The sequence below is a fragment of the Mercurialis annua genome, linkage group LG8 (genome assembly GCF_937616625.2).
Source record: "Mercurialis annua linkage group LG8, ddMerAnnu1.2, whole genome shotgun sequence".
Taxonomy (NCBI): Eukaryota; Viridiplantae; Streptophyta; class Magnoliopsida; order Malpighiales; family Euphorbiaceae; genus Mercurialis; species Mercurialis annua.
In genome coordinates, this window is record NC_065577.1 from 11,975,015 (window position 1) to 12,119,193 (window position 144,179).

At 31.5% G+C, this 144,179-nt stretch overlaps 10 protein-coding genes, 2 long non-coding RNA genes and 1 pseudogene across 21 annotated transcripts in view; 8 read left to right on the forward strand and 5 right to left on the reverse strand.

Moving 5' to 3' along the window:
- Nucleotides 1-7,052: 7,052 nt before the first annotated feature.
- On the reverse strand, nt 7,053-11,860 carry LOC126659981 (phosphoacetylglucosamine mutase-like). Of its 3 annotated transcripts, none has more exons than XR_007635170.2 (3): nt 11,077-11,860; nt 10,040-10,383; nt 7,053-7,111 (listed from the first exon to the last, which is right to left on the reverse strand). XR_007635170.2 is itself a non-coding variant. In XM_050353314.1 (2 exons), the coding sequence occupies exons 1-2, from the start codon at nt 11,211-11,213 to the stop codon at nt 10,290-10,292; spliced, it is 231 nt and encodes a 76-aa protein (XP_050209271.1). In that variant the 5' UTR covers nt 11,214-11,860; the 3' UTR covers nt 9,893-10,289. The 3 variants fall into 3 exon arrangements, 1 of the variants encoding a protein (XP_050209271.1); XR_007635169.1 differs by lacking the exon at nt 7,053-7,111 and having other exon boundaries at nt 9,893-10,383; nt 11,077-11,242; nt 11,650-11,860; XM_050353314.1 differs by lacking the exon at nt 7,053-7,111 and having other exon boundaries at nt 9,893-10,383.
- A 693-nt stretch (nt 11,861-12,553) lies between these two features.
- LOC126659465 (serine hydroxymethyltransferase 3, chloroplastic-like) lies at nt 12,554-16,821 on the forward strand (annotated as a pseudogene).
- Nucleotides 16,822-24,841: 8,020 nt separating this feature from the next.
- Nucleotides 24,842-28,753, forward strand: LOC126661633 (alkane hydroxylase MAH1-like). Its single transcript, XM_050355485.1, has 3 exons — nt 24,842-26,288; nt 28,280-28,489; nt 28,632-28,753. The coding sequence occupies exons 1-3, from the start codon at nt 24,842-24,844 to the stop codon at nt 28,751-28,753; spliced, it is 1,779 nt and encodes a 592-aa protein (XP_050211442.1).
- Nucleotides 28,754-42,305: 13,552 nt separating this feature from the next.
- LOC126661634 (alkane hydroxylase MAH1-like) lies at nt 42,306-43,394 on the forward strand. Its single transcript, XM_050355486.1, has one exon. It carries the CDS (start codon nt 42,306-42,308, stop codon nt 43,392-43,394), a length of 1,089 nt encoding a protein of 362 aa, XP_050211443.1.
- A 2,476-nt stretch (nt 43,395-45,870) lies between these two features.
- On the forward strand, nt 45,871-46,480 carry LOC126659802 (polyubiquitin). Its single transcript, XM_050353130.2, has one exon. The coding sequence runs from the start codon at nt 45,923-45,925 to the stop codon at nt 46,391-46,393; it is 471 nt and encodes a 156-aa protein (XP_050209087.1). The 5' UTR covers nt 45,871-45,922; the 3' UTR covers nt 46,394-46,480.
- Nucleotides 46,481-46,538: 58 nt separating this feature from the next.
- LOC126659801 (uncharacterized) lies at nt 46,539-48,402 on the forward strand. The gene is made up of 3 exons (XM_056104122.1): nt 46,539-46,638; nt 47,129-47,929; nt 48,335-48,402. The coding sequence occupies exons 1-3, from the start codon at nt 46,539-46,541 to the stop codon at nt 48,400-48,402; spliced, it is 969 nt and encodes a 322-aa protein (XP_055960097.1).
- Nucleotides 48,403-48,687: 285 nt separating this feature from the next.
- On the reverse strand, nt 48,688-52,882 carry LOC126659710 (uncharacterized). The gene is made up of 7 exons (XM_050353046.2): nt 52,660-52,882; nt 52,455-52,567; nt 51,084-51,152; nt 50,862-50,920; nt 50,459-50,519; nt 50,312-50,365; nt 48,688-49,053 (listed from the first exon to the last, which is right to left on the reverse strand). The coding sequence occupies exons 1-7, from the start codon at nt 52,811-52,813 to the stop codon at nt 48,775-48,777; spliced, it is 789 nt and encodes a 262-aa protein (XP_050209003.1). The 5' UTR covers nt 52,814-52,882; the 3' UTR covers nt 48,688-48,774.
- An 8,047-nt stretch (nt 52,883-60,929) lies between these two features.
- Nucleotides 60,930-65,241, forward strand: LOC126660147 (uncharacterized). The gene is made up of 3 exons (XR_007635238.2): nt 60,930-61,063; nt 62,875-62,990; nt 63,702-65,241. It is a non-coding gene; the product is annotated as an uncharacterized LOC126660147 (long non-coding RNA).
- A 12,645-nt stretch (nt 65,242-77,886) lies between these two features.
- LOC126661203 (uncharacterized) lies at nt 77,887-79,319 on the reverse strand. The gene is made up of 2 exons (XR_007635544.2): nt 79,076-79,319; nt 77,887-78,125 (listed from the first exon to the last, which is right to left on the reverse strand). It is a non-coding gene; the product is annotated as an uncharacterized LOC126661203 (long non-coding RNA).
- Nucleotides 79,320-102,041: 22,722 nt separating this feature from the next.
- Nucleotides 102,042-105,191, forward strand: LOC126659711 (14 kDa zinc-binding protein). The gene is made up of 5 exons (XM_050353047.1): nt 102,042-102,202; nt 102,496-102,553; nt 103,102-103,191; nt 104,770-104,887; nt 104,969-105,191. Exons 1-5 carry the CDS (start codon nt 102,057-102,059, stop codon nt 105,034-105,036), a joined length of 480 nt encoding a protein of 159 aa, XP_050209004.1. The 5' UTR covers nt 102,042-102,056; the 3' UTR covers nt 105,037-105,191.
- Nucleotides 105,192-120,099: 14,908 nt separating this feature from the next.
- LOC126660993 (uncharacterized) lies at nt 120,100-132,684 on the reverse strand. 8 transcript variants are annotated; one of them, XM_050354730.2, is made up of 14 exons: nt 132,509-132,684; nt 132,052-132,282; nt 129,117-129,159; nt 126,893-126,919; nt 126,702-126,794; nt 125,270-125,466; nt 124,266-124,467; nt 124,039-124,158; nt 122,566-122,685; nt 122,137-122,157; nt 121,885-121,943; nt 121,646-121,736; nt 121,446-121,525; nt 120,100-120,337 (listed from the first exon to the last, which is right to left on the reverse strand). In XM_050354730.2, exons 2-13 carry the CDS (start codon nt 132,270-132,272, stop codon nt 121,451-121,453), a joined length of 1,269 nt encoding a protein of 422 aa, XP_050210687.1. In that variant the 5' UTR covers nt 132,273-132,282; nt 132,509-132,684; the 3' UTR covers nt 120,100-120,337; nt 121,446-121,450. The 8 variants fall into 8 exon arrangements, 6 of the variants coding, with proteins under 6 accessions (XP_050210687.1, XP_050210686.1, XP_050210688.1 ...); XM_050354729.2 differs by having other exon boundaries at nt 120,100-120,385; nt 132,509-132,683; XM_050354731.2 differs by lacking the exon at nt 120,100-120,337 and adding an exon at nt 120,417-120,677.
- Nucleotides 132,685-137,887: 5,203 nt separating this feature from the next.
- Nucleotides 137,888-139,124, reverse strand: LOC126661635 (uncharacterized). Its single transcript, XM_050355487.1, has 3 exons — nt 138,932-139,124; nt 138,566-138,840; nt 137,888-138,451 (listed from the first exon to the last, which is right to left on the reverse strand). The coding sequence occupies exons 1-3, from the start codon at nt 139,122-139,124 to the stop codon at nt 137,888-137,890; spliced, it is 1,032 nt and encodes a 343-aa protein (XP_050211444.1).
- A 4,647-nt stretch (nt 139,125-143,771) lies between these two features.
- Nucleotides 143,772-144,179, forward strand: part of LOC126660622 (SURP and G-patch domain-containing protein 1-like protein) — a 4,928-nt gene continuing 4,520 nt past the window's right edge. Inside the window, exon 1 of the mRNA XM_050354192.2 lies at nt 143,772-143,932. The gene's annotated coding sequence lies outside the window, so the exon portion shown is untranslated. The remainder of the gene's footprint in view (nt 143,933-144,179) is intronic.

Below are 144,179 nucleotides of genomic sequence, written 5' to 3' on the forward strand. Positions count from 1 at the left end.
TGATTTATATGAATTGCATAACACGATTTGTTATCGAAAATGCTTTGTATGAAATACATGCATCATTATCTTGAAACCAGTATAGATCCGATGGAACATGCTTTCCTATTGGGCGGCAATAGGAACTACGTGATCACTAGTTAAGTTCAAGCTGTATACTCCTTCGGTTGTGTTTGAAAATGTTTTGTTTGTTTGAATATGAAATTCATATCGATCGATCGTTGGACTTTGAGATGGACAGTCACCTTGGTTGAACTATCCCGGGACTGTACCAAATGGTATTGGTTGATCTGGTTGAACTATCCCGCAACCTACCAGCAAGATTAAGATATATCGTTTTGTTTGAAAGAAAGAATTTGGTTTTGATAATTCGATGAATCAAGGATTAGGGTTTCAATCGGAAGTTATATTTGGATGCATATGAATGAATGATTTATTGCATTGTTTTGTTTTATAGAATACTCAACTGTAAACTTATGAACTCACTCAGTTTCGACTGACCCCGTTGTTATAACCATTTTTTTCAGGTATATAGTCTTTTGACGTGACAGGCTTCTATTCTTGCTTCAGAAGTCTACTTAGAAGTATATATAGAAGAAGTAGGTATCAGTAGTGCTGCAGTAGACCAGTCCTAGATATGTATATAGTTTTGTCAAACGGTCTAATGTATATTTATACTCTGATGTTTGTAAACTTGAATGGTGTTACTGCGCTTTAAACCGTTTGTTTTTGATGTGCGAAACAGGGCAATGCTTGATGTGGCATCGCATTGTAAGACCCTAATTTCTATTGATGGTTTTCAGAAAATGTACATAGATGTTTAATATCTTTCCTTAAAAAGCTTTTCTGAAAACGCTTGTTTGTTTTTATCGCAAAAAGTTTGTAGTGGTTTTAGGCTTGCTACGGGTTTCGGAGCTACCACTCCCATTCCCTAGCGCCGGTCGCGGCTCGAGTTTCGAGGATGGAAATCGGGTCGTGACACACCCACTCATCGCCAACCGTCCGTGCCATCCCCAAGTACAACAACAACTCCATATTCTTGTCTTTCGAGGATTTCACTGTCAATGTCGTGAAAAAGAACAAACCGATTGTACCTCCGCCCGTCGATGTCAAGGTAATTGTTCTAAAAATTCCTTATATGTTATTGCTTTTAGAGTTCAGAATTTCGCATCGTCTTTAATTAAAACTCCTTTGATCTTATAATAAACAACAACCTTCAACGTTGTCATTCCTACATTTTAAAAAATAATTACTGTCAGTATCCATGTTAGTTAACCATTAGGTAACTATTAATACACTATTAGTTAACTTATAATAGAAATTTTAATTCTGCAAACATTTGTAAAGTTTTTGAATCGTCTTTATTATTTTTTATATTGCAGTTTTTGTCTGTCAAAATGATGAAAAAAACGATGAACGAAGGCGGTTTGAGTTGAACGAAAAAACAATCGTTGGAGTGGGACGAAGATAGGCGAACGATAAACGAAAGCGAACGATGAACGAAGGCGCGGTGGCTGACAGCTGTTGTCTTTTTTATTGTAATTGGGATATTAGCAATGATGTAAAAAATAACTAAGGTTAACTATATGTTTTCTAATGGTTAATTAATAGTTAACTAACTTTGTATGATTTTTTATATAAAATATGAATATATATTGATAATTACTTTTTTTTAATTATAGTTAACTAATATGTGATTAATAGTTAACTAAAAGTTATTTTTATATGTATGATTATTTTTATAATAACTGAAATTTGATGTTCATTTGTTTTTTTTGTTATACTTGAATAATTTTGAAAATAATTAAGAGGTAATTATATGTTTCCTAACGGTTAACTATTAGTCAACTATACTTGTGTTGGTTATCTAAAACATGAATACATAATGTTAATTATCTTTTTTTATTAGTTAACGTTAACTAATAAGTGACTACTGGTTAACTGACAGTTAACTAATTTGGTGTACTGTTAATTTTAGGATATATTATTGTTAGATTTATCTAAAAATGATTTTATGATATTAATAGTTTTTATTATTAAATTTAATTTATTAATGGTTAACTACATGTAAACTGACAATATATCAGTTTTGTTTTTTTATCAAATAAATGAATTTATATTATTCATATTTGTTGATTGTTTATGATGAGTTGATGAATTTCTTGTTTTGCTGGATTTTTTTTGTTTCTCAAATGCTTGTTGTTTTCATTTTTTTTAATCATTTTATTTTTTTTGTTTCCTTTTTGCCGTTTATGGCATATAATTCAAATTACCGGTTACTATAATTAAGGATTATTAAAAATTCTTGAATATTAATTGCTATATATTTATGCTTTGAGATTTTATAGGAGATTTTGATTCTTGTAACTATTTCCTTCCTTTTTATAGTTGACAGTAATCCTCAAATATCATAAAGTTATTTGTGCAATTTGAAAACTTAAAAAATATGTCATCAACTTTTTTTTGGTCAACAGTAACAATCTAATTAAATATAGCCATGTAGGGTACTTATTAATTTTTCTCTTTTTTTTTGGGTTTTTTACACAAATCCCCTAAAACATGTCCTATCTATTGTTTATACCTCAGCATTTTAGTTTTGGCAATAATCACTCAAAAAAATAAAAAAGTTTCTACAAATCCCTCATAACCCAAATAACCTAATTTTATATTAAAATATGACAACTTTAACCTTTGATTAGATCTGTTAATATCTTATGCAAAATTTGGGTCTCCAGCAACAGCTAAGTTGAAACCCAACGGCATCCGGCGAGATCTGGCGACGATTCTAAGCTAAAAAAATAGAGAATACGGCCAAACCACCATTTTCTTCATCTTCTTCCCTCCAAAGCTAAAAAAATGGAGAAAAACACAGTCTGGCCATTAATTGCAATAATCATATGCTCATTCACCGCAATTCGCGCTTACAAGAGAAAATCACTCAACTTACCCGGCGCCGTCGCCGGCTTTCTTGTTGCTCCATTCATTTCGGCGTTAGTTACAGGTATTTACTCTATTTCTATTTCATTTTCTCCTCTTCTTGTATAGATTAATAATCATTATCCTTATAATTATTTAATTACAGGTTTGAAGGTATGATCCTTGCATTTTTTTTCTCACATCATTCAAACTTACGAAGGTCGGAAAAGAAAGGAAGAGATGAATTGATGTTGATTTCAAAAGAGGTTGTCATTAGTAATCACTTTCTCTTAATTGATAATGGAAATGCTATAAAACTGATACGATCTTGATTTGTGTAAGGATACAAGTGTTGTTCAACGTTGGAATAGCTACGGTTTTGACTTTGGCAATTTGAAAATTGAATTGTGAAGAGTATTGTTTGAATTCGAAAGAATCAAGAGTGGTTACAGCTCTAATTGGTGCTATTATTGGTCATTATTCTTGCACTAATAGAGATACTTGGTCTTCAAAACTTGGGTTCTTCATAATGTTATTCCCACACATTACAAACGGTTGTTTATTGAAAGACTCATAATATTTTAATTAATTTTAAAAAAATAGTGAGAATCATATTTATTAAGCCAATTGTTTATTGATTTGAATGTTTGCAAGAACTGATACTTTTGCTTAGATGTACTTTTGCTTATTGTTAGATTGTTCTTTAAAATTAATTTTTTAACATATGTTTTGTAATGTGAAGAATTGCAGCAATATGCATAAGAAAAAATAGTCCAGTATATATTACTATTTCAGGTTCACATCAGGTTGCTTTTCAGTTTTATAGATTAATTACATTTCACTTAAAAGCAGTTATAATAGACTATATCTCCAAAAAAATTCAATGATAAGATTGTAAAAAATAATAAGACAAAATTTATTAAAAATTAAAAGAAGTTAATTTAGTTGATATAGATTCATATCAGGTTCACATTAGGTTGATTTTTGGTTCTATAGACTATCAAATATATTTCATTTAAAAGAGATTCAATTTGTATATTACACCAAATCTAAAAAATTCTCTTAATATAAAATTTCAGTTAAGATTGTAAAGAGAAGTAAGACAAATTTTATTAAAAATTGAATTAAGATAGTTCAGTTAATATAGATTCATAACAGGTTCACATAAGGTTCATATCAGGTTGATTTTCGGTTTTATAGAATGTCAAATACATTTCACTTAAAAGGGATATTTAATTTGTAATTACATAAATCTCAAAATTCTTTCAATATAAAATGTCAGTTAAATTTGTAAAGAAAAGTAAGAATTTTTTTATTAAAAATTAAATTAAGTTAGTTCAGTTGATATAGATTCACATCAGGTTGATATTCGATTTATAGTCTGTCAAATATATTTCACTTAAAATAGATATTCAATTAAATATTGAAATTCTCTCTATATAAAATGTCATTTAAAATTGTAAAAGCAGCAAGACAATTAAAAATTGAATTAAAATAGTCCAGTTGATATAGGTTCACATCAGGTTGATTTTAGGTTTTATAGTCTATCAAATACCTTATACTTAAAAGAGATATTTAATTAGTATATTACACTAAATATTAAAATTCTCTTTATATAAAATGTCATTTAAAATTGTAAAAAGCAGTAAGCCATATTTTATTATAAATTGAATTAAAGTAGTTCAACTGATATAGGTTCACATCCGGTTCACATCAGGTAGATTTATGGTTTTATAGACTGTCAAATACACTTAAACTGAAATATTTATAACATGTTTTGTTGGATTCACTATAAAATGCAGAAACATATAAATTTACTGCAAAAATTATAGCAATCATTAGTCTCCAAAATAACCACTAATTTAACAACAATTTATTATAGCAACAATAATAATATGCTTTTCAGCAACTCCAACTCCAACTGTAAGAACAAAGTTCTATTTTACAATGCACCAACTAATGCTAAAAATGAAAATATTTACAATTTTATAATAGCTCTTAGAATATACTGTTGTCTTCATTTAATATGGTTGCATAAGTTGGGTCACCTAATCAATCTTTTATCCAAACAATACAAAATATGGAATTTTGACAACAGCCCCAAGTGTTCTTTAACTAGCAGAATGCACATGGTTGACAGTAGGATGGCCATTAACATTAATAAAATGATCATGAGCAGCAATAGGACGACCAAAAACAATATCAGAATGAACATAAACAACAACAAGGTGACCGGAGATAGCAATGCGATGAGCAAGAACAACAGTAAAGTAACCAAAAACAACATCATAATGACAAAAAAAACAGAATAAAACTTTGAGTTCACGGTAGGAGGATTCGAATGTGCAGTCTGAGAATTTGAATTTTCAACTACAGCTAGACCATTCCCCACATCAGCTATGCCAGATTTATCTGTAGTGGAAAGGTTCGTGCATTTGTCATCGTCAAGACTATCAAGAAAAGCTTCCTTGGGAAAATCATCAAGCCAAATTGAAGAACATAACCGATGAACAGTTTTTGCTTATAAGCAAGATATTCTTCATACATGACTTAAATTTTCATATCCAATAAATTATATAATTAAATGAAAAAACATGAATTCTATATACTCTTTTGAATCACTCCCTGAACATCACTTGTTTAAATCAAATACTACCAACAGATATAATCAACTCATTATACACTTTTGAATCATTATTAAGCATCTTTATTCAGCATAATAACTCAAAATAGGATGTCGTCAATATGCTCAACACCGGCGGAGCTATCCGGTGGCTGACCTACAATGGAATAATAATTACTCGGTCAAATTTGAAACTAAAAAGGGAGGAACTAAATTTTTTTACTGGAAAAGCCAAAAGGTTGCAAATCAATGGAGAATAATCTGGGTTTGAGTATGAAGAGGGTAATGATGGTGGTTGTTTAAATTCCATGGTCGACTACTTATCGCTCCTCTAGCATCTGGACTAGATAAATACCCATCTATCGACCACCGTCGGACCATTGTCGGTCTCTGTTCGGACCATCATCTCCACCCGCCCACCTCCAGCCACCGACGATTTCTAAAGGCTAATCACTGCATTCTAACTTCTAAACTCTAATATCTAAGATAGGGGTAAATTAGGAATAAAATTAAATGAGGTATACAATGTAAACAGCTTTTTAAAAAAAGAGAGATTTCTGCATAAAATTATTTTTTGAGTCACTAATATAAACTTGTCAATTTTTGGGTGATTTGGTGTAATTTTCTCCTTTTTTTTTTTCTGTTTCAGGGGTCTTCTTCCTATCTGACAAGCCCAGATTCTTATGGATACCTTGTGATTCATCAATTTATATAGTAATTTAACATTTAATTTTTAAATAGTCTAAATAATTTATTTTGATATAAAACATTAATTTAATATTCAGTTTAACATTATTTCTTTACAATGCAATATTTTACATACGAATATTTTGATTTTGAGCATCAATATAATATTAAATTTGGGGAAAAAATAAATGAATTATTATTTTATATCCTTTCAAAATAATGCTATTATTTTTTTAGAGCGAGCCATATTGTATTATTTCAATCTTTAAGGAGTGTTCCATAAAAAAAAATCTTTAAGGAGTGTAGGGTTTGTTTAAAAGATAAAATTCCAGGTTTACCCTTTATTTATTTTAAAATAAATTAATCCTTTTTGGCGGACCTTACATATACAGAACAAAGAAAAATGTAATTAAACAAATAAAAAAAGGAGCAACCAAATTCAAACATATGTAAAGAAAATAAGAAACAGGCAAAGAAAAGCAACTTAATAAGTAATAAAAAAAATTCTCTACCATTTTAAAATGACTTAAAAAGCTAAAAAGATCAGCTTAAAAAGCAATGGAACATACAGAATCAAGATTTAAACATGCAAATAAAGAAAAAGAATTTGCATATAAAAACAAATCAAGAGTTCAAATATATACTTATAAGCAGATTTTTTTTTTTGATGAATAACTTATAAGCAGAATTAAAAACAAACCTCAAAAAATGCTAAATTAAGACTATGATTTTATAGATTCTGTATAGCCAAACAGCCCTAACCTTCAATATCCATTAATTGAAAGTGATAATAAGCTCAAGAATTTAAATTTTTATTTCAGCGACTTGCCCTCAATATGCACTCTTCTAACTGTTTTTGTATTTGCTTGCTTACATTTCATATACCTGATAAATTCTGAAACAATTTCAGTGTGATACAAGAACGAGAAAATTACACATATGAGCTAAATAAGGGCTTTTATTACAAAAATGCTAAGGCTCTTAAATTCTTTCATCAATGCTAACTTTTTCTTTACATCTATGAGCTAAGCACGGTAAATTATTACATCTCATACATAGTTAATCCTAACCTTCCACTTATCATATCTTTGCTTCATCTTTTTCATAAACCAACACATGTTGTTTTTCTTTTTCTTTTTCCTTTTACTCTTTATATTTTCTTATTTATTCCAGCCATGTTAACCTTTTCATCAATTTTTTTTGTTCTTTTTAATTCTCCATTTATTTATTTATTTTATTCTTTTTGATTCCTCATTCCTTAAATCAAACCCTCATTTTTTCATTATTCTATATAAACACCGCTAATAACCTGGAAGAATTTAGTTTTGTGTTGTTTTAGTAGTGAGAATTGAAGATTGAGTGATTAAAAAGAGTTGCGGAAATGGTATTTATATAGAAGAATTTGATGGAGTGATGTGTGTGTGTGTAAACATAGGCACGTTATGAGCCAAAAAGGGTGATGGATGGCAGTATTAGTAGTGGTGTTGTTAATACTGTTGTAACAAACACATAATTTGTTATTAATTATAGAATTTGCTGTTGGTTATTAACAGGTGTTGGACCCTCTTTATTTAATGCTTTTGCCTACATTTCTATGTTATATATACCTTCTTCTATTAATTGAGTTCAGATATTAATTTATCACCGAAATATAAAGTTGGTTAATTAACTTCCGATAAGTTGTTTCCATCAACAACAAAAATGTAGTTTCCCAAACACCTTTTTTGATTTTTTTATGGTAAAATTTTGAGAAAAATTACACTATGCCTTTTTTTTTTTAATTTTTTTATATAAATACGCTTTAACTGCTATAAAAATACTCTTTTTTTATTTTTTATTTTTATAAAATACCTTATTTTTTTAATAATCTATTAGTAATCTACCAAAATGCGTGTTTTTTTGCAAAAATAAAATAAAATTAGAACGTATTTTTGTAAACATTTAGTTGAATCGACTTCATCTTGAGTATTTTTATAAAACGCCCAAAATTTTGTCGGTGAATCGACTTCAGCTTGAGTCCTTAATTTAATAGCATTAGAGGCTAATTGAGAATTATAAGAGCTGTAGTCAAAGAAAAGGGGGATAATTTTGGAGATTTCCAGTCTGAATTGGCCATAATAAATATATTATTAAAATTATATTTGATATGTATTATTTATGTATTTGAGATGTATTATTTATATATTTTTATGTGAGTATATCATTTTTTATATTGTTTCTTTAAATAATTATAAGATTATGTATTAGATGTGTTTCATATATGTGTTTGAGATATATTTTTTCAATACGTTTCATTAATAGTATTTGACTATCTTCGAGATACATCTTTGATACATATCAGATACATATGTTATACATTTCAGATACATGTCAGAAACATCTCAATTACATTTATTTTGAAATACATATTAATTCATCAAATGTGTTTGACATGTTTCTTAAATGTATTTATTGGACAAATTGGTATTATATAATTTATACATGATAAATATATCTTTGGTATGCGTTTTCTCGTAAATGGTGGTACCTCAATGCCTTCGAGATACATTTTCGGTACATCTCATATATATTTTCGATACATCTCGAATACATCATCAATACATATCAGAAACAGTTCAAAGAATATTTAAATACATATACATATATATATATATATATATATATATATATATATATATATGTCGTTTAGATGTATTTTTAGATACATCTTTCATATACAATTAAAACAATTAAAACATGATAAATATATTTTTAATACGTATCATTGATAAATAATTTATATAATTTACAGAGCATGTGACATATTTTTTATTTTAATATATGTTATAGATAAATTTCAACTACTTGTAAGTTATATATTCAATGCATTAAATATATAACTCAAATACAAATACTATACATATTTGACACTTTTTTGTACATATCAGAAATAGTTTCGACGTATATTTTTTATTTTAATATATGTATTATGTGTGTATTTTGAGATGTAGTATTATCGATATATCTCTGATAAATTATCGATAAATCTCTGATACATCATGGATAAGTGTTTGTAATTCAAGTGAGGATGTTTAGTTTGATAAAAGTTGAGCTAAAAAAAATCATAACTTATTATTTGTATGCTTCAATTTATTGTGAATAGTAACATATCAAAATGTTATTGATATTATTTGATGCGTGAATTTGAATTAAAGCACGTGATACATATATCTTTTAATTTAAAATATATTATACATACACCCGAGAGACACATAAATAATATATATTAATAATATATTTATTTATTTATTTATTTTTATTTTAAAAATATGAAAAAAATAATAATCAGATATGTCCTTAATACATATATGATACATAACAGATACATAAATGATACATATTTGAATAGTTCGACAAAATGACGCGTGACTGATGCACGCATCTGACGCGCGTGTCAGACGCATGTCAGACGCGTTTCCGACGCGTTTTTGACCTATTCTGACGCGTTTTTGACCTTTTTTTTGTTTGTTTTGTCTGTGACATGTGTTGCATTTTCATTGGGAAGATATTAAATGTAAAGTTTCAATTTTTTGAGGTGCTCATGTAATATTTCATCAAATTTAGCATTGTTGTTATTTTCTTTCTCTTTTTGTATAGTTTTGTTATTTTCTCTACAAGAACATTAAATTTCAGCTGAAGAACAATAAATTCCGGCTTGGTGATGTATACAGTGACGCACTTTCAAACGCAAACAGCGATCCCCGTAAATCAATAAACGGATACTGCATACATTTTCAGTACTCAAGCTAGCATGATTTCTACATGCAAATTTACCTCATTTTTAGGCTGAGAATAGCAAAAAACAAGTCTCTAAACTGCCATAAGACATTAACATTGACCATTGGTATCAGTTGCAGCAAACGTCCACATAAGAAGCCTGTCTATTTTGATTATTTGGTCACATAAGAAGCCTGTCTATTTTGATTATTTGGTCATCTCGCTGATGCAAGCAAAATCCTATCTGGTGCTGCCAAATCCTAGAAGCTGTCGGTCGCCAAGTTTAGCAACTGTGTTAGCAAGGCTATCAGCTGCTTCTTGTGTGGACGCCTCTGCATATACACGCATAACATCTTCTATACCAGATGGTCGTATGAAAGATCGGCCCCGGGGGTATTTTTCTGAACAAGAACAGTCCTCAAGTTAACTAAATTTGTCAATACCTTTCAAAACATGGGAGAACACTAGCAAATGTTTAGAAGTTTCATTCAAGCACAAGATCACTATGTATGAACACCCGAAAGCAATGCGTTAGGGAACAACAACACGTATGATAAATGTACAAATGTCAAAAGGTCAACTTACCAATTTGTTTCATTCAACAGAAAATTACATGCTTCTATGTATGATTGCTCCATTGTTCTATAAAAAATGCAGAATAGTTGAGAGCAAGATCTTAATAACTTTTTAAGGTCCAGATTTGCCATTTAAAAAGCTGTGAGTTACTCAATCAATCACTTATAGTTGTTCTAACACAAGCATCTGCATCATCAGTTAATCCCAGGCTACTGATGCTCATGAAAAAATACAACTGCCCACAGGCCCATGCCTATTATACCTACAAATAGCTTTCCGTGTATCTGTAGTTGCAAATAAACAATCTGCTGTCTGCTCATACTTCACTTTCGTTAGTTTCATTTTATAAAACATAGTATAATGCAGGCAAGTCTGGAAACGAAGCAAGCAAAACTGAAGAACTTGGTTACAAAATTAACTCGTTAATTCGACAACCAGTATCGAAATTTTTCCTAATGGAAGAATTTTTGTTGCGGATTTGACAGGTAAATTTATAATCAAGTGATGAGATGACTGACCTTATCCCGACATTCTCTGAATCAAATCCGTGTGGAACAACCTTTTCTTTCTGAACATAGTCAGCACCAACTCGTTCATTGAGGACCCCTCCATCTTTTCCAGAATTACAAATATCAATATAAGAAACATTCAACATCCTCTTCAGAACCTCAAGTTTTTCTCCACCTAAGCCATTAGCTAAAATTAAATCAAACCGAATTGAACTGTTACAAAATCATGTCAACTTTGCTATAATCTCATTGCTTCTAAAAGTGTTTGTGTTTTGTTATATTGAAAGAAATGACCTTTAGCAACTAGTAAACCTCCTAACAGGAGACTTCTATTTTTTTGGTGACGAGGACCCACTCCCCTAAGCCGAAGCTCAGGATCACCGTCAAAACCCGGAATATGAACCACCCGCAAGCTTACATACCTAGCAATTCAGGGCTATATACTCGGGGTTTGAGCCCGCGACCATGGTGCCCTGCTGAGGCTTAGACCACTGGACCAAACCCGTACGTGCCCATGACTTTAATAATAGAATCGAACAATTTAATAAACAAAATCAAGTAAATTTCCATTAGAATACAAACTTCTGTATCAAGTGATGGGCATTGGCAATAGAATCAGCAAAATTCAATCTCTTCGTTATGTGATGAAGTGATCATTAATCCAATCACTGAGTGTGTCTTTAAGAATCTAAGATTCCAACTCTAAGCACTGTAGATTGCAGAACTGAAGCATCTGCTCTGAACCCAGCTGTACCATATGATAACTTCACGCCTATAATCATCAAAATTGAAAATTCAAAATTAAAGGGCCAACTTGATCTTCAGGCTAAACATGGAAGACATATTTGACATTTTTTCCTATTATTGTTAAAAATACAATTGTAAATAAATTTAATATATTTTTTAAACTATATAAACATTTTTAAAAAAACTTCACTTTCTTGTTATTTAAATTTTTAATTCTATAAAAATAAAATATAAAAAATACACTTATATTATATATTATATGACTAATTTTTTTTCAATATATAATCATCTTAATAAAAAATTGAAGTAGATTTTGATAAATCAAATGCTAAAAAAATCTAAAATAATAAATTAAATATACTTACTTGAAAAATCAACATTGTGGAATGAAATTTTGACGGCTTATTAAAGCGAGAAAATCCTGTACACCATTTATGATCTTGATTTGTACAAATGATTTCATATTTAAACATATTTCAACTAAACTTCCAAAAAAAAAACTTGAACTGGTATAATTTTAAATTTAAAGACCAAACAAACACTAATTTCTTTCGAATGATTTAAAAATTTATTGAAGCAAACGTCTATGTATATATTACTAATTTTCGTCTCAATTCATATATTGATAAAACAAATTCATAAAAAGAATGATAACAATTTAGAAATTTAATTAAATACAATAGTTGACGTATTAAATTACAAATAAAGTACCAACATAGGGACTCGTTTTGAATTTTGCCAAAATGGAAGAAAATGCCCCACCGCCACCGCCCAATATTACCCAATTCAAACAAAAGAAAGTACTCTGTCCACTATCACTCTCCTCCCTCATTCAAACAGCCGCAACTAAATGCCCTACCACCGTCCACCGTCCGCCGATACCACCTCGATTATCACCGGTTCGCGTTCCGGCGACCGCCACTCCATTGTATGTGTTATTTTCATATAATTTCTTATTCATGATGCTACTCTTCGTATCGAATTTACAACAATACAGCGACTTGCTAACCTAAATTAATTTGTATTTTACGGCTCTTCGTTAAGAATACCTGATTCTTGTTACTAGGGTTTGTAAAATTAATTTTCAATTCTGTTCAACTTTAAACATATAAAAATTTAATTAAGTTATGTTAAACCGAATAGAAAAATCAAACATCAAATTTTTAATATTATTATTATTTGTTTCTTTTGTTAGTTTGAGTAATTTCCATTGCTTGAACTATAGGTCTTTCGTCACGAAGTACTATGAAAGGAATCTAATTAAGCTTCTGTAGTAAATACAGCGGAAGAATTTTGAAATTGCATTTTCTATTTTTTTTTTTGTCTTGAATAGAGCATTTTGTTATTCGGTTATCCGGTTCGGATTGGTTTTTGCACGCTTAGTTACCCGAGATTGTGAATCCCATCCAGCCCTTTTCACAAACCATTAGGGTGCAAGTTTCTTGGTCCTTTGCGACTTTTATGAATCTATTGAACTTAATTATAAATCTTTCCTGTTAACCATTAGTAGTGTTCTTGAATGCAATCATAACTCCAATCTGCAGTCTTATTTTCTGTTCATCCACATAATTGCATTATACTTTAATACTATATTTATTCTCTACTTACTACTTTAAATTGTTTGAGAAGTTCAACTTTCCATGGTTCTTGATGAAGTTCTTTTGGTTTTTATTTCTTTTGTTTTATTATACTGAGTTTTATAAATTATTTGTTTATTGTAGTAGTTGAAGTGAAAAATGCAAGGTTGTGGCAGAGTTCAAGTAATGGGTTCTTTACAACAGCCAGTTTGGATAAAGCCCTCATCAGCTTTCCCTCCAAAAAGTTCAAGTTTTACCGTTGACCTTCCTCATCAGATTGACCTCAATTCTGTTAAGTCTTGCAGATACCATTCTTTTAAAATTAAAGGGAGCTTCGTCACTGGGAGACCATCCTCTTCTGTGTCAGTCACTGAAGTTGGAGGTAATTACTTGAATTATTCCTTCAATTTATCTCCTTTTTTTAAACTGAACAATGTCATTTGCTTATTTATTTTCGTCTTTATATATTTAGCTTATCCGTAACGATTCTCCATAGCCTTTATTATCGTAATATAGATGCTTTTTTGGTGTCATTTCTTTTAATCTGTCTAGAAATAATCAGCTTTATCTTTATTTTATGCTGAATTGTGTTTTTAACATAACAAGACTTGCACAAAAATGAATATTTCTGAATTTTATTTGATGATACAATGTTTAGGTGACAGAAGCAGCTTTAAAGATTATGACCTTAGTAAAGCAGATCCAGAGGTGCGTGAAATATGTGCTTTTATCATGCTCACCTAGGGTTTGGACTTACCTCATGGGGGCATCTGTCTCATGGATTCATGACTCCTAAAAGACGGGTATCTGGTACATCAATTTATTTCGAGTCTATGCCATATCGACTTGATGAATCAACAGGTGATGCATTTTTAGCTTCAGTTTGCTTAGTATAAAATGTTTTCTCTTTTTGTTTTTCCAGGTCTTTAATACTTTTCATTTGCATCCTGCAGGCCTCGTTGATTATGATATGCTTGAGAAAACCGCTACTCTCTTCTAACCAAAGCTCATTATTGCTGGTGCCATTGCTTATCCTCGAGATTTTGATTACCCTCGCATGCGGAAGGTAGGGACTATGCACATTTTAACTTCTTGTTTTTCTTTTTAACAGATTCCAATATTTCTGTTATTTACGTTACGTACTAACTATTTCTGACGAACATCAATTAAAAGATCGCAGATGCCGTTGGTCTTTTCTCATGATGGACATGGCTCATATAAGTGGGCTTGTTGCTGCCTCTGTCGTCGGTAATCCCTTTGAGTATTGTGATGTTGTGTCAACAACAACACACAAGGTAAGGCTCTTGCAGATCGATTGGTTGACTTTGGCTATAAATTGGTTTCCGGAGGCTCCAATAATCACCTTGTTCTTGTAGACTTGAGGCCTCTTGTAAGTGTTTTGCTCATGCACATGTTACTATGTAGTTAGTTTAGTTTTAAGTTTCTAATATTAGCTTGAGTTAAATTCAAATGAAGCAATTAAATCTCTTGTACAATTATCACTGCATTCACCATGCAGGACATGGTTGGATATTAGTTTTTATTTTAAATGGTCATCTGCTATGAAGAATGGAAACTAGTTTCAAATAGAGTTTTTAAGTTTCCAAAATGTTTCGAATAATGAAACTTGTGGAAACTGAAACTGAATGTTTCAGAACTAATTTAGGAAACATGCATCTTTAAAAAATACTGTTTCATTCTATTAAAAATTAGGGTTGGTTGCATATAAAATCAACACCTTTACACGAAATTGCAAAAATAACACGATCTTTAAAACGTGGCAATTCAGGACACCACCTTTCATTTCTTTTCAAAAACAACATGGGCACATTTTTAGTGGCGTTTTTGCTGACGTTGCATGACACGTGGCACTTCCTTCCGGTGTCCAAATCAGCAAAATTTTATCTAAAAATATGCCCATATTGTTTTTGAAAAGAAATGAAAGATGATGCCCTGAATTGACACGTTTTAAAGGTCGTGTTATTTTTGAGATTTCGTGTAAAAGTGGTGATTTTATATGTAATTAACTCTAAAAATTAAGCCTAATAATGCATATCCACACAAATCATTCCCCTCCATTTTCCATCAAATTCACACAATTTTTTACTTTTTTTTTTCTCCTTTTCTCGTTATTTCAATGAAGTACTAGAATTGGGTAACATAAATTATCTAGCAAATGATGTTACTATTTTTAAAATAGGTAATTATAAAAACATAATAATTATTTGTCATTTACTTGAATATATAATTTTTCTTTATTTTTATCAAAATTAAAATCTAAATACATTTTATATTTATTAGTCTTAATATACTCTTGGTTCTTTTACACGTTCTCCTCATATTTCCGTTTCTTAAGATTTTGATAAATGTTGTTTACCGGTGTCTGTTTTCGTGCTATATATATATATATATAATGTTATTTAAATTTCCCCTATAGAGTGTTGTCCAAGATTTTCATTGTTAAGCTTTAATATAGTTTTGAATGCTTGTTCATGGTATCATGATTCAAACTGTTCCGTCATATTTGGTGTACTATATTTGGTGGAAATTAAAGTTTCCTCCCATCAACAGTGCATTGACGGTGCTCGAGCAGAGAAAATTCTTGACATAGCATCTATTACCCTTAACAAAAGTTTAGTTCCCGGTGAGCTTCACATTGCTCATTTGTCTCATATTATTTCATTTCTCTCTTGTTTGCCACATTCGTGTGCTTATTTCTGTTACTACTGAATTCAATAGGGGATAAGATTGCCCTGGTTCCCGGCGGCATTTGAATTGGATCACCTGCCATGACTACTAGAGGTTTTAAGGAGATAGATTTCAAAGCAACTGCTGATTTTATTCATGAGGGTGTTCAGATAACTGTTGAAGCTAAGAAATTAGTGTCAGGATCAACTGCTGATTTTATTCATGAGGTTTTAGTATTCTTTTTGTAATAACTTAAGCATGGAAACGATGCATTTTATATGGGTGACACCCCTTTGTAATAAAAGGTATAGTTCAGTGACCATTTTATAACAAAATGAAGTTTAGTGATCATTATGTAATTCGAGGTAAGTCTAGTGAGCCAAGGAGTTTAATATCCCCGGATTTCCCTTTGACAGGTAAAGTGTTAGATCTTTAAACGAGAGTCGAGGCCCTTACAACCCGATTCCCGATACCTGGAGTATGAAATTTATAGCTTGATGATGTACACCACGGTTCGGAATGCGAAGTGTAAGGTCACATTAAGCTTATAGTTCTACAAATGGGAGTTAAATTGCCTTGTCTTGCTCAGCTTTTCATGCAGGAACAATTGCCCCAAAGTGTATCAGTAATACCTAAAATTTTGGGGTGGTTTTTTTTTTATTTGGAGATTCTTCATAGACTGGTAACTGTAATTCAAGTGAACTTTATAATTTAAGCGCAGTAATAGTTTCTTTATGTAGAATTTATAAGAATTCGATTTAGATAAGAAATTTTTCTTTTTATATCCAGGAATTTGAGTTTCTTTATTTTATACCTAATCAAGAAATGCATATGCAAACTGCAGGGAAAACAATTTGTTAATTTAAAATTATGGTAATTATATTGTTCATGATTTTATAATTTAACCTTTTCAACTTACATAATGAAAATTGAGGGTTAAATATTTTGTAATTTTCATTGTGATCTTTGACAAATCTATTAGCAAAACCTTCAAAACGGTCAGTAAATCTCCCCAACATTTGTGACAGTGCTCATTCACGACACTTACAAACAAAAATACTCCTAAAAATAAATTTGGCGGATGCCATTCTTAAAAAAAAATATTTGGCGGCGCCAAATCAGCTTACACGTCATCAAAATATCCTAAAAATTAAAATACCCAAAATACTCTTAAATTATTAAAATTTAATAGTACCCAATCTTTTAACGTTTGTATCAAAATGGTTTTTTGAACAATTTCCGGTCACTTTTGATGACGTGGAAACCAGAAAACTAATTTTTTTATATTTTTGCCACATCCCATGACAAATAAGATTTTATATAATTTAAAAAATTAAAACGAACTCTTATTTTACATCAATAACAAAATTATTTTTCCGGTTGCCATGTTATCAAAAGTGGCTGGAAAATGTTAAATAAACTATTTTGAAACAAATGTTAGAAGGATGGGTACCATTTTGATACAAATTAAAGGTTGGATACCATTTTGATACAAGGTGCGAAGGTTGGGTACCATTTTGACTAATAACCCATTTTGTTGGTAAGGAAACGTAACATCAGCAGCAAGCGTTTTGGGGTTTTAAAACCTAATCTAGACGACGATTTTAAGGCTCGATTAAATTCTGTCAATATCGGGTACTATCGAATCAAGACTTTTGATGCAAACTATCTTATTAAGGTTTCTCCTAGCAATGGCTTGAAGGTTAGCAATCATCCACGTCCAGTTTAGTGAGTGAGTTCGCATCAAAAACATGTTTTCAAACCATCCATTCGTGATAGCAGATCGTTTGTTCAAGTTTTAACAGCTGATGTACTAGTGTTTTCTCTAAATGTGGGTTCAATCTCTGATTTCCCGGACTCCCTTATTGGTACAGTCAAGCACATTCGTTCTTTGTTGCAAGTTCTATCTCACTTACAAACAAAAGGGTTTCATTTTGAATCAATATCATTTTGGGGGGGGGGGGGGGAGCATAATTGATTCTCAAATTTTACTTTAAGAATGCAAGATCGGTTTTTGAATCCATCATGTTTTTTTTGTTGTTGGATTTTTTTTCATTCCTTTTAAACCTTATTACAAATTTGCTTTGAGCAAAGGAAGATTTGTTTGGCTTAGTATAGTAGATATTCCTATTGGTGCATGAGAGGAGCTTTCCATGAAAATAGGTAATTATTTTGGTGATTCTTTTATGGTACATCCGATGGTTCTATTGAAAATGAGGCTCGACACTAGTTCAACTTCTATTTGCAGGACAAAGGATTATATCAAATATTCAATTCCTTTGTTGTTTGCCAAGAAAGAATTTATTAATCGAGTTACAAAATTAGATCTGCCCAAAGTCTTGAAAGAATGGGATGGCATGGATTCTGATTCTTTTAGTGATTCTTCTAGTCAGGGGTCTTTTTAAGACTTAGATAAGCCATAGGACAATGTTAATATGGCTAATAATTACTCATGGACCCTGACATTTGGCAAACCTATCATTAAAAACCCGACCTTCAAAAACAATCAGTAAACCTTCTAACCTTTGTGGCAGCGCTCATTCACGATCCTTATGATGAAATTACCCAAAAAAATTGGCAGTATGATTTTCTAACTCTTCTAATTTTTTTACATTTTTAACTTTAATCTATTTTGAAATCCTTGGTTTCAAATGCTTCTTTTAACTTTCAAACTTTCTCTGAAGTTTCTTTTGAAATACCTTGTTTCAAATTCATGTTTTAACTCATTACAACTTATGACTTGTAACTTGTAATTGGAACTCTTTCTGATTCATGTTTTTAACTTTCAAACTTATAAACCTATTTTGAAATCCCCTGGTTTCAACTTTTAACTTTTTATATTTACTTTGAAATTGTTTTAAACTTTCAACTTTCCAGTTTTAAATTGTTTTGGGCAATGATGAAGTTTCCACCACTCTCAGATATTATAATGCCTTCTTTTTGATATGATGAAATGGCCTATTTAAGCCACCGTGTCATAGATCGCATTACAAATGAACCGATAAGCAAATTTCTGAGCCCCTGTTTTTAGTTAATTTTTTTAACCTTAACTTATATAGTAGTTTTATAGTCAATAGTTTATTCTTTTGTTTCATAGTCTGTTTCTTTCTCTCTTCTGCTGCAAACAGCTGCTTGATTCTTTTGCTGGGAATGGGATGCAGTACATAGGATCTGATTCTGAACTTTGAACTCAGAAGTTTATTTTTTTTGCATATATAAACTTCAATTGCTGTAAATTCTAAATTTTGTAATTTGTGTACTGCTGTGAATAGCAATTTTGTATCATTGGAAAGGGATGTAAATGAATATAGTATAGATCAGTTTAGTTTTTTATAGTCAAAATTTGTAATCTGTTGCTTATTTTTTCATGAAATTAAGTCCATGTATTCGGCCCACATGAAGGCCCAAACCGAATTATAAAATCAAACTCGAACCGAACCGACCGACAAATTTCAGCACTAATTTTAGTCGGTTTTAATTAAAAATAGTAACAATTTGGTTTTTAAATATATAAAGTTTAAAACCGACGGTTTCTGCATTTTCAAAACCGAATCGAACCGAACCGACGCACACCTCTAGATAAGGGTATACATGGAACATAACAAAAAGACATTATAAAAACCCTTAGACTTGTTATTAAGAACACATAATATAAGTTGTTATTTATAGAAATTCATAGACTTTGTAAGGGTATAAGAGGAATCCAACAATTAAGGTTCAACTTTATACTATAGATATAGTGATGTTCTTACACATTGTCCACAACGAAGCAATTTGGCATTGAGAAAATTACAGGAATGGACTAAATAAGGGCTTTTCTTACAAAAATGCTAAGCTTTCTCAAATCTTACACATGTGCTAATTTTTTCTTTACAATTTTGAGCTAATAACGGAAGATTATTACATTCAATACATAAATGATCTCAGCCTTCCATTTGTCATATTTGTTATTTTTATAGATCTAACACATTGCTTTTCTCCTTTCTTTTATTCTTTCTATTTTCTTATTTCCTCCATTAATGGCCATAGTTAACTTTTTCTTCTATCTTCTTTCTCTTACCCATTTAAAATTATATTGTCTTTTTTATTTTTTCCGTATACCACATCTCTGCTCCTATATCTTCTTCATTTTTTTTCTATTGCTAACAACAAATCATCGCCGCCGTCAGCTCATATTGTTGTTTTCATGGTGTGTGTGGTCTGGTAAGAAAGTTAAAAGAGCCATGAAGGCTTAAAAAGAAACACAGAGAAATTAGCCAGAAACTTTTTTCTCGAGTTACATGAACGAAAAAGAGAGTTTTGTGAAAAGGGGGAGGGATCCAAGAAGGCTAATAAGAGGGGAAATAGAAATTGTACTGTAATGGTGGGTTTGTTGAAGTTAAATTAATTATTAGGTTTATTTATTTCTTTTCTACTTTTGAATTATTAGAAAAGAAATTGAATTTTCCAGGTACACAAGAGAAGTCATATAGTTAATTTCAAGATGCTCAATTTTGTGCTTCAAGACGCTAACTTTATCCACTTCTAACAATTACCCAACAGATTTAAAACAAATGAAAATCAAATTAATAAACTATAAGAATCAAATTAATAAACTATAAGTGAAGCAAAGGAATATGAAATAAATACCTGAGAGTAGAAATGGGTTGGCATGCACCAATTTTCCGTTAGAAAAAATGGGGCGTGCCTAGGGGTGAACAAAAACCGAACCAAACTATTAATCCGATCCAAACCAACACGAAATTAATTTTGGTTTGGTTAAAATGGTTAAAATGGATTGGTTTGGTTTTAAATTATAAAAAAGTATGGTTTTTGGTTTTGGTTTGGTTTCAACTAGTGGTTAACCGAACCGACCGAAAAACCGAAGTTTACAATAATATTATATTTTTTTAATATTTATATATGTTTAAATAAATATAAAATTTATTTATTGAAATATTTATATAAAAATATAATATGTGTGTATAGATACATATATGAAAATAAAACATATAAACTAATACACACATATAAGTAAAAATTATTATGTATAATTTTAATTATTACGTATAATTATATATAATTTTTATATAAATCTATATTAACCAAACCGAACCAAACCAAACCGAAACTGATGCTAAAGTTTGGTTAACCGAACCGAAATTTTACATAAATATTTGGCGTGGTTTGGTTTTTATATTTTCCCTTAAAATATAGTTTGGTTTTGGAGTTTACTAAACCAAACCGAACCGAACCAAACCATGCTCACCCCTAGGTGTGCCTAATTAACTGTTGCAAAAAATTGTTTGGGAAGGAGATGACAATGATTCATAATAAACTTTTCACTAATCTATTTTTCTGCTTGGAGATATTCTATGCGTAATGGACCAATCTGGTCCCTGAATTTATAACCCAAAATTAAATAACTCATTCTCATTTATATTGATCAAATTAAGGATAATGTTTACATAATTGTAATAATTAATTTAGTACAATTGTTATAATTTAATAGTGGATACACGTATGATATATGTATAATACATTTATTGTATTTAAAATAAAATAGATTGAATATATTAAAAAAAATTAAAATAATTATAATGTGGTGAATTTAATTTATGTAAAAAAATAAAAAAATAATCAAACATACAAAAAGCCACTTGAAAGATAAATTTTATATAACGAATACATCGTTGATACATTTCCAATACATCTCTAATACGTTTTCGACACATCTCAAATATATTATAATTATAAATTTATTATTTAAGAAAAACAGTTAATCGACGCATAGATAAGTTAATTTTTTTATGTTTGTATGCTATTTAAATTGATTTAGAGATCAAAATTATGTTATTATTTATTTATGTCAATTCTTAACAATAGAATTTAATTTAATTTTTTATATGTTAAATGGCAATGCATTTCTTTAAAAAAATATGATAAAGCAAATGAAAAAGTGATGTATTATTTATGTATTCATATGTATCATCTATTTATATTATTTAAGAGATGTATTTTTTTTATTTTTTTATACATTATGTGATATAAATAGTATATTATTATTTGCTAACATCTCTTATGTGCTTTTTTTATTTGTAGTTTATGGTTTTAACAGTGTCTTTAGTGAGAAGTTTAGTATATAGTTTTTTTTAGAAAATGTATTTAAGTTGTCTCTAAGATGTATAGAAAATGTATTCAAGTTGTCTCTGATACATTATTGATTCATCTCTGATACATCGTGGGATAAAGATGTGGAGGAGGAAATTAGAACTTTCAGGAGGTCTAGTGTTTAGGTGTTGCCAGCCAGAAAAATTGTGAAAATTCTTTGCGACCAAAACTCATCAACCTCGTCATTCAATCCATTTGCTGGAAGTGTATAATTCGATAGAGTTTAATTCAATTTTTTTGTTTTATAATAATGACAGTATATTTATTTAGAAAATATGATAGCATTGCAAATGAGAAAGAAATGTATTATTTATGTATTTAAGATTTATCATGTCTAAGATATAGTTTTTCAATAAATTCAATTAATAGTATGTGACTGTCTTCGAGATACATCTTGAATACATATCAGATACATATGTCATACATATCAAATACATGTTAGAAACTGCTCAAATACAATGTACCACCGATACATTGTAGATACATTACAGATACATCACACATACATCAATAATACATTACCGATACATCGTTGATATATTGTAGATACATCGATCGATTTTTAAACTAGTGAATCATTATAATTGTAGAGTAACTGTTGGTATATGGTTTACAATAATTGAAAATATAAGAAAATGCTTATCTGAGCGATAGTTATAACTTTTTAGCATCACTTTTTTCTCGGCCATTTTATGAATTTAAAAACTAAGTTTATTCAATCACACCTTGAAAAAATGAGATGTATATATGACGTATCTGAAATGTATCTTGGATGTATTTGTATTTTTCTATTTAATATATAAATTATACATATCAAAAAACAGTTCAAATGTATACATTTTAAATATATATTAATTAATTAAACGTATTTTGACATGTTTTTTACTTGTATTTGTTAGATAAATCTCTAATATTTAATTTATATATATAGGATACATATATATATATATATATGGAACACATATTTTTTTAATATGATATATGTTATAAATACATTTCAGATACACGTCATATATTTTGATAGATATATCGGAAACAATAATGCTTAAAATATGTTAGAACATACAAGATATACATAATTTTTAAATGTTAGGCAACTGAGCTAAAAAAATGCAACCAAATTATAAAGATGTTTATATCGAGTAACAAATTAAAATGTTATTGATGCGTAAATTTTAAAATATATCATACATGTAGCTTTAATTTCAATATGTTATACATACACATTAAAGACACATTATTAATGCATATATATGAGAGTGTGTATGAATATATATATATATATATATATATATTCATAATTAATAAAAGAACAAAGCACGCATCAAACATGTAGGAAGAACATTTTTTATGAATACTCTTTTTGTAACATAATTTATGTATTTTTAAAGTATGTAATACATGTATCTTTTAATTTAAAATATGCTATACATACACTTTATAAGGATATAAATAATAAATATAAATAGTATGTGTGTTTGGGTGTATATGTATATATATATATTTGTTTTAAAAATTAAAGAAAATGATAATTAAATATGTTTCTGATACATTGCCGATACATCGCGGATACATAAATGATACATGTGAATAATTTTGACAAACTGACGTGTGACTGATACGTGACCGACGCGCGTGACTGACACAAGTCAGACGCGTTTTCTGACGCGTTTTTGACCCATTCTGACGCGTTTTTGACTTTTTTTTATTTGTTTTGTATGTGCCATGTGTTGTATTCTTATTGGCAAGGTATTAAATGTAAAGTTTTAGCTTTTTTAGGTGGTGATGTAATAATAAAGATGACTTAGCATTTTTGTAATATTTTTTTTTTTTTATAGTTTTGTTATTTACTCTTTGGCATTTAGGTTCCCATGATCATACCTAGTCATGTGATGGCCCAAATCGTGCTTGCCATTAGCATACAAATTCAACGCCATCGCCCACAACGTGCTTTCCATTATCTTTCCTTAATCATGATTAATTAATTAATCTAATCAATAAAAATATTAACTAACCAACTTTAAAATTAATAAGTTATTTCTTAACCAAAAAGTCATAATTGTTTTTTTCATCCATCATTTCTATTTTTTTTTAAAAACAAAAATATCTATTAGTTTCAAATTAAAGATTGAATATATTAAAATAATTAACTTAAGAACATAATTAAAAATTAACTAATTTACTTTATATAAAACAATTTTTGATCTATTTTTTTTGACAATTTTGGAAGGGGAGCATTTGTGGGAGGAATCGAACCCACGACCTAGCAGTTTATAAAACTTATTAGTTGATCTAGTTTTGAAATGGAGCAAGTAGTATTTATTTTTCAAATTTAATATTTTTTGTGAATCAAACAAATTTGGAGAGTCAACTAAATTAACATATTAATAGAAAAATCATTGTTTGGTTTGGTATTGGTGAGCAAATAAATATATTATTCCAACTTGCGCAATAATTCCATACCTTAACTTGGTATTCCAACTTGTTGAGTTTAATCATATAAATACATATATTAAGTATGTCATTCTAATAATACAACCAATATAGCAGATCTTTTCAGAGAAAAACGAAAAACAAAATCAAATTCCTGATTAAGTTTAGCAGCTTCCAAGATGGCATTGCTAGGCATTTTTGAAGTTATTTTAGCTTTAATTTGTTTTTTATTCGGTTGTTATTTGAGCAATCGGTACGAGATCGTATGGAACTGGCCGTTTCTTGGTATGCTTCCTGCTCTTTTGGCCAACGTCCATCGATTTCACGATTGGTCCATGGAAATAGCTGAAAATTGCGGCGGTACATATTATTTAAAAGGTCCATGGTTTGTCAATATGGATATAACTGGAACGGTTGATCCAGCCAATGTAAAGCACATGTTGAGTACCAATTTCTCCAATTATCCCAAAGGCTCTAAATACAAAGAGATGTTTGAAGATATATTTGGAGATGGGCTTTTCAATTCTGATCATGACCTATGGAAGAATCAAAGAAAAGTTTCTGTTGCTTTGATTAATAATCAACGTTTTCGAAAATTTCTGTTCAATACTATAAACGCTACGGTGGAAAATGCCCTAATTCCAGTTCTTGAACATTTCTGTGAGGAAGGTAGAATAGTGGACATGCAAGAAATAGCTCACAGATTTACGTTCGATGTTACAATGAAAGTGATTACAGGTTTCAGTCCGGAAACCCTTACCATTGAATTGCCTAAAAATGAGTTTTTAGATGCCATGGAACATGCAGAAGAAGCTACATTCTACCGGCATGTAAGGCCGAAAATATTCTGGAGGTTGCAAAAATGGCTAGGGTTTGGATTAGAGAAGAAAATGAAAATGGCTAAGATAACAATTGATCGAGTAGCAGCTTCTTATGTGGCAAGAAAAAGAGAACAACTCATCGAAGAGGGAGAAGGAGAGCTCGATCTTCTGGCGTCATACTTAACGGTGCATTGCAATGATGAAAAATTAATGGAAGGGTGGAAATCAAAGGATGAATTTTTGAGAGACACGCTTGTAAATTATATGTTTGCAGGACGGGAGAACTCATTGGGTTGGTTCTTTTGGCTTATAACAAAGAATCTAGTTGTTGAGGCAAACATTAGAGAGGAATTGAACAGTTTATCGCCAAAAAGAAGAGATCGATTAGAGGTTTTTGAGTTGGAAGAGGTGAACAAGTTGGTGTATTTGCATGGAGCAATATGCGAAACCCTAAGGCTTTATCCACCGGCAATGTATGAGCATAAGAAACCTCTTAAACCGGATACTCTTCCAACCGGACACTATGTTGATCCAAATATGGAAATTATAGTGTTGAGTTATGCGATGGGTAGAATGAAATCAATATGGGGAGATGATTGTTTGGAATTCAAGCCAGAAAGATGGATTTCAAAGGAAGATGGAAAACTTATTCAACACTCACCATACAAATTTCTAGCATTTAATGCAGGAGCAAGGACTTGTGTGGGAAAGGATATTGGAATCTTTGAAATGAAGGCGATTGCTGCAGTTGTGCTTCATAATTATAATATTCAGCTAGTAGAAGAACATCATGTGATCCCTAATTGTACTTCTATTCTTCTTCATATCAAGAATGGTTTAATGATTAGGATTAATAGAAGGACTTGATCAACTATACATATATATAGTTTCAAGTTTTAGCTAAAGATGATTATTACCCTCTGTAATTCCAAATTGCTTGACAATATTTTCATTTGTTTTGATATAAATTATAGGCGGTTATTTTAGTACTTGAATGATATGCTATCATACTATGGACACTTTTTTGGATAGGGAGAAAAACAATAAGAGACTAGAGCATGCAATGATAGTATCAAATGACATATATTCAGATGACAAGTTAGTAATCCTCTCTTGACAGAATTCAAGAGACAGATCGACATATAGCTGTAGATTTGAAGGACTGAATCGTGTTTATCGCAAATAATTTTTTAAAGAAATTACGAATAGAAAAATAGGACTAATACCCTATAGTGAGTCTAGTGACTACTAGAGTAGAGTTGAGTCAAAAGGAATGGTATATCTTAAGAATTTATAGGTCAATTTGTATACGATTAACCTGTGCGGGAAAATTATGACTTCATGAACTTGAAAGCCATTTTCGACAGTTTTAAGGATTAAAATAGTATTCTTATTATTATTTTTCTTAGCACACCATAATTAATCTGAAAATAACATTAAAAAAATTAAAAAAAAGAATAGAACTTGAAAGTATCTATAATGTACTCTTTATAGTCCAAAACTCTTTATTATAAGAGTATAAACATTAGAAAAGTATTTTAAATGGGCTTTTTATTTTTAAAATAAAAATAAAGACTCACATGTAGAAAATTAACCAAATTCTCTATTTCTACAAAGGCCTAATACCTCAAAAAACCTGACCTTTTAGCCCTTTTTCAATTCTACCCTGACGTTAAAAAGTGGTCAATTTTACCCTATTTTTCATTTTTTCGTTTCAATTGTACCCTAATTTTTTAATTTTTCATAATTTTTTTATTTAAATGAAGAAATTGTTTAATTAACCAAGTTAAAATATAAAATTAAATTTATTTCCATTCAAAAAAGTACAAATAAGTCTTTTATTTTTAAAAACTAACTAAAAACCATAATCAAATTAAAACTAATTTAAATTCTCAATTAATTTAACTAAATCTAAATAAATTTTCAACATATACAATTAATATATGCTAGATATTGAGAACGTTTTTTTAATTTTTTCCAAATAAAAAAAACGTCAATTTAATATTTCAGGGTATAATTAAAACACAAAAATGCAAAATATGGTAAAATTGACAAATTTTCAACGTCATGGTAGAACTGAAAATGGGTTAAAAGGTCGGAGTTTTTTGAAGTATTAGGCCTTCCACAAAGATGCAACGTGTCTGTCATTTCTCATATCTCTCTCACACGTTCTTTTTGTTTTTTTCTCAAATAACTTCTACAGTTGGCTATTTTTCTCATTGGTAGAAAACAGCAAATTCCCGACAGAAAAATCTTAATTTAGCGACGGATTTCAACCTTTTACTGACGGAAAATTGATTTCGCAACGGATTTTAACCTTTTACCGACAGAAATATCTGTTGCTAAAAGACTGTTTTCTAGTAGTGTCTTTTCTTTTCAAAAGATTAATTTTCATTTATGACAATGAATCATTTTAGCAATTTTAATTTGTATGGCAGTGGAGTTGATGCTGCCGAGGTTCTTTCATTTTACCAATTTCAATTTGTATGACAATGAATCATATAGTCCTTTTTAATTTATACTAAATTAAAGTTTTATAGTGATTAGCTATTTAATTCATTATTAAAAATATATTCTAATTAGAATCATAATTAAAATCAAATTGAACTATATAACTTTTATCCACCACAAACTATAAGTGTTTAATAACTTCAAAATTCTAACATAAGTACTTCACTATTCGCATAAGACAGTGTTAGATTTCCGTTGGCTTTTTTTATGGCTAATTTTTCTGCTATTTTATTGTCTAACATTAAATCATCTTGATACAACTGTATTATGTGTAATTTACCTTAGTTCATGATCATGCCCTAAACCGCAGCAGTGGAATGTTACTATATGTTGACTTGACCTTGGTTCTACAAATGGATACCAGTTCATGCCGGTTCAATATTTTCGACCAGCTCAAACCCGCCACCCTTATGGGAGATGAGTTTTGGCCAATTTTTGGTCAAAATTCATCTCCCCCACCCTCTAAATTTTCTAGATTTACAACAAATAAATGGGGTTTTCACCATATAATTTTATTATTATTTCTCTTCTTCCTTTTTGATGGTTTTATCTACCCTATATGGGTTTTATAAACTCTAATGAGTTATTTCTTCTTCAAACCGAAAGTATACAAGGTATTTCCTCTTGATTTCTATAGAAAATCTTAAGATTTACAGCCCGATATTTTGTGCTCTCAGAGATCGCTTGGTGGTTCTTCGTTTAGGAGTTGATCAGAATAAGTGTGTCGTCAAAACTTCAGTCTTGTGCTTTCGTTTGTAAGAGTGGTTTATAAATTTAATTTACAACTTGAATCATACTCTTGTTGTAATTTTTAGATTTGTAAATTGTATGTCATTTAGCTAGATTTATATTTAGATCTAGATTTATGATGTTTTTGTTGGCTGACATGTTTAGTTGTCAAATAGACTCATATGTTATAATTTTCTAGTCCGTTTTTGCGGCTAGATTTAAGACTCTTGTAGTCGATTTTAATCTACAGATGAAACCATCTTCTGACAAAAAAAAAAAAAGTGGCATAAGCATAACTCTTCAATTTTTAATCTCTTAGTATATTTTTTTTATAAACCCCATTTTTCTAGGAATATCAGACAGTAACATATGATGCCACAAAATATAAATGTAATTCAATAATGCGAAATATGTTTTAGCATTTAAAAAAAATTATCCAAAAGTAAATTTTTATATTTATTATTCAATTATAAGATAAATTCTATCTAATTTAACATTGATTATAATTTTAAAATACATTAGTGTTACTGGCGTTTTGCGTTTGTAACAACAAAGCGTGTGAAATGCGGGCGTGCCAGGAACGGATTCCAAAATGTAAACTTAACTTCTTAATCAAACAACTGGGGCTTGGTCAACCTTATTACAAGTACTCCAAAAAGGTAATGCTGAGAACTTGAATGTGTTGGGTTTTATAGGTTCATAACGCAACGGAATTTCAAAAATTTATCTAAAAACCCAAACCAAGATCCATGTAATTCGAATTAACAGAATAATTACTTACTTGTATGTCGAATTCAACAGCAATGTAGGAAGGAAGGAGGTGGTTCACTTTGGTGATACCTGGCCTCGGATCAGAAACGCCTCCAAAAGAACGCGTCCTCTACGAGTATCCACACGAACAGACCTTAGCCAAAACTAGTGCTTGTGTGCTAGCACTATTGCTTCACAAGCAATTTTCGAATTTTAGTGATTTAGTGAATAATGAATTTCGTGATTCTCAAACCAATTGCTTAATGAGTATTTATAGTGATAAATAACACTAGGGTTTGAGACAAATTCGAATTTCAATCTCATTGCAATTCTACAAGTTTATGTTTATCAAAAACTCCTTTTTGATAATTATCCATATATATTAATTACTATATTTATTATCTTCCAAAAATAATAAATTAAGGAAAACACTAGTCCTTAAATTTCGAATTAATATATATATTTATTAATATATATATATATATATATATTTATTAATATATATATATATATATATATTACGAATTATATATATATATATATATATATATAATTAATCACTTAATCACATTAGGGTTGTACAACCCATAACTGTTTTGGGCCTGTTCTCAGTGTGCGACCCTGTAGGTTCATATAACGTTGGCAGTAGGCTCGAAATCCCTATTTCAGCCCACAAGTCATAAGTGGCCTCTAGCAAGACATTATGACTACCCAAGTTATATGAATATCTATCCGATTTAACCATTTACAATAATATTTTAATCCCTTTGTCTCTCGATATCCAGATTGAATATAAGGCATAGTTATGTCATCCTTATAACATTCAATCATTAGTTTCTTGACTCTAAGTAGACTGAAAATGATAACTTCTTATCAATTAGCATGGCCATGCATTTTCTTCAGTCTATCTTCTTCAAGGGGCCCATAGATATCTTACTCAAATAAATGAGGGACAAATTCCTTCTCAGTCACTCATATTTCTCACATAGTTACTTTCATATCCAATGACAATCTATTCCATTATCCTGTTAAAGATAATGTAAGACTGTATCAAAATATGAAATAGCTATGTAGAAATTCATGATGATTTCAAGGTCAAAGGATTATACTAATAGAACTGTAATGAGAATTACTTATGACAGTGATCTATGTAGTATTCTCACAGTGGGTCATCCAGTGCCTTATTTCTCAAATAGCACCTATGATTTGACTTAATATCTCATATACATGATTAGTAAAATATAATCATCAGTCAACATCATACTAGTCTCAATGTTCTATTAAGACTAGGGATAGATGGTATATAATTCTTTTATTAAACCTAAGGGTTCTACTATCAAGTCACATACTCGATGACCTTAGAAAGAATTAACCATTCAAGTATTTTAATCATTAATATAAAATGATAAAAACTGCCAATCAATAAATAATAAAATGATAAAGTCAAAATATGGTCAAACATGATTGACCTAGTGCATATCACTAACATAATGAAAACAAAAAAATTCAATCATAAAGTTCTTTACTGATTGAAAATTGAGAATACAGAGTGCTGAGTGTTTTTGCCTTTAGGCTGGTTTTTGTTGGATTTGATCGGGGGCCAAAATTGTTCTGCTTCCTTCTTATTTATATCCCTTTGAAAACTATTGTTTGAGTTTTACTCTTCAACTGCCCACTATCTCCACCACGATGCTTTCCACTTTCAGAACTGCTTTGCTTCTAGAACACGTGGGTTTCTGGCTTCTGGGCTTTTAACTTCCGTCATCAATATTATGGGCTTCTGGGCTTTTAATCTTGGACTTCTAACCTCTAAGATTTAAAGTTTTAAGCTTCTGAAGTTATGTTGCTTGGACCTTCAAAATTTAACCTCTGAAATCATCTTCTGGTTAAAGGACTAATTTTGGTTAAAACCTCTGAAATTAATAGTCGAACCTCTGTAATTGACTTTTGAAATTAAACTTCTGTCAAAGGTCAAATTGGTCAAACCTCTGGAATTAACTTCTGAAATTAATCTTCTGTCAAAGGTCAAATTGGTCAAACCTCTGAAATTAATGGTCAAACCTCTGAAATTAACTTCTGAAATTAATCTTCTGTCAAAGGTCAAATAAATTAATCTTCTCAAAAGATCAATGTCACAATCCAAATTATTGAGCCGAGACCAGCACTAGGGAATTGGAGTGGTAGTTCAGAAACCCGTAGCAAGCCTAAAACCACTAATAATTTTTCGCAAATAAAAGTATAATATATATATATATATATATATATATATATATTAAAACATTTTCAGGAAAACTCTTTTTGATATTACATTTATAAATATTAAAATATCACATCAGAGGTTACAATGAAAATCTGATATTTAAAACCAATTCACAAAACCTTCTATTGACGACTACTGACTACTGTAGCTCTAGGAATTCATACTTGTGCAAGTCCAACGACTTATGGCACAATGGAGATGGTTTGTCTGATCCGACTCTGTCTACCTGCAAACATCAGAGTGAGGGGTCAGTATTTGGGAAAATACTGAGTGAGTTTGCAAGTTACTTATAGTATTATCAAAATATAGCGTCACACGCTTAATACGTATATAAATTTATGATACAAGCAAACAATATAAATTTCAAAGTGTGAGTCCCACTCACTAGATACGGGGACTCCAGGCTACACCGTAGCCGAGTGCTCAATCGTATCGAAATCATAAAGTGTGAGTCCAACTCACTGGTGGGTCCAACCCACTAGATCCGGGGACTCCAGGCTACACCGTAGCCGAGTGCTCACTCGTATCAAATTCATATCATATCATGCATAAATATATATATTAAATTCTAATCACAAAGTTAGGCACTCTATGCTGACTTACTAATGATCACGCAGCCTATTGACACCCAATAGGTAGTTGGTCATTTCGGACCGCACATTAGACACTCATCTTCAAAATAACGAATACAACGACATTTATATAATCAAATCTATCAAACATGACATCTTATACGAGCAAATAATATAAATATGAGATATTTAATAATAATGTTCAAAATATGAGAAAATGACTTTAATAATAATAATACGCGAAAGTAAATTTGCCACTCACAGTGACCGCTATCCAAAACTGCATTATCGCCACTCGAACATGTAAGCTACGTGCATCGTTTGATCTCGTAGCTACTCTAACTCGACGGCCTGGTAGCCTAACGATACATCCAGTTCCTATTCAAATCATATGTACGTTTAATTCATAAACGTAGACTAGTACTAAAATCCTAAGTTATAAACTTAGGTTCCTCATATCTCGAAATCCTAATCGAACACGTTATGTTCGATATTTAAATTTCTCGTTTTCGGGGCCCGTATTTCCTTTTCAATGTCCGACATTCTTAAAGTCGGAAATTAGGTTTAAAACGGGGCGAAAAGGCCCAAACAGGCACGGTAGCTAGCTGTGCAAGCGCACAAAAGGTCCCGTGCGTTCACACGGTCTGGTATGCGTCCGCACACACAGGTGTGCGTTCGCACACCATGTGTGCGATCGTACTCAGCTCCCGGAAAATCCATTTTCCGGGCGCTTCGCCACTCGCCGACACTTCCGACATGCTCCCACTCCGTTTTAACACATTTTCCAATTCAATTCTCACTAAAACGACTATAGAAACGCGATTATGATTCGTTTAATTCGTTAAAACGAAATAACCCTTATTTACCAATTCTCATAATAAAAACGTCAAGCTTACCTCGATTTGAAGTTTAACGATGATAGAGAATCGAATTCTGAACGAATCGATATAAAGAACTCCCGATTTGGACGAGAAACGGCGGCAGAACGAAGTGATCGTCACTTTTTCTCTCATCTGATACCTTCCTCTTCTTTCTCTCTCGATCCTTCCTTTTTCATTCCTGATCATTATATATATTTTGGCAAAAAAGTCATTTTGATCCCTCACTTCTTTAACTTAAACCATTTCTCTTTTAAACTTTTTAATTTAACCAAACGGTTAAATTATTCTTTTAACTCGATTACTTACGTATTATTTATATTTGTATAAATAATACTAACTCAATATTATTATTTTCCGTCAAAACCTTTTGATTACTAATCTCGAGGCTTAACTAACTAATTTGCACATTAGCCCTTGAACTTTTCAAAAATTACATTTTAGCCCAAGACGCATCCGCGTCCAAATTTTTAAAAGGTCTCCGACTGACCCGAAACTTTTACCACATATACTACAAAACATTTCGCGGACCTTGGCAAAATAATTTTCACTTCGGAATTTATATGGCTAAATTACCATTTTAGTCCCTATACTTTATTTTGCGACTTTCTTAACATTTTTCTTTTCTAATTCCAATTTCAACTTTAGAACTGAAACACAATGTTAAATCTCTCGCAATAATCCTTTCGAATCTGTCCTGCTAAAATTTAATATTTATCTTAATTTCTCGAAAATCTTTCCGATATCGTCACTCTGACGACTTAACACTGGACACGTGGTCCAGTTAAGTACTTAAATATTTTGTGGTATTACAATCAAATCCTCTGAAATCAACCTTTGAAATTATCCATGTAGCTTTTCTATCTTTTAAAAGAATATGGGCATTTATGGTTTTTTTGTCATATTTTTAATTTTGGTGCAAATAATTAGTTTAATGATTAGAAATTTAATTAATGTAATATTGCACTTACTACTACTTTTATTGTTGATAAAATAACAAGAAAAATCATAAATCGCTTTTCACCAATTGTCATCCTAGCTAGAGTTATTTCTTTATTACCATTATTATTTCATTTAATAGCACAAAACTCATTTAGTTTTCATTTACTGTCATCTTTCTCAAGTTTACACATGTCCATGAATAAGCACATATTTTTTTATACTAACCCATTACCGTCCCAATCAATAGCCTACACGTGTCCATTTTTCTCTCTCATGTATCCCTTCTTTTTTTCTTATGTGGTCCCCCTCCTCTCTTTCTCTCTCTTGTCATTTGTTCATCCTCTTTTTCTCTCTTCTACCTGATATCCTTTATGAAGAGAATGAGAAGGAGAAAATGATAAATGCTCAATCACTACTTAACAAATTAAATTTCAAGATTTAGACTTTTTCCTTAACATTTAAGTAGTCAGGTTAATTAATATTAAAGAGTAGGTTTACATTTCCCTCTAATCAACCATTTTACGAATTAATTAATCATTTTTTACTTCTAATCACCCGTTAAACAGCTTAATAAAAATAAATATTTGTGGCCTTTCTAATAGTTCCGTAATTGAAAAAATTGGTAAAAGCACTTGTATGAAATTAAACGTAGATATTCTAGAGCGGATACCTATATGATACATTTCATATATATTTTTCGTATACCCACGTTGGACTGAATCTAAAAATAAATAATACTATTCTGATACCTTATTATTTTATATTGAAATAATTTATTTTACTTTATTTTCGGCTAAAACGCTTAATTTAATTTAAGTATGAGACATAAAATTTAATTTTTCTATTTTTTCGTTCATCTAAACATAGGTCTAACACAAATTTAAATTTTTTTATCATCTAAACATAAAATTTTAAATTTATGAATTTCAAATATGAAATATAAAATATAAAATTTTAATCTCAAACTCAAATTTATGTCTAGTTGCAGACCAATTATATTAAATAATTAGGAGGAAACCCTCGCTTCGCTTCAGACTGGGCCATTTTTCATCGGAAAAATAACGGTTAAAGAAATATGAAATTAAAAAAATATATTTTAATATGGTAATTAAGCATCAATTAGTATTAAAATTGCATAAGTAGAGACATAAATTTAAGGCCTAATTACTTAAAAACCACCCACCTTGTAACTTTTTTTCATTTATACCACGACCTAGAAAAATTTTCATTTGTACCCTATTTTTGATTTTTATGTTTCGTTTGTACCCCAAGAGTAATTTTTTTGATAATTTAATTAATTTAAAAATGAAAATATTAAAAACAAGATACATAAATGATTATCGTGAACGTTTTATTAGAATATAGGTTAAAAATGAAGGACTAATTTAAACTTTTTTTCAAAAGAAAATAGGTCAATTCAACTCATTAGGGTAGAGATGAAACATAAAAATCAAAAATAGGGTACAATTGAAAATTTTCCTAGGTCATGGTATAAATGAAAAAAAATTACAAGGTGGGTGGTTTTTAAGTAATTAAGCCTAAATTTAACAGCAACAACAATCATAATAAAATAAATATTTTTTTTTAATTTTTTTTTTCAACCATAATTTTCCAGTTTATTTTCTTCAAAAAAGAAAAATGTTTTTAACGAAAAAAATAATCAGCATCACCTGTTGTTAACTATATTTTCTGCCATTTTTTAATGCTAATTTTAAACAATTAATTATAATTATAATTACTATTCTATATTTTATTTTTATTATCCAAATTTGAATCATGAATTAAAATAAACCTCATATTACTTAGGATAAAACTCATCAAATTATGTATGCATTGTATAATAATTATAGACATCATGTGTCAACAAAAATGTTTAGAGGTGGTGGAATGGGGTAAAAAAAATTAGGGTAAAATATTTTTTTTTTAGAGAAATATATTTTGTCGGTTTCCTTTTTTTGTTGGTTTGTGTGATGATTTTTTTTCCATCAGGGGTAATATATTGTATTTGGTATAATGAACTAAAAGGGGTATAAAAAGAATAAAAAGATAGTCAATATATGGGACCAACATATTTTTTCCACCAAGGACAGCATAATTAGTATTAGACATAAAGGATAGATAAGGGTATAAATGGAACATAACAAAAAGACATCATAAAATAGAGGTGGCCACGGTTCATAACCCGGCGGTTCCGGTTCGGAATCGCCGGGTCACGGTTCAAGAAAAAGTGGAACCGGCCCGGAACCGCTTAAGAGACGGTTCCTTGACGGTTCGAAACCGGACGGTTCCGGTTCCGGTCTAGGACAGTTTAGAAAAAAATATAAATAAATTTAAAATTTAATTACTAAAAAATATAATTTAACAATAAAGTAACTCACGGAGATAGTATTATAAGAAAATAAAGAATTTTTTTTTATAAAAATTAAAATATTAACCAAAAATTTAACTAAAACAAGTATAACATATATTTTGTTGTAAAAGTAAATATATTATATGATAAAGATATTATATATATTTTAAATATATACTCCCTCCGTCCCGTTTAAGAAGTCTCATATTCTATTTTGGGATGTCCCATTTAAAAAGTCCCATTACTATTTTTAGAATATTTTTGCATTGAATATCCTATTTTACCCTTATTTTAGTTATCTTAAAAGAACTGTATGTAAAATTCCACTATCATTAATAGGGGCAAAATATGAAAAAACATGAAAAGACAAGAATAATTAATATTTTCTTAATCTGTGTGTAAAGTCAAATGGGACTTTTAAAGTGGGACAGAGGGAGTAATATATATATTTTTTATCAACGGATTCGATCCTTGAACCGCCGGAACCGCCGGTTCACGGTTCAATAAATATGGAACCGGTCCGGAACCGCCCTTCGTACGGTTCCGGGCCGGTTTTAGTCCGATTCCGAGTTTGACCAGTTCTGGGCTGGATTTGACCGGGCCGGTTCCGGACCGGTTCACGGGCTGACCCGGCCCATGGCCACCTCTACCATAAAAACCCTTAAATTTGCTATTAAGGACACATAATGTAAGTTGTTATTTATTGAAATTCATAAACTTTGCAAGGATATAAGAGGAATCCAACAATTAAGGTTCAACTTTATACTATAGAGATATAGTGATGTTCTTACCAGTGTTTTCAAACCCGGACCGGCCCGGCCGGTTCAACCGGTTCAACCGGAAACCGGAGGCCAGTCCGGTTCAATTACTGCTTAATACCCGGATTTATGGTTCAACCAATTTGAACCGGAAAAATCCGCAAGAACCGGAAACCCGTTGGACCGTAAAATCCATCAAACCCGGCCGGTTCACAATAACCCAAATAAAAGTGATGATTCCAAATGATAAGGGTAGAGAAGATGATGGTTTGGTTGGTTCTCTAAATCGGCTGAGATTTAAGAAATTTAATTCAAAGAAAAATAATAGTAAATCTTTACCTTTTAATTTATATATAACAGTATAAGTTTTAGTTTTAGTTTATGTATAAGCTTCATTGAAGAGATGATATAAATATATGCTCTTATATTTGGTTTATGTGGAACCGTTAGTTTGATGGTGAGAAAGATGATTGTGGCGGCTGGGTGTTGATATTTGAGAAAAGAGATGATAGTAGGTAGGTTAAAAAGTTTGAGGTAATAGGTTATTTATTGGGCTGGGCCCATATGGTTGTTTGTTTTTAAATATAATAAATTTAAGAAAGTCATATGATTAGTCCATTTTGCTTATATTTCAGATTTATTTTTATATATATTATAATTCGTATAAATATTTTTATTTTTTTAGTTAAACGGTTGAACCAGCGGTTGAACCGGTTCAACCGGTTGAACCTTGAACCGCTGGACACACCGGATCTGCTAGCGGTCCGGGTTTTAAAACATTGGTTCTTACACATTGTCAACAACGAAGCAATTTGGCATTTAGGTTCCCGTGATTATACCTAGTCATGTGATTGCCCAAATCGTGCTTGCCATTATCATATAAATTCAACGCCATCGCCCACAACGTGCTTTCCATTATCTTTCCTTAATCAATCATGATTAATTAATTAATCTAATCAATAAAAATATTAACTAACCAACTTTAAAATTAATAAGTTATTTCTTAACCAAAAAGTCATAATTATTTTTTTCATCCATCATTTTTTTTTAAACAAAAATATCTATTAGTTTCAAATTAAGATTGAATATGTTAAAATAATTAACTTAAGAACATAATTAAAAATTAACTAATTTAATTTATATAAAACAATTTTTGATCTATTTTTTTTTTTGATAATTTTGGGAGAGGGAGCGTTTGTGGGAGGAATCCAAACCACGACCTACCAGTTTACTGCTCAACATTTATACCATTTGATCTAAAATTTATAATTGATCTAGTTTTGAAATGGAGGAAGTAGTATTTATTTTTCAAATTTAATATTTTTTTTGAATCAAACAAATTTGGAGAGTCAACTAAATTAACATATTAATGGAAAATCATTGTTTGGTTTGGTATTGGTGGGCAAATAAATATATTATTCCAACTTGCGCAATAATTCCATACCTTAACTTGGTATTCCAACTTGTTGAGTTTAATCATATAAATACATATATTAAGTATGCCATTCTAATAATACAACCAATATAGCAGATCTTTTCAGAGAAAAACGAAAAACAAAATCAAATTCCTGATTAAGTTTAGAGAAAATGTCACCATATACCTCAAAAATTGAAAATATTATATTAGTGACCTAACATAATATTTTTGACAAAAATCCCTTTTTTTTAATTGTTCCTTTTCAGCTCTATCTCTTTCAATAAGAGATTACTAAATTAACCCTATCCTATTATTATTATTGTGTACCTGATTTAATCATTCCTTCCTTTCTCCGCCCCCACTTCCTTCTTCTCCCTCACTTCTCCATTACTATAACTTTATTTTTCTACAATTTCTTTGGCATGCACAATTAAAAATAGGTTCAAGTGGTCGGACTTTTAGTGGTCGGTAATCGGATTGCTAGACTTGTGGTGGCTGGTAGCCGAACCGCCGGTGCTTCTCCTTCCATTACTGTTTTCAATTATTGTTACTTATCGTCGAACCACCATTGTTGCTTCTTCACTCGCTAGATCTGAATCGCTGCTCAGATTCTGTATTTAATTTGGTTGAATTATTGAGTTTTCTCTCCATTGGTATTGTTGTGGATTTCAGTTTCTCCACATGTACCAACCTGTACATGTCAACAAAAAAAAGATGAAATGATATAAAAAGTTCAAAAGGATTCCTAATTTTTATTTTAAATTTATTTGGTTCTTAATTTGAATGGTGGGAATTTGATGTGTTGGATTGTAGTGTAAATTTGAGAAACTGAAGTTTAGATTTGATTTAATTGTGTGGAAGCCAAAAAGCAGTATATATCATGATGATCATTGACGATGGCCGGTGATGGGACGGCGAAGATTGGAGGTCGGAGATGGAACAATAACTTTTGCTTTAGAATTTTAATTTCTAATTAAGATTACTAATTTTTGAAGTATGATTTTTAATTAAGAAGAATTTTACTGATGAAGAAAATGATTGAGAAGATAATAGAAAATAGGTGGTGATGGTGAAGAATAGTAGAGATGACAATAATAATGATGTTAATCATGATGTGAGCGTTGATAAAAATTGAGATCAGGAGAATGGTTTAAGGTCATTGGATAGACAAATGTACATTAAAAATGGAAAATACATGAATTTGATATAACAAATACATTGTAAGTGGAAATTGAATTATATCAATCCTGAATGATTATGTGATGATATGTTATGTTGTGCATTTTACTAATGGTTTGTTTACTGGAAAAAAAAAAATTAGAGGTTGAAGATGATGTAAAAAGTATCATTTTAGTCATGGTGATGTTAAATTGATATTTTAACAATTATTAATGAAAATTTATATTTTTATCATAATTCATGTTATCATATTTTTTAACGTTTTATTTAGTATAAATATTGAATAAATTAAACTTTATCATAAAGTTACAATCTTAATTGATGGTTTATATGAAAAAAAAATTATGATTTAATGTAATATACAAATTGAATCTCTTTTTTAAGTGAAATATATTTGAAAGTCTATAATATCAAAAATCAACCTGATATGAACTTGATGTGAACCTATATCAACTAAACTATCCTAATTCAATTTTTAATAAAATTTGTTTTACTGCTCTTTACAATCTTAAATGATATTTTATATGGAGAAAATTTTGATATTTAGTGTAATATACAAATTGAATCTTTCTTTTAAGTGAAATGTATTTGACATCATATAAAATTAAAAATCAACATGATATGAACCGGATGAACCTATATCGCTGAACTACCCTAATTCAATTTTTTAATAAAATTTGTCTAGTTGCTTTAAATGATGTTTTATATAGAGAGAGTTTTGAGATTTAGTGTAATATACAAATTGAAAATCTTTTTTAAGTGAAATGTATTTGGCAGTCTATAAAACCAAAAATCAACCTGATGTGAACCGGAATGAAATGTATTTGGCAGACTATAAAACCAAAAATCAACCTGATGTGAACCAGATGTGAACCTATATCAACTGAACTACCCTAATTCAATTTTAATAAAATTTATCTTACTGCTATTTACAATATTAAATGACAGTTTATATAGAGAGAATTTTGGAATTTAGTGTTATCACAAATTGAATACTCTTTTAAGTGAAATATATTTGACACTTTATAGACCAAAATCAACCTTATATGAACTAGATGTGAACCTATCAACTGAACTATCTTAATTCAGTTTTTAATAAAATTTGTCTTGATGCTCTTTACACTCTTAAATGACATTTTGTATAAACAGAATTTTGAGATTTAATGTAATATACAAATTCAATATCTCTTTTAAGTGAGATGTATTTGACATTCTATAAAACTAAAAATCAACCTGATGTGAACCGGATATGAACCTATAATCTACACAACTCTCTGAAAAATGGTCATATATATTTTTATCTCAACTTTTTTTATTTTGATATAGATAATTAAGAGAGAGCAGTAGAAGCAAAAAAAAATGAGGTAAAAATTATTTTAATTTAGATAATGAAGAGTTTATTTTAAGTTATTAATAAATTATAAGTTAAAAAAACTAATGTAGAATACATTTTCAAGTCTAATTCATTTATTAGTGGTTTTGTCAGATTGAATATTCAAATCTTCTTTTACTTGACAAAATGATAATAACTTTGTGAAATACTTTTTGCATTTTAATGCTTCTTCCATTCATAGACAAATTGTGAAAAACATTTTTGGTCAAAATTGAGTACCAAACCCTATAACCCCACCTGCACATCCAAAATCCCTCACCTGCACATCCAACAACCCAGAACCTATAACAAAATTAACCAGCCAAAGGAGCTATCGAGTGAACCAAAGAGTTAGTATCTGTAAAATAACTTGTCATCCATAAAATTCCAAGGATTATCTCCTTCATTTTAATTTCTCTGTAACAAAACTTTTTACCCAATTACATTTTACCCGACCAGATCCGATCATTTTGCTGTCGACTAATTACTTGTTCTTCTTCTATATGTACTTACTAGATCCATAAATTCTTTTTCCAATTTCAGCTCATTATATTTGGACGTCACGAATAACGATCTGCACTCATCGGATGTCAAAACAACCGCTACACAAAACATCATGCTTTTCCATATCTTTTTGTTTTTGAGATCTGTTGCTTGATTTTTTTTCTTCAAAATCTCGGTTTAAACGAATTTGTTTGATGATAACTGTTGAAGTTACAGCTGCGATTTTTAATTTTTTTGACAGTAATGGCGGTAATCTGAGGTTGAAGATGAGTTTTACTCATTATTTAGTAAACTTATTCTATTTGTCTAACACAGACATATAAGGTTATAATGGTCCTATTTTAATTTGCGTTGGGGTAGGGGGGATTTGTGAAAACTTTCTTATTTATTTGAGTGATTACTGCCAAAATTAAAATTCTGAGGTATAAATAATAAGTAGGACATGTTTTAGGGGGTTTTTGTAGATTACCCTTAAGTTTAGCAGCTTCCAAGATTGCATTACTAGGCATTTTTGAAGTTATTTTAGCTTTAGTTTGTTTTTTATTCGGTTGTTATTTGAGTAATCGGTACGAGATCGTATGGAACTGGCCGTTTCTTGGTATGCTTCCTGCTCTTTTGGCCAACGTCCATCGATTTCACGATTGGTCCATGGAAATAGCTGAAAAATGCGGCGGTACATATTATTTAAAAGGTCCATGGTTTGTCAATATGGATATGATTGGAACTGTTGATCCAGCCAATGTAAAGCACATGTTGAGTACCAATTTCTCCAATTATCCCAAAGGCTCTAAATACAAAGAGATGTTTGAAGATATATTTGGAGATGGGCTTTTCAATTCTGATCATGACCTATGGAAGAATCAAAGAAAAGTTTCTGTTGCTTTGATCAATAATCAACGTTTTCGAAAATTTCTGTTCAATACTATAAGCGCTACGGTGGAAAATGCCCTAATTCCAGTTCTTGAACATTTCTATGAGGAAGGTAGAATAGTGGACATTCAAGAAATAGCTCACAGATTTACGTTCGATGTTACAATGAAAGTGATTACAGGTTTCAGTCCGGAAACCCTTACCATTGAATTGCCTAAAAATGAGTTTTTAGATGCCATGGAACATGCAGAAGAAGCTACATTCTACCGGCATGTAAGGCCGAAAATATTTTGGAGGTTGCAAAAATGGCTAGGGTTTGGATTAGAGAAGAAAATGAAAATGGCTAGGATAACAATTGATCGAGTAGCAGCTTCTTATGTGGCAAGAAAAAGAGAACAACTCATTGAAGAGGGAGAAGGAGAGCTCGATCTTCTGGCGTCATACTTAACGGTGCATTGCAATGATGAAAAATTAATGGAAGGGTGGAAATCAAAGGATGAATTTTTGAGAGACACGCTTGTAAATTATATGTTTGCAGGATGGGAGAACTCATTGGGTTGGTTCTTTTGGCTTATAATGAAGAATCCAGTTGTTGAGGCAAACATTAGAGAGGAATTGAACAGTTTATCGCCAAAAAGAAGAGATCGATTAGAGGTTTTTGAGTTGGAAGAGGTGAACAAGTTGGTGTATTTGCATGGAGCAATATGCGAAACCCTAAGGCTTTATCCACCGGCAATGTATGAGCATAAGAAACCTCTTAAACCGGATACTCTTCCAACCGGACACTATGTTGATCCAAATATGGAAATTACGTGTTGAGTTATGCGATGGGAAGAATGAAATCAATATGGGGAGATGATTGTTTGGAATTCAAGCCAGAAAGATGGATTTCAAAGGAAGATGGAAAACTTATTCAACACTCACCATACAAGTTTCTAGCATTTAATGCAGGAGCAAGGACTTGCGTGGGGAAGGACATTGGAATCTTTGAAATGAAGGCGATTGCTGCAGTTGTGCTTCATAATTATAATATTCAGCTAGTAGAAGAACATCATGTGATCCCTAATTGTACTTCTATTCTTCTTCATATCAAGAATGGTTTAATGATTAGGATTAGTAGAAGGACTTGATCAATTGTGCATATATATAGTTTCAAGTTTTAGCTAAAGATGATTATTACACCCTGTAATTCCAAATTGATTGACAATATTTTTATTTGTTTTAATATAAATTGTAGGCGGTTATTTTAGTACTTGAATGATACGCTATCATACTATCGACACTTTTTTAGACAAGTAGAAAAACAATACGAGATAGAGCATGTAATGATGGTATCAAGTGACATATATTCGAATGACGAGTTAGTAATCCTCTCTTGACATAATTCAAGAGACACATCGACATATAGCGGTATATTTGAAGGAGTGCTGAATCGTGTTTACGCAAATAAAAATTCAAAAAAAAAATTACGAATAGAAAAATAGGACTAATCCCTGTACCTTAAGAGTTTATAGGTCAATTTGTATTTAATTAACCTATGCGGGAAAATTATGACTTCATGGACTTGAAAGCTATTTTTGACAGTTTTACACTACTAGATTACAGCAGTTTAGCGACGGATTTTAATGACGGAGGTGGACGAGACCCAGGTGTTTCTGGACATCGAGGGCGTCAACAAGAAGCACAGCATGTGGCCTGGTTCGGCGAGCAGCAGGTATGCATCCCCGAGTAGCAGAGCGCAGCGGGACAACTCTTCTAGGTCGTCACAGCTGGCAGACGAGGAGGTGGACCGCTGTGTGCAAGCCGACATTCATGAGGGTCTGAGGGAGGTTGAGCAGAGGCTGGCGGAGCAGCATCGTCAACAGCAGGCGAGCATGGCCCAGCTTATCCGTGAGGAGATCGCAAGCATGAGGCCTAATCTTCTTGTAGAGTATCGGCCACAGTTCCCCCCTCCCCCACCAGACGGCGACGACACTATAAATTTGTAGTGTCGTGTTTGATTAGTTTACGAACAAATTATGTTTTTTTTCCTTTTTGTATACTTTGATATTTATTTTTATATATATTCAGTGTTCAATTGATTGTTTTCTATAAATGAATTTAAATTACAATTATTTACAGGTTTTAAACGATAGGGAAAAATAGAAAATATAGCGGAAAACAGCAAATTTCTGCCGAAAAAAAATTAAAATTGCGACGGATTTGGAATTTTAGCAATGGAATATTCAGTCGCTAGTGTGCCAAGACAAAATGGGCACCTTTAGCGACAGATTGAATCCGTCGCTAAATAAACTCGGTTATCCGTCGCTACATGCACCTATTTTGTCTTAGATTTGATACATTTATTCCGTCGCTAAAATTCCAAATCCGTCACGATTTTGTCTCCATTTTGGTCTCCTTGGGTAGACTATTGATGACTGATTTAAGCAAATTTAACGATGAAAATTCTGTCGCCAAATTTACCATAGATTGCTGGACTGGTCGTAAATATGTTTTGCGACCAGAAATTTTGCGACGGACTCTGTCGCTTACGATGAATTTTAGCGCATTAGCGACAAAAAAATCCTAAAAAAAATAGAACTTGAAAACATCTATAATGTATTCTTTATAGTTCAAAACTCTTTAATATAAAGAGTATAAACATTAGAAAAGTATTTTAATGGACTTTATTTTTAAAAATAAAAATAAAGACTCATGTAAAAAACTAACCCAATTCTCTATTTCTACAAATATGCAACGTGTCTGTCATTTCTCATTTCTCAGATCTCTCTCACACATTATTGGGTATAAATAACTTTTTTATAAGGTTAAGGTATAAACGAAAAAAAAGTTCAAGGTATGAGTTTTTTAAATAATTAAGCCTAATATATATTGACCACCTTATTTTATACTATATAAAATTTGACCCCTTTTTAAATAATTTCTAGCTTCGCCTTGTAGAGATATAGATAAATTATAGATAAATAGATACATAAATTATATATATGATCTTAATATTTCTATCTATATATCTCCTATTTGAAAAAAAAATAGATTATATATACAGATTTAATTCTGATCAGTTTAAATTTTGTTTCAAAATAAAACTAATTAATTAATTTTAAGGATTTTGGTAATTGTTTTTTTGTTTTTACCAAAACCAAGTGGGACTAGAACATTCGAGATGAATCCAGACTATGTACGTAATCCCTAAATTTTGTGGTTCCTTCGGTTGCACGCTATTCCATTGAGTCGGCTATTCGCTTACTATATAAACCCACTACCCACTTCCCCCTCCTCATCCTCTCATCATATCTTCAACAAATATTCAAAATCTCTCAAATTCTATTTAGAAATTTCTTCAAACCATGCAGATCTTCGTGAAAACCCTCACCGGAAAAACCATCACACTCGAGGTCGAGAGCTCCGATACAATCGACAACGTGAAGGCCAAGATCCAAGACAAGGAAGGCATCCCACCGGATCAACAGAGACTAATCTTCGCCGGGAAACAACTCGAGGACGGCCGGACTCTCGCCGATTACAATATCCAAAAGGAATCAACGCTCCATCTCGTTCTCCGATTGAGAGGAGGAATGCAAATCTTCGTCAAGACTCTGACGGGGAAAACTATTACTCTTGAAGTTGAAAGCTCCGATACGATTGATAATGTGAAGGCCAAGATTCAAGATAAGGAAGGGATCCCGCCGGATCAGCAGCGGTTGATCTTCGCCGGGAAGCAGCTGGAGGATGGGAGGACGCTTGCTGATTATAATATTCAGAAGGAGTCGACTCTTCACCTTGTGCTCCGTCTCCGTGGCGGCGGTGGAAATTGCTGAGATCTTTATGTTTCTGATAGACTGATTTAGGCTTGTTATTACTTAAACGTGTTTGCTGTTATTAATAAAATTTATTATTTTGCTCAATTCAGCCATTTTTTTTATTTATCATTGCATGGCAGAAATAACGATACATGGCAGAATAATGGATCTTGTTCTAAGAATTTGTTGTTTGCTTTGCTTCTTTGATGAACAAAAAACGACAAACAGCATAAAGGTTAAAATTAATTTCTATGAAAAGAAAAGTTTTATATCTTAATTCTATAAAATTGGCTATGTTTACTTGAAATTCTAATAAAATTAATAAAATTTTCAAATGAATTTAATGATAAGTTTCAATCAGATAGATGGGCTCGATTCTGAAGAGCAATGCAGGAATGAATTGAGAAATTCATAATGTTTTGATGGGCTCGATTCTGAAGAGCAAAGAGTATTTCTTAGTTTACATGACGAGTTCTAATATTTGTATCAAATTAGCTTATCATCAAATTTGAAGAGCCGGTGGCATGATGAGTTTACATCAAATTAGCTTATCATCAACCAGACGACATTTTAACATTTGTAACTGCTCATGTTCGATTTAAAATATTTCATGTTGCAAAATGGTCACCGAACAATTTTTTGTTCCAAAATGGTCAATGTACTTTGTGATTAGTAACTTCCGGCGATCCCGGTGACTTTTGTCCTATGTGACTTGCCGAAAGCTGACTTACACCTTTCTTTTTTTTTTGCCAGAAAATGAGTATCTCAGGCTGCCTCTGCCTGAGTCGTTTGATTATGATGATGAAATATTTGGATTTGGTTATGACCCTTCCAGTCACATTCATAAGGCGGTAAGAGTTCCGTCCATTCACCGCCCTGAACGGCGGCCTTCTCGGGTAACTCTTCAAGTCTTGAATTTAAATAATAGCGGCTCAAGTGTTCATAACCATTTCCCATCGATGCGAATTTACAAATCTTCATGGCTTAGAAGGTTGGAGACTGCAGTTTTTCTCAACCGTAGTCTATATTGGGTAGCTTTCGATCCAGGGGACAAGACGTTTTTAGTACGTTTCGACATATCGGAGGAGAGATTTTGGAAAGTTGCGCCGCCTTTCGGGCTGTTTTCTGATTTAAACTTTTATTTATGTATTTTAGGAGGAATGCTTTGTGTCATTGATAGGCTGTGCACGGAAACACATTCGCTTGATATCTGGGTTATGAAAGAAGAAGACAAATGGAGTAGAGTGTATACAATTCCATTTTTCATCAGGATTGAATCCATGAATGACTATTTTACGCCGATTTACTATTATTCTTACCGACGACTGCCTTATAATTATTTCCGACCATGTTTCTTCTTTAACAATGCCGATGAAGTTGTGATCCATTGCAGTTTGATTAAAGGTAAATCCGCTGGTGAAGATTATTCTCGCGGCCATGAGAAGTTGTTTTTTGTGTACAATTTCCCAAGGAATTGTTACCGAAGGATTAACATTATTGGCGATTCACATTGGACTCAAGCAATTGCCTATACCCAGACTCTAATTTCGCTGTGTTCCTTCGACTCCACAGACATGTCCATGCCCATCATTTGGTTATCGATTTATTTTTTTATGATCGTGTTTACACTCGCCCAAAATATGGGTGTATGCTCGGCCTATTTAGCCAAGTAGATTAGGATTTTTTTTTTATTTACCTTTTTTATCAAGAGTTTTATTCTCATTATAATTATTGATGGATGTTTTTATTGAATTTTAAGAGTTCAAGCTTGAATTGTTAATTTATTTTTCTTATGAAATCTTCAAAACTTGCTACTGACTGGGGATTGACAACTCTTTTTCTAGTTATTAAGGTGCTAATTCCTATTTTTAATTATTCATAATTAGGATATTGTGTTGAATAGTTGAAGTTCATTTTGGCCAAGAGAAATAATTTTGCCTTTGTTGTTGTTACAAATAGATGAGTTTCCATCATCTTCAGGTCCAATAGTTTGTGAAGATGATCTTATTACAGGAATAAAGGAATGAGATGTACTATGTCGATTATAAAAGATAGTCATAGCTAGATGGCAATTCCGTCTCAGATCCGGTCACTAAATTGTCATAAATTTGAGCGAACTATCAGAAGGCACGCCGCTTCCATATAATTTTTATGAGAATTTATTATAAACATAAAAAAAGCTTTCGGAAACAAAAACAAAAATAAAATATCAAAACGTAGAATTCGACCACCTTATGTACAGCATAGATCTGAACCTAAGTCCATGTTTCCGGTATGAAATTGTGTTAGAGATCAAAACTGAGGAAAACAAATGCAAAAATGTGAAAACTCATTACTAGTTCAATCTGCAAATGAAGTTACAGGTAAAGACGTCGAAGCCATCATGACGGATATGAAAATCATGCAAAAATATCCTCAGTAATAAATGATTGGCCGTTATCGACCAAAGATTCTGAAGGGAATTCAAGCTGCTCATAGCTCAGCTGTCTTGAAGCTTCATACAATGCAATGCCAACACTTACAGACAGATTCAGGCATCTAACATAAGTATCAATCATAGGAATTCGAATGGTTCCACCACCCAATGCTTCACTTCTACAATCCTGCAAGGCTTCAGGTGGTAGGCCACTTGTTTCCGAGCCGAATATGAGATAATCACCTTTTCTATATGAAATTTCCTGCAAAATTAAAAACTTCTATTCAGTTGATAACATCTTGGTACTGATTATTGTACCTAAGGGTGTGCCAAAAATGAACCATAACGAATAATCAAAAGGAACTGTAAACGTCAGTTGGGTTTGACACTGTAAATACAATTTCCAGTTCAGTTCGGTTTTGGAAGTAAAATCTACCAGCACACTTCTGCGACAAACTGATCGGAAAAAACCAATTAGACCGACTTGTTCAATTCGATTTGAAATATTTTAAATACTAATTAATCTAACTCAGTTTGGTTATAAAAAAAAAAGATTTACATGCTAAGCATGAATATTTCCTTTCCGATTTTCTTCATTCCAGAAAATTTATCCGAGTTCGAAAAAAGAAATTCAGACTCAAGATTTTTCTATAGAAGCTATGAATGATTTTGCAATTAATTGTCATTTCCACAACGAAGTAGAATCACTGTTTGGACAGAAATTCATTCTAATATTCCATTATCAACTCTCTATTCAAATCATTACCATAACTACAACCATTGCATTCAGCTCAAATTTTCGCATATGCATCATTCTTGTTAATACTCTGTTTTTCCACATCAAATTATCCTAATGTATCAGATTTAGAAAAAGTTTGATTCAGATCAGGTTTTGGCATTTCAATTTCCTAATTAGCCTCATTCATTCTATTGACCGAGAAGTTGACAAGTTCTAACCCTCAACACCCCCAGCATCAGAAAGAGACATGGAACCTGAGTCGCAGATTCTTCCAACTATTCTGCACATATAATAATTACAAGGTCTTCCCAAGTATTCATTAATTTTCGAGATGAAATTCAGAAATCTTGATCTTTAGATTTTTGTAGCTCAAGATCGAGAGCTCCAACTCGTTCATCCAGGTTTCTCAAAAACCTTCCGTTCTTCAGTCTGATTTCTCAAACCTTCCACCATAGGATTCTAGTTCTTGTGTGCAAGCATAAAAATGGAGCCCGAGGTTTTGCTCGGAAGGATAGAAAGATTATGGATAAGAGAGTTTCAGTCGACAGAGTAAGTAATTGAAAAGGGAAGAAACGGGGAAGATGGATTTCTAGAATCAACACTTCTATTCTAATACTAACTGCCTGTCTGACTGATTTTTACTTATATCTCTATACAGCCTATTAATTCTTTAGACATTCCTATGAAGAACACTAGGTGTAGAAGATCCTAGTTAACTATTAAGCTTAAATGACATAGCAAGAAAGAATATAAATAAGCCGGAGAAGGAAGTTAAACATACTGAATGAGTTGCTGTTCCTCTTTTAGTAAATGCCAGCAAACGCTTATCACCTTCCTGCATCAAATGATGAGAGACCGATTAAGTCAAAGCATGGTAATTAAATCATTTTAAGCCATTACCAGTTCCAGATTTGGAAAAACAAAATACCTGCTGCCTGAAATAGTCTCGAAACTCAGCCCAAGAGTCATGAACTTTCACAACCACATATCTTAATCGCGAGTTAAGTTTAAGATAGGCAACTAAACAACACAAAGAAGTTTTTATTTAGAGCTAAACATTAGTGATTAGACAATTAAATAGCATAATGCTTAGAGGAATGCTGGTGATTCTAATTGTCTTGATATAATACATAATTTGAGGTTAATACGCTGGGAACATTTTTTAGAAGTATGTTTATCATGAGTCAGTATCAGAGATCATAAGGAGGGACAAAGCCTTTGCAAAATCCATTTGGCCATATTGAGCAATATGTTCGCATACAGCAGAATAAAAACAGCGCTAAATAAAGCTTTTAGAAAAGGATTGACGCATAAAAGATATATAAGGATACGGCCAGTAGTCCAATCCAGCGCGCTTTAATTTTGTACTATCAACTTGGAATCCTAAGGGCTGTAAGAGGAATTGACAAATGAAATAGAACAAATAAAATAATAATAATGAGGCTCAGACATAAATGAAAAGTTTATATTAACTTTCTGCTCATACAAACTTGTAGCTAAATTAGTTTCTAAAGGAAAAAGAAAGTACTGAATATTCAGCGTGAAATATCTACCCCAACCAAGTGTAGCCCAACAGCTGTTGCCGCACATGTCCTGGCAATGCAACCTGTGTTTCCTGGAATCTGCCAAGGACAGAAGAAATTTTCTCAGAATAAGCCAATAAGGTTTGATGTATTTACTTCGTGAAGAAGGCTGGAAGCCTAAGGAGAATTTATTTTCTCCTCGACGTACAATATATTTTCAACTCTTGAAAGTTGAAAGTCAAAGTTAAATAGAAAGAATATTAAGCTCGTAATGCACAATATTTTCCCTATCTAATCTGCAGTTCAGGTTGAGTTCTGGTTGTAGTTCAACAATAACATCTAGTTAAACCTAAAGAATGGATATTTTGGTAGCACATTTGTATTAAGATAGCAGGAAAAAAAAAAACTACACCCACCCATTAAGTCATGGACACATGTAAAACACAACCTAAATTGAGTGATGTAGTCACACAGTAGCATGAAAGCTACTGAAGAAAGTTCCGACTTTGCATTACAAGTTTATCCAAAAAAGGAAAATAGAAAATCACTACTTGAATTTAGCATATTTAATGCAGAAACCATGGACGTATAACTAAAGCCTATTCCAGGATTAAAAAATAGTTAGTAGTATAAAGAATAAGCAAAACAGTAATGGAGAAATCGCTAAAGCATCAACATTATGTTCAACCATTTATATTGCATAGGTGACTTAAAATAGTTAACATTTCCATATCCTTTTGGCACAAACTGTTAGCTAAAAAGTAATGAGACGAATCGTGTCCGTAGAACCCCACTATTATTGCAACTTGCGAGTAAGTTCCATTATCAGTTTATATGGAAGATACATATAGCAAGCAAATGGTTGAACTCGAATTGAGTCAACCAACCAACTCTCCTTTTTATGTTGCAGAGCAATAAGAATAACGGTACTTATTTTATGATGGTTGACATGCGTCTCATTCATGGAAATTTAAGCATTATGCTTACCATGTTTCTTGCACTAGCAATAGAAAGCACAATTATCACACTTACTACAGCTATAAAGAAACACCCATTAACAGTCATCTAAACTACTATGATACAAGAATTTGCTAAACTTATTTGGTGACGAGGACTCGCTCCCCCGAGTGGTAACCCAGGATCGTTGTCAAATCCCGGGATATGGACCGCCGGCAAGCCCACATACTTGGCAATGCCGGGCTATAATGGTCGGCAGCCCAGTCCTAACCACTCTATTTATTCGAAAGTGCGTAGCAGGGGTTTGAAGCATGATTATGGCGTCCATATGGCCGAGGCTAAGACCACTATACCAAACCCGTGCAGGCAAAATGCTAAACTAATTATAATAAACTTAGGCACTGCAAAAACCAATTGAAGCATGAACCAAAATGTGAAGAATACCTGGGGAGACACTAATACAACTTGAAGCAGCTTATTTTTAGAGACTTGAGAGACAGCTTCACCAGCTCCATGAGGCAAAGAACTCCCATTTCCATTTGCATTTGCATTTTGAGCTGCACCCACAAAATTAAAACGAATAAACAACCCACCAAACTAACATCACATACACATAACATAAACTGTTCCTGCAAGATAAAGACTTTACACAGAGAACATAGAGTTGAGAAGCGCTTGGAGGAAGAAGAAGAAGGTGAAGAGTTATTTTTGAATTGGGTTAAGAAAAGAATTGACCTTGAACGCAAATTCAAGGGTAATGGGGTTATTGTGTATAGGGATTTCAAGCTACTGGTGTACTCCATTTGAGTGTCTGTAGTTGAAGAGTGGGATTCTTTAAGTTGGACTTGGTCTCGGCTAATTCTTTAGCCCCCTTTGGAACAACTTCAATTATTAATTAAAATTCATTCATAAAATAAATTTTATATAAAAAAATTATTTATAAATTAATTACACCGTTTAAAATGAAATAATATAAATTTTAATATTTTAATGAATTTTAGTATTTATGTTTGGAATGAATTCTAACATTGAATTCTTTATAACTTTATTTCTATATTAATTTTATAAACATTTTATTAAAAATACGTTAAGAAAGAGATTATTACTATATTTTTTGTAATATAAACTTATTATATACAAATATTTTAAAAAATTAATATTAAATTCACGGATCTTATGATTAAAATATATAAAATAATTTTTAATAATTTTTAAAATTTAAAAATAAAAATTTATATGAAAAAAATGGAGACGGAAATTGTGAGCGGACCGCCTAGTCTTATGGCTTACTTCTTGATCTGGAAATGGTTTGATAAATAGAGTCGCCACCTAATTCAACTAGGAATGCTTTTTCTACCGACTAAAAAACTTTACTCGCCTTCGGTAAGATTTTCGTGCATCGGACTAAAAGACTGGGTTCGTGGACCTCTCCAAGATTCATGTGCTTGGCTTATCTATTAGCGGCCTTATTTACTAGACATATTCGTTTTATTCTCATCTCGACATTTTAATAGCAGTTCATAGGATATAATGCTGGAAATAAACAAGTTTGAAAAGCGATAAACACGTTTAACGCGCATATGACTCAATCTGGACTGGTCAATGCAAAGCAAGTTACAGGTACTTTTAAGCATACATCTAAACTTGGCAATTTCTAAAAAATAACATAAGTCTGACTGTTCTGGATTGATTACATACACAAAGCCTAAAACCGGATGTCTAAGTTTGATTGATTTTATGTAGGTGATCTTAAATAACATATACAATCGTTACTACTTTTTCATGGTAGTCCTAAGATGTCTAAGTGACTAGCTGAAATTGATTTGATTAGCTAAATTAACATGGTTAGTCCTCTAGCCTATTAATATTGATTTTAGCATGCTTTTGGAAAGCGGTAAAACGGTGTCAACATACCCACGCGCAGTTGGTATGCACACAAGGTTAGATATACTTTTAAACCTCGTTGACATTTTGATGGCCTTGCACTCGCGCGGGTTTGACCGCCGGTGTGGTCAGAACTTGTTATAACCATAAAAATGTTAAGATGATTAGATCGTGCCACGTAGGGGTGAGCAAAAACCGAACCAAACCATTAATCCGATCCAAACCAACCCGAAATTAATTTTGATTTGGTTAAAATGGTTAAAATGGATTGGTTTGGTTTCAAATTATAAAAAAGTATGGTTTTTGGTTTTGGTTTGGTTTCAACTAGTGGTTAACCGAACCGACCGAAAAACCAAAGTTTACAATAATATTATTTTTATTAATATTTATATATGTATAAATAAATATAAAATTTATTTATTGAAATATTTATATATAAATATAATATGTGTGTATGGATACATATATAAAAATAAAATATATAAACTAATACACACATATAAATAAAAATTATTACGTATAATATTAATTTTTACGTATAATTATATATAATATTTATCTAAATCTATATTAACCAAACCGAACCAAACCGAACCGAAACCGATGCTAAAGTTTGGTTAATCAAACCGAAATTTTAAGTAAATATTTGGCGTGGTTTGGTTTTTATATTTTCCCTTAAAATATGATTTGGTTTTGGAGTTTACTAAACCAAACCAAACCGAACCATGCTCACCCCTAGTGCCACGTGCCTTATATTAAAAAAGTTAGGTCAAACAGGTCGGAAATGAGAATTTAATTAATAAATATAATCGGAATAAGATTAATATGTGAATCACAAAACAATAATTGTTTTAAGTAAAGATTATTATTATATAAAACGATTAAAAATTAATCGGAAAAAGGATTTCCGATAATATATGAAAGTTAAGCACGTCGGTTTATCGATTGAGTTAAAGTGTAAAAACCAAGTTAAAGTGGACTTTTAGCCACTACGTGATGTCATTTATTTAACACCTAAGGGATTGAATAAATCATTATCTCTCATTTTCAATTGAGATAGCAAAAGAAAAAAACAATCAAACCCTCTCCTTCTCCCTCACTTACCCGAACCCCATCACCATAGCTCCGTCAAATTCTCACCAAAACTCACCATTTGTGAAGCAAATCAATCATAGAAACAAAGGTTATCAAGGTGAACTATTCAATTTAAGATTTGCTTGGATAATTTTGGTAAATTATTGAAAAGAAAATGGTTAGGGTTTATAGGTTATGGTGTTGTGTGGTTGTTTGATGTTTATGATGTGTTGTGAGGTGAGAATTGAGAATTGTGTTGATACTTTAGTGTGTGATTGATCCCTAGGGCCGACAAGACCTCCGGCCAGCTGCTCCTGCTCCGGTTCTGCTCACCAAGGGCAAAATTTTGCCCACGGTGAGGCGGAATTCTGCTCAGCCGAAGCAGAATTGTGCCGCCGGTAAAATTCCGCCGTGAGCAAAGCTCAGCTCTGCTGCGGCCGAGCAGAGGTGGGCAGTCCATAGGGAATGCGTGGTTAGTATCCAAGTGACGAGGGAGGAAGCATTTCTTCAATAGGTTTTGGCTCGATGAGCGATGAATCGAATTAAGTTTAAACGCGTTAGTTTGACATTTTTACGATAAAACGTTATATGATTTTTAAGCAAGTGTATATCATTTGTAAATTGGTTTTGGAATATGGAATTGAGGAATATGATAATGCTAAGTTGATATAGTATGTTAGGTTATTTGATACGAAAACCAAATAACGATTAAATTTGAATACGAGGCTAATAGCTTGACGAAATAAAGTACTTTAAAAAGTTATAGTCGAGATTGAATATAAAGTTGGTTATTTGATAATTAAATCAAATAACGTTTTGAATTTAGGTTTATTCTAAAGGCATAAATGGAATAGAAATTGTTGTATCGATAAGCTTAAATAGAAATGTATCTGAGTTAGACGCGAAATTACGACGAGTTATGTATACGTTTAATTCTCGAGTTTAAAGTGTATATTGAATTAGATTCTTACTCGAGTATTATTTTTGATTTGTTTTAGATCCGGAAAGGCAACGTACTACCAAACAAGAAGCTCAGAAAGCTTCGTGATCGAAGTTATTTTTGGATAGCAAGCAGTGATTTTATAGCGATGTTTACATTTGACGTATTAAAGTGCCTTTTTTATATGGAAATGTTTATACAATTTGCATAGCATTATTTATGAATGAAATTCTTTATTTGACATGCATACATCATTGCTTTGAAACCAGTATAGATTCGATGAAACAAGATTTCCTATTGGACGACAATAGGAATTGTATGATCACCAGTTAAGATTAAAGAATATGCAGTTTCAAAAAGTTAAAGATATCTTCTCGAGAATATGATAGACATGAGGTTGAACTCGGTAGAATTATCTCGAGACCTGTGTTTAGGGAGTTAAATTCGGTGGAATTATCTCGGGACTCACCTCGATTAGTTTGATATATTAAATGGTGCAAGTTGAACTCGGAGGAACTATCCCGGGACCAAACCATAAGGAATAAGTATCATAAACTTATTTAGGAAATCAGTTGGATATGGGTTATGATGGTATAAGCTGAGGTTTAAGGTTTCGATTTGAAGTTATTCGTGGATGCATATGAATGATTGTTTTATAACATTGTTTTGATGTTTTATATAATACTCATTTGTAAACTTATGAATTCACTCAGTTTTAACTGACCCTGTTGATATAACCTTTTTCAGGGGAATAGTCTTTTTGAAGTGACGGAATTCTACTCTTGTTCTAGAAATTTGTATTTTGGAAGTATGTATAGAAAAAAAGTCTCCATCGGTAGTATTGCAGTTAGTTAATGTCACGACCCGATTCTCGGCGTCGAGACCGGCGCTAGGGAATGGGAGTGGTTGCTCCAAAACCCGTAGCAAGCCTTAAAAATACATTAAAATCACTTAAAAAAATTCGCGGAATTCAAATCATTTTCGAACATTTTAAAATCGCAGTTTAAAATGTTCTAATAAAAATTACCATAAACATGGACATAATTTTCTCTTTAATTATTGCATTTTAGTTTCAAAACCATTTCATTATGATTTATTGTGCATACCACCTTACTATGGTAATAACTGCATTTCACTATGCAGGCCATTTCATTATGGACTTAACTGCATTTCATTATGGACTTAACTGCATTTCATTATGCAGATGCGTTCATCGCATTTTATACTCGTGCAGTCGCTCGGACTTTCGCACAGCATTCACATATTACATATTATCAGAGTTTAAGTGTTGTAAAATATAAAGCATAAATAAGTCCAACGACTACTAAGGTATCATCGTTCATTGTTCTAGCTACTGCAACTTTAGACACATAAAGGAAAGGTCATTCTCACTTTATTCAAGCCAGGAATTTTCGGAACAAGAAATTGGAAATCCACACCTCAAACTACTCGCCTGTAAAAATTGTAAATTCAACGGGGTCAGTTATAAAAACTGAGTGAACGCGTACAACATGTACTAATAAACATTAATATGAAAACAACGCATTCCAGATTACCGATTCATATGAAACCCTAAACCATGATTCATGTTCCTATATGCTTTCAAAACAGGAAACATAAATATTCCACAACATTTCACCACATTACGGGTTAACCTTTTCATGGCCGTATTTATTCATTTCTTTTTGTACTCTAGCCCGTCAAATCTGATCATTCATCTTTTACGTATGTGAAGGTCTTTAGACTCTTTCACCATACAACAGATTTCGGCAGTACATATATATCGTCGTCATTTCACTTTTTTTAAAAGGTTCAACCTCTCAGATCTCGGCAGTTTCTCTTTACTGCCTTTGGTCGTCTATATTCCGTTGCCTTTGAAGATCTGTTCACATAGAGTCTAGGCTGTCGCCTGATTTTCCAGGCCGTCGCCAGGATTCACACAGCACATTCACATGCAACCCATTCTAAAATGCAATACCGGTGATCACACAACACTATTGCCGCCCAATAGTAAGCATGTTTCAATGAATCTAAATCGGTTTCAAAACTATGTATATAGTTCATGCGATTTAAATTCAAAATAAAATAAGCATTTGCAAATCATGTAAAGCAGTTCGCAATATTTTTAATACTAATATTTAGCAGTATAAGTTGTAAACACACTCATAGTACTCGCTTATTCCAAATTTAAAAATATCACCCGTCGAATATCAAAACCTTCGTTCGCCGGTTTCCGCGACAAAATTCGCTGGATCTAATTTAGAGATTAAACATTAATAAATGTATTAACTCTAAATTTTAGGATAAACTCTAGACCGACTCAACCAAATAAACCACATAATCACATAACCAAATTTGATTCCGACTATCTCTTTCCGCGTCATCGTATTTCTATACGATACACCATATAGTTTATTTATTTCATTAAATAAACATAGAATTATAATTTCATATAATTCTAACACACATTCAATTCACATAATTTTCTAAAAATACATTTTTAGAAAATCTCAACAAATATACCACAATTCAAAAATAACCAAAAATATTTTTCCGTAAAATATTTTTGACCCGGGGCTCGGTCCCCCCTTATTTTCAGCCAAAATCATTTCGGCACTAACTGCTGCCAACTGAGCTTAGGACTGAGCCAACATGCTCTATCCCCTCTGCTCACATTCCGGTGGTTTTGGCAGGAAAACTCAAAAACGCTAAAAACGCTTAAAAATCCATTTTAAGCCATTTTTACACCGAAATTCACCAAAATTAATTTCAAATACATTTTTAATTTTTCTCTAGTCAAAATAGCAGCCCATAATTTTTAAAATAATTATTTTCCATTATTTTAATAATTAAAACCGAAATAACAATTAATAATCAAAACCGATTATTGATCCGTCAAAACACTTCAATTAAATCAATTAAATTCCATAAATAATCATCATATATAGTTCATAAAATTTTCATGAATAATTTCTGTCCAGAAATTAAAAATGACAAAAATACCCTTTTTAAACAATTTTAACCGAATAGAGTTATTAAAAATCAAAATCGATTAACAACCCATTAAAAATTCACCATTAAACATTTATTCACCATCACCCCAACATTTAGATCAATCATAAACAAACTCATTTCCAGAAATTTAAAATCAATTGATTTACCCTTTTTAAGCGATTTTTAAGCTTTAAAAACATTAAAAATCGAAACCCAAACAATTAAATTAATACCCGAATTAATTAACATTTTTAATCCATAAAATTTACACTTTAAAGCATATTTTAACTTCATCATTTAGATCAGCCCAGAAATTAAAATAAATAATTTAATTTTACGTAAAAATTATTTTAAAACCGAAACCCACATAAACAACAATCAAAACTAACTAATCAACCATCAAACACCATTTTTAAACCATCCTAAGCATTTTTCTAAGATTCAACTAACATCAGCAAATAAAATTAAGGTTTTCAGCTTTGAAATTCACCTTGATCGTACATGTAAAGATAGATTAATAATCTACGGGAAATTTGCTACGTTTTTTATTAAGGAATTTTTGTGAGAAAATTAAAGAATAAAAAGTTATGCTTTGACTTAGGGAGAATTCGACACCCACACAAATGGAGAAGACAATGTATTTGCTTGGGGAAGAAGAAGAGTCATAGTAATAGCTAGTCCATGATGGGTTTATTTACAAGTTCGCCATTATGGCATTCTTGTGAATAAATCGAACTCTAGGGGAAAAATAAATTCAACTTTTTCAAATACTCAAAAACATTAAAACATAACATATGGGCTGAATTAAAATATTTTTGGGTCTTTAAAAATATTTAAAATAATTATTTTGACGGTTTTAGTGAAAAATTGAAAAATTCACTTTTAACACGTAAAATTGCCAAAAGTCAAACTTAAGGCAAAACACACTCCAAATCACATTTTCACCCTTATAAATTCATGAGATGAATTTATTCACTATTTTCGAGATCCTAAGCAATTAAAATCGGACTCACGCAAAATAGACACTTAAAATACTAAGGGGTATTACAGTTAAGTCCTAGTATGTATATATGGATTTTGTCAAATGGTTTTAAATGTTCTGTCTATACTCTGATATTTGATAGAATTGTATGGTTCTAAAAAAATTGCACCTTAAACAGTTTGCTATGCAAAACAGGGCTATGCTTGATAAGAGGTATCGTGACGTAAGACCTTGGTTTCTACATATCATATTAAGGCGATGAATGAATGTTTGTAATCGTAACGCTTTAAATAGCTTTCCAGAAAACGTTTTCATTTGTGATCTTATGACTGATTGTTGGAATAGATCGCGAAAAAATATATTAGTGTTTTAGGCTTGCTACGGGTTTCGGAGCAACCACTCCCATTCCCTAGCGCTAGTCTTGTAATGCCCCGAAAATTTAAAGATGTAATTTTAAAAGATCGGACGGTGAGATTAGTCTCGTTGACTTTTAGGCCGGGAATAGAAAAGTTAATTTGACAATTTAAGGCTTTAATCGAGTCAAATTGTGTGAATTATGTGATTACGTGTTAGAAATAGACTGCGTGCTATTTGAAAATTGATTTGTTATGTGCAGTGGCATTTTTTTAAATAAATGCAAAATATTTTTAAATGATTTTTAAAATATTTAAAATGGGTTAAATATGAAATTTGAATTTTTAAGTTAAAATAAATAAGAATGCATCGGAATTGGTTTTCGAGAAAATATTATTTATTTTAAAAACCGTTAAAATAGTATGTAATTAATTAATCATAAAAGTAAATATACTACAAAATATAGTATAGAGACAAAAAGGAGTATAAATGGGGTGTAGGGGTTATGACACATGTAGAAACATGTGTCATGAAATGAAAAGAAAATTTATAAAACCATGACACATGTTAAAACATGTGTCATTTGTAAAATAAAAACTTGGAGACCAAGTTTAACTCCAAGCTAAACAATTATATTGGTATATATTATCAAAAATAAGCTAGACCCATTTATTAATTTATTACCCAAAATGAAAATATTTCTCTCTTTTACTTTGCAAAAGACAAACTAAAAACTCCTATTTTTCCTTGTTTTGCCGAAGCATACCCAAGGAAAAAAGACTCCATTTTTCCTTTGTAACTCTTCACCTTCAAAGCTTTATTAAGGTATATTAAATATCTACCCTATTATGTGTACTTTTATTGTGTTTGTTTATGGAAAGTTTGTGCATGTTTGCGGGTTATGCTTAGTTTATTAAAAAAAATGAATTCTATTTAAAAATATTGTTTAAGGAGATGATCAAAGACATGGGTGGTTTTTATTTTTGAAAAATTATAGGTATTTTAACAAGTTAAGAGTTAAAGTAAGGAAAAGGTTTAAAATATTAAATGCTTCTTTAAATCCGAAAACTCATGGATTAAAGTAGATCTCGGAATTTTAAAGATCAAACTTAAAGAGAGTAAATTTTTTTAAGGTTTAAAATTTTACTTAAACCGAATAATAATGGATTTATGGGCATAAAATATTTAAGAAATTTTTAACTTTGAAACATGTTGGTTTTCAAAGAAAATAAAGATTTTATGATTATATGATTTTATGGTAAAAAGGAAAATTTAAAAGATGAGAAAATTTGGGTGTTGGCCGAATAAATAAGAAATTATTTTGGAAAGATATTTCTTTGATTTGTTGATAATTTTGGTGGATAGTTGTTTGTTAGAATTGTTATGCATGCAATTAATTTTATGTTGGTATGGTTATGAGAAATTAAATTATGTAAAAAGAAAAGAATGTGTAGAGATTGTTAAAATTGGAGGCCATATATATTGATTTTTATGTTAGCAATTTGTATGAAAATTGTTTGATAGTTCGGTATTATTTTTATAAATTCATAAATACATGGTTTATTGTACATGTTAAAGATGCATGTTTAGATTTATTGAGAATGACTAGAAGTTTGTGTGAATTTTGTTAATTTTGGAGATGTTTAGCAAATTAAAAAGTTTAGGGATTAAATTGTAAAATTGGTTAAAATGACGGATTTGGTTGAAATTAAACGAGAACTTGATTTCTGGATATATAATAATTTGTGTATGTGAATTTGATGGTTTATTGGATTTTGTTAGATTTGGTCATAATTGTCAAAGTTTAAAGTTAAGGGGTTAAAATGTAACTTTCGTAAAAATGAAGGACCAGTCAGTATTTTAACCAAAATTCCAGATTATAGATGTACATAATCTGATGTAGAATGATTTTGGTAATTTTTGGAAAGATTTGAATGTTTTTGCCGAAAACTAGAGTTTTGGGGTTAAATTATAGTTTTCCAAATTATGAGGGGCTACATTGTATGTTAGCCAAAGTTTTCAGATTATATTTGTTAATAATCTGAAGTAGAATGCTTTTGGATATTTTAAGTAATTTTCTCGATTTGAAAATCGATTAGTTTACGAAAGGACCTAAATGGTCAATTTTGAAAAGTTTGAGGATATTTTAGTATTTTAACCGAAAGAGGAATTTAATCCAATAAGGGGCTGTTTTAATTATCTTATGGAATGGTTAGACCCAATATTGAAAGTAAATCCGAATTTTAATAATTAAAATATTATTAATTAGTTCGGTAATTAATGGAATAAGGGTAATGTGATAAAAGGGAAATATGGTAATTTGATTAGTTTAATGAAACTAATTAAAGAGATAAAAGAAAAAATAATTATTTGTGAATAATTATGAAAGAATTTAGATATGAATCGAACCCGAGAGAGTAGGTTCGTAATTCTCGAAGAGTCGAGAATGAGAAGGAATTGTGAATCGGTTACGTTGAAATAACGACCGAAAAGGATAGTGTTTTGTGAAAAGTTTTTAATGTGATAATTGTTTGTATACGATATGATATCGTATTTATGTGGCTACGTGTTTAGAGGTCGGTAATAGATTTAGAATTCTATTTTTGAGATCGACTTAACACGATTCCTGAATATAGATGTGACGGAAAGTCAACTATTGACGGATCAAAGTGAAGGAGCACCGGTTGGAATAGACCGAGTGGCTAATAGTGGATCATCGTGGCGTATTTAATTATTTATGGAGCGACAGTCTGTGAGTTTGCATTTTTACATGCATACATTAAAGTAATAAAATTACTATTATTACTTTAATGTGAAAATTAATGTCATAAAGCATTTTAAATATATCGTATATTATTTTGAGTAAATAAAATTATTATGGAATGAGTCTACGAAACGTGCCATCCTATTGGGTTATAATAGGACTATGTGATCACTAGTTATTGCATGCATATTTATTTTATGAGTAAAGTGGAATGGCTGTGTGAATCCGGACGACGTTCTGGAAGTCTGAGACGACGGTCCAGACATAGCGGGAGAGCTTCTAAGACGACGGTCTAGAACCCTGAACAAGTTAACGGCAACAGAACGATAGAGTTCGGCCGATTAATTTAAGGACTAACGGCGTCATGGAACATTAAATGTTATCGGTCGTTGAGTCCATGAGAAAAGTTGGAAACAGCCTAAAGTCCGTTTTGGAGCTGTAAAGGATTGTGGAAAAATAAACTAGAGTCGAGCGAATGTACGGGTTCAGCCGACTAGTTTATTAACCTAAGTCTGAAAGGAGACTTAGAGGGAAATGGATTAGAAATGGCATTTCATTTAAAGCATTACGTTTCTGTGATTAAACCGATAATAAATATTTTAATATGTCTATTTTATAACGTGGTAAAGTATTTAATATGTGTTTGTAAGTTGTAAACTCACCAGTATATCTGACCCACGTTGTGGAACTATTTTTCAGGAATATTGCCTGTGTCTGGACGAGACTTCATCTTTTTGATTCTTGAAGTCTTCGTTTTGCGTATATGGTATTTGGTCTTATCTTGATCTGTAGAGCTGCAGTAGAATAGATAGACAGACGCCTTAGCATGTCAGTATTTGCGATGTTTGCCACGCATGAACTCTGTTTTATTTTCATCGCACGATTATAATATATTTTAACGACATGCATTAAGGTATTGGGAAATAGTTGCAACCCGGGTACACGGTAGTACCGAGAGTTTTGAGATACAGAGTAAAGAAAACTGTACGCAACTATGTTATGTGTATAATATGGGGCCCAACGTGGCTATATGCATGAATGCATGTTATCAGTTTTGTAAAAGACGATATTCGAGGAATACGCATTAAAACGATAACCAGTAATTAAAAAGTATCAGTTTTAATTTAACGAATGTGTTTGCATATTGAAATGCATTTAAATCCATAATGAAATGGTTTGCATAGTAAAATGCAGTTATCACCATAATGAGATGGTGTGTGCATAATGAGATGCATTATAAACCCCAGTGAAGTGGGTATGAAACTTGAATACATTAATTAAATAGAAAATTAATTATAAAGTTTCATCATGATTTTATCGGAATGTTTTTAAACGGAGATTTTAAAATGTTCGAAAATATGATTTGAATTCCGCGAAAAAAAATTAAGTGGTTTTTAATGTATTTTTAAGGCTTGCTACGGGTTTCGGAGCAACCACTCCCATTCCCTAGCGCCGGTCTCGACGCCGAGAATCGGGTCGTGACAAAGGTGGTATCAGAGCAATGGTCGATGAGTTGGGCCATTGCGTGATAATGTGTGAGCAATATTCGAAAAAGTCGAATGATTGCATAGTGATAAAGTGTAAAGGCTTAGAAATGTCTATCGTGTTCCTAGGAATTTATGAGTATTCATAGGAATCTACTGCAGCATATAAGAATTCGAATCATGTCTTTGTTACATCATCGTTTTCAAAATCCTCGATCTTCAGCTTTCCCTTAGGAAGTGAGTCTGTGATTATGTGATTATGTGCTTATTTGCAATTCTATGATTCGTTGATTAAAGTTGATTTCGGTTAATGAAAACCGAATATGATTGCATGTTTTTCAGTATTTAAAACGTGCTAAAATGTGATATGTGGGAAGTATGAAAATTGTTTGTTTAAAATTTTATGTGAAAAGTTATATGGTTTATGTTTGGCTATTCGGTGATTATATGTTTAAAGGATGATATGCGATTTGTTTGCGCATTTGAATTTGATTGGTTGCTAAGTGAGCAACGTGATTTGATTAGAATGAGTGGCTAAAAATAAGTGGAAACTCATGTTGCAGAAATAGAACATGATAAAGAGGAGACTCATGATGAGACCTCTGTTAAGGGTAAAGGAAATGACCCATTACCTATAGTAGGTAAAAATCGCGAACGATAGATAATTATAGATATAGAGGCGTTGTCGTTGACATTGAATTGATCAACGAAAGAAGAAAGCGAAGAATGATTTCTACAGAGTTGGAAATGTCTAAAGCAACTTATTAAAAGAAGTGCCAAATTATTTTCAAAAGAGTTTTACTATAAACTCGTGATCACGAGAAAATAAAATCTTAAATGAGATTTTCTTTGGTTTCAAAAAGTGAAAATTCTGAATGGATATTGAAAAGAAAAAGGGGACGCCCTAAGTTTTAAAGTGAATTTGAGTTTTAAATAAGTTTTGCTGGACATAACTCTGTAGTATCGAAAGAAGTTCGAGATAATCAGCATTTTTCGTGGGACAAAGAATTCAAGTACGTTCTGATATTCAAGTATAAGGAGAAATTTTTATCGAATATCCGGATTTCTACCCGAGTAGAAATTCGATAACGATATAGTAGAATTATCGGGTATCTTAGATGATAATACCGATAATGTAAGCTAGGTATATCCTTTGAGATATAAGGATTACGCGGCGGATCGAGCGAATAGATCGATTAAGAGTACGTTAGCGAGATGTTGCACTAAAGATGTGGTATGAAATGTAGAAAGACATTCAGTGAACGGTAGTAGTTGGATGTGCAGAACCATCCTATTATAATAAGTGAAGCAGTAACAAAGAGTGTGTTGTGGTTAAAGACGATGTTAATGCTAAAGTATCATTTCATCTTTTACGAAATATGATGAAATGGAAAAGGAGTAATCCTGAAATAAAGAGTAGAGGTGAATAAAGGATTAATAGAAAAGAGTATAGAAAGTGTCTACGATTAAAGATAATCGGTAAATTTCGTGTATTGGTCATAAACGGGATTCATGAATTATTTAAAGAAAAATAAGTATAAATGAAAGAACGGAGAAGTGAAAGTTAGCATTGAAGCTATATAAATTGATGAACAAAAATTTAAGGATTGTCGTAGTGAGAATGAAAATCAAATAAAAAAAGTGATTAAGAGTCAAAGTGATTGGAACAAGGATGTGTGTTCTCTGAAAAATAAAGTCATGAGTATAAAGTGATGTGATAAGGAGACAAGACAATTGGGTACCAGAAATATCTTTTCTGACGCCTAGAAAGGTAATAGAAGGTTGTATGCGTGTGCTCAAGATAGAGACACGAGTTGTATGATGTAATTGGTGAGATTTTCACGAATCAAAGTGAATGGAATCTCAGGCTGAGAAATTGATTTAGAAAATTTCAAAGCTATGATTACACTGCAAAAATATTACAGAATAGGAAATGTTATAGCAAATGTGTTGAGTACAAAATCTTCGGATAATCTCACGCGTGATGCAAAAGCATCGACAAAATTCTTAACTCGGTAATATTATAATTTCCTAGAGAAAGAATTCTGTGGTAGAAGGAGGTAAGTTTCGGTGTAGGAAATTGATTATTGGCATATGAATTACGGAATTGTTAAGTAATGAAGTGTATTTGGCGAAAGAATCGTCACAAGTTAATTCTGAAATTGATTCAGATTTAAAAAAAAAAGGGGCAGAGAATCTAAGGACATTACGAAATAGAAAGTACAGTGACGCAATGGTGTAAGAAAAAGCTAAAAGAATAATTTTTGATATAAGAAAGTGGTAAGTACGAGTTTGACGTGTGAAACTCGGAAAACATAGAGATGAGTGAAGGAGTTGTAAAGATGCAGTCAATATGAAAATTGTGAGAGAAATGAGAATAAGAAAAGACAGTGATATTTGGAGGAGAACGCAGTGGGAATGATAGGTAGAGTCGGTAAACATTAACGAGATTTTAAAATGTTCGAAAATATGATTTGAATTCCGCGAAAAAAAAATTAAGTGGTTTTTAATGTATTTTTAAGGCTTGCTACGGGTTTCGGAGCAACCACTCCCATTCTCTAGCGCCGGTCTCGACGTTGAAAATCGGGTCGTGACAAGTCTCGACTCGAGATTTCAGGTTGTGACAGAAGTGGTTCTCGGTAAAAACACAGAAGTTGTTTGTCTTGTCAATACGGTTCAGTCGGCTTGAATCGCGGTTGATTCCAAGTTTCGGTGAGCCCAGAATTTGCTCTAGAAGTTGTTGGGTTTGTGGGCCCGGTTTATACTTTATGGTACATCAATGGACTTATAGGTATATTTTACATCAGGTCTGACCCGTTACAGTGCGGACAATTAAAGTACATAAGAATACCTATTTCTAGGTCTAAATTGAGCCTCATTCCGAGTCCAAACGAGCCCGAAAACCTAAGTCAAAGTTCTTGATCGAAGTTTGGAGATCTGGGGGTCTGCTTCTGGGAAGCTGAGGAAAGACGAAAACGGAACCGACATCATGGCGTGGCGGCGGTGGCGGCGGTGCGAGCCGCAGTTCCAACAATTTGTTTTTTGGTTTGTTCTCACTTGTTTCAGCTTTGTTTTTCGTGAAAAAACAGTCAAAAAAACATAAAATTAAAAAAAGAATTCAAAAATAATAGTCTGGAGGTGTTTAAACGTGATTTGAACATCAGAAATATGTATTTACAACAACTATTTAAAGGTATTTTGTCATGGCCAAATGCCCTAAAAACACCTACAAACATGCATTCTAAGGTTTCTAATTGATTATTTTCTAGATTTGAACACATAAACATCTAATTTATAGTGATTAACATGATTTTTATTCGATTACATTGCAATTTAACAATATGACAATTTAGCTAAATGTGGCAATTTTACTGCAAAATAAACTAAACATGCACCCTAATTTGATCATGGTATATAAAAATCAAAGGGATAAAATAGATGACCCTTAGAATTACTGGTCTGAGTACTTAGCTCCTTTACTAGCGAAATAGATGCGTAATTCAGCTTTGAGTCTGTGCAGGCTACGTTCTTAGAGAATCAACACGTATTGAAGTGCCATTTTGGTGTCTGTATGTGAGAGTGTGGTTTGGATATGGCTAGGATTTTTACGGGGAGGGGATAGATTTTCTTAAGCTAGGATTGTACCTTTCAGGTCCGACCTTTTTTATGTGAGTTAACAGTAGTATCTATAAGGGAATGGGTGACCTAGGGTTAGCTTAGAGTTGTCTAGGGTTTATATTGCTAAGAGATAAGTAATGAAGTATTCGATTAGCTAAAAACTCTATTTTTCTAATTAAATTCATATCTCATCTTGATGGCTAAGCAAAACAGGGTTAAAAGTTTTTTTTGGTGCTTAAGTGTAAAAAAAGATACTAAGACCCTATGGGTTTGGTTATGGTCAATTTTAGCCCGTAAAACTTGAAAATTGGCGCATAAACTTCTAACACATTGCAATTAGTCCAATTTCTAGACTTAGACTATAATCTCTTTGGATTTTTATAGGCTATTTGCGGCTAATTACGTTTTGATCCTCCACGTTTATAGCTATGCACATATCTTGCCTGTTTGGATTCCAACAAGAAAATCGATAGCTTGTCACCCATACAGATTTCTCTGGAAATCATCATTGGACGCTTCAATCCCTTATTACTTTTTACATGTCCGAAAAATAGGTGTCTACAGTTCCCCCCTCCATCTTTAACGAGAATTGACAAAGTAAGTTAATTCTTGTTAAAAAGTGACTTGTTGTTAGACAAGCGGCAAGGATACTGCCCACCATCTGAGGTACTTACCTGTGCAGGCGCATGACCCTAGTTCTGGTCTATTCAGCATTTGACCGTGAGTAGGTCTTCTCAACTGTCCTTAATAGAGGTGGTCACAGTTTATAACCCAGCGGTTCCGGTTCAGAACCGCCGGGTCACGGTTCAAGATAAAGTGGAACCGGCCCGAAACCGCCTAAGAGACGGTTCCATGACGGTTCGGAACCGGACGGTTTAGAAAAAAATTAAAAATAAAATTAAAAATAAAATTAAAATTTAATTACTAAAAAATGTAATTTAACAATAAAATAACCCACAGAGATTGTATTATAAGAAAATAAAGAATGTTTTTAAAAAAATTAAAATACTAACCAAAAATTTAACTAAAACAAATATAACATATATTTTATTGTAAAAGTAAATATATTATATGATAAAGATATAATATATATTTTAAATATATAATATATATTTTTTATTAACGGGTTCGACCCTTGAAGCGCCGGTTCCGGATATAACATATATTTTATTGCAAAAATAAATATATTATATGATAAAGATATAATATATATTTTAAATATATAATATATATTTTTTATTAACGGGTTTGACCCTTGAACCGCCGGTTCCGACCCGGACCGCCAGTTCACAGTTTAACAAATTTAGAACCGATCCGGAACTGCCCTTTATACGGTTCCGGACCGGTTTTAGTCCGGTTTCGGGTTTGACCGGTTTCGGGCCGGTTCACGGGCTGACCCGGCCCATGGCCACCTCTAGTCCTTAAGGTCGTCAGTTGGGCCGGGATTGCCCGTTGTGTGCCCCGTGGAATGGGGCTAAAAATGACAATTATTCACATTAAATACTAATTAAATTTATAAAATTTATGATGTTTTGTCAAACCAGAAGTTATTTTATTATTTCATATTTATTTATTTTACAACTTGATATTTATACCAATTATTAATATATATATATTTTAGACTTCTATTTTTGTTTTTTTATTTGCTTATTTTTATAGAAATAATTAAGGCTATGATTATGATTTTATCTTAATAGAGAAATAGAAATAACTGAAATTTTTTACATGATATATATGTTACTTTCTAGATAATACATATTTTTTTACAAACATAAACCTACCGATAATATGAAAATATGTTTCAATAAATCTATAATTAAGATATTTGGAAATACAAATAGTATCTAATGAAATAGAATTGCTACGACAATTAACTAATTATGCAAATGTTATATTACAGAAAATACTAATTTTAAAATATTGGCTCTTTAATTATGTAGTATTTCTTACTAATTACACAGAAGCAGTTACTTATAAGATGGACATTCATTCTAATATGAATGATAGCAATTAGCTCCGACAGTTTTAATATTCTAAACGTCAGTAGCAAATTCCAGTGATTTTTATTAAACTATATATATATTTACTAACTAATTTGCTTTTATATTTTTCCTTTTGATTTATTTTTATCACCATTACAACACTTGTTGTCAAATACTGTATTTGTTGTAGTGAACCCTAATTACATAATTATAATATATTTTTAAAAATTATATGAGTTACATTTTTAACTTTTTTACTATTTTTAATTATTTCTTTTTTTTAATGTTTGCATACCAAAATTAATAAAATCAATTAAGAGATCTAATATTTATAGAAATACTTAATATTTGGTAACAATTATTTCTTTCTTTCTTTATTGTTTCCATGTTTATTTTCAAATTGACCAGATATTCAATCCATATATGAAATTGAGCAATATATATAATTTTGGAAACATGATTATATTTGGTAATTTTAATTGACTAATAGTAATATGTTAGACAATTTTGATTTATATTTATAAATAGTGGTCAATATATTGATCTATTATGGAAGTTAAATATTTCATTTAATCATACATTTATTTATCCAACCAAATTAAAAATATATTTCAAACACAATAATAAATTCGTTGAAAATAATACTAATAATTGAGTTTAAAGGGATAGATTTTCAATATCTGAATTCTTTCATGTTAGTTTGAATTAAATATATAAAATTTTATTTAAGGAATGAGATATTAAGATTTTAAAATGATAAGTTAAAAAAATAAATAGCATATTTAAATAAAATTTTATTATTAAAATTGTAGAATATAATATTTATTTAATCAGGCTTGGTTTGATTTTTAGACAAATATAAATTATAATTAATTTTACAACTAATTTTGCTAAACCGGTTCGAACGGCAGTTAGACCGGTCGAATCAGTTGAACAGTGAACCGGTGGTCATACAAGTTTGGCCACCGATTTGATTTTTAAAATACTGTTTTTATTAGAATTGATATAAATGCTAACTATCTTACCAATTTTAAATATGCATGATAATAAAACTAATCACCTTATTTTAAATAAAGGTTAATATCACATATTTTGTAATCTTCATTTTATTTTCTTTTAATAAAAAATATTAAGTTTTATGATTATAGGATAATAGAGAAATTAAAAGTATATAGTATGTAAAATCTTTTTCTTTATATGCATTTAAAAAACAAATTATAATCAAATCATATTAATTGTCACATAGATTTTATAGTTTTGATAATTTTATTAAATTTTATTAAGATATTATATATAACCAATTATTTTCTATATTTTGGTATATCTAACACTATATTTTAAGAAAGAATTAGGTTAAATAGACAAATATATGCTAACTTAATAGTCTGGTCTTTTTTTGACAATTATTAATAGTCTGGTTAAATCTTAAAATCACCTCACGGTTGTAAATGGGTTTGCTTTTAATTTTAGTTCAAAATTAGATAAAACTATGCTTTTAGATAATTCGATTGTTTTTTTTTTCAGTTATGAAAGAAAAAAAAAAGAAGAGATGGAAGTATAGAAAAAAATAATAAAACACACCAAAATTAAAGAAAGTTAAAGAAATAGAAGTCTTGCAAATATAATATTCAGGGCGAGTTAATCACTTTTTCTTATAAATTATATGAACAAGTGAAAAAGAAGAAAGAAAGTTAGAAAAAAAAAATAAACATTAAAATTTTGTAGTCCTAATCACGTGTAAAACCCGCAGCTGGTCATGGACTTACCACTGGATTTGTATTCAAGACTGGCAAAAAGCCAAAAGAATTAAAATATAATTAATTAAATTTTAAATTTAATAAGATATAAAGTATATATGCCTATTTTTAGTTATCCGATTAGACTGGTTGGACCGGTTCAACCTTAAACCATTCACAACACCGGTTCTATCTCCGATTCATATTTTAAAATATTACCCGTAAATAGAAATATACAAATTAACATTTATTCCGAAAACAAAATTGCTGATATTTGTCAAAATTACTCTTGTATGAAAATTACAATAACTATTATTTATGACGCAATTAATAAGAAAATATTTTCCATAAATATTTGATAGGAATGATAAAAAGAGAAGAGAAAAATATATTATAAATAGGTAAAATGAGATAGAGTGTTCTTTATAACAAAACCTTCTCATTCTTAATTCTCACACTATCAATATTTTTTTTAAATCATTTGCACCATGAAAAACATTTCAATTGTAGCTATCTTTTTGGTTCTCTTCCTCTTTGCAGGTAATTACTTTTTATCAATTATTTTTGTATATTATTTTTATTGGTTTAATCCTTTAAAGAATCAAGTTTTTTTTTATAAGAACATAAAATATATATTACTAAATTAAAATACGATGATGAAATTTTTGATAGCATTTTTAAAAATAGTATTAAAAGTTTAAAATTTATCTTCTTTCACTATAAATTATGTTCAAATTGTAAACGTTTTTTTATATTTGATGAGCACTACTATTATTATTTTTTGTTGTTCCATAAATTTTAACTAGTAAGGAAAATTAGTGTATAATTTGAGGATAAATCATGAGAAATTAATCGATAATGCTAATTAACCTAATTGTATATGTTAATGAGTGTAGGAAATGAGGAAGTAAAGTTGGTGAATGGAGCAAATTTACAATGCGAGAAGCCATTGCATGGAGGAGGATGTGTGGTGGAGAAATGCAACCAAGAATGTATTTCTAAATATGGTGCTGGTTCATATGGCATTTGTTTCTTTTACCAAAAGCCTAATGATACTTGTATTTGTCGCTATCCTTGCTAATTTCTTATAATTCAACTCAATTGCGATGTAATTATGGAATTTATAAAACCATATCCTCCAATAAAATTGTGCGTTTGATCTTTTAGTTCTTTTTATTACAAATATCTTATTTATACCAATCAATTGACATTTGGCATCTTATAATTTGTTCTCACATTTCATTCTTCTAATATCTTTTGTTTGTTTTTAATTTTTTTATTTTTATTATAAAATGACAATTATTCACATTAAATACTAATTAAATTTATAAAACTTACGATGTTTTGTGTCAAAAATTATTTTATTATTTCATATTTATTAATTTTACAATTAGATATTTATACCAATAACTAAAAAAAAAATTTAGACTTTCTAGTTTTTTTTTTCTTATTTTTATAGAAATTATTAAGGCTATGATTATGATTTTATCTTAATAGAGAAATAGAAATAACTGAAATTAATTATGTTATAAATTACTTGATATATTTGTTACTTTCTAGATAATACATATTTTTTACAAACATAAACCTACAAATAATATGAAAAATTACGGTAATTAACTAATTATGCAAATGTTATATTTCAGAAAATACTAATTTTGAATTATTGGCTCTTTAATTATGTAATATTTCTTACTAATTAAATATGTTACACTAAAGATGGACATTCACTCTGACATTTTTAAAAATTTAAACGTCAAAAATAGCAAATTGTCAATGATTTCTATTAAACTATACTTATATAATATGTTTTTTTTTAATGATTGACATGTGGCACCGAGACAATTATTCACTTTACTTCTCTACTATCTACTATCTATAGAGAAATTTTTAGGTAGATTCAGTCCACCACGTTAGACTAAACATATCATATCATAACACGTCATTAAAATAATGGCACTATCGTAATATTACAATTCAAAAGTGTAAATAAGTAATAAACAAAATTACGATAGTGCCATTATTTTAATGACGTGTTATAATATGATAGGCTAGTCTACGGATAACGTGATAGACTGAGTCTACCTAAGAATCTCTCACTATTTATAACTAATTTGCTCTTATATTTTTCCTTTTGATTTATTTTTATTACCATTACAATAACACTTTTGACATATTTAGTAATTGATAATTCATTTCCAATTGAAACCTTTCCTTTTTAAACCATTTTTCGTTGATTAAATTGATTCCTTTGAGTATCTATTACAAATATGTCAATTTCTTTCCTTATTTTTTTTATTTTCTACTTAAATGTAAACTCTTTGGATTCTTGTATAATTAAGCTGGTAATAATTTTTATACATTTCATATTTACACCATTTAATTAAATAACATCATTTTAACCTTTCAAGAAACCATTAATTCTTATGTAAATGAAAATGGTAACATTTACATTACCATATAAATGTATTTTATTTTTGTCAATTGTTAATAATTAAATTTGGAGTTAAATATCTCTAATTAATATGTATATAATAAAATACGAATTTTTATAGGAAAATTTTCACACTTATATTCACTAAATTTAAATTTTTAGTGAATATTATTCATCAACAATATTTTTTTAATTGCTTGACATTTAACAATCTCAAATTTACTAGCATAAATAATAATTTTTATTTAGATTTATAACATATCTATTTATTAACCTAATTTGTAAACAAATAATTTCTAACATAAAATTTCTTTTAACTAACAGTTATATATATTAATTATCGGTTAGGTAAGCTTTGTTTTTATTTGTTGCACAACAATTAAATTTTTTCACATTTCTTTAATTTAATTTGACCATTAAATGATAAAATTACAATTCAATTATTCTTATTTTGTCTATCGATTTGATGTAAAAACAAATAAATAAAATTCAAAAAATATAAAGATGTAAAATTTTAGAAATATAAAAATAAAAAAATTATAGAATTGTATAAAAATAAAAAATTAAATAAAATTAAAAAAAACTACCTTATGATTTGAAAATGAAAATATATAATAAACACATAATAGATTCTTCATGGAGTATGCCTTCTGATCCGGTGGATTAACCTGCAAAACAGGGTAGATCACTACTAAAATACAGTCGTTTAGCGACAGATATTAGCGACGGATTCCAAATCCGTCGCTAATATATATGTTTTGCGACGGATAGACAATCCATCGCAAAATTGATTTGGCGACGGAATCCGTCACTAAGTTGGCGGGACCGTGGCGGGAAGCTTTGACGGCCTTTTTTTTGGTGAAAATTAGCGACGGATTTCTAATATCATCGCTAAAATGAAACAGGTTTGAAACACACCATTTTGGTACTTCATTGTTGCGATGGAATTAAAATTCCGTCGCTAAAATAGCGACGAATAATGTCGCTAATTCAGTGGGTAAGTGAAACAGTGAGTTTCACTTATGATATAGCGACATAATAAATGATTTTTGCGACGGATAATTATCCGTCGCTAATATTAAAAACCTAAATACCCCACAGCGCGTTTTAGTTACCATTTTCTTGCTATTTTTTTTCTTTCCTCTGATATATGCCGCTGCCACCGTCGTTTCCTTCACTGCTGCCACCGTCGTTTCCTTGTCGATGCCGCTCCAATTTCCGTCGCCCTTCCTTGTCGTTGCCCTACCATTTCCGGCGTTTCCTTCCCCTTCCTCATTGCTCCCCATTCGTTGCAGCTGCCCATCCATTTCTGGCGTATCTCGCCGCCACCGCTGCCCCTTTCATTTCCGGCCAGGTTTGTTCCTCATTTTATTAGGTTAGTTTTTATATGTTTTATGTTTATTTTTAATTTTAATTTTTTTTATTTCAGGCCAATGCCCCCTACTGCCGGTAATCCGCCATCGCCTCTGTCGCCGTCGTTGGTCTCCGCCATCAGTAAGGCAATATAATTTTTATTTATTTTGTTAATTTGTTTGTGTATTAATAAATTTATTAGATTAAATATTAGTTAATATAATTAGTAAATAATTTTAATTTATTTGTTAAATTTACAGTTTAGATTAATGTATGTTATATTATTAGTATATTAGATTGTTGGATTAATTAGGTTAATTGTTTTTAATTATTTAATTTGGTTAAATTGATTGTTTAATTAGGTTAATTAATTGTATAAATTGGTTATTTTGTTATTTTAGGCTAATTTGTCAATAAATTGTTTAATTAGATTTATCATTTACTTAGGTTAATTTATTGTTTAATTAGGGTAATCAATTATAATAATTTTGTTTTATTTATTAATTAGGATAATTAGTTGTTTAATTAAATTGTTAGATTAATTATTGGGTTAATTATTAGTTTATTAATTAATTAGATCAATTAATTTTTTAATTAGGGTAATTTATTAAGCTAGTTAATTTTTTATTTAGTTAATTCATTTAATTGTATAAGTAGTTGGTTGAAGTACATAAATAATTAATTAGTTGACTGACGTATTTATTATTGTTAATTTGGTTAATTAATTTCGCTATAAGTGGACTGTAGTATATATAGCGGTTTGTGAATTGTAATTTGGTTGCAGGACTTCCCTGAAAAATGGGTGATGCTCATTTTTAGGGGAAGTGCTGCCCAATTTTTTTCCAAAAAATTAATGTATTTATTAATTATATAATAACAAAATAGTGAAACTAATTTCGTGATAGGTTTGATAGCCGTCAGTTGGTTGCATCGGTCCGACATTCCTCATCGATCTTTTTTATCTGTTGCGGTTCTGCTCTGCAACAAGCAAGTACTGTTATTATTTTTATTTTTATTTTCATTTATAATTAGTTAATTTATAAGTTGTTTCAACCTAAATTGACCTCGATTTTATTCCCACCGAAAAAAATCGTAAACCTAACCGTAGATTTCCCGTCCCATGTGTTAAAGAGATTGAACGACACGGGATTGTACAGTTTGTACAGTTCGCAAAACTGGTCCTCCCGTAAGTCGATCACGAAAACCATATATGTCTAGTAGCGGTAGAAAAATATTCGGTTGTTTTCCAGCGATTGTTCTCCGGGTGGATGCATAGTATATGTTTTGTAACGCTTATTCCTCGCGGAATATATAATTAGCGTTACAACGCATATACTAAATATCGCACTTAAGGAGAACGACCCCGGAAGGCTGTCGAATATTTTTCTCTGTTGCTAGGCATATATCGTGGCTGAGTTAAGGGGCGTCAGTTTTGCAAATGGGATATGTCCATACCTTTAAAGCAGTCAATTACATTGACTTTGCAGTTTTCGAGCGAAAACCCCTTCTAATTATCCGTGCTACAGAAATGGATGCAGACCGAAGTTGGATGTAAAGGAGGCTCCAGGGCGGGTTGCTTCCCAGGTTTTGACGAGCGCGTGCAAAAGTTTGTGAATTTTGCAGCCATCCCGCGTGTATGAGTGGGCCCGAGACTAAATGCCTCTGTCGTAGGACAGGATGTAAAAATACGAGTTACCGAAATGTCGAAACGGTGAAACTACACATTTTGCAGAAAGGGTTTGTGGAAGATTATCAAGTCTGGGTTTTTCATGGAGAGGAAAATGTTTTAAATCCTCGTCCCGTTGCACAACTACCGGAGTATGACGTTCGCATGGAAAATGAGGGGATGACGAGTTCAGTTCCGTTTAGAGAATGGTTATCGATGTTGCCGGTCCAGAAGCAGTGTTCACGGAGGAGGAACCAAATAACGAAGCTAAACATTTTTATGATATGATGCGTGCGGCCGAAAAACCTGTATGCCACGGTAATAGCAAACACTCTCCCTTGTCTGCAGCTGTTAAAATGTTGGATATCAAATGTCGACATAGTCGGTCAGTATCTTTAGTAGATGATGTGACATAATTTATACAAGAGCTGCTCCCAGAGGGACAACAAGATGCCAAAGAACTTTGCTGAAATAAAGAAGCTGGTTAGATGTCACGACCCAAAATCGAGGGCCGCGACCGGCGCTAGGGAATGGGAATTGTAGTTCCGAATCCCGTAGCAAGCCTGAAATTCACTATAAATTTTTCACAATTATGTTATAACACGGAAGCATTTAATTATGAAAACATTACTAGCCATTTTATAAACACTGACTATGTATATCTAACATTGTTATAATATTCATTTTATACACAACAGCAATTATAAACATTTTCCAACACTATAACATTATCCTAGGTCATGACTGGTCACACAATGTACTACTGCAGCGGTCGCGGAAGTCGGACTGTACATAGCTAAACAAACTTCCGGCAAATTGATGGACTTTTAGTCACTCCAAGTCTAGGTACCTGAAATGTTTTAAAAACCACGGGGTCAGCTTAAGCTGAGTGAGATATACCTTACTAACGGTATTATTACAAAATAACATCGCAAATAAAAATCATTTATTCAAACAAACATAATATCATTATATTACAAACAAAGAATTGATCCGATAGAAACCTTAATCTTAAACTCCTAGCCTTTCCTAACATGTATCGTATTCATATCAAATCAATTTGATCCAAGTGGTACGGTCCCGAGATAGTTCAACCGAGTTACTCGTTACCACGTGGCATAGTCCCGAGATAGTTCAACCGAGTTACATCATGCCACTGCTTAATCCCATGGTGTGAGTCCCGAGATAGTTCAACCGAGTTACTCACCAGATACGGGTCCCGAGATAGTTCGACCGAGTTACCTCGTATCTGCCAAAATTATAATCCTCCTTTCCGATACCCAAACATATTCCATTTCATAATCATCAATATGATCAACATTTAATGAGCTCATATCAAACATTTCTATATACACATATCTAGACTCTTACAGACACCGGTGATCACACGGCCTATTGACGCCCAATAGGTAGCTTGTTTCTTCGGATCACACATCATTTTCAAGCATAGAACAAATAGCAACAAAACGATATACAAAATTTCAAACATAGAACAAACAACAACAAAACACTACACAATTTGATCCAACACCAAACATGTAATTCATTCTCAAGTATATAATAAATCAATTCACAATTTAACTATCAAACATAAACTATTAGTATACATATGTATATACTCATCTATGTATATATAATAATTCATACTCCGTGTATCTCACGGTAGAATAACCATTTAGTTCATACAATCTCAAATCACAACAAATCATCATATAATGCGATGTGTTTTTATAACTTATAAATAAAATATTTAATAATATGCTTATAGCGTAATAATACGCGAGAGTAAAGTATACTCACTCCTTGCTTTCCAATTCAAATCATTTACACGCATTAGTCTTGGCCGAATACTCCTAGACCAAAACCGTCGATCCTGTCGCCTCTCGGTTTGTCTGTCACAAACGAGGTTCAAAAATGCATTTAAATTAAATTGGCATTATAAAATCAAAACTACTAAATTAATATCTTAAGTTAAGTTCCCTTAACTTCAACCTATCTATAACGCTCAATTTATCCCTTAGAATCCTCTCAAACGTCCAAATTCACTTCGTCGCGTTTTTACGTCAATTTCGCCTTTTCGTTTTTAAAACCCAAAATGCTTAACCTTAATATATTTTTCCTTAGCAAATTTGAGTTTAAAACAGCATATATAACCTTTAAAATCCTTGATTTTCATACAATCTTAACCTTAGTCGAAATACACTTCATTTCACTAAACGTCGCCTATCGATTCCTACTCGGTTTAAACACGACACGGAAACAATGTTTTAAAACTTACTTAGCATAATTATTATACTAAGTTATTAACATTTTAATCAATTTAGGACAGCCCTATTATATTTTCTATAACCATTTTACCTATCAATTTTGATATTGCATTTTGTAACGTAAGTTACGTCATTTATGTTCTATGTTTAAAACGTCAATTTTATGGTTATTCTTTCAACGTTTTAATCGATTTAAATCAGCCTATAACTCAATATAATTACCTATATATCAACTTCTAATAATGCCATAATACCTAGCCAATTCCAACTACAAATCATTGACATATTATCCTAAAAATTGCTTTTACGTCAAGTTTGATTCCTAGTTTCGTAACTCCGTTAACTATCGAAACAATTACGCATTCAAACACGAACGGAGGGTGGCATCAGCCCCCTCCCCCTCAACTCAGCCCTCCCCAAAACAGGGGAGGGGCCGGCCAATGCCCTGGTGCGTCGCACCAGGGCTGCTGCTCACGGCAGCAGCTCACCGTGCTTCGGCACGGTGAGTAGCGCGGCCACCATGGCCAAAAATTACAGCCACCTATCATCAACCAATACCTATATATATTCACAACTCTCATACCTCACCACATCAGCCCTCACTACCCAAAATTCAGCTCAAACAAATCAAATACAAGTCTAATTATCAATTCTAAACTCAAATACATCATCAAACAATAACCTCATTAAAAACAGAATTCGTACTACAGTAAACCTCACCTTAAGATATCAATTTTTCTCTGATTTTCTGGTATCAATGTGTAGCCCTTCCTCTCCTCTTTCCATAGACACCAAGATCACTAAATTTGGTTGAGAAATGAAGGAGATATGGAGGTTTGAAGTTGGAGTGTATAAAGAAGGGTTTGGAGGTTGAAGAAGGTGGGAGAAGATGGCTGGAAATTATGAATAATTTCTGGAATTATTTCAATTTAGGCCTATATATATTTATGATAAAAAGTGCACTTCAATCCTTTATGAAGCCACCTTCCTAAGCTTTTCTTTTGCTCAATTTAGTCAAAAAATCACTCAATCGTTAAATCTCGATAAATTTTCGTATTATTTATGTCCAAATAAATAATACTCTTCCGCCAACTCGCTATTTAGACTCCGCTAATCGATTTTGCCAAATTTTGGCTAAAACGCTCAATTTTCCAATTTGAGTGAAAACGACGATTTCCGTCACTTTTTCATCCTTATTTATCTTTTATGAATATTGATATCCAAATTATCAATATTATTTTCTTAATTACTGATTCTCGTCAATAATTTATTTATTTAATATTTTTCGGGCAATAAAATTCCATTTTCTAATTTTTTTGGGGACTTAATCTTATCTTTAATTCCAACTTTTCCTTAGTCCCGTTTAATTATTTTAGGCATTACAAATATTGAAATTTCTTTTTTTAAATTTCAATATCGACCTATCCTCGTCCTTAATTACTTAATTTCTTCGCTAACTTCTTTTTCTAGTCGCTCTGACTATTAATTTAAATTGCGTTGCTCACATCGGCAACGTCAAACGTACGGGGTATTACATTCTTCCCCCCTTATAAAAATTCGTCCTCGAATTTTCTTATAATTATTTTTCTGGTAAAGATCTTACCATTTTCTTGTATCATCTACCTTCTTATCACGATGGCGCTTAAACTTGTCGCTTTAATTACTGCACACTTTCTCTTCTAGAGTACTAAAATTCATTGACGTCTTTTCGTCGTTTACCTTCTTTTATAGTGTTTCTCGCTCCTCGTATACACCTCATTCTAGTATTTTTTTGATCTTATTTCTTGATCTCAGATCGACAAATTATCCTTCAAATTTTGTCGATGCGAAATACTCTCGGTTAAGTGTAAATCCTTATATCAAACTCTTACTGATACTCCACTTATCAGCAAGGTTAACTTTATACTTATATCAAATTCACCCATCTAATTCTTTTCATTGACAACTTTACCAAATCAAATCTCCTCTTATATCTTCACTTTAATCTTCATGTAATGAATTTTTCTAATAGCTTATCATCCCACATTTTACTTCCTTTCTTCGTTTACTCTAATCAAGTATTAAGCGTTAAACGCATATTATCCAATTCTTCTCAATACCACTCGTATCTGCATTCTTTTTGGGTCATTACATTTTATTCTTTTCATTATACGCTTCTTACTTTCACTCCGTCTTACCCTTGTGTATGTACAATTATAGGTGTCTCATCGACACCTCTTTATATTCATCTCAATCGATTTGATAACGTTTTATTATTATTTAGGCTAAATTCTTTTATTGGGGTGCATTTTATCACATACGTTCATATTTTTATTACTGTCGCAGGGCTTTACATCGAAGTTCTCTTACAAAACAAAACAAAATTTCCAATCATCTTTGATTGGTTTGGCCGGCCATTTCAAACTTTTCATTTGACTTTAAATCATTTTGAAAACTTTTGTGCAATTGTGGCTCAGAGTGATGACATCTCTCATCACTAAAGAGTTGCACGATAAAATCACGTTTTCTTTCATCGTTGTACAAATATGATGCATGCCCTATATTTTGAAAAAATATTTTTTGTACAAAAATCGTATGCATTGCTAACGTGATTATGATTGGCCATATGCAATGTCTGAGCACAATTGCACCGTTAAAAACATAAGATTTTCACATCTTTTGCAAAACCGTAAGTCCCTCCAGATTACACACTCTGCGACATTATTGGCTTTTATTATGGTAACATTAGTGAATTTAAATGTCACGACCCATTTTCATGAATCGCGACCGGCGCTAGGGTATGGGTATGGTTGTACCAAAACCCGTAGCTAGCCTTGCGGATAATCAATTTATAACATTTAAACAATGTACCTGCATAAAACCACATGCTCGGGGGCAACCGAGACTTCAGCCTAATCTAGCAGTACATAAAGCAATATATATTTAAAGTACGCTTATCTCAGAAAAATCTCCAACAGTATGGCAATATAATATAAATACCATAAACACTATAATCATGCCAAAAGCGATAAAGTAATAGTTGGACAAATCCAACAACAATAGTCAAAAATATAAATAAAAGACTAAAACATGAATAACTGATACTACTACTGCGGTCTAAGAGTTTGAAACAGTTCGACTCCTTTATTCTGAAAATAAAAATAAAAACCTCCGAGAATGAAAAAACGGAGATCGACCAATGCTCAAATCATAAACCTGGAAAATTTGGGAAAACAACGGGGTCAGATTTACTGAGTAGAGTTTATATAACCATTTACATTTATTAAGTTGAAAACCTTTAAAAACGTTTAAATAAACATTTTCATTATGGATTATCAATGAAACCCTAAACCACAATTGTAAATCCATTGTCGTGTCGGTGAGACATATCTCAATAACCGATCCCCGACTATCACTTAATAAATAGTGAGCCCAGGAGACGTATCTTCCACCGGTGCCCTCACTAAGGTGAGACGTATCTCAAACCTACCTCAATACCATAATCATTACCGGTGCGCACGCAGTCCCGATGATGCCCATCGAGTAGCACGTTCCAAATCAAATCCACAATGCCGAATACAGTTCAAAAGCTGCTTATACATATATATATACAAAATAATACATTTGCTTAATAAAGAGGTAAATAGAGATATAAACTCACTGCTTGCTAAATCCACGTGATCCTGACAAGCAATCTAACTCTGGTTCGCCTCTGAAGTACGAACAGTCGACGAGTCTAAATAAAATATTAAAATCATAATTAAAATCAGACCCTAACTCTAAAGAGTACTAGACACCACATAGGACTAACACAATGCAAAACCAAGTCACATTTAATAAACACTTATATTAAATGCATACCAAATATAACCCAAGTTATAAGGTACAAATCATATAATCACATTTAAAATGGTACATAAAATAATTAAATAAATCCGAGTTAAAATCCATATTAGTGAGTCAGCCGAGTTATTAAAAACTACCAAGCTTCTTCCCACTTGTTAGGCGACCACAGTCTAACCCAAATCAAAACTTATTAAATTTATAAATCCAAGTTTATAAATTAAATACTTGATAAAAATAATTATCTATATTAAAATAAAATTTAATATCTTCAAATTCAAGTAATCCAAGTTACAACTAAAACTTAACCATTTTAAGTTTATAAAAATATTTAGGGACTAAACTGAATTAGCCAAATGACACGCCAAATTAATATTACAATTAAATATAATTACCCGAGTAATTATATTAATTTAAATTGTAAAATAAATATCGTTTACAACATATTGATTATAATCAAATAAAGTCCAAGTTATTATCAAAATAATAGGCAAAATAACTTGAGGAATTTATTAAGTTTAAGCAAAACAAAAGAGTGATCATTATAGCCATTTAACCACTTTTCAAGAATCCAACAAAATTAAACCAAAAAAATCAATAACTTTTGAATAATGGTTTACTAAAAGTAGCCACACATGCATGACAATAAAATTGAACTCATGAACAGCAAATAGAAAGAAAAAAAAAATGGACAGCAACCATAATAGCAAATTCCAATCCGTAAACATGATGAACAAAACTTCAAGCCGTGAACTTATACACAAATCGAACTCATAATCAAACAACTGCTCCCTAACTCATTCCATGCCCACAAAACCGATTACCCTATTAACATCCAAAATAAATACCATAACCTATACCCATATTAAAAGCTTAAGAACCCCTTTTCAAAGCAATAAAATCATGAACAGAAACCATATCCATGACGGGTGGAGTTCGACCAACCAAAATGAATCCGAGTCTCAACAAGAAGAGCACAAACAATAATGGATTCAAGGTATAATAATCAGCAAATAACACAGAGATGCAAATCGGCAGCAACAAGGCACATAGACTGCAGAAAAGAAACAAGAACGGCGAAACAAAACGGCGACAAACGAAGTAATCTTTACGTACCTTAATCGATTTCAAAACGTAGAGATTAAAGAGATCGTTGAGTCGATGAGAACCGTCAAAGAATAATCGGAATTAAAGCTAAACAATGAAGTTACAAGTTATTAACGGCACGAGACGATATCGAACGAAGAACAATGAAGAATAGCCAAGCATGAACACTTACCGGATTGGAACGAACGGAAGGGATGATGATTTCAGGATGTTGAGGAAAAGTGGCGGCTGAGTTTGGTGTTTTAAGATGAAGAAATATTAGGTTAAGGCAAAAAATGTGAAACAACACGTTAAATAGGAGAAGGAATGAAGAAACATGTTACTGCTACCAAATTATAATCTTATGCTTCATATAGAAAGTAAGGTGCAATGAGCTTCTTATGTCATTGTCCATGTACATAATTTATGGCCCAATTTACGTTGAAAGATGCATGGCTACCTTTCATGCATATTAAAACATGAGTTAATTAGACAAAATACTACAACTTATAAACTTAATTAGATAATTACGTCCATATCTTTTGTTTTTAAAAAATACAATTTGTTCTTTTCTTTTTTGATTTCTATACTTTTGATTTTACACAAATATCAAATACTCCTTTAATCCTTTCATAACTTAATTTCTTCAAATCAAACTTAAAGCCATAACAGCAAAGAGTAAATAAGAGGGGAAGCAGAGGAAGCAACTGTTGACGCCGTTCGCCGGTGGACTTGAAGCCGCCGCCGTTCATGGGGCTCATGATGCTGATTATTTCATGTTCGATTCTTCATCTTCTAACCGGACTGACTGTCACTGCTATTGGATTAAGGTCATTGCCGTTGCCGAACGAATCACCGATCGTCGCTGTTAGTTAAGAAGACGCATAGCCTCCACTGTCGACGATGAAGATCCATGAACCTCCGCTGCCATAGAAAAAAATAAATTGCTAATCAAAGGATAAAAGTTGATTTTCAAATTTTTGGTTTTAATCTCTTTTCAATTTTTTTTCTAAACTTGTTGATATGTATAAGTTTAGATGGTGATTTGCTTAACTATCAAATTATATGTTTTATGGTTGCTGGGTTCGATTTTCTGGTGTTGCACAGATTTGCATTCTAGGTGTTTGAAGAAATGCTTGTGAGAATTGTAATATTTTTTGGGTGTTGGGAAACCAGTGGTTAATATTGGATAAACCGTTAGGTAACCTGTAATTTTTATTTTGCGATATATCATTAATGAAATCGTTAGTAAACACCGTTGCTGAATTTTATGTTTCTGGTTCGATTTTTGTGTGTTAAACATCATGTTGCACTGTAGGTGTTTGAAAAAATGCTTGTGAGAATTAAGTGATATATTTGGGTGTTGGGTAATCAATGGTTAACATTAGGTAAACCGTTGGATAACTTATAATAAATGTTATTTTGAATATATTATTAATAAAATCGTTAGTTAACTGTTGTTGATTTTTTTTTGTTGCTATTTAACCAATGGTGTACTAAAGGTACACCAACGACCTTTGTTTTTAATACATTGTTGCTTAACAAATGATTAACTAATGGTTAATCAATAATTTTAGATTTTAAAAAAAGACGATTTAGGTTTTATTTGCTGATTGCTCTTGCGGTGATAAAGGCGAAGGGGTTTATAATACAATTTTCAACTAGTTTAATAAAAATAGAGGTTTGAATTTGTAATAGTTTTGTTTGTTGGTTAACCAACAGTGTTAGTATACCGCTGGATAACCAAAATCGTATTTCTGAGATTAAAAAAGATATTTATGAGATTAATAAAAGTCATTTTTGCAAAAAAAAAGTACAGATTATATTTCTCCAAAAAACACTTTGTGGTAGTACTCTTGAGAATATTTTATCTTTTTTTGGTATTTATCTAAAAAAACCTTAAAACATATCTAATTTTCCTTTTCTTATTTTTTTTTTTTATAAAATATATATATATAATACAAATCAAGTCCGAAACGAACCACGTACGAATCAACGAAAGACTCAAATAAAATTAATAAAAAAAATATGTAATAATAATAATAATAAATTACCTAAAGCTTGACGGAATACAAAATTTAAAATTTATTTTTTTTAACAAATAATTTAAAAATACGGGATATTACATTAAAACATTCAATTGGATTACTAATTTAATTTAGTATCTTGCCTTATATATAATAACAATCATTCAGCACTTCTTATTACAAAGGTTAGTCATTTCTTATTCTTTTTATTGTAGTCATGTATTTATCTTTATGTTGTACGTAATAATTTTTGCTGTGAAATTCATAATTTTGTGATTGCTTTTATGTTTTTATATTTTGGTTGTTGTGTGTTTACTTGAAATCTACAAAAGCTCATTTAAATTTAACGATTTAAGTACACATTGTTTGATTAGAAAAAAAATTATAATGCAAATAGACTCTTTTGATTGATGAATTTGGAGTTTTATTCATAGTTGGTGCAACTACAAATTTGCCTCTAGAAATTATTAATTTATAAAAATTCTTTTCTGATTTTGTTGCGTAAATATTTATAAGGTTTGTATGTTTTTAGTTTTTATAATATAAAGGCAGCCAACTAACTACAACTCTAATTTTTTTTAATTATTTTTTTCTTTTATAGCAATTGCAAACAAAATCTTCAATTTTTTTTTCCAGATTTCCGGCACAAACTCATTCTTTCTTCTTTTCAGATCTCCGTCGAAGAACGCCCACCCATTTCTTTCCTCTTCAACAACGATTCAAATCAATAAAAATTTATATTAGTAACATTTGTTATGGAAAATGTATAATTTAATATTTAATATAATTATATAAAATACCAATAATTTTATTATGACGCATTAAGTGTATTAAATATTGTAAATAGAAATTAGTGTAATAATATTTGATATTAAAAGACAATAAGTGTCTATTATGTAATTGTTGGTACCATATATTATTAAAATTTTACAACTAGAACATTATTTGACATGCATGTTTATTAGTGATTAATAAAATAACTAAAAAGTTTGGATACCACTGAATAGTTAGCCGATAAGTCATAAAATATAAAAAAAAATAAAAATTATTTTTGGCTAAATAATTAATACTCAGTTTTGTGGTATTCTTTTGAAATTTTTTTTTTTAAAGATAATCGATACAAAAATAACTTTATGTCTAAAAGAACAAGTTATAGTGTAAAATTGAACAAAAAAAATAAGGTAACGTTTTTTAAATTAATGAATGTCAAATAAAAAAATTTAGAAACAAACTTTTTGTTTTGAGAGAAATCTAGAAACATACATAGTATGAAAAATAGTGTTTTTTGATAAAGAAAAGATTATTAGTTTACAAATTTATTTAATGATTAACTAAAATTGAAGGAACTATCATAATTTAAAAATCAATTATTACTTGAGTTGCTTATTATGTAAAAAACAAACTACAGTATATTAAGCATAAATAGAGTAAAATATGTATAGACTCTCTCTGTCCTATTATTTTTGTTCTATTTTTTATATTTGGATGTCTCAAAATGATTGTCGCAATTTTATTATCAATAAATACTTTTATCTTTTACCTTTAATATTAATGGATATAATTTATTTATTAATGTGTATACATTTTACGGTGATATTGTATTTGACTGTTTTATATTTTCAATACAAGAGTTATTTTATCATAGAAAAATAATTTTTTAAAAGTATTAAATGCTATGTTTAGTGTATTAAGTATATTTATTTTTTTAATATATAATTTTAAATCATAATTCAGTAATCAAGAAATATAATGAAATGAAAAGTTTTTAAAAAATGTATTAATTTTTTTTAATATGTGTAAAAACTGAAATAAGACAAATAAAATGAGACGAAGAGAGTACTTAAATAAAATGACAGATTTAAAATTTACGGAACTGTATTAAAATGGAAATCATGTGTTAGAGTTAGAATGTCATAAATGAGTACGAGTCTAGAAAACAGAGATTTATAAACTATTTTTTTTAAGAAAAAGAGATTTATAAACTATATCCATTATATATAAGAAAATACAAATTGTGATGCTCACGAGTTACTTATATTATTATTTTTTATATCTTAACTAATGTATATTACATGTGTGAGAATTAATAAAATATAAGATAAATAATTTTAAAAGAATCAATTATTATTTTAGTTTTTTTACGAAAAAATATTTAACAATATACATTAAGATTAATTAATAGTAAACTAGAAACAAATAATTACGAAAAGGTAACATTCTTGCTTACACACACACACACACACACACACACACACACACACACACTTATATTATATTATATTATATTATATAAATGAAAATAAAGATATTTTAATATTATAAAATTAATATCTATTTTTTATGGTTTAATTGCGTAAAAAATCACAAATTTTAGCGTGTTTTGCAAATTTAACATAAACTTTTAATTTTGGCAAATTAATACACAAACTTATGATTTTTGGCAATTTTAGCACCGATCAATTTTTTGTGAAAAAAATGCTGATGTGTACACCGGAATAACCACTATTCCGGCATCCACATCAGCATTTTTCTCTATTTTTTTGAAAGAAAATTGATCGGTGCTAAAATTGCAAAAAATTAAAAATTTGTGTATTAATTTGCAAAAATTAAAAGTTTATGTTAAATTTGCAAAACACGCTAAAGTTTATAATTTTTTACGCCATTAAACCTTTTTTTAATTATATATTTATTTTTATTTTTATTGTCTTTTATGGCTAGAATATAAAAATAACTATAACAGATAATAAATTTATAATATTCAAATAATATTAAAATAAATACGTGCAACGCACGGGCTAAAGCTAGTGTTACTTATAAAATGGACATCCATTCTAATATGCATGATAGCAATTAGCTCTGACAGTTTTAAAATTGTAAACGTCAACAGTGATTTCTATTAAAATATATATATATATATATATATATATATATATATTTACTAACTAATTTGCTCTTATTTTTTTACTTTTAATTTATTTTTATTACCATTACAACACTTTTGACTACTTAATTTTCATGTTTCATAAAAAAACTGACATATATGGTAATTCATAATTCATTTCCAATTAAAATCTTTCCTTTTTAATTTTTTTTCGTTGATTAAATTGATTTCTTTGGATCTGTTTAAATAATTAATAAAATAATTAGATAATCTGACTGAGTCGTGGATTAGGTCGCTCTCTTTAAAATGTTTTGCGGCTCTGTCCAAAGTTGCAAGACAGCTTATCAACCATGTCGTCCCCATGATAAAACAGCTACTCGGATATTAATCAATAAACATTGCACTGTGTACCACTGTTTGAAGTACACCCCTAATATTGCTCAAGAATTCTTTTAATTCAAAGAAAACTCTGTGTTTTCTTTTAACTTAGAGAATGCTTTTTCTCAAAAAAAAAAACTTAGAGAATGCTCTAGTTTTCTTTTAACTCAGAGAATACTCTGGTTTTTGGTGTGTTCATTAAATGAGAAAGAATGCTTTATTTATTGGAGGAGAGGAAGGGGACAACAACTTAAATATTCATAAATATAAAATTCATTTACATAGAATAAGTGGCCATTATTAAACAAAAGATCACTTTCACCCCCGAACTTGCGTTAAAGTATCAAAAAACTTCAAAACTGCAAAAAGGGATCACTCATACCCTGAACTTGTGTAAAACGGGTCAAAAACCTCCCTCTCCATTCTCACCCAAGAGAGTGTAATACACTCTCCGGTTTTGCATAGTGGTTTTGTTGCCTATGGTGGTTTTGGATAGAAAAAAGTTTAAAATGATCCTAATTGTTTTTAAACATTATAAATTAAGACCTAATAATTAAAAATGTACAATTTAATCCCTATTATTCTAAAATTTAAAATAACAAATAAACCCTCTAATTTTTAATATATAACAAATTTATCCCTAAATTTTAAAGCTTAATCACCAAAAAATGTCAAACATATACGTTTTGTGTCAATTATAGCCAAACCTTTAAAAATCACCAAATTTAGCCAAATCTTATATGTTCTGTTTCTTTTTTAGCCATTTTTGAATCGAACCGGTTTTTCTGACACCGTGTCGTCCACGTCACCGCCAACTAAGCAATTGGCTGGCATGACAGCTGAAATATTTAAATAAGGTTTGGCTATAACTGACACACAAAAAAATAGGTTTGGTATTTTTTGGGTGAGTAAACCTAATTTTAAATTCAAGCTAATTTTTAAATTTAATAATTAGTAAATTAATTAAATCATATATGAAATTTATATATATTTAAAAATAATTAATATTTCCTATTTAATACTAATTAAAATTAATTTTAATTTTTTTATTAAACCTAATTAAATCTAATAAATTTATATTATAATATATTTTAATGAATATGTAATTAAAAAAATGAATTAATGTATTATTTAGGAATTAATGTTAAATTAAATTTGGTGAAAGGGTTTAATGTTCATGATGATTTTGAACTTGATTTATTATTTTTAATGTTGTTGAGATCTTGTTATGACTGGGTTTAGGTAATAAATAAAATAGTTATGTGTAAATTAAGGTAAGTTTTTGGCTATGCCGAGTAAAATGACATGATATATATTGATTACACCACAATGAGCTTCACTTTTTAAAGAAAAAAAAAGAGAAAATAATTACACTCGTCCTTTAAATAAGCAGTCTATTCAGTGATTATTTTTATGTTTATGTGTGTATAGTTGAATTATGAGCACTGTCGTATGTTTGTTGTGTATATTACTCCCAGATTGTTCGTCGGAAGACGAACAATTGGGTCTCAAACGGCGGCGGTGTCAAAGAACCGACGACTGGAATTTTTAAAAAAAAAAGATGAATATAACATTTTTTGTTTTTAATAGAATTTAAATTAATTATATATCCATCAAATATGTAAAAAAAAAATTATTAGAATTATATAAATTTAGTAAAAAAATAAATTAATTTTAATTAGCGTTAAATAAAAATATTATTTTTTAAATATATATGAATTTTATTTTATTATAATATAATTAATTATTTAATTTTAAAATTAGTTTTATTTACCAAAAAATACCAAACCTATACATTTTGTGTCAGCTATAACCAAACCTTATTTAAATATTTCAGCTATCATGCCAGCCAATTGCTTAGTTGGCGGTGACGTGGACGACACGGTGTTAGAAAAACCGGTTCGATTCAAAAATGGCTAAAAAAGAAACAGAACATATAAGGTTTGGCTAAATCTGGTGATTTTTAAAAGTTTGGCTGTAATTGACACAAGACGTATAAGTTTGGCATTTTTTGGTGATTAAGCCAATTTTAAAATATGATTTAACCAATTAACCCCCAAAATTAAAATATCAACAAATTATCCCTAATTTTTTAATATACACAAAAAAATTATTTTTTTTTATTTTTTTTAAATGTAGACCTGCGGGTCTATTCCTTTAAATAAGCAGTCTATTCAATGATTATTTTTATGTTTATGTGTGTATAGTTGAATTATGAGCACTGTCGTATGTTTGTTGTGTATATTACTCCCAGATTGTTCGTCGGAAGACGAACAATTGGGTCTCAAACGGCGGCGGTGTCAAAGAACCGACGACTGGAATTTTTTTAAAAAATAAGATGAATATAACATTTTTTGTTTTTAATAGAATTTAAATTAATTATATATCCATCAAATATGTAAAAAAAAATTATTAGAATTATTTAAATTTAGTAAAAAAATAAATTAATTTTAATTAGCGTTAAATAAAAATATTATTTTTTAAATATATATGAATTTTATTATAATATAATTAATTATTTAATTATTTAATTTTAAAATTAGTTTTATTTACCAAAAAATACCAAACCTATGCATTTTGTGTCAGCTATAACCAAACCTTATTTAAATATTTCAGCTATCATGCCAGCCAATTGCTTAGTTGGCGATGACGTGGACGACACGGTGTTAGAAAAACCGGTTCGATTCAAAAATGGCTAAAAAAGAAACAGAACATATAAGGTTTGGCTAAATCTGGTGATTTTTAAAAGTTTGGCTGTACTTGACACAAGACGTATAAGTTTGGCATTTTTTGGTGATTAAGCCAATTTTAAAATATGATTTAACCAATTAACCCCCAAAATTAAAATATCAACAAATTAACCCTAATTTTTTAATATACACAAAAAAAATTAATTTTTTTTATTTTTTTTTAAATGTAGACCTGCGGGTCTATTCTTCCAGACCCGCGGGTCACAGATCCTCGCCGGAGGATCTGTAAATCCTTATGAGGATCTGTTTACAGATCCTCAGGCGAGGGTCTGTTGACTGATCCTCGCCTGAGGATTTACAGATCGTCCGGCGAGGGTCTGTTTACAGATCCTCCGGCGAGGATCTGTCAAGAACAACTCCGACGAGGAGGCTCCTCCTCCTCGCCGTAACGGGAAAAAATAAAAAAAATTAACAAAAAGTCTAAAAATACCCTTAAATTAATTAGGGATTAATTGTGATTTATTAGATTTTAATTGTGACTAGTTAGGGTTTAATTGAGATTAATTAGGATAAAATTATTAATTAAAAACGCACTCTCCAATTAAGGTGTCACATCAGTATAAGGGGTTTTTGAGCCGGTTTTGAAAAGTTCAGGGTAAAAGTGATCCGGTTTTCCAGTTTTAAACGTTTTTGATATTTTGACGCAAGTTCGAGGGTGAAAGTGATCCTTTGTTCGGCCATTATTATATGAGTTACATGAATTATAAAAATGAAAGGTTAAAGTGTTTTTTTTTCATTTTCATTTTTTTAAAATTCAATTAAAAATCTCAACATAATGAATATAATTAAAACAAGAGATTGAAATAAAAATATTTGAATAAAAATCTGAAATTATTAGGAACACAAACCTTCGAATCAAAATTTTGAAGGTTTAAGTCTTAAAATAACTCTAAGGACTAAAACGAAATTAACCTAAGACAAAATATTTGTGAATATAAGAATAATGAAAAACTAGATACAATGAGATGTCATTATACAGTGGAGGATTCTTTGATATAAAACAAGAGTTGTAGTTGCATTGGGCAAAAACCACGTCGGAAAAGGATTTAACCATTTTAGGTTCACAGAGGAATCTAAGCAGATTCACCAAAAATGTCAGGCAGCACACTCCATGGAACTCGGCAGAAATGCGATGCAGTCTGTATTCCTGCCGAGTTCCTCAACGTTGCCAAGTTCCTAGAACTCGACAACTTTAGGGAATTCGGCACTTTTGTGCATTCTTTCCAAATTCCACGATTCCGCTCCACAACGCTCCACTTCACTCCAAACGCATAAACCTGCAAAACAAACATATTTCTAAGTAAACTATCTTCAAAAATGTACATTTATACTTTATCAAATACTCAAAAAATTTATATGAAATATGCGTATCAACAATATATTAAAGACAATTAATAATTATAAAACAATTGCGATTAATATTATTATTTATAGAATATAAATATATTAGACTCTTTTAAATAATTAGATAACATATAAATTAATATGTATGTATATTATAGTGTGCATCTAGGAGTTATAAATATAATATATTATACGATTAATTGCAAATTAAATCACAAACTTTACCCTGATTTGCAATTACAACACAAACTTTAAAACTTAACAATGCGAGTAACTAACTTTCATTATTTTGGTAAATTGGTACACCGAGCTAAAACAATACGAACGTGGACATTGTAATATTCAGTCACGTGTTGTTACATGATTGGTCGGTTGTACCAATTTTACAAAAAAAAAAGTTGGTTACTTTTTTTTATTAATAATGATTGTATTAAAGGCTACAAGAAGTGCAAAAAAAACTAAGGTAAAAGCTTTCGCATAAAAAGTGGAACACAAGAAACACATTAAAGGTTACGACTTAAAGCTAAGGAGAAACTAGAAGTTCGAGAACAAAATACAACGAGGATTCCTGTAAAAATCCAATTCTGAATAAGCAAAGTTCTTATTACTAAACTTGAAAAACCAAACTGCCTTTGCGAAGCTGTTAAATATTAAATAATCCTTATTCGAAGCTTCATTCTGAAAGATTCTTCTATTTCTGCTTTTCCAAATTTCCCAAACGACTAGCATCCAAGCAACTTGCCATAGATTCCTATGTGGCCCTCTAGGAACAATATCATACTACTAACACATGAAATCGGCGAAAGATGATGGAAAAATCCAAGCTATATCCAACCTTTGTAAAATACCACACTATATACTTCTCGCATAACTGCAATGAGTAAAAATATGTGCTTGTGTTTCAACAACTCCACAAAGCGAGCACATAGAATTATCCATTATAATAATAGAACGGATAGCCAAAAAATGAAGCGAAGGAACTCTATCATGTGATGCAAGCCAAATAAAAAAACTTAACTCGTAGAGGAGCTAATGAATACCTAATGCTTTTGAAAGGATTAAAAAAATCACTCCCATCCGCCATTTGCTGATTCTCTTCTCCAACGTCATCCTAAAACATATCAGCTCCTTCCATTCCAGCAACCAAATCTAACCCTGAAACAGTAGCAGAAAAAGAACTAGAAACAGCAGCATTAAACCTAGTTAAAGTAGTGGCAGAAGTTCGACTTTCATCAGCATCAAAATCCTAAATTTCAGCAGTAACAGAAGCTCGATTTCCAGCAGCAGCAGAAGACCAACTTACAGCAACAATAGATGCCCGATTTCCAGCAACATCAGAAAACTTGTTAACAGCGGTCACAAAAACACTTCCACGCTCAGCATTTGAATGACCCACAACACATGCTCCCATAAAAGTCCTCAGTTTGTTGAAGGAGGATGAACTGAAAACCCCAGTGTTTGATTTCCATCTCACTTCGTCTAAAGTTTGATTCAGAGACCCAAAAACAGTTTGCAAATCCGCAAACAATAACAGCTCATACCCCTTAATCTCCGTCTCCATCTCCAATTATCATCTCATATCTCTTTAATTGTTGCTTTCTTTTGGTTCGAAGGATTATGTAGCCGAGGAAAAAGCAACGAATGGGACCATTCCCCGACCAATTATCAATACAAAAAGAAATACTATCCCCATCTCCCACAACATAATTGACGTTTTTAATAAAAACACGCCAAATATCAATGTCATTGCAGCAAAGATTTCTAATGTCTTTCCAAATAAAAGATAATTTCCTTACATCGCTATTCAAAAGAAAAGTCCAATCAATAATGGAAGAACAACTAGAAATAATTTCAAACCAAGTAGAGCCTTCATTGTTCATTCTCATTTTTCAAATCCACTTAAACAATAAATTCTGATTTCTTGAACGGAGATTAGTAATGCCCAAACCCCCTTTGTTAAAATCTTGACAAATAACATTCCAAGAAACCTTACATAAAACTCTACAATTCACATCCCCTTTCCACAAAAAATCTCACCATATACGACTCTAGTTGATTTTGAACTATTCCAGACATAATAAAAAAAGACATGAAATAAACTGGAATACTAAACAAAACTGATATGATAAGGACTAACCTTTCTGCCGGAGATAATAAAGTACCCTTCCAAAGAGCTAGACGCTTCTTAAAGAGTTCCTCAATAAAATTCGTATTGTAATTGCAAATTACACTAAAGTTTATGATTTAATTTGCAATTAACCCTATTTTATATTATAGTACGCGTCTTGGAGTTATAAAAATAATATTTAATTGATTTTAAATTATAGATGAAATTATATTTTATTGGCTTGAAATGGTACAGTTAACTTAAAAAGGGGCAATTACTCAAATTTTTACTTGGTCAACTAGCCTAAAAATGACAATTACTCTCATAATTTATGCGTCCATTGTTACCCCATTCATTTTGAAAGTGTTGCATAATTCTAAGAAGTTGGTGATATGCTCATAAGGATCATCACTTGGCAACCCATTGAATGCAAGGTTGTGAGTAATCTTTTGGATGAACGGCGACTTGATTTCAAAATTATATGCTTTGACATGAGGTCTACAAATTCATTAAGAGATGGTAGCATGTAGAGACCTATCTTCTTCCATTGTTTCGAGTTCGAATGTGTCAAAATTCAACTCAAAAGTTTTTTATTCGATAGAATAGTCGATACTCTGAAGTGCCCTTTGTGCGGAGACTCGCTCTTTTTGTTGTTTATTAAGTTTCTTACAAGTCTTTTTGATTTCGGGATTAAAAGGAATAATTCCTTGTCTCTTAAACTTTGCATAAACTAATGAGCAACACAGGACCTAAATACCAAAAACATAAAAACACCAAAGTGAAAACTGAAAATAAAAATATAAAATAAAAGATGTTCAAAGCAACAATTAATTAAGTTGTATTGATAAGAATATCAATTCCCTGGCAACGGCGCCAAAAACTTGATGCTCAAAATCGCAAGTGTACGATGTCGATAAAACAAGTAATAAAGTGATAAGAAAAAGTCGATCCTTAGGGAATTGAATCTAGCACTAAAATAATTATTTAAAAATTATTTGAACTAACAAAAATAAGGTGTGAGTGATTTTTAATTAAGACTAATAAAAACAGCAAATAAATTAGAGAATAATTAATAATAGGGTTAATTCCTAAAAAAATCACAAACTTTACACGAAGTTTCATTTTAATCATGACCTTTAAAAGTTGTCATTTAAAGGCACGAACTTTCATTTTATTTCAAATCTATCACCAAAGTAAAATTCAGTGTATTTTATCTGACTAAAAATTCCTAATCCTAGATACTCTAATTGAAAGATAATAAAATTTGATGTTGATTAATAACTTGGGTCTTTTATTAATGGTTTAGTGAAGAATTTAGTCAATAAAAATATACTGAAATGATGAATTTGAAACAATATGAAAGTTCGTGTCTTTAAATGACAACTTTTAAAGGTCATGATTAAAATGAAACTTCGTGTAAAGTTCGTGATTTTTTTAGGAATTAACCCTTAATAGTAACAAACAACTCAAAATATTGCTTTCGTATGGATTATCGATACCTTGCAAATCTAACTTATATCAATCAATTTTAATTGTTACATGCAATGGAGGATGGATCGAAGATACTAGCTCAATATTCCTATCTTATTACTAGCCTATTAACTATAAATCAATTACTCTGAATTACTCTTTTGTCACGATTACAGAATAATAGAAAATAATTACAATCATAATTAACACATTATCGATTAGATATCCGCATAGACAACACAACGCAAATATAATGGTCAGATAATATTTTTAATTATACATTGGTTATCTCTTCCGATTAAATTGCTTAAGTCCTCTTCTCACAATTTAATCTAAGTTCATGTGATTGTTGATCAAGTAATCACAAGAATTATACTCAATAACGAAGGATTGCATTAACAAAGAAATATTAAAGATTAGTTTTCAAATTTTAAACCTACCATCCATACTACTCACAATTTTTCAAGTCAACTAATTTAGCTAGACATACTTGATTTAATTAAGCAATTAATAATAATATGTTGGATCTATTTAAACAATTAATAAAATAATTAGATAAATTGTTCAAACAGTTTATGTAAATTGGAACGAAACTACCAATGAAGATAGTATAGTTGAGTTGGGGACTAGGTCGCTCTCTTTAAGACGTTTCACGGCTTTATCCAAAGGTGCAAGACAGCCTATCAACTACGTCGTCCTCAGTATAAAACAGCCACTCGAATATTAATCAATGAACACTGCACTGTGTACCACCGTTTGAAGTACACCCCAATATTGCTCAAGAATTATTTTAACTCAAAGGAAACTCTGTGTTTTCTTTTAACTCAGAGAATGCTCTGATTTTCTTTTAACTCAGAGAATACTCTGGTTTTTGGTGTGTCCATTAAATGAGAAAGAATGCTTCATTTATTGGAGGAGAGGAAGAGAACAACAACTTAAATACCCAAAAATATGAAATTCATTTACATATAATAAGTGGCCATTATTATATGAGTTACATGAATTATAAAAAGGGTTAATTTCTAAAAAAATCACGAACTTTACACGAAGTTTCATTTTAATCATGAACTTTAAAAGTTGTCATTTAAAGGCACGAACTTTCATTTTGTTTCAAATCTATCGCCAAAGTAAAATCCGATATATTTTATCGAACCAAAAATTTCTAATCCTATATACTCTAACTAAAAGATAATAAGATGTAATGTCGATTTATAATTTGGGTCTTTCATTAATGGTTTATTGAAGAATTTAGTCAACAAAAATACACTGAAATGATAGATTTGAAACAAAATGAAAGTTCGTGCTTTTAAATGGCAACTTTTAAAGGTCATGATTAAAATGAAACTTCGTGTAAAGTTCGTGATTTTTTTAAGAATTAACCCTTATAAAAATAAAAGGTTAAAGTGTTTTTTTCATTTTCATTTTTTTAAAATTCAATAAAAAAAAATCTCAACATAATGAACATAATTAAAATAAGAGAATGAAATAAAAATAATTGAATAAAAACCTTATTCGGAACACAAGCCTTAAAATCAAAATTTCAAAGGTTTAAGTCTTGAAATAACTCTAAGTACTAAAACGAAATTAACCTAAGATAAAATATTTGTGAATATAAGAATAATGAAAAACTAGATACAATATATAATCTTGAGATGTCTTTATATAGTGGAGGATTTCTTGATATAAAATAAGAGTTGTAGTTGCATTCGGCAAAAACCGCGTCGGAAAAGGATTCCAACATTTTAGGTTTACAGAGGAATTTGAGCGGATTCACCAAAAATGTCAGGCGGCACACTCCATGAAACTCGGCAGAAATGCGATGCAGTCTGTATTCCTGTCGAGTTCCTCAACGTTGCCAAGTTCCTAGAACTCGATAACTTTAGGGAATTCGGCACTTTTGTGCCGTTTTCTTCAATTCTTTCCAAATTCCACGATTCTGTTCCACAACGCTCCGCTTCACTCCAAACGCATAAACTTGCATAACAAACATATTTCCAAATATACTATCTTCAAATATATACATTTATACTTTATCAAATATTCGAAAATTTTATATAAAATATGCGTATCAACAATATATTAAAGACAATTAATAATTATAAACAATTGCAATTAATATTATTATTTATGGAATATAAATATATTATATAAATTAATACGTATGTATATTATAGTGTGCATCTAGGAGTTATAAATATAATATATTATAAGGTTAATTGTAAATTAAATTCCAAATTTTACCCTGATTTTCAATTACAACATGAACTTTAAAACTTAACAGTACGAGTAACTAACTTTCATTGTTTTGATAAATTGGTACACCGAGTTAAAACAATATTAACGTGGACATTGTAATATCCAGCCACGTGTTATTATATGATTGGTTGGTGTACCAATTAACCAAAAAATGAAAGTTGGTTATTTTTTTATGAATAATGATTATATTAAAGGCCACAAGAAGTGGCAAAAAAAACAAAGCTAAAACTTTCGCACAAAATTGGAACATAAGGAACACATTAAAGGCTACGACTTAAAGGTAAGGAGAAACTAGAAGTTCGAGAACAAAATACAACGAGGATTCTTGTAAAAATCCAATTCCGAATAAGCAAAGTTCCTATTACTAAACTTAAGAAACCAAACTGCCTTTGCAAAGCAGTTAAAAATTAAATAATCCTTATTCGAAGCTTCATTCTGAAAGATTCTTCTATTTCTGCTTTTCCAAATTTCCCAAACGACTAGCATCCAAGCAATTTGCCATAGATTCCTATGTGGCCCTCTAGGAACAATATCATACCACTGACACATGAAATCGGCGAAAGATGATGGAAAAATCCAAGCTATATCCAACCTTTGTAAAATACCACACTATATACTTCTCGCATAACTGCAATGAATAAAAATATGTGCTTGTGTTTCAACAACTCCACAAAGCGAGCACATAGAATTATCCATTATAATAATAGAACGGATAGCCAAAAAATGAAGCGAAGGAACTCTATCATGTGATGCAAGACAAATAAAAAAACTTAACTCGTAGAGGAGCTAATGAATACCAAATGCTTTTGAAAGGATTAATCCGCCATTTGTTGATTCTCTTCTCCAACGTCATCCTGAAACAGATCAGCTCCTTCCATTCCAGCAACCGAATTTAACCCTGAAACAATAGCAGAAAAAGAACTAGAAACAACAGCATTAAACCTAGTTAAAGTAGTGGCAGAGTTTCGACTTTCATCACCAGCAGAATCCCAAATTTCAGCAACAACAAAAGCTCGATTTCCAGCAGCAGCAGAAGACCAACTTGCAGTAGCAACAGATGCCCGATTTCCAGTAGCATCACCTGTGAGCAGTTGCAGAAAACCTGTTGACAGAGGTCACAAAAACACTTCCACGCTCATCATTTGAATGACCCACAACACCTGCTCCCATAACATTCCTCAGCTTGTTGAAGGAGGATGAACTGAAAACCCCAGTGTTTAATTTCCATCTCGCTTCGTCTCGCCGCCCTAAAGTTTGATTCAGAGACCCAAAAACAGTTGCAAATCCGCAAAAAATAACAACTCATACCCCTTAATATCTGTCTCCATCTCCAATTATCACCCCATATCCTAATCTTGGTATGGAAGTTATGCATGAACCGAATCCATTCGGTTTCTAAAAAGGATTACTAATCCTTAACTTTTCGAGGAATCCTTTTTAATTGTTGCTTTCTTTAGGTCCGAAAGATTATGTAGCCGAGGAAAAAGCAACGACATGGAACCATTCGCCGACCAATTATCGATCCAAAAAAAATACTATCCCTATCTCCCACAACATAATTGACGTTGTTAATAAAAACACGCCAAATATCAATGTCATTGCAGCAAAGATTTCTAATGTCTTTCCAAATAAAAGATAATTTCCTTACATCCCCATTCAAAAGAAAATTCCAATCAATAATAGAAGAACAACTAGAAATAATTTCAAACCAAGTAGAGCCTTCATTGTTCATTCTCATTTTCCAAATCCGCTTAAACAATAAATTTTGATTTCTTGAACGGAGATTAGTAATGCCCAAACTCTCTTTGTTAAAATCTTGACAAATATCATTTCAAGAAACCTTACATAAAACTCTAGAATTCACATCCCCTTTCCACAAAAATCTCACCATAACGACTCTAGTTGATTTCGAACTATTTCAGACATACTAAACAAAGACATAAAATAAATTGGAATACTAAACAAAACTGATTTAATGAGGACTAACCTTATTGCCGGAGATAGTAAAATACCCTTCCAAAGAGCCAAACGCTTTTAAAGAGTTGCACAACAAAATTCGTATTGTAATTGCAAATTACACTAATTTATGATTTAATTTGCAATTAACCCTATGTTATATTATAGTACGCGTCTTGGAGTTATAAAAAATTATATTTAATTGATTTTAAATTATGGATGAACATATATTTTATTGGCTTGAAATGGTACAATTAACTTAAAAAAGAGCACTTATTCAAATTTTTACTTGATCAATTAGCCTAAAAATGACAATTACTCTCATAAATTTATGCTTTCAACTTAATTTTTTAATTTCTCATAAATATTTTTATATATATTTTTCTTTGATTTTGGTGACCTTATAATTATTTTAAAACATAATAATTTTTTATCCAATGTCCACTGCTAACAAAGAAGCGATGCAGAGGTGCAATAATAAAAGCAGTATAAATAGCCGGATAGCCGTATTGTCTTCCCAAATCATAATGGCGTCCGAGAAAGAAGCTGCTCTTGCTGCTGCTCCATCTGATTCTCCTACCATGTAAACCCTAAATTTTCTATTATAACTCTTTAACATTTTATCTTTAAATTACTGCAAACCCTAGTTAGCTTCTTAAATCTGATCTTTTCTGTGAGTTTTCCTTTTGAAATTACTCAAAATATTGTCATTTTTGCCACGGATTTCACTTCTTTCAATTGAATTTGTTTGTGCTCGAAGGATTTACTGTCTTCTTTGTATTTCTTTTTAAGCTACATTTAGAAATATTTTGATGGTAATCTTGTATTTTAAGTTTTGATGGATAGATTGTTTGTTTGATTTTTATTGGCATGCAGATTTGACAAGATTATCAACAAGGAAATCCCGTCCACTGTTGTTTTCGAGGATGACAAGGTTATTACATGCTGTTTTTGGCTTTGAACATATGTTTCTTAGTATGACGTTTTCTTTCGTTCACCACTTCCTTTGTGTATGAGCTATATTTGTTCTCACTTGTTGATTTGGATTGATTAAATTTTGTTGGCCGTTAGCCTACTTTTGGGTCGCTTTATAAATGAAATAGTCTCATTTAGCATAGAGCATTTGAAGCACTTTTTGGATTAGAAAAGTATTTGAATTGTAGTCTCACTCGGCTATTAGAGATGAAATACATAGATTACGATTAATCTACTTGAATATAGAAGAAGTGATTGGTTTGCGTTGATGTTAGATCTCATAACTTCAAAACTAAAACTTGATTGCATAATTTATACTCTGTTAAAATTTCAATAGTTATAAAAGGGCCTCTTTTCTGATGTTGACCGTGTATTTTGCTGATTCATATCAACTCCAAACTAACTCCATATCTCGGCTCTTCGTTTATCATGTATCTGATTAGGAAGGTTTCCTTAATTGCCTTTGCTATATGATTTACATTTCTTGTACATTTTTTCCTCTTTCAGGTCCTTGCGTTTAGGGATATATCTCCTCAGGCTCCAACACACATTCTAATCATTCCCAAAGTCAGGGATGGTTTAACTGGACTGTCGAAGGTATTTCATTGTTTCTATAATTTTCTTACCTTCTTGGAATATCAGTGGCTACAAATTTTAAAACTTCTCGCATGATTCAGCTGCTCCTTTAGTCGATATAATTGCTTTCGGTTACTTTTAAATATCGAGGAAAGAGATTGATTTTAATAATTTATAGTAAGGACTATAGTTGTGTTGTTTCCTTTGTTACCCAATGGGTGAGTTGCTCAAGGAGAGAAACTGGACCTTGAGCAATTTTTTTTGAATCAATCAGTGATTGGTAAACTTATTATCTTAACAATAGCAAAACAATGATATTTAGAAGGAAGAACAAGGGGAATGAACGGAAATAAAAGAATGTGCTAACAAAGACACGAACAGTAAACAAGAATTTCAGATGTGAGTATTAAGTATTGAAACTTTTAGATATGATATTATTTTTTAATTTCAGTTTTTGTATTTTTTTTTTTCAGTTTTGATTTAAGGTCTAGAAGAATGAGAGATGTGAATGTAAAATTAAGTGTTTGAAAGATAACTAGCTGATTTATTACAAAGAGGAATATCATGATAGCATGAACAAAAAAATAATGACTTGAAACTAGAAAATTAAATAACTTAAAAGGATAGATCTAATTTGATTAGAGCTGAAGCCTGATAGAGATGATGTGACCTCACAAAGAAAAGTGCGACCCAACACTTGATGAGGTTTCTTTGCTGAGGACTGTTCTCATTCAGATTTTGAAATAAGATAAAATCAATCAAATACTTTCTAGGTAACTATACTTTCAAGTTATGTCATAAAGGATACTAAACATTAATTTACTTTTTTAAGGTCATCAAACTTCAATCTTTGTTTCATAAAAGTTTTTCCGACCTTATTTTGCTTATATGGCCATCTAATTTAAGAAAATTCTTGATAATTTTCAAATTAGTTATGTGAAGAATCTAAGAAAATTAGATTGATCATAAGCGGCCTCAACAATAATGTTTATGCTACATTAGAAAGAAAATCCTAATTTTAAAGAAAAGAATAAATACAGTCAAAGTCTAATGGTCTCTGTAAAATAAGTAATATTTAGTCGAAGATAACTAAAACAAAACACATAATGATAATACTATTATCGGGCTTAATAACAAGTGAACCCTGTCCAAATAACATTAAGAAATATCTGCTCCACAAAACAAGGATGTGCATATTGATATATTTGCAAAATTCATAGCTTGCATTTCAAATTACTTGAATCCATAATTTTATAATTTGGAATCTAGCTTGAATCTGACTTATCGATTGCCATCAAAATTGAAATATTTTGTTATTCGAATTGCACTTGGATTATATTGTCAAGGCTAGGAATAATACTTGCCTTTATGACATGTTCATTGAGTATGATTCAGTGTTTGTTTTTTTTGTAATCTCCTTAGCTTTTGTTCCTGTCGTTAGACCTGCATCAATTTGTAAAAGATTGCTTGAAATCCTTGCAAAAGACGATGTGATACTTGATTTTACATCACTCCGTAATCTCTGCCTGAGACTCTTAGACATTATTCGCATTGTTGGCTACTTTTACTATTTTTACTTATTGGGTGTTTGTCTGTCAGGCTGAAGATAGGCATATTGATATTCTTGGTCGCCTGCTTTACACTGCCAAACTTGTAGCTAAGCAGGAAGGACTTGAAGATGGTTATAGGATCGTGATCAATGATGGTCCAAGCGGATGTATGTATTGTTATATTTACTTATACTTAATACATCAAGTAGCATAAATTTATTTGAGTGATTATTTATTTTACGTTGCAGGTCAATCTGTTTATCACATTCACGTCCACCTCCTTGGGGGTCGTCAAATGAACTGGCCTCCAGGCTAAGATGTCATTTCGTTGATCATCGCCAGATTTTCGGTTTGATTTAACCTGCCATCTAAATAATGTACTAGAGTGAGGAACCATTTATGAGACGAAAATACTGTTCTGATATAAAACAAATAACTTTATGATTATGAATGCGAGAGTTCTAGTGTTAACTCTATTTTACATCATAATTCCACCATAGCAGCTCATAGCCGGATTGGGATTCCCTCATGTTAACATGAGGGATCATGTTTATTAAATCTACACTACTCATTACAAAATGAATGGTGTAGATTAAAAATGTCCAAATTTAGTTCAATTAATCTACACCATTCATTTTATAATGAATGGTGTAGATTAGTGAACATGACCCATCATGTTCATTTGAACACAAGGGAATCCAAATCCCTCATACCCAGTGTAGAATCGAAGCAGTAATTCTTCATAAAAGAACATATTGGATTTAAAAAAATCTTTGAACTAAGGGAAATACGGTGGAATATTTTTGTGAGAAAATTACGGAATAATTAAGAATGCGGCAATTCTTTTCCCAAATACCAACACAATGGAATCTTTTCTCTTCTACCATATGAGTTTTACATTAAATAGCATAGGTGGCAAAATTATTACATTTTTTACCCATTTCTTCCCAATTTTTCATCTCCTCTGTCGCACATACAATCCCACCTCAACACCACTACCTGATTCCGATGAATCATTGGTAGCTCTTTAAATTACCCTTTATAATTGCTGACAACAGATGAAACAACCATGCTTTTCATAACAGATAATTTTCTGTTGATGGATCCATTAAACCAATAAAAATCTTTCAAAATTGAGGAATGAAAATGAAAGAATTTGTGTTTGTTGGGTTGATTTTGCAAATGGGTGATTTGATGGTGGGTGAGAGATTTAGGCGGATAGAGAGTAGCAGACGCCGGTGGTGGTGGTAGCAGTTGTAGATGCGAGCTGTGAGCTGAAAGAAAAATAATTTAGGGTTTCACTTTGAATAATTTTGATCGGAAAATAATTACGGATGATAATTATTTGAAGCCGTATGTGAGCCGTGAGCCGGAGGTGACGGTAACGGAGAGGACGGCGAGGGACGACTGTTTGATTTTAGCGAGTGATGGACTATGGGACGTGGTGACAAATGACACGGCGTGTGGGGTGGCGCGTATGTGTTTAAGAGGAAAAGGGCAAATGCAGTCATTTTCCGGCGTCGTCGGAGAATAATATTGTAGCGGTGGAGAATGGCGTTGGAGCCGCTTGTAGTGGTGGTGAAGAAATGTCGGACAAAGCATGCTCTGATGCTTCGATGTTGCTGACGAAATTAGCTATGGCGAGATGCGGTACTAACAACGCGAGTGTGGTCGTGGTTGATCTCAGTACGCACTAGCTTCTTCATTACCGTGATCATCACTACCTTCCAAAGAGAGAAACAGAAAAAAGGACAATAGAAGAATCAAAGTCTAAGTTTTGGAGGATTTATATGTTCAGTTGGGGAAAATTTGAAATTTTTTTTTTAATTTCTTTTTACTTTTTGCTCTCTGCAATTTTTATGTGTGTATATCACATATGCAAATAGTAAGTACATTCGTCATACATTGTAGATACAACGTTGATATATTATACATAAACCAGGATTTATTGTAAATATATTACTAAATACATTGTCGATACGCTCTAGATACATCTCTAATACACCTCTAAACTCGTAGGTGTAAGATTAACTTCATTTGATGATAAATTTAATGAAGACTTTATATAATTATTGGTCCATTCTATTGTGTGTATACATATTAGATACATTCATGATGATACATCGTATATATACACCACCTATACATTGTAGATAAATCGTCGGCACATCATAAAATACACCATTAATATATTGTAGATACATGCTATTTTTTATTATTATTATTTAAACGAAATGAATTTCGTAGATACACCATTGATTACAATTTTTAGAATACATATCCAACTCAAAATGATTATTTTCAACAAAATAATTTTCGAAATGATCGATACATGTGTGTATTAGTGATATATAGATGATACATTTCTGATACATATCAGATACATTGATGATACATTTTAAATTTTTTGAATTATTTTGACAAAATAAATTTTAAAATGACCGATACATTATCGATACATCGTAATACATTACCGATACATCATAAATACACCATCGATACATTATAAATATAGAGGAGAAAAATTATACATACACCATGATTCATTGTAGATATAGTATTGAATATATCATCGATACATTATAGATACATCACTGATACAACTCTAATATATTGTAGATACATGTTCTTCTTTTATTATTACTTCAACGAAATAAATTTTGTTGATACACCATTGATTATAATTTTTAGAATCCATCTCCAACTCAGAATCATTATTTTTAACAAAATAATTTTCAAATTGACCGATACATGTGTGTATTAGTGATATATAGATGGTACTTTTCTGAGATAGCAGATACATAGATGATACACGTTTAATTTTTAGATTATTTTAACGAAATAAATTTTAAAATGACTGATACATTATAAATACATCGTACCGATACATCATAAATACATCATCGATACATCATAAATATAGATGAGAAAAATTAATAATAAAATTTTAATATATTACCGATGTATCATCTATATCTTGCAATACACTGTAAATAAATGGCCGATACATCGTAAATACATTATATATATAAACAATAAATTGAGCTAAAAAGCAAAACCTCGTGCAACATGAAAAAATAAAAGGACGGAGCAAGTATCAAATATTTAATAGAAAAACACCATACATATATTGAATACATATTAGAAACAATTTATATACATAATTTTTATATGATAGATACGTATATTTTTAATCCATAATGTATAATATATATACTTTTTTATAACGTAATTTATGCGTTTTTAAAGCATGTGATACATATATTTTTTTAAATTTAAAATATATTATACATATACACATAAATAGTACATAAAATAATATGTGTGTGTATATATACACACATAAATTTATTTATTTATATTTTTAAAAATATGAGAAAATGAACCAGTGACACATTTTCGATACATAACAGATACATAGCTGATACATAGCTGATACATGTTTAAGTTATTTTGACATGCTGAGATTCGCTGACACGCGCTGACGCGTCACTGACGCGCGTGTCAGACGCGATTCTGACGCATATCAGACGCGTTTTTGACCAGTTATGACACGTTTTTGACCTTTTTTTTTGCTTTTTGTGTGTGCCATGTGTCTCCTATTTAATGTTTTGGTTAGAATATGTAAACTTTTATCTTTTTTTGGTATCAATGTAAATTATTAGGTTTGTGTATATTTTTGTTATTTTCTATTTAAATAGTAATATTTTTGTGGTTTTCTCTATTTTTGTTCGGTTTGGTCGATTATTTGTAGAACTTAAATATAAACTACTTTGTCTCCAAAACAAAGTTGAATTGAAAACCTAACTTTTTAGTAAATCGAACCAAATTTGTTTTTTTTTTGTTTGGTTCGATTTCTTTAAATTGGTTTATGTTAGAAATTAATTGAAAAATTTATGTCTAAAAGTAAACCAAATTAAAAATTGATATTTTATAATATCGAACTAAATTGAACCGAACCAAACTAAATCAAATCAAATTTCGATTATTTAAGAACCAAATCGAACCGAATCAATTTGTTGAATGGCGATTCGAATTGGACTAAAATTTTAAGAATTTAAATTTATTCATACCGAACCAAATACATTAATTTGATTAGAGTTCCAGCGGAGCGATTAAAAAAAAGCGTCTTTGTTCTTTGAAGGAAGTAGTTTATTTTTGGAAGGAAGTAGTTAGTGCTCTAATTGAGAGATTCTTTGTTCAGTTATTTCGGTTTGATTTATTAGAATTTAACTAAAAACATTATATTTAAAATCAAACGAAACTAAAAAAACTCAATTTTTAAATAATATTAAACCAAACTAAATTTGGTTCAGTTTTTCACGCTCTTACTCATTTCCATTCTTACACTAATTTATTGAATCAAAACAACAACTATTCCCATTCTCATTCATTTTTATTTTCATTTTTACTTTAAAACTTGAACAAAGCACCTCTGAGTATTTGTTCTTTTGTTTTTGTTTTTGACGGTCCTTAAAATATGATACTAAAGATTTAGGGGTAAAGTCATAAAAAATCATCAACTTTACACGTTTTTTCAATTTAATCACATTCTTTAAAACTTCTCATAAAAATACATCAACTTTCATTTTTTTTCCAAATTCATATACGGTGCTGACGTGACACTTATTTATTGGTGCAATTTGTTGAGGTGTAAGTCATTTTTAACCAATAAATGAGTAACAAATCAGCACCGTGTATGAATTTGGCAAAAAATGAAAGTTGGTGTATTATTATGAGAAATTTAAAAAAAAAACGTGATTACATACAGTATAATATGAACTAATTTAGTTTAATCCTATCCACTATTTCTCATGGATATCACCCATGATATATGTATTTTGATAACATAATATCTAATAATGATGACTATAATTTGGTTTTAAAATTTTCATTGGATGATGACATAAAATAACAGATGAACTCTATAATTTCTCGTTAAAAGATATGCTTTATCTCTTAGGGCACATGAAATTAATAAAGTTGAATACTCTTCGCCAGAAATTCAAAAATATCTATAACTATTAAAATCAAGTGAAATTTTAATGTTGGTATTTCACTTAAGGCTTAACCAATTCTAACTGTATTATTCAACTTTCACTTTATTGATTTCCGGATATTATTTTTAGAAAAGTAAAAAAAACAAAGAGTCCTATTTTTTTCAAAAATGCAAAGTTTATAATTTTTTTCGCTCAATTTATATTTTATATTTTTACACTTCCAATCGAAAAATAACGCGTGTCGTTTACGCCGTCTGACGCACCAGTGCGTCGGTGCATCAGTGTTTCAGTGTTCCGTCTTCTTTAAAACGTCATCTCGTTCGCAACAATATCTGATACATTCGTAATATATCCATATACATTACAAATGCATATTAGAAACAGCTCATATACATTCTCTTTCAAATATATATTAATTTATGAGATGTGTTGGAGATGTTTTTTAGATGTATTTGATAGAAACATCTTCGATATATAATTTATTATGATACATAATACAGATACATTATTGATATATAATATAACATTTTTAAAGTATGTGACACAAATCTTTTAATTTGATATATGCTATATATATATATATATATATATATATATATATATATATATATATATATATATATATATATATATATAATAAGTTAGATATATGGTTCAGATAAAGATTTTATACATCTATGATCCATCTGGATACTTATCAAAAACAGTTTAACAACATTCTTTTTCAAATATATTAAATTTATGAAACAAGTGTGAGATGTGTTTTTAGATGTATTTGATAGATACATAATACATGTCAGATATATATAAAATAATATTTTTAGAGTATGTGACACATAATTTGATTTAGGTCAAATGTCATAAAAGGCCAAACCTTTCACAAAAGTCCTGACCTTTCAATTTTGTCGATTTTGGCCACAAACTGATTATTTGGTTTCACAAAAGTCCTGACCTTTCAATTTTGTCGATTTTGAAAAAATGAATTATTTGGTTTCACAAAAGTCCTGACCTTTCAATGTATGTGCATGCCACGTAAGCGCCACATAGGCAAAATTGAAAACAAATTGAGAGTTGGTCACAATTGAAACCAAATAATCTGTCTCTGGCTAAAATCGACAAAATTGAAAAGTCAGGACTTTTGTGAAACTTTTATGAAAGGTTTGGTCTTTTTACGACATTTGGCCTGTGATTTATGATATGCTATAAAAAACATGTCACATACATATAAAATAACATTTTTGAAAAAGAATGTATTTAAGTGATATGTTTTTTTAGATGTATCATAAATGTATCAAATATGTTTTTGAAATGTATCTGCAATGCATTTGAGGCATTGAAACTGATGCACAGACTCGTGACTTGCTGACTGACCCACAAATGATGTAGGCTAATGCATTCTAGTGCCCTTTCTGACGCGGGCTGAGGTGTCATCAGTTGATTGGTTGCATAAAAATGTATTTTTTTTCATTTTTTAGTAGGAGCATAAAATTACATGAGAGCTTTTAGGTTTTTTTAATTCAAAAAGTGGGTATTTTAGATGATTACGCCTTTAAAAAAGGATACTCGAGATTAATTTATTTCTTTAAAATCCTAGTATACCAAATAACCTCAATTTTTTAACTCTTTAATTTCACCCTAACGTTGTAAAATCAGTAATTGTACCCAATTCTACTCCTTTCACTTTCAATTGTACCCACAAGTACTAAATTGACCTTTTTTTTTATTGTAAAAAGATTCAAATAAGTCATTCATTTTAAAAAAATTAAATAAAAAAGAGTTCAAATAAGTCATTTATAAGGATTTTTTTTCAATTTTTTTGAATGCAAAAGAGTCAAATACAAAATCGGATACAATTGAAACTTAAATGTGTGGATTTGAGTATAATTGGCGATTTTACAATGTCGGAGTAAAATTAAAAGGGGCTAAAATGTTGAAATATTTTGAGACATTAAACCATTCTTTAGTGTTACCGAACTTTAATTTGCTTATAATTAGTTGGTACTTTAATAAAAAAAAATATGACTTGAGAAGCTCGTGTGAAAACAGAAAATAGACCGCATCATTTCTCAATAAATAAAATGTTCATTCACACTTGCGATATCACACCCGTATTTTGATTCCGCATCAATTTGTTTGGTCAGATTTTATTAAATACCAATTGATATAAAGTTCAGTAATCTTAAAAAAACAAATAATCTCAAATATTCTTTTTGAAATTTGACCAAAATTTAGTATATCTTGATATTTTTCACTCCTTGTTCTCTAGTTAAATATTAGATTAATCATCTTTTATAGATATTTTATTTTTATTAATATTCTTAAAATTTGCCTATATACGAATTTTTGCAGGAGTTGTTTGTTCTTTTTTTTAGGGCTTATCCCCTTAAAATCCCCCCACCTTTTACCCCCAATTCGTTTGCACCCTCACGTTATAAACCCACCAAATATACCCAAATTACGACCTTTCACTTTCAATTGAACCCTCAAACATTAAATTGGCCTCTTTTTACTTGAAAAATGTTCAAATCAATCCTTTAAATTTTAGCATATATTTTAAAATAGGACTTAATATTTTATATAAAACAAAAATAAACCTATTTTTTCAAGTGAAAAGAGATCAATTTAATGTTTGAGGGTGCAATTGAAAGTGAAAGGTCATAATTTGGATATATTTGGTGGTTTTGCAATGAAAAGGTGCAAACAAATTGGGGATAAAAAGTGAGGGGTTTTTAAGGGGATAAGCCTTTTTTTTAGGGGGAGAAGCTTTCACTGATCACAGTATAGTACCTGATGGATACCGAATCCTATAGCAAATATAATGGAGCCGAGACACAGGGGATCCACTCTCAGGTGATACCGAACTCCCCCTAAAGATCCGAAAATATGAAGGAGACGTCGAATCCCTTAAGATTCGGTGATATGCCAATTGATACCGAATCCCTTGAGATTCGGTGATATGCCAATAAAGACCGAATCCCGCATGATCCGCCCAAAGCGCGTTAGGTCCGGCATTCGGGTAATCGACCAAGAATGGAAGTATTGTCCTATTCGAATACAAACACTATATATGGAAGGATAAACTCTACTTTAGGAAGATAAGTCTATTTAGGAAGACGTTCCTAAATAGGACTCTTATCAGATTAAGGTAGATCTCGACAAATCAGGAGAATCCCTACGATATTGCCGAATCCCTAAAAAGTAGGATTCACCTGCCTATTACGACTCTACAAGGTATATTCGACTACTATAAAAGGAGCACGAGTTATGTCTAGAATCACAATTACATTCACATACACAAAACGCTGCTCAAAGCTCTAAACTGACTTTAGCATCGGAGAGTTAATCGGACAACCACCGTCCGGTTAGCTTCTACCTTGTTTTGCAGGTCTTACTCACCGGTTCAGAAGGCAGACTCCATCAATTGGCGCCGTCTGTGGGAAAAGCTTAACTAAACTTCAAAAAGAAGGAGTTTTTCTGAACTCAAAAACAAATTTCATTGAAGAAGATGACTTCTGAAAGAGTGAACCTGAAAGACAAACAACCAATGGACCCAAAAAACACTCCGGAGATAATCAACGTGACGGAAGACGGGCTTCACAACTCTGGGGAGAAAAGCAATACCGGAGGGCCCTCTTTTTCAACACCTCAATTCCAAACTAATCCGATGAGGGAAAGCAACCTAATTGATTTCAATCTGAGCACTGAAGAACAACAAGCACCGAGCGTAGCAGCAAAAGATTCGTACAACGAAATGCTGAAAAAGGTACTAGAATCGGTCCAAGCAAATCTGGACAGATCGGCTAGCGAAGCCAAAAGAACGAATGATAGGCATGAAGAAACCATGAAAATCCTGAGGGAAAATTTCAGCCCTACAACTCCCAGAAGAAGAGGAAGAACAGAAAACGCAAACCCAAGCCGTCGAGAGACAAGAGCATAAAACAATAAAAGCAAGGAACCCCGAACCAGAGGGAATGGAGAAAGAAACGAAGCAAGAAACCAACGAGAGAATAGAACAAGCGATGAGGAAAGTCCGAATAGAGACAAATCTAACGAGGAATCACCAGAGACACCCAGAAACGAGCATAACCAGGAGGACGCCCGAAGTGGTTTGAATTCAAAGAGAGACGAATGAAGAGAGAAGGAAAAAGAAGACGCCCCACCAAAGAGCAAGCGACAGGAGAGAGATGCAGGGAAAGAACAAACTAAGAAAAAACACCAAGAAGGAGAGGGCGAATCGTCAGAAACACCCCAAAAAAGCAAGGCCATATATGTAGTAGAAGAAGATTTGGAAGAAAAGATCGCCAAAGCACTCAAAAAACTAAAATCTGAAGAGTTGGACATAGACGATCTCAGGTTGAAAGGATCCTCCCTCTCGCCCGAGATCATGGAGGAAACCATCCCACACAGCATGAAGCTTCCGATCCTGCCAACTTTCAATGGGGAAGGAGACCCCCGAGATCATACATCTAGATTCACCGCGACTATGGGGCTACTCAGCGTATCAGACGCCATTCTATGCAGGGTCTTCCCTAGCACACTCACGGGCACGGCCCAGAGATGGTATAACAAATTAAAACCAAGCTCAATCAAGAGCTTCGCTTCGCTCTCAACAGAGTTCCTCAATAGATACCTCACAAACATCTCAGCAAAAACCACTACTAGCATCCTAAGATCCTGCATCCAAGAAGAAGGAGAAACCTTACGAAGCTACATTGAACGATTCAACAAGCAAGCTATGAAGATTGACAACCTGAACGTCGACATGGCGACAGAAGCATTGCAAGAAGGGACGCGATTCGGAAAACTGGTGGACAAGCTACTAGTCAATAAGCCCACGACTTTCTCGAACTTGATGGGCATAGCCCAGAAATACTTCGAGCTAGACGAAGGGCGAAGGGCGATTCGTGGAAAGGAAGCAAAAGGAAAAGAGTCAAAAGAGAAATCCAGAGAAAAGACCAAGTTCAAACCTGATGATAGGAGAGGAAGGCCAGAAGAGAACAGACGATTCGCCCCCCAGACAAGATATGAATCGAGATATGATCCCAGAGATGACGAGAATAACTTCACTCCGCTAAACACCAGCCGAACTAATGTCCTCATGTGGATCAAAGAAAATGTCAAAAACGTGGTATGGCCACCAAAGATGAAAGCAGAGATAAGAGACACCAGAAAATACTACAAATTTCACGACGATTACGGACATGAAACGGATAGCTGTAGAGACTTAAAGGTCGAGATCGAAAGGATGATCGACACAGGCGAGCTGAGGAAATTTGTGGCCCGAAAAGAGAAGAGCAATGACAAAGGAGAAAAAAGAAGCAGAGAAGACAAGCCAAAAGAGAAAGAAGACGAACGCCCATCCAAAATACTGGGAACCATACACATGATCAATGGAGGAGGACATAGCAGCTCCACGATCAGGAGAAAGCAGAGGAAAGAAGTGATGAACATCAGAGAAACTCACATGCCACCGGTGATCTTTGATGTAGAAGACTATGAATACGTCAAAGCACCCCACAACGATGCTTTGGTAGTAACTACTATCATTGAAAATTGGAACATGGAACAAATCCTAATCGACGAAGGAAGCGCGGTAAACCTTATGACAAACGCAGCATACAAAATGCTTGGAGGAACGGCGTCAAGGCTACGTCGAGTCCCAATTCCGCTATCAGGACTCGGTGGCCCCTCCATCAATCCACTGGGAGCAGTCACCTTGGAAGTAATAATCGGCCCAGAAAGAGGAATCAACAAGAAAGTCATGTCACTATTTAACATAGTAGACATGGAATTAACATACAACGCCATCCTAAAAAGACCTTTCCTCCATGATTCGGCGGCAGTGACTAGCATAAGAGCGTTGGCAATGAAAATACCAACTGAAAAAGGAGTAGTGACGCTGAGAGGAGACCAAAGAATAGCCAAGAAATGCTATGACGAGTCAGTAGTGGATCTCCAAGAGAACAAGACCGAAAAGAAGGAAGAATAGGAAAGGAAAATGACCCATCATCGGTAACGACTTTATGTCTTACCAGATGGCGTCAAATCTATCTTTAATATTTTGTATGCAGTCTTTTTATCAATAAAAGTTCAATTTCCCTACTATATGATTAGCCAGACGAATCAATAAAGAAATAAAAATCAAGAACAGCCACGAATGATTAAATCAAAGATGAAAGATGAAAAAATGAGTTAAAGATCAAACTCAAGAAAGGCAAAATCACCAAACAAGGCGAATCAACACGAAAAGGCTGATAGCCAAGAAAATGAGTTTAAATTAACTCAAGGCAAAATCGCCAAACAAGGCGAATCGCCACAAAAGGCGGATTGCCAAGAAAAACGAGTTTAAATTAACTCAAAGGCAAAATCGCCGAACAAGGCAAATCGCCACAAAAGGCGGATAGCCAAGAAAAACGAGTTTAAATTAACTCAGAAAAGGCAAATCGCCAAAAAAGAGTTTAGATTAACTCAAAACACAAAAGATAGAGTTTAGATTAACTCGAAATAAAAACAAAAATAAAAGAGTTTAGATTAACTCTATAAAAAAAAAAGCAACGCCAAGAAAAGGGTTTAGAATAACCCTCGAGGCAAGACAAGTACATAAACGAAAAACTGATATAAAGCAAAAGCGCACTTTTGAAGAAGCACGAAGAAAATATATTCATAAATTGCGAATTACAAAAGAACAAAATTCGTACATTCTGAAATACAATCAAAAGAAAAACTACTGGACATGGTCCTTAGATATCTTGACAAGAAGGTCACGAGCGATGGCCTGGGGATCCAACCCATTAACTCCAGAAAGATCAATATTAGGATTCTGCTCCAGAAGTTTCCTCCCAATCGCAAGGCGATACTCGCTTATCAAAGCAGAATAAAAAGCCTTCGTATCAAGTAAACGGATGTGAAGACCTTCAACCTCCGACCTTAGCTTATCCCTCTCCCCACCAACAAGGGTATTGATTCGAATAAGCTCCTCAATCTCTTGAGTCAAGTCATTGGTTTTCTTCTCGATCACTTTAACTTGGCGATCGTTAATCGCATCCTGCGCCTTAAGTTGCGCCAAAAGGGAATCATGCTCTTCCAAAGATGCCTTCAACTTTGCCCTCTCAGACTCAGAAGTCGCCAAAAGAGAAGATAGACGCTCGACCTCCTCCTCAGCACACTGGCGGCGGTCATTCAATACCAAAACAGATTGAAGAGCCTACACACCAAAAATAGATCAGTAAGGAAACAACAGAATCAAAAAATATTATATTCAAGAAAGAAAACACTTACAGAGAAACCATGAAAACAAGCCAGATCAGAAAGCTCCTGACCCGGCCTAGAACAAAACCATGTGACATCATCAGGAATCGCCAAAGTTCGGATGTATTCCGCCAACACTCTAGGATTCAGTAAACTAGCGGGATCCTGACCTTCGACCCACTGCACCAAATCTGGGGCAGAAGAAGAGCTTCCAGGAAGACTCTCCCTCGATGGAGAATCATCGCCAACTCGACGTCTCTTCCTAGACGGAGAATCCAGATTTCGACCCAAGGAAATCTCTTCCGAATCAGCAACAACCAGCCCACCTGAATTCACATCCCCAACTCCCCCCGAGACAGTAAATGATGCTAGAGGGGGAGGTAGCGATGGGACCGCCTCATCACCTACTGGATCAGTCAAGTCATCATCATCTACAACAATAACCTCATCACCCGCAGGCAATGCTATCTCGACGGGAACGATAGGAACATCAGCAGGAATTACATCCACATCAACGTCGTCAGGAATAATGTTGGCGATATGAGCGTCAGGACCGCCCATCGGAACGTCCAAATCTACTTGAAATCCGGAAAGGAAATCGTCAGAAGAAAAAGACATCCTACAAAAGAAACATCAAAAGAACTTAAGCAAATTAATATACCTTGAATAAAGGAGTAGCAAAGATCCGCCAAGCCTCGAGGAGGATCCTCCAAAGGAAACCATCGATGCCGAAGATGACTATTAACCAAGACATCTAGAACAGGACGCTGAATAGCACCATAGAAAGATATGTCGAAAGCAAGTGTTGACTCAGATAAACTTAAAGGAGACGGACAACTCCGAACTTGGTGAGAAGAAAAACCATCCGAAAAATGAAGAAAAGCAAATTTATGGTAAACAATAAAGAAACGCCTCCGCCAGCGACTGGTTAGGCAAGGAAGATAAATACGAGATCGCCCTCCTCTGCCAAGGGCGAAAACGAAGCAACCATCGCACTTCCTAAAGTCTACGAAATAATACAACACGTTAAGAGAAGGGGCATAACCCCGAAGCCTACACGCCTCCGAAAAGGCGAGCACTACTTTAATCGTACCGGGATAAAGTTGTCCCAGAGCAACCTTTAAATCCCTGCACACTTCTACTAAAAATGAATCTAAGGGAAACCTAAGACCAGCAGCAAACTGCTCCTCAAAAAGAACCGCCCTACAAGAGGAACCCGGAGAATTGGAGGCAGCCATATCAGCACCAGGTAATATTACCCTATAATCAAAAGGAAAGCTATACTTAAAATAGATATCTAAGACTTCACTCCTACGAAGCTTTGATCTGGTAAAAGCCATAGTAGCGCATGCATCTTCCACTCGACTAAGAGGCATCCTAGAACAGGAAATCACAAATATAAATACAAAATAAAGATCAAACAAGAAATATATTGAAGAACACATGGAAGAACACCAAGAACAGAAAAGGAGTTTCCAGAACAACGATCATAAAGAACATATACAAGTAAGAAAACCATCTTAACATCCAAGTAACAAAAAGGAACATACCTGAAGATCTGGAGAAAGCAAGTCACGAAGAACCAAATGATCAGAACAAAGAACGAAGAAGAAATAGTTGCAGAAATAAGAACAAATTCGAAAAGCAAGTGAGAGGGAAAAGAAGAAATGCAAAGAGATTAAATATGAAGAGTTTTGAATAAATCATTAATCATTAAATCACTAAATGTTGACACGTGGCAACACAGAATCTTACTAAAGAAGAAACGTCACCCACAAACATATGAAACGACTCGCCCGGAATACAAAGCGACTCGCCCGTATAAGATGACTCAGCTCCAAAAGAGCTAAAATCCACTAAGGCATAAATACCAATTACTTCAGCTCACTTGCGGGGGGCTAATGATGGATACCGAATCCTATAGAAAATATAATGGAGCCGAGTCACAGGGGATCCACTCTCAGGTGATACCGGACTCCCCCTGAAGATCCGAAGATATGAAGGAAACGCCGAATCCCTTAAGATTCGGTGATATGCCAATTGATACCGAATCCCTTGAGATTCGGTGATATGCCAATAAAGACCGAATCCCGCATGATCCGCCCAAAGCGCGTTAGGTCCGGGATTCGGGTAATCGACCAAGAATGGAAGTATTGTCCTATTCGGACACAAACACTATATATGGAAGGATAAACTCTACTTTAGGAAGATAAGTCTATTTAGGAAGACGTTCCTAAATAGGACTCTTATCAGATTAAGGTAGATCTCGACAAATCAGGAGAATCCCTACGATATTGCCGAATCCCTACAAAGTAGGATTCACCTGCCTATTACGACTCTACAAGGTATATTCGACTACTATAAAAGGAGCACGGGGTATGCCTAGAATCACAATTACATTCACATACACAAAACGCTGCTCAAAACTCTAAACTGACTTTAGCATCGGAGAGTTAATCGGACAACCACCGTCCGGTTAGCTTCTACCTTATTTTGCAGGTCTTACTCACCGGTTCAGAAGGCAGACTCCATCAGTACCGATCAAATAAGCATTCATAAATATGCTCCACTGCCAGAATTAAACTTAAAATGAAAGGTTGCATTTATATTGCTCTATTATTTGTTTTCAATTTTGTCCATCAGTAAATAATTTAAATTTCATGATGCATCCGACCATCGAAAATCCATCGGTAATAATTACATATATTAGTTTATAGAATTATTGTCAAAAAAAAGTTTATAGATTTTTTTTTTTAATATTTAGGGAAGGGGAAGCGCTTGTTGGAGGAATTGAACCCACGACCTTGACACTAGACACGCCATAGCTTGTTGGTATGCATTTCAATTTTGTCCAAGAAATACCTTTTAATTGGTTAATCAATTATACAAGAACTGACTAAACAAAAACTAAGATTTGAATTGCAATTTAACAAAGGAGTAAAGAAAATCATCATAGACTGGATCTCATACACCAAATCAGACATTTGAATTTTTTTTTTCTTCTATCAAACTAATATAATGGAACTAACCTCTCTGGCATTTACCGAAACATATAACCTTTTTATTTACTTATATCTTGCGAAAACGAGAGTTTTCATTGAAGAGCGAATTCGAAAATAAAAAACTGAAGCTATGGAAGAATATTGCAACTTTAAAACAGATAAATTCCTGTCTTGTTGCTACTAGTGCTTATTACTTACAGAACAAATCAGCCAAAACTTTAAATGAAGTAGAAAAACAAAATCAAAGGTTTGAGGAAACAGAATCCGGAAGTTGAAAAGATGCGAAAACTGGGATTTTGCTTTCTGCTGCAATGGAAAACGATGGGCGCTGGACTGCAGTAAGCATCTTCAACAAGCAACCTAAACGCTGGATTTCCAAAATGGTATTCAGACGCAGATACGCTAATCTGGCATGCTTTTTTGCATCATAAAACCAAATTAATACAAGGCAGGCAAAATGATGAATTGTTACTATGCAAATCATATACATGATTAAACGAAAACCTCATTCCAAATTTGTTGGGATTGTTTTCACAATTCCCCTCGCTTCAAATGTACAAGTACAGAAAATTCTAGCGTTAGATGCTGTTAGTAATTCTTATCACTACATCTCTTGAGTGATCCTGGATGTTTATCTTCTTCTCCACAACATATGATTTTATACGGATGTCTCGAAATATTTGCTACTAAATAGACACTGTTAAATACTGTTGAAAATGTTTATTAAATAATCAATCCAAAAACTCAAACTATTAGGTGAAACTCAAAAAATGATTCCAATCAATCCAAAAATTCAAGTTTTTAGGTGAGGCTCAAACTACAATTTATTATCCCTAACACATGCTCCATTACCTTGTGCTCAAATATTTACTTAATCAAGTCCAGAGTCAAACACCAGATTTTTCGATAAATATTGTTAAATGTGCTTGTCAAATAACTAATGAACCCCAAACCGTTGTTATGTGAGACTCTAACTATGATTTATCAACTCTAACGGTATTATTCTATTTGCGCTGGTAATATTTAATATACAGAATCAGTCCAAAAACTAAAACTTAGCAATGAACATGAGCTCATCTACAATCTCTTAAACTGACCCATGTAGGTTTAACATTATTTATTTAACTTCATATGGATGAAATATAAACATAAAATTGGATTTGACTCATCAACTTCAATAAGCAAGTGTAATGAAGCTCTTTATCAAGTTTAAGCACAGACAGGTCACTCAACTAGAATAATTAATGTCATTACCTATCAAATTGTGGCCTGATTATAAGAGATGAATCAAATTGAGATGTGAAAACAATTAGTGCAGATTCCTAGTCTTAGCGGATTCATAAATTAAAGCAGCACAAGCAGTTTATGTCTGCGAGCATGATACGAAAATGGCAACCATGATAAAACAACATATCAAATAAGATTGTCAAAAAACTTCTAGCAAGTATGCACGGTTAATTACAAAGGGAAAGTACCTTAGTTAACAAGTTGTGTTATGATGTTTTGTCCTTAATTGGGGAAGCCAATAGCAGAAGTAGATGAATTGAATGAGTATCTGGAGAAAATTAAGGTTCTAAACAAAATAATTTCTTCATATTTGCATAGGTCAAAATTGTTTTCCATTTTGCAATCAACCTGAATAAGAGAATCGCACAAATATAAACGGCAAGGATACTAAAATATCAAGCAGAACACAGCCTCCAGCATCCACCAACCAGGGCAGATTTGGTCTGATTTTTGACCATTCCAAGCTGCTCAATAATATGCTATCCAAAAGTAGTAAGAAGGAAAACGAAACAAGAAAAACAAATCAGAAAAACACCACCAGTTCATACAATAAGCACATATTCAAAGTAGAAGATGCAAGAAATTGCAAACATGTGACCTCGATGATAATAGTAAAATAATTCTCACCTTGCTACATATGTCGAATTTCCAACCAAAGCAAAGACAAACATCCATGGATTAAGACCCTGAATATCATTGAAGAAAAGTGTTAGTTAACATACCAACTCACCCTACATCTGCCACCAGTGCCACCGCTAACAGAGTTTTCCTTTGCAAGGCGCTGGAGATATGGTGTAAGTTAACATTGGATGGCAGGAAGATGGTAGAGATATATTCACCACATGATAATGCTATAGGTTTCAAAATCAACATCCTTACCTCCACATTGCCTCTTCTGATCTGCAAAAAATTACTACATGGTCAAACTTAGGGAATAGTTCTGATGAATAAGATTAGGACAATCAACAAAAAAAGACAAATGAAACTATCATTAGATCAAAAAGAAGTGGAGCAAGCTTCTGAGTTGCACTGAACATCCAAATTTTCCAAGAAGAGAAAAAGATGGGCTTGATAAAGATGGAAACAAATAAAATTTTTCCACTTCAGCTATATACCTACTTTGCCTAGATAGTTGCTGGTTATACACATTGCGAAATGCTATTACACTCGAATATCTTTTAGTAACATGCATACTTACCCACACCATTACTGTGGATCGATTACATAAGATAAAATGCATTTTCAGGTTTAATAATGAAAACATATTACCACAAAAACCCATTAAGTATACAGAAAATTTAATCTCACATTTAGCAAAATTTGAGGAAGACGCCCACCCATATATATAGCCGCCATTGCCCAGCCAAGAACAGTTCCAATCCCAGTGCCGCCTTCATTCTCACTTGCATGCATCATTTCTCCACTGGCCTGAAATCCCAAAATAAACTCACGATCGGTGCTAAACTCATGATCAGTGCTCAGCCTCCTTTGGGTGATGAGGAAAAAAAGAATTTCAAAACAAGTATTATTTTTTATTTTAATCTTCTAAAATAAAAATTCAAATATCAGCCCATAAAAGCCAATGATCGAATTCTGCTCTCATGCCTGGCATATCGAATCCGTCTTGTACCATCATCTATGATTCAAACAATTTGGTCAACATCTCATCTATTATAGATCAAGAAATTGGAAGACAACTTATTAAAATTGTTGCATTCAAGCTTTTGAGGTTGAGCTCACATCTGATATTTTCTTGAGCTTTGAGTGAGTGCTCCCTCCAAAGAGCCTCAATCATAAATAATCATAGGTTCCTCATGACGAGGAAGGAATAACAACAAGATCATAATTGTATTAGAAAAAAGTAATTTTCCAGTCAACTGGCCTGTGATGAGATCCATAAGCACAAAACCAGTTTCGGGCTAAAGTAAAGGAGTTGAAAAGCTAAACCATTCTATAAAAAGAGGTTAAGACATGCTCTAACAATGTGTTTTTGAACCAATAATGGACTTACTAAAAGGTAAGACGCATATAACACAATGCATCGTCAAGTTGAACTTGAGCATAATATTGAAAATATGTCCTAGTTCCGAAAACAGGGGACTTGAAGGCATCTTCTGTGTTATCAATTAAGGTGAAGCCATTTTCTGGTCAGGTGTAACAGTAATTCACTCATGAACCCAAAAGAGGCAAGAAGAAGAAAAATTCAAGAAGTGTTCAGACAACACAGTATTGGTTTTATGTTAAGAGCCAATGTTTCTCTTTGCTACGAATTTATAATTATTTTTTATTTGCTATATATTTTAGGAATTATGAATAATTCACTTTTATTTTATGTGTGGGGTAGTAGTCCGGTGATTCCTTTGTTCAGTTATGATGTATAGTTGTTTGACAATGAAGAAGAAGGGTAAAACAATCAATTAGGCTCAAAATTAAATGATGTTAGGAAAAGAAAAGTTAGAACTATCTCTGCACCATTATTATTAGTGGAAGTATTAGAATTAGTAGTACTAATTAGCTTTTTTAGTTCCTAAGCTATTAAGAGCTTATTGGGACTTTTTTTAAGTTAACAATAAGATAATCAAGTTTCGACAAATTGGTTCTCTAACTTTCTACAGATTGATTTACTGGTTTAGCATCATATAAAATTTTCTTTGGGAAAGGAAGAGAAGAAAAACTAATACATAAATATCTGATGCCAAATACACATTCCAGCTTTCGCTGAAGAGCCGGATTTAACTCAATACTGCCAAACTTAGGAAACTAGATTTCAGATTGGGTTACCTGCAAAAGCTTTCGTCCTACTCGCAATACAAATCCTTGATTTTGACTTTCTAATGGCAAATTAAGATTATCTGTTGATTCATAAAGATTCAGTGTGCCAAGGAATGCCACTACAAAAACCTGAAATAAGAATTTCCAAAGATATTGCACTATAAGTTGACCAAAAAATTGAAATTAGAATAGACTATTCACTGAAAATCATTAAATGGTTAATATATAAGGCTGACCACACATAGCATTGTTTTGGGGTTCAAATTTGGTGCAGATCGTGTAGCGCTATCTACATCATTTAAATTTGGTGCAGAACAAGTCGAATTATCCTCATCAAGCAAGGGCTCCTCAATGGAATCCCTACTAGGATATGATGCAGGGTGTGCCATATAGGATCCTGCTGTGGGAGTATGACTGCTTGTAAGAGATCTTGCAGACCTGAAAGTAAACATAAAAAAAGATGTATCAACGTTTAAACTCCTAAAAGGAACATTTGGAAAAACAGATCTCTAAATAAATATTAACATGCAAAAGATGGCTATATTCATAATACAGTCAGATGCATACAGCCCTCTTGATGCAAAAGGTCTAAGATGAGAACGAGACTGGATAGGTGGAATGAAAGAGAGGCATAGAAATTTCCACACCTGAACAGTACTATTCTACCATTGTTATTCAATTAATATTATTTAAGGATAGGGCACTGTTCAGTTCTAACATAAACAAGCCCTGTCAAACCGTTATTTGTACCAGTTAGTGCTTCTGCAGTTCAAAACCATTACCAGAGTAGAACCTAGTGGTCCAGTATTCCTTATTCCTAGCCTAACATGAGCAAACTGCTAGGGGTGTTCAAATTTGGGATATATGGATTATAAACTTTGGATGAGATGATATTCTAAGTGCAATATTGACAATTTGGAGAAGAAAAAAAATTGTATTGGCTACTAAATATTGGGCCTTTAAAGTAAACCAAATTTGAACACTCTGTATCAACTGCCAACCCAACTTCCAAATTGGATGTAGAGAAAAGGAAAAATTAGTAGTCTCTCAGTCTTACAAAACTGGCCTAGGACTTGGACGAATAACAGACTGGTTTAGATCCCAATCCCCCATAACATACGACCAGAACCATTCCTAAAGAAATTGGTTAATTACCCATCTCCTTAATGCTTTTTAATGCCATGCCATCAAGGATCAACCAAAACTTGGGTCATTTAATGGATTTAGAGTAGAAATTTACACATAATACAGCTCTTTTCCAGGGGAACTTTTGTGAGTAAATGCAGGAAAAGCTATAGGTGAACTTGAAATGTTTCCATTGTTAGAAGTCCTGGATCCATTTTTCCATCTCTCTACATTGTTCACTTGTTTCAAGCCGGCATTTTGAACTCCTAGTCTAAGTTTTGCTGCTTCTTCAGTTTGGTGAATTACTGGACCCTGCATTGCAGCACAAAGATACGGTTATGTGCGAATAAAACAAGACTCTAACCAGCAGATTACGACACAAAGTACAAGATCAATGACTTATATAGCCTACTGACACCAATATGTAAGTGCTAAAGTTTCATAAGCATAGTAGATGCAAGAATCATAATGCTTATTTAGCTGCATGGATTGTGACATTTTCAAACAAGAAAGTTATTATCTGATAAGAAACGAAGGACATCATGATATTCCGACTATGTATAAGAATTATCATGATATTTCTGTTTGTAGTCACATTAATAGAATCAGAACTCATTACGCAGGATTCGAAAACAGGATTTATTGAAAGCACTGTTACCCAATATCAACATGTGGTAGAAAACCTTAATATGATTTTGAATAGAGCATCCAAATCCAATAACACCTTATGCTATTGAAACCTTGGTACAAAATCTAGTGTATCCAAAAGATAAATCATCTTCAAATTGTTCTCACAAATTTAAAGTGAAAATACTCTTAATATTGACTCATTAGAACTCTTCCAACAAAATACAACATTAATGCCGTTTTTTATTCCTATTCTATTGTAAACTAGATAAACAATCAAAACTTAAATTTAAAAATAATAAAACAAAACAAAAACATATTAAAAATCTCGAAATTTCCAAATTGACTAGGATTTGAATTGTAAGATTTCTGCTTCCACATTCAAAGCCAATTTAAGGATTGAATACAACTCATTTTGTACTCGGAATCTTCTTGAAAGTTGTAGATCTCCGGGTTAACTTTTCAAAAAACTTTTAACCAAATCATTGGGATTTCTAAAATCCAAATTATTGTCAAAATACCATAAACTACTTATTATAATTTTGACTAGATATTTGATGAAACTCGAATCATATCACAGATCCTTAGATATCCTGTCTAGTTTTTGTAATATAATACTTATCATAAATAAAATATACATAATTAGGATACGTGTCATTTTGGTTCTTTTATCAGCCTGATAAAGATGAATTAGCCACAATATCACATTAAAGTTGTTTCAAGATCGGGGTTATAGTTTGGAATTAGAGTTCCTATTCATCTCTCTATATAACATTACTTGTTTCTTATGACTCCAAAAAATATAACTTTTAACATGATCTAATACAAGCTAAAACTCTTGCAAACATCAAAATACTGTTTATAAAATCATAGGAAGAGAAATATTGAACAAACATCAAATATCTACATAAAACTCTTGCCTCTTGATGCCGTCTGTTGCGTTTCATCCGTGGGTAGATATGACCATAATATATTGTTTGTGCAGCAAGAACTGTAGTGATAAATGTATACAGCTACATGACAACATAAGAGCAAGAAAGCCTGTTAATGAATTATTTAACAGCACAAAATGATTAATTCATTCCCAAGTTGATCATATTGACTTTCTTACAATGGCCATGTAGAACTGGGTAGGAAGCTGCAAAGAAAATAGAACATTTTTTAGTAAATTATAATACGAAGATGTTAGTTATTAAAAAATGTTTATAAAAAAACGAGAAGCTTATATGAGTCACTTAAGATAAAGAAAATATATTTGCAACCCATATCAATTTTGAGTTCTCTTAGACATTGTTACAGTATATAGGGAAGATAATGTATTTGAATCAATTATTTTATTATTTAGTAGCTAAAATATAGACTAATTGATCATGATTGATTGCATTTGATTATTTTCTAGAATATGATTTCCTTTCTAGAATAGAATACTTGTACAAATACCGATGTAATTGAACATAATACACAACAAATTGTTCTCAAATTGTCTTATAACATGGCATCAATTAAATGCTTTAAGAAATAAAATGTTCTGCCTTAAGAAGCCTTTAATCACTCTTCCTAACCAAGTTGTGACAGTTGCCTAACAGCAGACAGCAGCCGTCAGATCGACTTTTGTTAGGTCACCAACTTTGGGTGATTTTCTGTCGACACCGCCCATACCAAGAGGAGCGCTCGCTGCCGATTGATGCCCATGTAGAGTACGTAATTGTTGAAAATAATCTAAAATTGTCTGATAACAGACATGAACATAGTCATTGAACTTGTCATATGCACCTATATGAGAAAAATCAATTTTTCTTGTTCCTTTATATTTACTTAAATTTTATTTGCATAATTAACTAGTTATGTCCTCTGTAAATCCAGATAATGTGAGGCATTTTTAGACTTCTAACTTCTTATTTCATTTTATAGGGTTTATAAAAATTAAATTAAGTAATTTACTTTTCATTAATTATGTCGTGTAGAATGTATTCAGAACCTAGGCAGCACGGACACTTCATTCAATCAACGTGTCCAGTTTCGGACACAAAACTTCATTTTTTACATAGGAAACCTTAAAATAACATTGTTTCGCCGTGTCCCATTTCACTGTGTTCGTGTCCTTGCTACCTAGTTTAGGACCAAAACCTAGTAAATATTTATGCATGTGTAGTATAATGCTATTTTATCACTTAAGCACGGATATGAAAATATGGTTTATGAGCAGATCGAAATCTTGAAAATGAACAACAGAATGCAAGGTATGTGCACACTCACCATAATCACATCAATATGGTTCAAATGCATCAACGACTTCAAAATGACAATGTATGTAAACCAGCCTCACATGAAAATGGATAATGTGTAAGTATGAGCCTTGAAATCAATCCATACTTGCTAATAAATGAGAAAGAACCATATTAAAATCCAAACAAGAATAAATTTTGAGTAGATTATTCTGATCCAAACCTAAGCCTTTGAAGAGGTGAGGAGTTGGTTACCCCCGATTTAGTTATCCACACCTTCTCATACCAGATGGCAACTCGGCTTAATTTAATAAGGCAACCAAAGGTAATCTATTAAATACAAATGATACAGTGGCAGAATTTGCACCCTCTGTCGCCCTCAAAAGGGCTAAAGGTAACACCTGAGGATGGGTGCTAAAATGCTTTGCGTTCAAACTTGCCTTGCATGTGAAGATAAAAAGGAAAACACAGGCTAATGCTATGGATGCCTTTATGGGGAAGCATTATAGTCAAATGAATGGAAAGCAAAATCATTGTTTAAATCACAAGTTGCCGCAGGCAGTTTCCTATCTCTTAGCTTTCCGATTGTTGTTTACCTATTTTCTATTATTCAACAAATACTTATAACTCCTAAACTATTTGGCAAGTAGTCTTATTTATTCTCTACTTTTTATAGTTACAGCTGGTATTTTACCTTTTATAATTACAAAAAAATTTCTTCTCTGTTACCTTTTTCCTATTTCCAGACCCTTAACACTATGCTCATAATAATCAAAAATATTGTTAGTGCTAAAAGTTATTCACTTAAGTTGTCTCTACAAGTATCTATATCCTCGTTTTCATGGGCTTTGAGTAATCAATAACGAGTTTAGTGTGCATATTTTGGATGGTCTATGGGCCTTATAGAAATAGCATCTTTTCTTTCTTGTTGTTTTTCCAATCTTCTTATCCCTCGAGAAGTTGTTGCCACTTTCCACTGTAGTGATTGCAGATCACAGGGTTTTATTTAATGGCCATGAAGTTTTTCATGCTATCTGAGATGCATACAAAGAAAAGGAAGAAAAAGGAACAAGGTTTAACAGAGAAATTTAGATGGGAGAGACCACATACAGTAGCTGGTTCCAGCAAGCATCCAAAAAGGTTGAAAAGATCCCTGAAAATGAATTACAAATTAAAATAATATGCAGCAAAAGGAAAACGTTAAAGAAGTTATTATCCCCCTCTCTGGTAAGGGGAAGGGTACACATATTTGAAAATGCAGGCTTCTCCTTGTGTTTTCAGAAAGGCTTTACACTTCAAATGGCTTACAAGTCCCCAAAGGAGCAGTGTTATGGTTGCGCCAAGGATCGCCCACTTAAGTAAATCAAGTCAAAAAACAGAGGAGATTTACAAGAACAAATATCAAACACATGTTCATCAACTTCAAAAACTGAAGATGCGAGCGAAAGTTTGGAATTTCATCCTAAAATGCTTTTAGACTAGGCATGGTGTCATTTAAAAGCGTATTCAAGTGGGTCTGGTGTTCTGAACATAAATATATTAGATATGATCACCTTCTTCTGACTTTAATTCATTCTGATCAGCCAAAGCATCTATTACATAAATTTTTATCTAGTGCACCTCTAGTATTAAAATGAAGGACAATTATATGTACAAAAAAATAGAAATAAAACCCTTTTATCATAGAGAATAGCTTTTATGTGGACTGGAAACTACTCATTGGGGAAGAAAATTTCTGAGAAAATGAAATTTTCCGGTTCCTTGATATAACAAAAAAAACTCAGGTTAAGTTTAGAATAAGTATACTTATTACAACCATTAAATTAAATTCACATGTAAAAAGTTCATACTCTATTAGTATATATTTTTATATTTGAATAGCTTAGAGTATCAAATCCTAAAGAAATTGTAATTTTGCACCAACTGTTGAATGTAATTAGCAGACTAGTGAGCCTACGCCTATAAAAAAAATATTAATTCAGTTTCTTCTCTTTTAAGGGAGTACAAAATTTAAAAAGTGACATCCAAACTTTAAAAAAATATTTTCCACAAAACAAATAAAGGCATAAAGGTAACCTCTGTTCTCCTGTTGGATTAAGAACAGTTCTTTAAAGTTGATTGTATACAATTCTAATAATTTGTGTATATTATCTAAATCTATTTTCTTATTTGAGTATGAAACATTCTCCAAAAGAATTAATGCATTTCTTCAATGCTCCAAACTTCATCAAAAGCTTAATAATCATTAGGGATAATAACTAAAAAAAACCTTGAGGTAAAGCCTGATTAACTAAGTCATCCCTCACGTTTTAAAAATATATAATTTCGCTCCTAACACTTGCCCATAACACCCTCCTCCATCAGTTAAACGTGTTAGTTGACTTGGTCAAATAATCAAATTGTGAAAAATAAAGTTCATTTAAATCCTTGAACTTTTTTTTTTCATAAAACTTCAGAAAATTATAAAAATCAAACAAATTTTAAATAATTATCTATAATTACATATAAAATTGTAAAATTAATAATTTTTTATTTCAATTTTAAATGAGCATATTCTCTAATAATAAGAATATTTTATTATTATTACTTTAAAAAAATAACATTTGTTAAAATAAGGAATTGACTTTTAAAAAAATGAAATATTAACCTTTTTTATGTAAAACTACAAAGAAAATAAAAATATTTACTTTCAATATACTCGGTAAGCAAAAACAATTGTCCGCCAATGTAAGTCCTATTTCGTACCCTATATATCTCATACCAAATAAATATTTATAAAAAATTATTTTGTACTTTACATATTTTTACTAATCAATATAAATTTTATTTCATACCTTATAGGTATCGTACCAAATAAAAATATTAATTTAAAAAAATATTTCATACCTTATATATTTACTCGTCAATAAATGTTACATTAATTAATATGTAAGAGACGAAATAATTAAGTCATTAATATATATTTTTTTAATACATAAGGTAGGAAATAATTTTTTAAAAATATATAATTAGGTTTTAAAAAATTACCTATCAACATACTAAAATAAAAAAATTAGAAATTTTAAAAAATTCAACCCCTAATTTTATAAGTTTTTAAATAATAACAATAAAATAAAATTAATTATTATTTAAAAAATATGCTAATTTAAAATCAAAATAAATCATTATTAATAAATTATAATTTTAAATATAATTTTGAATAATTTTTTAAAATTTGTTTGATTTTTTTTGAGTTTTGAAAGTTTGTGAAAGAAAAATAAGTTCATGGATTAAAATTAACTTTATTTAGAACAATTTGATCCTTTGACCAAGTCAACTAACGCCTTTAACCGGCGGAGGGGGGCGTTTGTAAATTTGGGCAAATGTTAGGGAGAAAATTTTATATTTTTAAAAATGTGAATGGAGACTAAGTTAATCAGGCCTTACCTCAAGAAGGATTTTAGTAATTATCCCTAATAGCTAATCTCATTAGTAAGGTGACAAGAAGTAGAACATTCTCCCATTTAGTTTTAAGTTACAATGGAACTACTATTGCTAGAAGCATCACTTGGAACATCTTTTTTTTCTCTCTTTTGGGATTGTATATATATTGCTTAAACAACAAATTGACAAAATATCAAGACATTTACTTATGGGTTCTGCAGAAACATTCAACCATGTGACAACTCTTTAAGAAATGCAACATTTGAACCCTCCCAACTCTATAATCTGATAAAAACTAACCACATTATAATAGAAGTCTACATCAAGTTGAACTAATTGCACTATATAGTACATACACCCTCAAAGGATTTAATAGAAACTCTTTTTCTTTTCATTACAATGTAAGGATCCCAAACACACCAAAAAGGGGAAAACTACACCAAATATGCAATCACATTGAAAAAATTAATATACACAAAATAGAGGCCAATGAGCTATAGTTCTATTGTTATAAACGCTAAGCAGCATTCTATTAGGTCGTGGGTTCTATTCCTCCTACAAACGCTCCGTAAAAGAACTAACATTAACATTAGCAATGGCAACAAGAAAAGAGAACACATACCCAATAATCCAAGTGATCAAGAAAGCAATGGAGAGACCTTCAGAAGATTTTTCTTTATAGTTGGTGACAATCTGAGGAATTTCAGCAACACCCCAGCTGACAACACTTAACAACCCCACAGTTAACGAAATCTCATCTTTCACACTGCAAAGACAATAGCTTAGGTAAATCCTCGCCCATTCCGAGCACCGGTCCGCGCCCGGGCACACTTGCTCTCCCATTGCTGTCAATCTGCGAGATGACAAGAACACAGTTTAAAATTCAAAGATTTTAGAAACCACACATATATAAATAGATAACAGCAAATGAGCAATAATGTAAGGGACAGGATTGACATTCACGTGATAATCCAACTGCTCATATTCTATAACACATAAAGACAGGAGGAATCTTATTAAAAAAACAAAAACAAAAACAAAAACAAATTAAAATTAGATTAATGAAATGGAGAATTTACAGTGATTGGAGGAAGAAGGTGAAGAGAGTGATTGCTTTTGAAGCTAATTTGAATAAAATGGGGTGATTGCGTTTAGGGATTTAAAGGTGGTGGTAGAGTCCATTTATAGGTGCATTCTGTTGCAGTTTCTTCAATTAGATATTGTGAGTTTGAGTATCTCATGTTCAAATATGGTCTAGGCTAACGGTGGGTTTTGGACTTCTAGTGATGTCTATAAATAAACAACTTTTATTGTAAAAAAAAACAATTTTTATTGTAAAAAAAAAACAATTTTATTGTAAAAAAAAAACAATTTTTATTGTAAAAAAACAATTTTTTTAATTGAATTAAAGGTAATTAATTAAAATCATGGTTTGAATTGTTTAAAATAACTCGTCTTTTTAACATTTTTGTTTGTGGCTCAAATTTTTAAAATCGTTAATTTTAATTTATTTTTTAATTTTCAGTTTCAATTGTAATTTTTTGTTTAAAATGAAGTGGATAAAAGTTTAAGGCTTATCCCCTTAAAAAAACACACCTTTTAACCCCAATTTATTTGCACCCTCACGTTGAAAAACCATCAAATATGCTTAAATTATGACCTTTTATTTTCAATTACACCCTCAAATATTATAATTCACATCTTTTGATTTCAATTACACCCTTAAGCATCAAATCAACCTTTTTTCAATTCAAATTTTAATAAATATTATAAATGGTCCTCATAGTTATGATTCAAACAAAAACAACATCTTGCTTAAATTTAAAAAAAAAATTATTAAATATAAATCAATTAAATATATAAATAAATCTTTTAAAAAATAAATAATTCTTTAATATAAAACAATTTATATTTTTTAAAAAATTAAAAATTAAAAATTTGTTCGTCTTTTTCTAGACGAACCCGTCCGGGTTCGTCTCTAGGAAGACGATTTAGGTGTCTTCCTCAGCTGAGGAAGACGTGTCTTCTTCAAATCTGAGGAATACGTGTTCGTCTTCCTCAGCTTTGAGAAAGACGAGCGGGGTTTTAATTTTAAATTTAAAAAATTTAAAAATTAGTTTATATTTAGACTAATTATTTAATTTTAAAAAATTCTTAAATATAAATTTTTTTAGCGAGCCGGATAGTGGCGAAAAAATCATTTAAATATCGGAATATCGTTAATTAATTTTGTAGAGTAGAGGCCGCATGGTTGCGGATATAAATTTTTATAAAATAAATATATTTATTTATATTAAATAAGAAATATTGTTAAGTTTTATAATTTTCGAAAGAATAGTTTTATTTTTGTTTTAAATACAACATTAAGCACTATTTAGAATATATGCTAAAATTTAAAGTATTGATTTGATCATTTTCAAGTGAAAAGAGGTCAATTTGATGCTTGAGAGTGCAATTGAAAGTGAAAGGTCGTAATTAGGTATATTTGGTTGTTTTACAACGTGAGTATGTAAACGAATTGGGGCTAAAAGGTGGGGGTTTTTAGTATGTAATCGAATTGGGGCTAAAAGGTGGGGGTTTTTTTTGAAAGGGCCAAAGTTTAAATATGCATTTGTATTTCTTAGCCCCTCTTTAGTTCAACTCAGTAGCGGAACTAGGGGAGGGTTAGGAAGGTCGGCCGATCCTCATCACCGGAAAAAAAAAATTCATATAGGGGCGGTTATAACCGCCCCTAAACACTGCCCCCTACAAGTTATAGGGGCGGTCGCCGGTTGTCTCTTGTAACCGCCCCTACAGATGCTATTTGCCTATTTTCCACCTATTTTACTGTCGTTTTATTTTTCTAAATGGTCGAGTTTAAAATTTCGACTCTCCTCAGTTAGAGACCTAGTTCTGCCACTAGTTCAACTGTTACCTATAGATAATCATTATCTATAAACAGTGGCGGAATTAGAAATTGATCCCAGCCCGGGCTAGACAACATGCAATTAATAATATATAAATTCATTTGCATAAAATTTATATTAATAAAACACAAATAGTAACTATTATAATAATGTTTTGAGAAAATTACATAAAAGGACTAAAATTTGGCTCACTTTTCACGCGGTACAATCTTTTGTTCACGGTTTACATTTGTGCTGTTTTCATTACAATTTTGTCTTTTTTTTCTAAAAGTTTTCACCAGCAACTTTTTTTATTATAAGCTGACATGTGGCACTGCTGCCCTAACTGAAAATTGTCCAGCAGTTCAAAATTCTTAGCTCCGTTATCTTCACCATTCTCTGGCGTCGTATCACCGATAAGTGGAAGCTTCGTCTTCTTTTTTGGATTTGTTTAACGGAGTTTTACCGGTCCATGGACGCGACAATGAAATAGGACCAAACGGTATAAAACGCCGGTTTCGTTGACGATGACGGAGCGGTCTCCGTCGGATGAGATGACGCTGTCCTATTTGATTTGTTTGTAGTACTTGGTTCAACTGTGAGGAAGCTTGAAGGCGGGATTTTTTGGTGGCGGCGGAGGTGGGTATTTGGGGATGGGAATTGGCGGTTGTGGTGGAGGATTGTTTTGCGGTGGTGGGTTTGATGGGAGTGAAAAGAAGAGATTAATACCTGATAAAGAAATATAATGCAAATGGTTCACCATTAGTACCACCACATCTTTTAATTGCCTGCTTTGATTCCCAAATCGAGAACCCATTTGTCTAAGAATCAAAACAAGTACAAAATGCAGAAGAAGAAAAAAAAAGGGTCGAAAAAAATAGCAGCCATTTGAGAATTGGAATTGGAAGAGAGAGATGGAAAGATAATGCATGTGATGTGGGTGGACAATTGACTCGGTGTGTGTTGTTTATATAAAAAGTGTATAAATTTGTGAATAGCAAGCTGTTGATTATATTATTTATATAGCGGATACATCTCCGATACATATATGGTACATCTCTGATACATCTATTGTACTGCTATTTTCAATATATTTTAATAAATTTCTCTAATACATATTTAATACATCTCCGATACATACTAGATAGATACTCAATCGTTTGAATTTTTTTTATTTTTTATACATCTTTTTTTTATTTAATATATATATATATATATATATATATATAAGACGTATTTGAAAATTTTATTACTTGTATTACATATATATTTTGTATATATATTTGATACATCTCCGACACATAATTTATTACATGATATATATATATATATATATATATATATATATATATATATATATATATATATATATATATATATATATATATATATATATATATATGTTTTTTACTAAATTTATACACGATAATTTTTATTTAAAAAAAATGCACATACATAATTTATACGTGATAGATATTTTTAAAATGTACTGAATAGATACATAGTTGATACATACTTTATACATAATATGTACATCGCGAATATATAATTTATACATACTATACATGATATACATGATATATACATCGCAAATATATATTTTAGGGCTGGAAGAAAGAAGGACTAGTGGGCAATGCTGTTTTTATTAGTTATTAACATGATTTAACAATGGTGTTTGTGTGTTTTGAATTTTAGGATTGTTTTATGTTTCTTGATACAGTTTATGTTTATTTTTGTGTTTGAATCATTTAATTAAAAGTTTTCATTGCAGTATTCCTTTTGTTCTGTTTTTTATTTCAGTAGCATGATGTTGTGTTTTTTATGTACGATACATGAATCATACATGTATGATACATGTCCAGAAAATAATTTTAGTAACACAAGCCACAGTTGATACAGATTATATTATAAAAGACATCAAATATCAAACAAAACAACAATATTCTATTCATTTTTACCACATATTTAATGTCATACTCCTCAATTCAAGTAGCTATACACAGAAAGTACAACAGTCTAAAATTTAATGAACAACCCATAAACAAAAATTAAAAAAAGAACAAATATGTAACTATAATTAATCACGATTTTAGGCTTTTTTGGCATATTTCGGCAAGTTTTCCGGTTGTATCTACCTTGTCCACATCTTCCACATTTGCCTTTTTTTTAATTTCCCACTTTGATGTGTACCTTTACTTTTTGGACCTTCCAGTTTTTGTCTTCAAAATCATCATATATATATTTGAATCTTTCCATTTGCCTTTGTGTTGTATCATAACTGGGATTGATTCCATCTGTATAAAAAATTAAATCTGATTAGATCTAGTAAAAAGTTACTTTTGAGCTTTTTAGATCTTATTTTTTTTATGTAAAAGCTTATTAAATATACATATAAGATACAATGTGTTTCATGAGTAAAATACAAAATTGTACCTTGCACTTGTTCAGCAATGGCGATAATCTCTGAGGTTGAAGATGACGAAGATTTAGCTTTGATATTTTCTGTATATAAATTAGGTATATGAAATTGTTTTGTTAATGAGGAAAGAATATTGTATAACAGAAAATCAATCACATACCATGTGTCGTAATGGGATTGGTTCACAATTTTCCTTTTTGAGTGAAGGAATTGCAGATCACGTTGTTTTGATTTTTTATTGCTAGTGACATCATGCGCGCGCGTGTCAGTTTCTAATTGTAAAGGTGCTCATGTAAAGTTTTGTTTTTTCTGGTGCAAATGATAAGAATCTTAGTTGATTGGTGTTTGTTGTAAAAGGTAGGCGTTTTGGTATATTTGTGTCATTTTCTCTAATTTTTTTGCATTAGTTCCGATCGCGGGGAGGCAATTGTATTCTTCGCGTCTGAATAGCTTGAAAGCGATGGGCTCGTCATCAATCTTCACAAAAATTTGTTTCTCAATAAAACATGATAAACTGTCGCTTAAAAACTCATCCCCCATTTTGTTACGCAAATCGGTCTGATAATACTTATTGCTGAAAATGCCCTTTCAACTGAAATAGTTGAAACTGGTAAAACTAATGCTAATTCAATCAATCGATAAATAAGGGGATAAACAAGGCACTTCTCTGTTTCGACCAGCTTCTTTGCAAGTTGTCCGATTCCTACAAGCTCAACAAAATCAGCACTTTGCTTCATATCAAGTATGTATATCTCTAACTGATCCCTCAACATCATTAAATCCAATGTAGAAAAATCTTCTGGATAAAGCTCGTCTAGATGACAAAATTTGAAGGCATCAAATCTGAAAAACAATTGTCTTAGATCGAGACAGCTTAAACAAGAAAGCAACTCGAGATTTTCTTCAGAGAAGCGGTCATTCATCTCTTGCACATTCACATTAATAACCTAATTTAAAAAAAATATCAAAACTAAGAGAATTATGAAGTGTAATAATATATTAAAAAATTACTAACCTCAAAAAATATTTCCACACAGAAACAATGAGAATATGTTATAGTTTGACCTTCACGTTTTGACCGCCAACGAGTCGGTAAACTATCTTCCAAATTAGGCATATCGATAGAATTTTCAACACAAAACTTGCGAACATCATCAAAAAGATTCATTCCATCCATCCTCCCTATATGATTGAAACTTGACCTTTACAGCACGTACCATGTCAAAAGCGTTCACAATATATTGATTTTTCTCTTGCAAAACTTGTGACAATCCATTTGTAACTGCCAAGACTTTTTTCATCAAATGCAAGGTGAATACGAATTCAAAATCTTCCATTCGGTCAAGCAAACCCAAAGCTGCACCCTTTTTCTTTGAATCAGTTGCATCATCATGAACATTCCCAATCACTTCCATTACTGAAGGCCACATCGCCAATATACAAAGTATCGTCTGATAATGAGAACCCCATCTTGTGTCTCCAGGTCTTGCAAGACTTGTCTCTTGATGCAACCCTCTTCCCGAAGAGATTTCACCCTTTTCTAATCGTGTGACCATAAGATCATGTTGGCTTAGTCTGAGCGCATCTTTTTCTTTATAGGAAGCTCCAACCGTGTTCACAATCATGGATAAATAACTAAATGAATTCTCCACAATCGGTAATATTTTTGCAACGGCAAAACCGCCAATTGAAGCTGGTGAGCAAAACAATGAACATACCTAGCATATGGATTCTCATTAAGTATGAGCGACTTTAAACCGTTGAATTCTCCACGCATGTTTGAAGCCCAATCATATGCTTGCCCTCACAGTCTAGATATTGAAAATCCATACTTTGCAAAAACAATTGTCAATAGCTTCCTTTAAAGTATGCGATGAAGTATCTGCTACATGCTCAACTGAAAGAAACCTCTTGAGAATCTCTCCATGATCATCAACATATCTCACCATAATCGCCATATGTACTTTCACCGAGTTATCCCGGGATTCGTCAACCATGAGTGAGAAAACGCGATCTCCAATGTCCTTAATAATGGTAGTTCTCACTTCTTCGGCACAAGCATGCACTAATTCTTTTTGAATTTTTTCAAAAGTCATATGATTATTTCCTAAAATATTGAAAAATGAGTTTAATCATTTAACATAATCAAAGTATATTACTAGTAAATATGAATTAATTAAATCATGTTTGTAAATTACCTAGAGCATTAATATTTAGCACATTTGCAATCTCTTCATTATGGTCACAATCCCTTTGGAGTAACTCAATGAAGTTGCCTCTACTCAATGAATCACTCGACTCATCATGCCCACAGAAAGGTAATCCTTGCTTGAGTAAGAATCGAATGGCATCCAAAACCGCTGTTAATTTAGTACGATAAGCAACCTCCATGATAGAAGAGTGTTGAGTAAATATGTGCTCCACACTTTGTCGTTGATTTTTGTATGCTTGATATTTTCTCGCTGTATAATTGTGGTCACTATCAACACATTTCCAACATGTTCTCCCAAGCTAACTTTTGCATTCTTTCAATTATTGAATCCTGTTTTTGTGAATACTTCTCAACCACCTTGAGACTTAGGTTTTGGTGGTTTAAATAAATAACACCAAAATCAAAATCTTGCATCTTTTGATACACTATACTCCAACCACACATAGTTACTAAACCAAGTCTTTTAAAAACTTCTATTTTGTTTTCCAAATTTTTTCTGAGAAAACATATAACTCTTTGATTGACAAGGACCTTCAAGCACATATGCACGTCTCACTTCATCTTTAATATTGACTTCGTAATCATCAATCGAAATCTGATTTGCAGGATCCACAATTATGCTTGCAGAATCAAACTTAACACGTGCTCTTTTTTCTCCCGAAATAGTACCCAAATTATCTTTTCCAGCACAAGAGTTAACATTTTTTGGTGTTCAGGTAACAAATTTGTCCATAACCTAAATTGTATTGTTTTGGACCTTTGATTAATTTTTATCAAATTATTTTCTAAAATATTCACAAAAAATATCTAAAAAAATAAATTCCATCAATTAGTTATCAACAAAATAAAATAAAATTACAATAATTAAATATACTTACTTGTTGTATTCTAATCGCTTCTTTGATTTTGCAATGAATAAATCAAGTTAAATAACCTACAAAAAATCAAGTTAATATAATTATTCCACAATGATATATAAATTAAATTTAATTGTACAAATAAGATTTGAAAAGAAAAAGAATTGCCTAAAATTGGAGATTGTTTAATTTTGGAGGAATGTAATCAGAAAAATTAGGTTAAAACTTCAAAATTTAGGTTATAAAATTTAATTGACAAATTTAGAAAGTAGATAGAGATTTGATGGTTTAAGAAAGAATTTTATAAAATAAATTAAGGGTCTGATGAAGAATATAATTAAATAGAATCTGATGATATGTGAATTGGGATTAGTAGAAGAATATTTGATCCCCACCTTAAAGAAAATGCTGCAACGGGATAAAAAGCCTTTGTCCCATTACAGCTGCTGTTTCAATTTATAAGAATAGATTGAAACAGAATGGCCAAACGATGCAACCAAACGGCATCGTTTGGCCCTTATATTTTTAAGGATCATTAAGGCCAAAATGAATCGTTTTGGCCTTAAACAATAACAAAAAGGGTCGTTTGGCCCCTTTTAAAAACCTAAAAACAAAAGAAGAAGACACGTGAAACGTCTACTTCTTCTCCAAACAGAGGTTGTTCACAGCAGCAGCCAGCCATGGCTAAGCTTACACATCCTTCTCTGGCTACACCCAAATCAGTCCCAGTCATCGTATTTTCCGTCGGCAACCCGGACTCAAGCCTACCCGAGCCTAAGGGTGGTTCCGCCCCTGTCTATAAATAATAGTTGTTAGGTGTTACTTGATAGTGGATAGCTGATAATTGTTAGCTGATAGATAATATATGTTTGATGAGATTTTATTAGTTGTTTTTGTAGACATTTATTTTTTGTACATGTAAAAATGATAAGAAACTAAAGTGTCTAATGATGGTTTTCAGAAAAATTTCTCAGGGTGACGAGCTATCGATTCGTTTGTGTGAATTCAAACAGGCGTGATCAGTGCACATTTGCGAACTTGAGGGATTAAAATGTAATTAGTCATAAATAGCATATAAAATCTAAATAAATTTTAATCTAAGTCTAAGAAATTGGATTAGTTGCAATATCTTAAAAGTTTATGCCAATTTATAAGTTTAAAGGGCTTAATTGACCATAGCCAAACCCTTAGGAACTTAGAAGCCATTTTTAACACTTATATGCACCAAAACCAACTATTTGCACTCTTTTACTTATATAGCCAGCAATAATATGAATTTATAATTTAAAATATTAAAAGATAATAGGCTAAACTTAATCCTAATCCTAATCAGACATGTAGAGATATCACTGCACACATTTTCACATTCTTGTTGCAACACATAATCCTGGTAAACCTTATGTCATTCTGAATCTCTATAAATAGAACCATGGGCAATTTAGCTAGACGTGTGATCAAAAATCAATTTTAGCACGTATCAAAAAATACAAAAACCCTAATTTTCCCGGTGTTAAATGAACTCCCCCACTCTTTCTACACACTAGTTGATTCCAGTCTAGAATCAAGCTAAATACACTTTAATTACTCAAGAACAAGCCACTATGCATAGATCTGAGGCTTGATTCCACATTCACATTACAAGAAAACGAGTCTAAGGACCCTAATGATCTTTAGAATTTTGTTCATGTATTGCATGCCAGATCTAAGATATATTGTTTTAATTATTTAAACTACTTAAACTGCCAATAATTGTCAAAACTGCCATGATCTATATTTTTTCCATGATTAGACCAGATCTACATTAAAAACATGCTTTATAGGTTGTTTACATGTTTCGAATCATGCTCACATGCTAGATCTAATCATATCTCCAGGTAAAATTGATAATTTAGCCATATACTGCCTTTTGCATAACTGTTGTTCTTGGTGATTTTAACTCCAGATTTTCTAAAAAAATATGATTTTAGGGTGTTCTTAAATGTTTTAGGTGTTTACAATTCAATTCCACTGTATATTTTGTGCAAATTGATCGTTTTTAGTGTTTTGCATGAAAACCAAATCGAAACGACGACACTGCCGAAAAATGACGAACCCACTTTTTCTCCCGTAGCAAGCACTCCCGTTCCTAGTGTCGGTCACGATGCCGTGAAACCAGGTCGTGATATTATGCATATATTTTGAACATGTTAAATTTCAGAAACTTATTTGCGTGTTTTCATTGTTCTGCACGTTTTTTGGATCGATCTCGTACCTTTCCCGAAGTTGCCCTGGACAAGGATATGGTGGGTTGCTACCCTCCATATCTTCAGTAATAGTTTCAGACTTGTTTTTGTGTTTTCGGGCTCGTTTAACCTCGAAATTGAGCCCCGTTTTAGCCCACAGACATGTGATTGGTTGTAGGATTGTTTTTTATAATTTTGTGGACCTTGTCCCAGTCATCATCAGCCTTCCACGTCAGATCAGTGGGCTGCCACATCATCGTGGGCCAAGAAGCCAAGCCCGTAAGGACTAGAAACTTCCAGATGAGATTCCGAGTTCGTTTGAACTCGGAATCAACTTCAGTTTAAACCAATAGACCCGTATTGACTAGACGAAAAACTTCCATGATTTTCCCGGTTCCAAATTCTGATCATACAAATAGACAGATGACATACAACTACCAGACACCTCATATCTTTAAGGTTTAAAATTATTTATAACCTTGCATGTATATCAATTGTAATTGGGTATGTTTATAATGTTTATCTCTTTTTAAAGCATTGTCCATATTCATCATTTAATAGAATAAATAATATAATCACATTAACTAGCTCTAAGTCTAACAAATCACTTAAAATTCTTAGTACTGCCATGAAAATATAATTAGAGTTTTTATAGGTATTCAAGACCACTAAAGTAAAATTAACCTCATATACTCATTCGTTTTTAGGCTTTGGGCATGCAAATGGATAAAATACACCTCTATTTGTTACATGATAGAAATATTAGGAATTGATGATTGCTTAGGAGTATTTTCTACATCTTCAAGTGTTAGTCCAAATTGAATCATATGCGTATCTCACATGATTTCCAGCTTACCATTTACTAGTTTTTCAGACTTGTTTGTTTTCTAGCACCATTATCCCATGGACTGTTTGTATGATTGAGCTGGGATATTCCTGATATGCTTACTAAATGAATGTAATCGATAAGTCAAGTACCCGAGTTTTGGTAGTGTCCATCAAACCCGATGTTTTGATCTGATCCATGATAATCTAACTCATAAGCGTATGTGATTGTTTAGTTGGTGTAAAATACATTTCCTAGCTGAGTTAGATGGCTACTCCATTTATCAAAACAGAACCAGGTTCGAAATCAGCCATAATGCCACAAATTTTACAATATATGTCTAAAAAAAAGAGAAAGAATTTTTTCTTGTGAATATAACATATTTAAATTAATTTACCATTTATGACTACTAATAACTAACTTATAAGAAATAAAATAAAGAAATGGTTTAATTAATTTAAAATAATAAATGTTTTATTTTTTTAATTTATAAGGCATTTTTTTATATGAAATATATTTCAAATAATAAATGTTTATTGCTATCTATTATAAGAAAAACAAAATATCAACGCCGCTCTTAAATTTGTGTCTCAGGATAAAATAAGCCCACAAATTTTTTTGAAGGTTAATTAGATTCCAAATTTGTATTTTCAAAGTCAAATAAATTATTTTTAAACCGATTAGTTCTCAAAACTCTCTTAATTTAAATATAGTAATCTCGAAATTATGTATCTCAAATGTGGACTTATTCAATCTTAAGTCACAAATTTTGGGACCTCATAAAGCTATTTGACATCAAAATACAAATTTTAAAAAATTATTGATAAAAAAAAGTTAAAATATATTAGTACTTATTTGATCCCCAAATATAAATTTGAGGGTGGTATTGACCCTTTGTTCATTACAATAACGCATCGGTCCTCTCTCTTACTTTTCCCAATAGCGGAGCAAGAAATTAGAAAGCCAATCGTTTCAGAGATTAGGGCTTAGCTGAATCTCTTTAGAAAAAAAATGAAATTCCTTAATTAGTAACACACCAACAACCCAACTAAAGTTTCTGTCATTTCATCAAACACTTTCAGGTAATTTTTTGATTTGCGAATTACGATTTTTAGGTGTTTAAAATTTTACTTCCTCTTGTTTATATTGGAAATTGGATAATTTTAATCGTTTTAATGTGTTTGTGAATTGCAATTCTAGGGTTGGATTGCGTTTGTTTTGTGGATCTAAATTATCTAAAGCAATTGACAACAAAATTAGGTTTTTGGGTTAGTTGTGAAGAAGGGATTTATATTATATGTGGTAGTTGTACTGGATGGTGCTTAAATG

Excerpts from the sequence above, each read along its gene's own strand:
- LOC126659802 (XM_050353130.2), top strand. The coding sequence starts at position 45,923 with ATGCAGATCTTCGTGAAAACCCTCACCGGAAAAACCATCACACTCGAG.
- LOC126660993 (XM_050354730.2), bottom strand. The coding sequence starts at position 132,272 with ATGGGAGAGCAAGTGTGCCCGGGCGCGGACCGGTGCTCGGAATGGGCG. Across the intron at positions 124,159-124,265 it reads CCAAAACAATGCTATGTGTG|GTTTTTGTAGTGGCATTCCT; the intron begins GTCAGCCTTATA and ends TTCTTATTTCAG. Across the intron at positions 121,737-121,884 it reads AATTCGACATATGTAGCAAG|CATATTATTGAGCAGCTTGG; the intron begins GTGAGAATTATT and ends ACTTTTGGATAG.
- LOC126659981 (XM_050353314.1), bottom strand. The coding sequence starts at position 11,213 with ATGTTGAATGTTTCTTATATTGATATTTGTAATTCTGGAAAAGATGGA. Across the intron at positions 10,384-11,076 it reads TCAGAGAATGTCGGGATAAG|AAAAATACCCCCGGGGCCGA; the intron begins GTCAGTCATCTC and ends GTTCTTGTTCAG.
- LOC126661633 (XM_050355485.1), top strand. The coding sequence starts at position 24,842 with ATGGCATTGCTAGGCATTTTTGAAGTTATTTTAGCTTTAATTTGTTTT. Across the intron at positions 26,289-28,279 it reads ACATCATGTGATCCCTAATT|TTCATGATCATGCCCTAAAC; the intron begins GTACTTCTATTC and ends AATTTACCTTAG. Across the intron at positions 28,490-28,631 it reads ATTTACAACAAATAAATGGG|AAAATCTTAAGATTTACAGC; the intron begins GTTTTCACCATA and ends TGATTTCTATAG.
- LOC126659711 (XM_050353047.1), top strand. The coding sequence starts at position 102,057 with ATGTCCACTGCTAACAAAGAAGCGATGCAGAGGTGCAATAATAAAAGC. Across the intron at positions 102,554-103,101 it reads TTGTTTTCGAGGATGACAAG|GTCCTTGCGTTTAGGGATAT; the intron begins GTTATTACATGC and ends TTCCTCTTTCAG. Across the intron at positions 103,192-104,769 it reads GTTTAACTGGACTGTCGAAG|GCTGAAGATAGGCATATTGA; the intron begins GTATTTCATTGT and ends TTTGTCTGTCAG.
- LOC126659801 (XM_056104122.1), top strand. The coding sequence starts at position 46,539 with ATGGATCTTGTTCTAAGAATTTGTTGTTTGCTTTGCTTCTTTGATGAA. Across the intron at positions 46,639-47,128 it reads TAATTTCTATGAAAAGAAAA|AAAATGAGTATCTCAGGCTG; the intron begins GTTTTATATCTT and ends TTTTTTTGCCAG. Across the intron at positions 47,930-48,334 it reads CCAGACTCTAATTTCGCTGT|ATGAGTTTCCATCATCTTCA; the intron begins GTTCCTTCGACT and ends TGTTACAAATAG.
- LOC126659710 (XM_050353046.2), bottom strand. The coding sequence starts at position 52,813 with ATGGAGTACACCAGTAGCTTGAAATCCCTATACACAATAACCCCATTA. Across the intron at positions 50,520-50,861 it reads GCTGGATTGGACTACTGGCC|ATATGTGGTTGTGAAAGTTC; the intron begins GTATCCTTATAT and ends CTCGCGATTAAG. Across the intron at positions 50,366-50,458 it reads GAGACTATTTCAGGCAGCAG|GAAGGTGATAAGCGTTTGCT; the intron begins GTATTTTGTTTT and ends CATTTGATGCAG.
- LOC126661634 (XM_050355486.1), top strand. The coding sequence starts at position 42,306 with ATGCTTCCTGCTCTTTTGGCCAACGTCCATCGATTTCACGATTGGTCC.
- LOC126661635 (XM_050355487.1), bottom strand. The coding sequence starts at position 139,124 with ATGGAGGTTGCTTATCGTACTAAATTAACAGCGGTTTTGGATGCCATT. Across the intron at positions 138,841-138,931 it reads GCTAAATATTAATGCTCTAG|GAAATAATCATATGACTTTT; the intron begins GTAATTTACAAA and ends TCAATATTTTAG. Across the intron at positions 138,452-138,565 it reads TTGACAATTGTTTTTGCAAA|GTATGTTCATTGTTTTGCTC; the intron begins GTATGGATTTTC and ends TCCATATGCTAG.